This window comes from Lutra lutra, chromosome 9 (genome assembly GCF_902655055.1).
Source record: "Lutra lutra chromosome 9, mLutLut1.2, whole genome shotgun sequence".
Classification (NCBI taxonomy): domain Eukaryota; kingdom Metazoa; phylum Chordata; class Mammalia; order Carnivora; family Mustelidae; genus Lutra; species Lutra lutra.
This window is the reverse complement of record NC_062286.1, coordinates 141,834-283,797: the sequence shown is the minus strand read 5'-3', so window position 1 is coordinate 283,797 and position 141,964 is coordinate 141,834. Positions and strand designations below refer to the sequence as shown.

Below are 141,964 nucleotides of genomic sequence, written 5' to 3'. Positions count from 1 at the left end.
CACGACGCTGCAGAGACGGGCTCCCACGTGCCACGCGAGCAAGACAGGAAGCACCGCTGACACGGGACTGGGCCGGTGAGGGCTCTGTGGGGAAGGACTTGGAGGAACAGATGGAACAGTCCCGAGGAGGGCCGGAGGGGCATACAGCTGTGTCTGTTGAACGAGGGGCACGATCGTCCAAGGGAAGGAGAGGAAACGCAGGCTGAAAAGGTGGCTGGAACCCCGAGAATAACACTGGGGTCGGGTCACACTGATGTTCAAAAGGGAGCGGGAGTCAGTGACATTCTGAGGAGAGACAACGTGATTGCGACTGTCTTGTGTGTCTTCTCAGGTAAGCTCGAGAGAGCTGAGCCGTGGGAAGACATGAATGCCATTTGGGGGACAGTCCGGAGGGAGTGTTGGGGCAGCCCCCATCCCACAGAGCTAGACTTGACAGAACTCGGAGTGCCCCACACGGGGCTCCCGGGGGCAAGGGGCGCAGACTCACAGTGTGGCCGCGGCCAGACCAGCATCAGCATCAAGGACAGGAAAGGTCTGGAAGCCAGCTGAGCAGGCACGTAAGGACGCGAACTGTCCGGTGGTCTCTTGATGACATTTGGCTTCGGAGACACGGTTCTCCTGCAGGGGAGGCCACATGCTGACCAGGAAGAGTCCTGGAGCCACGTGTCCACGCTGGGCAAGGGTCCAGCCCCTCGTGCTCTTCTGAGACAGGCCTTGGAGACCCCGGTTCAGCCCTTTCAGGGCAACGAGAAAGGCATCGGCCGAGCCCAGGCTTTGGGACAAGAGAAGTGAAGGCAGGTGCACCTGTGTGCAGGCGGGTCAGTGCACGTGCTCAGAATGTGAGTGTGACCACGTGAGTCGTGAGTGGAACGTCAGGCTGACACGCCCTGGGGCACACACACGCAGCCTGCCAGGTGCTACATCCACTCCGACCGTGCGGGAGTGAGCGGGAGAGGGACCGTGTGTGCGGCGCAGGGTGATGCAGAGGGAGTGGAGATGGACACGTGCCACGGGGCCAGGCTGGAAACTCATTTCCTAAAGCATTTCTAGGAACTGCAGAAATTCGCTTTATGTGAACACACGCACGGTTGATGCCTGCAGCGGGGACGTTCCCGAGACCCCAGATGGCTCCCAACAGTCCCTGAGACTCAAAGTCTTGGTCAATGAATTTCCTTCAAATAGAGCCCCGGAAGGCTTGGGGTGTGTGATCTATGGACTTGCCTAGTCCACAGTGCTGACCGGAGTTCAGACCTATGTGCGAGCCCCAAACCCCGACCCCTAAGCCCTGGACCTCCACCCACCGCACCCGCAGAGTTAGGGCTGGGCTGCCTGGAGCGCCCACCACAGACCCCGCCACAGGGGCTCCTCCGCACATGCCTGGCGTCGCGGGACAGTGGGTGGGTGGAAGCCCACAGCAGCCTCAGACCCCTTCCCTCCGCTGTGTCGTGAGTCCGAGGTTGGAGCTGCCATCAGAGCTGCAGTGCACTGATCTCCTGGGTGGTCCGTGGCAGCCGGTGTTGGCCGCAGTCGTTTGGAGAAAGCACATGGGGCAGCGCGTGTGAGGGAGGGGAGCCCGGCCTTCACCAGAACCTTCCAAGCAGGGTTTGGGCAGAGCTGAGGCCCGCATTTCCGAGCTGTGGGGCTCAGTGGAGGGAGCCGTGCACGGTGGGTAAGAAGGAAAATTCTGGAAGGCATGTAGGAGCCTCGACAATGCTGACTTAGTCCCCCGTCCCCGCACATCAGCAGGACGCTCTGTCCCGAGGTTCACCCCACGACCCTGACCCACCGTCCGCGGAGAACGCGCCCAGGGTGGAAGGGACCTGTGGTCTGTCCTCTCCCTCATCTGTCCTCATGGGAATAATCCACTGACTTCCGTCACCTGCTCCTGAAGACACTGGTCCATGGAGGCCCCTCCCCCGCAGAGGATGAGCCACCGAAGACAGCTCAGCACCTGCCCCTGAGCCTGCACCCCACTCCCAGCTGCATGCTCCGACTCCTGCCGCGGCAGCGCATCCCTCGGAGAGGTGAACCCGTGCGACAGCGACGGGGCAGCAGAGACCATCCCGAGCGGGGTTACAGGAAGCAGCCCCCCCACCGGCCATCGTCAGTCATCGGGCAGAAGTCGCCCTGAGCCTTGGGGACAGGGAGCTGCTGTAGCAGAGACAAAGGCATGAGACGCACAGTGTATAAGGTCATGTGTGGGAGAAGGTAAATATGTAAGTGCGCAAGCAGGTGTGCAAACACACGTGCACACACACATGCATACGCACAGAGACATGCACATATTGGTTTTCAAATCCCTCCAGTTTTTCTTAACTTACCAAAACGTGCGACCTGGCAGAGCTTCTGCAATGTGAGGGGCTCAGGGTACAGCGAGGCAGCCGCACTGGCCAGGAGAGGCCTCGGGAAGCAGGAGCAAGGAGGCCACAGTACGGGGGTTCAAAGGTCCTCCTTCCTCCTCCTGAGTCTGCGGCCTGGGCTCCCTGGGATCCCGGTGGCCTGAGGGAGCCCAGCAGCGCCGTAGCCGCCCCTCAGGGAGGCCCGGGGACACAGACAGAGGCCCCTCGATGTCTGGAGGTCATAGGGGACGCATGCCACTGAGCAGAGGCCTAGGAGGTGGGAGAGCGAGGGAGGGAGGCCCTGGAGAGGGAGGCAGGGCGCGGGAAGGCCTTCACGGGTGCTAGGACAGACCAGCACGGTGCCCGGGGTGGGGTGCCCAAGTATTAGCTGTCTCCCCTCGAGAGCCTGGGTCGGCCGGTCGCTCAAGCTCCCCGAACCCGTCCGATGCTCCATGCGGGCGTCGGTCCCCGCCAGTGCAGGAGGGGCCGGCGCGTACAGGCAAAGCCAAAGACCTTTGTAGGGCAGATGAGGAGCGTCGGAACGACGCAGCTCTTCCTCTCACCCTCAGCGAAGGGGCCCCCTGACGACACGCAGGCGAGCTTCCCGCGGAGCCCCAGGTACAGCCGTGCGCGCCCGACGCCCGCCCTGCCGGTGGGACGCGAGGACACGCGGCGCAGAGAGCAGTCGGAGAATTCCCACCCGGGCACCCGTGGGGCACTGAGAATGGCTGCGCTGCTCAAGGCGGCTTCTGTCTCCTCCCTGACACACTGTGACGCGCTCGCAGTTCTGTTACAGGGAGAAGGTCCATTGGTAGGAATAAAATTGCTCTGAGCTCGCATTTTCTCCCGGAGACCGGTTTCGTGCACTCAAAGCTTGCTTCCATTCCAGAAGTTTCCTGCTGTTCAAACCAGCTATTGGCCATTTTCTCCCCTCACTCAGAGACCTTCCCAGAGTGAGAAATTCAGAAATCCCGTTAATCACTTCGGTATGCTTGAGTAAACCCTGTTTTACTATCATGAAACGGTGTGTTTTTATTCAATCGTTGGTGATGATTTACCTAGAATTATGTCCTTTTTTATATTTTTCACTTTCCCAAAACATCTGAGGAACACGTAAGCAGTTACTTCAAGGTCAAGTAGGCAATGTACAAAAACTAACGCCGAACTAAATCTTCCGGTTATAAATTCAAATATTAGATACTTACAGGGATCTCCCGGGAGGGCCAACTCCATCCCGCATCCCGCATTTTGTAAATAATGAACTGAAAATCAGCAAGCGATCATTATTGTTCTAGGTTGTTCCTATCCCTGCCTTAAACATCATGGTTTGGAGAATACACGGCGGGCTGCGTGTCTCGATGCAGGGCTGCCACGAGGCACAGACAGGAGCCAAGGCCAAGGGCCGTGGAAGGAGGCTGTCTGGGCAGAAAGGTCACGCAGGGACACCTGCACACCCAGGAGGCAGCATAACAGCCCCGGTGCCCAGCGTGCCCTGCTCTCCTGGGGGAGCCGGGTCAGTGCGGGGAGGGCATCTGCTCTGGGCTTCCACGGGTGGAGGGCACCTGCACGTGGCGTTGTGGCTCCCACAGGGGAGTAGCTCAGTGGCAGCTCCACGCAGATCTGTCCACGACAGGTGGTTTGTAGCCAAGACTCACGGTGGACAAAGTCAAGAGATTAAGAAATGGGGGGGCCCTTGGTCCACGTATTGGGATGGGAAGAAACGGGAGTGGCTTGGAGAACCAGAGGACATGGCAAGGTGTGTGGACACGCTGGTCACTCAGACCCGCCTGCTCAGCACTCCTCCTCCTAAAGAGCCATCAAAGAACTTAGTGCAGGAGGAAACGCCGAAACGCCGTCCCTCACAGGTGCCGGCTGCTGGACCCTGAGGGGCACTGGGTCCCTCCTGGAGTCAGGGAAGCTGCAGTTTTCTCTCCGGATGGAACACAGCTGACCCTCCAGGACACGGCTCTTCGACCCGGAGTGTGTACGTGGTTCTCCCGCTTCTCCTTTCTCTCCTGCTCTCAAGCCTTGTCTCCTGCAGCATGTTCTCATCATGTAAATGGTGTCTCAGGGGACGGGTCCTTCTCCGTGGAGAGCTAGATGGCTCCACTTGTGCACGTCTGTCAGCCCAGCAGAAGGGAGAGGTTGTGCAATGTGCGCGTCCTGGAGGTGCTCTTGGACCCTATAATTGCCCTTTCACTCAGGAAGAGCCCTGGGCTGCATCTGACGTCTGGTAACTGTGGTCCTAGGGGCAGTCGGTCCCCCTCTAGGGCCAGGACCCCCTCTGCTGTTCAGGATCTCCCCCTGTGGCCCCAGTCCCTCCTTCTGGCTGCAGAGGGTAAGACCGAGCCCCTGCAGAGCCCCCGCCCACGGCTGTGTGGCTTGTAAGTTCTGAGCACGACTGGCCACAGTCTCTCTAGGGACAGATTCTCACTCCCCCTCAGCACCAACACCTTCTTGGACATGTTCCCAGAGAGATGAAGACAACATGACAGAAAAGTCAGACTTCCGGTCTTTACAGACAAAGAAATAGTATTTTTATTTATTTATTACATAGTTAGAAATAGTAGTAATAATAATAAATAGTATTTGTTTATTACAATAATGAGCCACATGGGAGGGAAGACTGAACGGGAAGAAATCAGAGAGGGAGATGAGCCATGAGAGACTCTGGACTCTGAGAAACAAACTGAGGGTCACGGAGGGGAGAGGTGGGGGAGAGGGAAGCCAGGGGATGGGCGTTAAGGAGGGTGTTGGGGGGCAGAGAGAGGGGGAGAAGCAGACCCCCCGGGAAGGGAGCCTGACTTGGGGCTCGATCCCAGGACCCCAGGATCATGACCTGAGCCAGAGGCAGACGCCCGACACACTGAGCCCGTGCGCCCTGGAAGTGCTGTTCTTCCCCAACAAGCACCGTGTGCAGAGCGGCCGAAGAACCCGCCCTTGGTGGGGGTGGCTGGGGTCACGGCCCTAAAACGAACGCTTCGTCCCCAGTGTTCATGCTCACGTTTGTGTTGGGGCTCAGACCCCGACGTCGGATGGCCGTCTCAGAGGACCATGTCGCATGCGGACACTCACCACCTTTTCCGCCACCCATGCGTGTCACAGGAATCAGGCTTCATTGTGTGTCGGCCTGTGTTTTCTAGCCTATAAGTTAGTGACACTGACCCGTCATTCAAGGGAAAACAGGCAAACGGGGTTTCTCTCCGGCTTTACCTGATGTTTATCGCACTTAATTTAATTAACTTATTAAGATCAATCTTGAATCTCCTCAGCTTTAATGATCATGATCTTCCGCTCTCTGATTCCTTCCTTCCAAGGCCCCTCCGCCCTCCAACAGCCTGGAGCCAGAGGCACGTCTGTGGTCATTGCTCATAGGTACTTACTTCCACTTAAAAAAAGTCACAAATCCAAATATCCCGCTTTATTATCAACCGCTGTGAGGACAATTCTGCCCAAATTCTGCACCATCGAAGCCCCCTATTTCCTGGAAGGAAGTGGAAAGAGAGAAGACACAGAAGGTCAGCCCCACGGAGCCCGTGACTCTGAGCCCGCGTCCATTTCCCCGGGAGTCTGCACAGAGGAAGCGTCATCTGACCTCCCTGTCCTGGGACCCCAGGATCGTCTATGCGGCTGCCTTTGTCCCGCTGTCCTCCTTTCCCGGTCTGTCTCCACCTGCCAGGACACCGCAGTGGCCTCGGGCCCACCCCCCACCCCCGCTCCCGGGGTTGTGGCCCACGCACCTGTCAGGCCAAGTGTGGAGAAAGCCATCGTCAGATGTTCACATACAATGAAAACCTTGTTTCTCATAATTTTATAACCCCCTCCTCACTTTTCAAAGGACAGAAACCTCCGTATGAAGGAGGAATGTGCACGCATCTCTCGCCATGTGTGGTGCGAGGACATGTTTTCTGACTTTGCTTCTCCGTTCGGGCTGGGGCAAGGAAGGGCTCTAGGGGCCCCCACCGGAGGGACGCTTGCTCGCAGAGGAGTGTCGTTAAAACATGTTCACGGGAATCGAGTGTGTGCGTGTTGGAGTGTTTTCCGTGCAGCCCCGCACGTCAGTCTTGCAATCAGTGTTTGTCGGAGGCTGAGGACTGTCCTGAGCGACACTGAATGGCACAGAAGGACGTTGTCAGGAGAGAGGAAAATAAGGCTCAGGGTACAGAAGCAAAGCCAAGATAAAGGCCGTCCTCTCTCTCCGAGAGCAGTGCACCGAGGAAGATACTGCCCGTAACTGGTGACTGCTCTCAGCATGTTTCCGGGGCTGCGTGATACTGTCCGGTGCATGGGGACCGCCTGGGGGGGTAGAGGGCACATGGCCTCCCCCGGGCCCCGGAGATGTGATTCAGCCCGTCAGGTCGAGGCGCCTCGGTCAGCGCTTCCCGGCTCATGACTTGGCAGGGCAACAGGGTTCAGTCCTGTCCTCCGACTGCGCTCACGGCCGCACTAGCAGACATTTCCTCCTTCGTTTGGTGCACATCTGACTTCAGGCTTTCTTAACCGTTCTCTCAGATGTGTTTTCCTGTTGCAGGGTGACGGGTGGGGTCTGTCCCCCATCTCTGTTAGCTGCGGACGGGCCCTCCGGGAATCTGTCTGCCGCACCTCGTCTCCCCATCCCCAGCCTGGTGAGCACAGGGCCCTGAGACACTGCGTGGGCAGCACACAGGGTTTGGTGCTGAACAGTCGTTTGGGTCAGACCCTTATAACGTCACCTGGCTTTCTTCTCTGCAGCATGAGGGGACTATAGTGTCTGAGGCCCAGGTCCGGGCGTCCCCTGGCCCTGATCACTTACCTTCTGCTCTGCGGGAACAGTGAGGCCATCTCCTGGGCATGAGAGTCTCGGAGGAACAGGACAGGAAAGTGGGCGCGATGTCTTACCTACACCAGGAGGAGCTGCTTCTAGAAGCTTCCAGTGGCAAAACTGTCCTTGGAGTCTGTCTGTGCATGAATATGGCAGAGCTGAGGGCCACAGAGACACTGGAGACATAAAGTTCATTTTTGCTTTTGTTCCCTTGCCTTTATCCAAAGAAAACCAAATATCAAGAAGTAAATCCATATATACAACAGAAAAACACCATTTAGAAGAGTACACACGTCTGATAATGTCTCCAGAGTTTTAAGGGGAAAGATCATGTTTACGAACTGAGTGACAAGGGGTGGCGATGAGTAATGTTCACAACGACCGTCATCTCTCCAGAGGAATTGTGCACATTTGGTTTTTGTTTGGGTTTTTCTTTTCTTTTTTTCTTTTTAATTTTGTAAAATACACGTAGCGCAGAGCTTACCGTGTTACCATTTCCGAGCGTGCAGCATGTGGTTCCAGATCCAGGCAGGCGGGCTGCCGTCCGCCCCAGGAAGGCTGTTCAGCACGTGTACCCTAACCTCCGGCCCCACGAAACTCTGACCTCCTCCCCCATCCTGGCACCTCCATCCCACCTTCCGTCTGTGTGATTCTGACTGCTCTCCGTGCCTCCTTTACGTGGAATCACACAGGACTTATATATTCGGTTCTTAAGAGAGGGAAAAAGGAGCGTTCGTTACATAAGTTCTTCATTTTATCAGAGCCCAAACCAGACTTATTGTCATGATGACAATGAAATTTTTAAAATCTGATTTTGTACCACTATAAAACAGTACTAATAATTTTAAAAACCAAGTTTTCACTTTATTTGTAGTTGTCTAAACACAGCCTTAGCCCTCTGGCTGATTTTCATAAGCTTGAAAGGAAGCCAATCTCCTTAGAAAGAGATTTTTTTTTTTTTTCCTGGGGAGATCATGGCTCGGGGGACTGATAATAGGAGACGGAGACATTTTGTGCACCGCGCTGAAGCCCTGAACAGACCCTCACTTGGAACTTAGCAGAAACGTGTGGCGACCGGAACGCTGGGAGCTGGGGGCAGGCACGTGCTCTGGGCCCTGACGCTCAGCTCCAGGGCTGTCACTGATCAGCCCCAAGATAAGGTTTGTGGGAGGTCGGAGGAGCCTCCGACTACACAAATGCCAGCAATCTGAGTGTCGTTTGTCCTCCGAGAAAACGTTTTGCAGAGGTGCGGCATGCAGGTGGGAGGGCGGGACGCCGGACAGTGATGCCACGGCCACAGACGCCGCCACCGCCGTGGTCTCTTCCGGCGCCCTCATGGCGGTGGCATAGGATGGGGGCCGTGCGGGACTCTCCTGCTGTAACGCACACTAAAGCTCCGATCACATCCTGAATTTCCACTGTCCTCAGTCACATAGGAAACAAAAATATGCTTTCCTTTGAATCATACCACAGGGGGCGAGGGAATTTTAAGAAGGGAAAATAAAACAAAATTTCAGAGCCCCAAGATTTTAGGACATGTAATAAATTGGAGAGATTTCATAGATATACCTAAAAATAGTTTGGCCTAATAAAGTTTGCTTGGTCCGAGATGACTGTGAAAACCTTCTCACTTAACGAGCTCTCAGCCAAACAGCACGAACAAATCTAACCTCATCTTTCAAAACTGTATTTTTGGACAACAGAGCATCATAATACTGGCTAGAATCCACAGTAAACGGACTCTGCTTCGGGCTTTAGTGAGTGTGTGGTCCTTCACCATGTGGAAAACACAGCAGTTGGGTTTGTTAGGGTTTTATAACTAAATCAAACCTCCAAGCACAGCGAGCAGAATAGACATCTGTGCAAAGAAACGTTAGTGAACGCTCAGGGGGCATAGATGTCTGGGAGGCTGCTGATCTCAGAGATCTCAGCACCGGCCCATCCCAGGGCGTCCAGACAGAGATGGGGCCTTTCATCTTCCTGCAGTGACACTTTGCTTTGCAGAGTGACTGGTCTTGTAAGCTGCCCTGATGCCCGCGCTTGAGGAGACGCGGGGGGAGCCGGCCCTGAGGGGAGCCAGCTGAGCCTGGGGACTGCTGACCACCCAGATCAAGAACAGTACACTTTAGAAGGAAAACTTTTCTGTTCCCCTGGCTCCAGAACTTGTCACTGAAGCACGCAGCTCGCTCAGAGCCCACCTCCCGGAGGAGAAAATTCTCCAGCTCAAAAGGCAGTTACGCTACCGGAAGCAGTAATTCCCAGGGAGTGACTTGTGGGCAGTGACCCTTGAGAGAAAGGAATATTCGGGAACTCGGAATCCTGGGCAGCTCGGGCGTGAGGCTCAGAACAGCACGCAAGACGGGGTTGGGCATTTAAAGGACAGAATTTCCCAGAGGGAGGGGAGGATGGTTTCCGGTCACCAGTTGGAGGACAATATCCCCAAGCTGGAGAGCATGTGGACAGGGGAAGACTGATGGAGAATGGACAAGTCCTCAGAGGGCAGCTGGGGGGCGCTTGTGGATGGACAGGAAGCTGCTTGTGCGCTGGCTAAGTGACCTTAGACAGGACATATCGGGACGCCGTGCGTCAGGGTTTCACACCACATAGTCCTTCGTATTCTTCCAGGTGACTTGTCTCTGTCCTGCTTTTTCCTTGTTGAGGCCCCAAGGCCTGTCTCCAGCTTCTCACCTCACGTTCACGTACGGTCGCCCTCCAGAGATTCCGGAAAAGTGACAGGCCAGGAGTTGTAAGTGACATATCTTGTTTTGTTTAATCATTTGGCTTGTCATCTGTGCCCAGGGGCCATGCCGACCTTCTGTCCTTCCAGTTTTGGTGAGTACGTTGCTGAAGCAAGGACCTGTTTAATGATGTGGGGCTGGTCTGGCTCTGGACCGCGCTGTGTTTGCTGGCTCTGACGGCGGCAGCTCTGGGCACAGGTGAGGAAAGCGCCTCCCAGGACCTCCACACTTCCGCCACCCTCCGCCACCCCGCACGTGTTTCACCTGTCTGGGCGCACCCTTAGCAGGGGGCACTGCTCTCTAACAGCACAGTGCAGCCTGGGTGGCCAAAACATCCACTGTCATTCTGACACAAAGTTCACTGAGAATTTGGGGCAGTCGTTGACGTTCCTGGTCTGCTGTGTGGTTGTAAGTAAAGGGCCTACTTGTCACTTGTCAGAATTGCAAACATGAACGTAGTTGGCCATACTTACTGTCTAGCTTAAGAAAATAGTGCTCGTTGCTGTCATTCAATATAGGAACAATAAAAACCCACTAAGTAACTGTTGCTAGGATACTTACCTGGGCACAGGCTTCCTTGGGATCTCAGACAACATCGAGTGACTTTGCAGACAGCGTTTCCCGACTCGCACAGAAATTTTCCAAAGGAGGTAGAGCAAGACCCCCGAGACCCCAGCTTGGACACGTCCAGTCCACCCCGCCCCAACCGCTCACGTGGGAACTCAGGCCCTGTCCCTCATCTCAGGATCCCCACTCCCCTTTCTACTGATCTCTTCCCTCCCCCAGTACCTCCCCACTTTCCAGGTGGGTCCCACATCCTTCCGTCCGAATCCCATCACCGACCGGTTTTCCACGAGACATGTCTGACATCCTTCCCTTTCCCACACTTACACCTCCACACCACTGTCCTCTCATGCCTCTGTTTCCTCAGTAGCTTCCAGAAATAGATCCCTACGTCCATTCTGTCCTCCCTCCCAACCATGTCTCCATGCTTCAGCCAGACGATTTTCAAGCATAACCCTGAGAGGGTCAACCTCCAGGAGTGGCTTTCTCACTTTATTAATAAAGGCTCAGACCCTAAGCATGGATGGCTTTGATTCACGGGGGCGTCAGCCAGCTGCTTTCCTGTCACCCTACTTGGTGACACGTGCCTGTCACGGGCCGGCCCGGGCTCTGCTCACGCTGCCTTTGCTCGGAACGCAGAGGGGATGTTGCCGCTTTGACGGGCTGGGAGCGGGGAGATGGTGGGTCATGAGCTGACTCTTGGAGATTCTGTTTAGAAGCCAAGAGGACAAGCCTGACACCCACAGAGCAGGAAGTACAACGCCCCACAGGGAAAGGCCCGGGGTGGGGGGACGAGTTGGCGGCAGGATCGCACAATCTACCCCATTTTCTAAAGACCATGTTCCCAACCCGAGCTGCCCCAACCGGGAGCAGAAGTGGAGGCTCAGTGCAGGAAGTGACTGTTTGAGACCCCAACTGGCTCTGGAAGGGCGTCTTTGCTCAGCAACGAAATGGGGGCCCTCGGTGCTCACTACCAGGCACTTCCTGCCCGGTTCCCTGGTCAAGCGCCTGAGGCGACACTTACACCCAGAGCCCCTGGCCGTGGTCTGCGTGAGGACAGAGACCCCAAGGGCGACAGCAAGGGCACCCAGAAGACGCTGAATCTACCAGACGGGTCCCTGAAGCGCTGGGGGGGCATCTGGAGTGACACCTGGCGCACCCGTCGGCCTTGGTCTGTGCACGTGTGGATGACGGGGCGTCACTGACCCACCCTCAGCAGCCACAGCCAACGCTGCTGCTCGCGGAAACGAGCCGTCTGGGAAACACCTCAAATACGTTCTTAACAGTGTGCCGTCTGCTCGGTTCTGTGCTCGTGTGTAAGCGCGGCGCAGGCAGAGTCGGTGAATGCAGGGCTCCCGCAGAAAACCCACACCCTCCGACCCCCACTGCCAGTCCTGGTGATCCCCCTTCCAGAAGGACCCGCTTTCCACATTTTAGCTCTTTCTTGTCGTATTTCGCTCGATATTTTTAAGATATTTCAGGGTTGTTTCTCGCAGTCTTGCTGTGAAGAGGCCGGGTGTGGTGACCCGTCCCGTTCTTTACCTGAAAGCCCAGCAGATGCTTTCACTGCGGAAACCCCTGCCCTTCAAGTTGTCCTTTCACGCATCGTTTCTGTTGGCTATTTTTGAACGTCTATTCGTCGAATGCTGCCACTTCTGAAAGAGCCTGTGTTCCTCCCCTGGGGCCCTGGTAACTAATGACCGCCCACCAGGAGGCCTGCGCGACTGACATTCCCGCTGGCAGCTCCGGGGGCTCCAAGTCTGAGCTTGGGGGGCCCCGTGTGGGTCCACGAGAACCCTCTGCTTTGCAGACCGGTGTCTGGTGTCTTCGTGTGGAGGAGGCCCAAACGGAGCACCCACACCTACCCTCTCCCCAGGGCTGTCCTATCATGGGGACCCCGTGCGCTGGTCCCCAAAGTTACCTCCAAACACGGATGCGCCAGCATTCAGATTCCAGTGTGAATTTCGAGGGGATGCAAACACTTTGGTTAATGAGAGCATCTCAGTATCATGCTTGTTTTTACTAATTTTCTAAGTCCCTGTTCTTTTTTCCACTTTCTGGGAAAATTCTTCCATTTCCAATGCAATGCTTCTGTATTACTCTTATTTCTGCCGACTTCTTTGTTTCGAGGCTCAGAGGTGTCCTCTGAGGAACTCCCTTTTTATGGCATCGTTTTCCCTTCTGAAGACAATGATTTCTCATCTCTCTGATGTTATGCCCGAGTTTTCACGTCTGGAGTCCACCAAGGAGCCAAACACCGATGCAATCACACAAGGGTTTATTTGACAAGCTTAAGCTTGGGCCCAAGTATACCCAACACAGCAGAGTAGGGACTTGGACCCCGAGCCAGATTACAGTCAGACTTTTTAAAGGCTGAGTCGGGGTGCACTCGGCAGTGGGTGAGGACAAAGGGGGTCATGGATGATGTAAGTCTCCAAGGATTTTTGGAAGTGAGGTCTCTAAGACCTTGAGGGGCTAGCTGTTGTCTGAGGAAAAGGTTATTCATTACCAATAATAAAAATCTTCCCGTGAGACCCTTTAGATGTATCAGTGGGCCATATACTCATGAATGATTCTCGACACTATCTTGGAGGTTTAGAAATAAAGTTTCCTAAAGGAATTGTTAAAGTAGACTTACAGGATCCTGGTCGGACAGGTTGGGGTAGGGGGTCGGTCAGGCTAGGATTGTCCTTAGCAAAACCTCAAGGTGAGGGCAGTTAAGTCCACAGGGGACAGCCACTCTGTCTGTTTCAAGGGCTTGTCAGTAGGTAAGAAATTTTAATGATTTTCTTCTGCCTCTGTTTCCCACATCAGCTAAACTTGAAGTGGGATGGCCTTAATTTTCTCGGCCTCCACAATGACAGTAATTATAGTTTTATTTTGTTTGTTTTAAAGTTTCTTTTGACCTGAGGGTTCTGGGAAAAATGCCGGCAATACTGGCAGAGTCTTTGCGTCTCTCCAAATCCAACATGAGAGCAGACAGCTGACCTGACAGCAGCACGGATATCTGCGGACAGCGTTTCCAACAAAAGCAACGAGGTGTCACGCAAGCCTCGGACATAAGCCAGGGTCAGAGCCGCCAGCGCCCAGAGACGGAGTGGCCCATGGCCGGTGAGCACAGCTTGCCTTCTACCTTCCACAGCTCAGTCTTCTCCATGTTCATTATCTTTCTTTCTCTGTGTGTATTGTTCTTTTACTTCATCTTTCTCTTTTGGGTGTCCCATCTCCTTTGGAAACTGCTGTTATTTAAAAATCAAGCTTCTTTGGGCATCTGGGTGGCTCAGTGGGTTAAGCCTCTGCCTTCGGCTCAGATCATGATCTCAGGGTCCTGGGATCGAGCCCTGCATTGGGCTCTCTGCTCAGTAGGGAGCCTGCTTGCCCTCCCCCTTCTCTCTCTGCCTGCCTCTCTGCCTACTTGTGATCTCTCTCTGTGTCAAATAAATAAATAAAACCTTTAAAAAAAATCAAGCTTCTTGAAAAGTCTATGTGTAGCTTGTAAAATCATGATATAAAACAGAGAGTGACAAGGAGCCAGATCGTTCGGTAGACGACACCGACCATCTCAAGGTGCTTCCCTCTTTGAAGAGCGATGCTGGGACGTCCTGCCCAGATGGAAAAGCCTGACAAGTGTCGTCGGGAGACAGGAAGAGGGTCCGTAGATCTTGCTTCCTCCGTTTCCTCTGAGGCACCCCTGCCCTTGTGTGTCCTGGGGGCTCCAAGCCCATAAGACATTTGGCTGCCCCAGAGAGTGGCCTTGGGCTCCTTGGAGGAGGGTAGAAGGTCATTTTCAGCCCAGTGGGCTTGGGGCCCTGCGGGGCTCTGAAGATTATCTGCCAAAGACAGAGACACTCCACTCATCTGTCCTCCCAGCTTCATGGGGACCCAGTGCCTCGACCGCTGAGCCCCCAAGACCCCACTGCCTCAACAGCTGCCTTGCTTCCCAGCCTGTGGTCACCTGTCTCTAGCCCTTCTCAGACACCACTGTCCCCAGAAGCCAAAACTTCTGTTAACACTCCCTTAGCCGTTGTCGCCTCTGATGGTTTTTGTTTTAGGTTTATGCACTTCTTCCAAATCCAGTTTTCTTGGGTTCAGAAGCATCAAAGGCTCAGCCACATGCCTCATCTTTCATATGAAACATGTCTCTGCCTCTAGTCTATGTTTTAAGTGCACACGTTTGCTCCTCTTATGTAAGTATGGTGTTTATTTTCTTTGTCAACACCTTAAAAAGAGGTAATCACTAAACCCAGAGTAACTGAAACCTGACTCAGTGAGGTTCACGCTCCAAGAGGGTCAGGGCTCCTGTCCTCAGCCTGCTCCTGTCCGTACCCACATTTCTTGTCCTCCACTTCGGTGCTGGCTGTGGGCCTCTGGGGTTAATTCTGGAACTGCACCTGCTTCATTTAGCTGAGAGTGTCCCTAATGCACCAGGAACATAAGAATAATGAGCACGGGTAAGAGGAGGCCTGGGTGGGGAGCCTTGGGTTGTGGGGACATCCGCACAATTCAGTGTTAGTCACTGTGGGAAATGAGTAATAAAGCAAATCAGCTATTTGTAAAAAAAAAAAAAAAAAAAAAGTCAGACTTAATGCCGTGTACACACACATGCATGCCGTCTAACGGGCTTGATGTGCACGTTGTCCCTGCCCTGGTAACTGGTAGGCCAGATGCTCAACACTGACTCTGGAAAGTACTCTCCATGTTGCTCCAGATCTCGCTGGAGGAAGGCACTCTCCTGGTCACCCCCCTGCCCCAGTTCCCCAGACTTCTCCGGGAAGACACCAGCAAGAAGTCAAGCAACTCATCCAACGTAATGAAGCAAGGAAGGGGCAAGGCCCGGATTTGGACCCACGTCTAGGCAAGGCCCAAACCCACCTTCTTTCCACCGAGCTGTGACTGCACATTATTCTGTATTTAATGTGTACAACTTTTAAGAGAAGAGCCAAACCTGAACGCAGATAGTTGACCCAGCTGGTGACTCTTCAAAAGCGAATTGTGTCACCGCCAGCAGTGCAAAGGTCTGAGTTCATGGGGGATGACACCTCGCATGGGGCCCCTCCGACAGCAGTCGCCCGAGGACGCACCCCCAGCCTGTGCCAAGGGGAACAGTCTGGGTTTGTGTCCAACTATTCTGAACCAAGCGAAGCAGACAGGCTGCGAGTGCTGACGATGCCCCTTGACAGATGGAAAACCTGCGGCTCTTAGGAGGCGTGTTCTCACGTGTAGTTTCTGTGGTCCTCGTTGAATCTGCGGTCAGTGCGTGTGAACCATGTTCATCCATCAAGGGTTAACTGCATGTGTGAGAACAATCCTTTTCCCACATAGTTCATCCTGTGTGAAAAGCTCCATTTATTTCCTGGGGCCACTGGGTAAGGTACAAATCCGGCACTGCCCGCTCGGAGCACGCACCCCAGACGCTGCCCTGATGGGCCCCGTAGCTCACCCGCCGGAGCCTCTGGAGACGGGCACTGCACGGGACACTCGGGCGCCCAGCAAGCCTGCACATGGGGCTTCTGGAGGACCCGCACCTCAGGCAGCACAGACTCCTCTCCAGGCTGAGCCTGAAAGGAACGTCAGAGCTGGAAAAGCTCCTCAGCACAGAAACTTGGGTAGATGTAGTGACGGAGAGAAAATGCAGAGGAACTTCTTCTGGCAAAAAATAATAATAATAATATAACCTCCATGGCGGTGACTGCTACCCGCCCGTCCTAGAGCCGTCTGCCTTCTCCCCTGTTAAGAATCACCTGCGCTGCTAAGAACCACATCCCCAGCCTTCCTTGCATCCAAGATGGCGACCGTGTCAGTCTCCGGTCAGTGAGGCCTCAGACAGAAGGATTTGGGAAGGAACACCAGCAAGGCTTCTTGAAAGAAGACGGGAAGCTAAATAAAGCCATTCACCAGCACCCCCTTCTTCCTTCCTCCTGACTGGAGGCAGACGTAATGGCCAGGGTTAGCAGCCATCTTGTGACCCTGAGGATGGGTTCTGCAGGAAGAATGTGGAACAGAGAAGCTGAAAACAGCGTGGGTTCTGGCCGGCAGCCTGTGACTGCCCTCTTCTGGCTCTCCTCCGTGAGGGAGTGACCCTTGGTTACAAGTCACCATTGGTTTGCTCTTGCAGGAGTGCCTGGACCCAAGTGACACTTCCTAATGGGAAGAAGGTATTTTGGTGCGTCCAGGTCACGTGATGAGAGCCAACCAACATGAGGAACGGGTAAGTGTGAGTCTTGTGGACGCCACACTCAAGGTTCTCCAAGAGCCTCCACTGGCTGCGGAGCCTGGAGCTCTGGGTCCTGGTGAGGGGGATGGGGCACGGGGGCCGGCTCAGAGGCAGGTGGACGTGCAGAGGGAAGCGGGAGTGGGTGGAGGGAACAGGTGCCCAAAGAGATGCTTTTCCATCTGTCCAGGAGCAACGTCAGAGAAAAGGACACATACGGGGTTGAACCATATGAAACTGCTGACAACGGACCATCTTCAATGCCCAAATTACAAATTTCATAATATTCAATTCTGTGTTTTTGACATCACTTTAGCATTTTTATTGTTAAATAAAATTCCTGTGAGTCTGTTTCTGTTTTCACATTTGATGTTGTTTGTATTAATCACTAAATGTCTACTTTTCAAATTACTATCAATTCTTATTTTTATTTTTGAAATTTATGTTAACATATAGATCTTTAAAATAACTAGTTCCCTTGTGTATTTAATCATCGTGCAATGTTGCATTTCTGAACTGCTTTTTCTCTAACCCTGACGCCCCTTTGCCTTGTCGCGTCATCTTCTTTATCCTGTGTCTGACCTTGCAGACGTGGAACAGAGGAGTAGCCGTGCAGAGGGCTGGCGGTGGGGGCTGGGCTGCCCACACACCCACTCTTCCCACGTCCTCATAGTCATCAAGTCAATCCAGAAGAAAAAATCTCAACATGGGAAGTCCCATGCACACGCATGCTGGACGCATGCGTCCCCTCCACAGATGGGAGCTCTCTGGACAATGGGGTCTGCACCGGTCGGTGTCGGAGGGCACGCTCCGGTCCCAGCGGGAGAATCGAGCGTCCCAGCTGACACAGGGTGCTAGCAGCTGCAGAGGCACGACTGAGAGAGCACCAGCTCTCGGGGTGGCTCTCGGATGCCAGGGCCGCTGGAGGTCCAGCATGGCCAGAACTTCTCCTTCCAAAACAAGCTGGTGACGGAGCTTTTTATGTAAACGTTACTGTTAGCTGACTTTTTCATGCTGTGAGGGCCAAGCAAAATGAGTCTGTAAGCCAGAGTTACCCCAAGGGCACAGCCGGGCTCCGTGAGAAATCACAGCGTTTGCACTCTGGAGTGTCTCTTCTGCCTTGTGGAGGCCTTGGACAGTGGCTGCTCTGGGGAAAGGGGCCCCAAGCCCTGGGCAGTGAGGTCAGTAGAATGTTATGCACCGTTCGGCTCACCTTTCTTCCTGTCGGGACTCATGGGATTCACAAGGCTACAGCTCCCAGCTCCCATCCTGCAACAGCAGGCAGCGGCGACCAACACTGACCAAAGAGGGAGAACAGGGAAGGGAAGGGACGGGGTAACTAGAATTGACATCTGTGCCTCCCTTCAGAGTAGTGCACAGAAGGGGGACCGCCAAGCAGACGCACGCTTGTTCCCTTGCCGGGGACCAGACATCAGGCTGTTGATATACTCCCTCTTGTGAGCTGGACTAACCCCCAGTCAAGCCCTGACCCCGCCTAGTTTCGCTTGCATCGATTTCGTAGGAGTCGGTGTGTGTTGCCCGTTTCCCGGGCATGGAATGGATGGAATGCTGTGGGCAGAAGTCTCCCAACTCGGAGCCCTGAGACTGTGGAAGGCAGAGTGCACGAGAGACTCCAGGAAGGATGTGCGTGTCTGTCCGCCGCCAGCTCTGTCCTCCTTCCCCGTGCTCCTGGCAGGTCGGACAAATCCCATCTTTTAGAGTCTGCCTGGGTCTCGGTCCCTGTTCTGAGAAGCTGTTGCTCATGTCCGCGTTTGCAGCTGCAAGCCCACAGGCGACCGCCCGGGTGAGCAGCGCCTCAGCCCTGTGCTCCCGGCCGTGGGGAAGCTTCCAGAACCGGGTCCGGATCCCGGCAGCGTGGGAGCCGCAGACACGGATGTTCAACGGTGCGGTCGGGACAGAAGTTTCTCTGTTCCCTTAAGGGGAAAAACATGAAGTCATAAAATAACCAACTAAGGTAGATTAGGAATTCATTCGGCAGACGACACTCTCGACCAGGAACGTCAATGAATTTTGTCCAACAAAAGCCATGATTGTGAGACTGAAGCAGAGCGTCCCCACGGACGGCGGCTGTCGGAAGGAATCACCTGCCTCAGGGCCTCAGCTCCGACAGCTCCAACGGGACACTTTGTGCCGGATCCCCGGAGCCTGGCGGGCGAGCGGTGCGCTACATTTGCATGGTCGAGTCAGTGAAAAAGAAAGGGTCATGAATGAGCAGACTTTGACGCCTGAATATGAAGGTGATAAAAAGTTAATATCCACAAAGTTCAAACAGCAGCAAGTCCCCAGCCTGTGTGTCTCAGGCTCAGCAAATACACTCAGCTTTCGTGATCTTTGGTTCCCTCACATCTGGCAAAGCAGCACCTGCCACACGACCGTGAGAATTCAACCGCACAGCCTGAACCGGGCACCTGGTAGAGGTGAAAATGCTTTCCTCTGTCTCTACTCCCACTAGTGTATCCAATAGTTTGTGGTAAGAGAGTCTGAAGTTGATTCCTCCAAAATCGCAGATTTTCTAGAGCTTTGGATTATTTTATAGGAAAACGAATACAAGAGGCAACCATAAGGAAAAAGGTGCTGAAATGCCTGATGTCACAACGTCATATATTACAACCTGGAACATGCGAATCATATAAATTATGCAATGTTGAAGGATCTTCAGAATTACTGATCGTGTCTGCCACAAGGTCATCATTTTTACTGTCCTTGCGCCACCCAGAACTTTCTCATGTCCCCAAAGTGAAACTCTGTGCGTTAAACCGTGACCCCGTTCTTCTCCCTCCCGGCCCCTATGGCATTTACCTTCTGTCTCTATGCATTGGACTCCTGGGCACCTCCATTAAGTGGAATGGTGCAGTGTGTCCTCCTGGGACTGGGTTCTGTCCTCGAGGTCTGCCCGTGGGGAATCCAGTGTCAGCGCTAACCCACTGCACTTCCGTGTCACGCTGTGTCACCCATCCACGTGCTGGCGAACGTTTGCACCACTGCTGCATTACCGCTGCGGAGCGGCGCCGCCGTGAGCACAGTGTGCATGGGTCTGAGTCTCCGATTCCGTTCTTTCAGGTGTGTGCCCAGAGGTACAAGGACTGCGTCTCGGGGGTGTGCCCAGAGGTACAAGGACTGCGTCTCAGGGCGATTCTGCATCTAATTTTCTGAGGAGACCCCGTGCTGTTTTCCATTTTCCATCCCCAGCCATGGCACGAGGGCTCTGATTTCTCTGCACCCTTGTCAGAAAACGTTACTCTCTCTTTGTTCAGTGAGAGCCGTCCTAATGGGTGCGGGGGTACCTCACTGTGGCTTTGATTTAAATTTCCATAACAGTTATCATACTGAGAATATTTTCATATGTTTATTGGCTATCTACACGTGTCTTTGGAGAAACATCTACTCAAGTCTTTTGCCTGTTTTTTAATTGGTTGGTTTGGTTTTATGACTGTTTTTGAGTTGTAGGAATTCTCTCATCAGGTATAGGATTTTCAAATATTTCCTCCCGTCCTATGGGCCGCCTTCTCATCCTGTTGGTAGTGCACCGAAGTTTTTAATTTATCTATTTTCCTTTTCTGCCTCTGCTTTTGGTATAATATCCAAGAAATCATTGAAAATACAATATCATGAAGCTTCCCCTCTGTTTTATTCTGAGTTTTGTAGTTATTACACTGATGTCTCTTTAGTTAATTTTTGACTAAATTTATCTTTGACTAAATTTGATAGATTTCTCATCCACTTTGAGTTCATGTTTGTATATGGCGTGAGGTAAGGATCCAACTTAATTCTTCTGCATTTGGATATCCAGTATTCCCAACACAATTTGTTGAACAGGTTGTCCAGAAAGTGCTCACTTTAAAAAAAAAAGAAAAGATCTTAGAAGGAAGCATTTTAAACATTTTTTCCTATTTAAACACTAATTTTTATATTAAAATATGAAAATGTTTGCCATTTTTGTACACTTATTCTATGCCAGGTAGTATTTTAACGTCTTTGCATGCTTTCTCTCTAAGACTCTAAAGAGGCCTGTGAGATTCATGCTTTCAACAACTATCTGTTCTATGTCTGATATGTCACCTACTTTTCTAAGCACTGGCTTTAGCAGTGAATTTTTTAAAAAAATGAAAACTACTGGTTTCACAAAGATTAATTCTAGTAGAGGAGACATATGATAAATAAAGAAAATATGTAGAATTACAGGTAATTGGTATGCTAAGAAAAGTAAACTAAGGAAAAGGTATAGGATTTACTGGGGTACGGAAAGGCTGCAATTCAAAGTACAAGGGCCAAGCCTCAGGGTAAGACGGCTTTGAGGGAAGACTGAAATCGGGGAGGAGCTGAGCCCAGGAACACAAGGAGGACGGGCATTCCAACGTCTGGCATGGCTCATGCTAAGAGCCCAAGAGGCCAATCACACCCATGGTCCCTCTGGTAACAAATCACAGAGAGGCTTGGAGCCCAGGTCAGCTGACCCCAAATTAAACCTTTGCTTCTTACCGCTACACCACACTAATCAGCCCGCCCTGTGGGGGAGACTGGGAGTGTTTCAGGAAGTTGGTTAAGTCAGTGTGTTCACCGATGGCAGCGTGAAGGAATACCTTCTACTTCCTAGCAGCAAAACCAGCAGACCCTACTATTCCTCCTGCCTGGAGTGGCCCTTTGACCCACTCTCCCCAAATCCCCTGTACTCATCCTTCCAGGGCGGCTTCCTCAGAAAGGCCGTGCTTGACCCCTCAGCCAATTGGTCGGCCTGTGAGTGCCTCCGCTAGCTCCCGGGACGTTTTCTGCACTTTATCACGACCTGTCATTATATATTGACCTCTGCCTTCTTCTTCCTCAGTATCTTTGTCTACCATGAGTTGTCAATGCCTGAGGAGCACATGCCAAACTCCGACGTCTTCCAAGTGTATGTCCAGCACCTGCCACTGCCCAAGATACCCAGATAATCTAGAACAATTACAGAATTTAATAACATGTGCAGACATACACAATCGTGAGATAAATCAATGTAATGGAGCGCCGTTGAAATATTCAGCATAGGTGTCCATAAGATGATGATTTTTACTCCACGCATTGCAGAACACCAAACTGTGAGCCCCACCAGGTCAGGAAAATACCCTCCTCCCCCTCCTCCCCCTCCTCCCCTTTTTCCTCCTCCTCCTCCTCCCCGTCCTCCCCCTCCTCCTCCTGTTCTATGTCTGATATGTCTCCTCCTCCTCCTCAAGATTTTATTTATTTATTTCTCAGAGAGAAAGTAAAAGCACAAGCAAAGGGAGCAGTACGCAGAGGGAGAAGCAGGCTCCCCACAGAGCAGGGAGCCCGATGTGGGATTCAATCCCAGGACCCCAGGATCATGACCTGAGCCGAAAGCAGACCTTCAATCAAATCAGCCCCCCAGGTGCTACCTAGGAAAGTACTTGCTTCTTGTCTCACAGTTGCTTGCTCCCTCGAGCACAGAGCGTGCTGAGTGTGACACTGGCAAGGAGAGCTTCAGGTAAGCAACATCAGGGACAGGGTTTAGGGACCTTATGTAAACCATAACAATAGTGAGCCACGTTTCAAATTTTATTGCATCTGCTGGGAGATTATATCTTCTCAACAATCACTCTTTTATATTTATGCTGGAGATATTATGTAGAAAGATAACGTGTACCATTTTAGAAAGGGGTAGAAGCGTTTGTCCCACCAAACACTGAGCAGAGGAAATCACTCACTGGGCCCAGGACCCAGGGAGGTGGCTCTGCATCTGGGGGTTGTTAGGGCTCCCCTCATTGGGACTCAGCTGTCACATCTAAAGTGTTGGAGACAGTCTGGTTGAACATCTCAAATTTTGGATGGTCCCTAAAACTCATTCCAGCTCAAAATTTCTATGATTCTAATTATACTATTCTTTAAGATTCTCGGGAATATTGTCATTTGAAATATGATACTGGTAATGTCCCAAGCCAGCAAGTACTCATGAAAGAGCCTTCCCGTGTGGACCATATGGATTTAAAATCTCTTTCAAGTGCAGTATTTAGATTTTGGAACAAATACAGCATTCTTTTTTGGAACAACTAAAGCACTTTTATTATATGTGCTTTGAGCATTTGTAGGAAAAAAAAATATATATGTACTTTAAAAAATGAAATGGTCTTCAGGCTTACTGAAGCTTTGTAGCCATATGAAGGATGAATTCAAAGACATCAATTGTGCTGTGAAATGACCGACAACCGACATCGTCAAAGACAGGAAGAGCCACGGCGCGTGTCTCAGCTGCTGAGCCTGGCACAACTGACATTTAGGACAAGCTAGTTCTTTACTGGGAGGTGGTCGTGTGCACTGTGGGGTGTCGGTGGCAGCTGGCCTTCCACCTGCCAGATGCCAGCACCCTCCGCGAGGTGTGACAGCCAGAATGTCAGCGCAAAGATCACCCATGGGTGGGAACCCCCAGTGTACACGGGACGTCCACAGGACCCAGAGCATTGGAAGGAAGCCCCCTGACCCTCCTGTGAACCCACAGAAGTGAGCATGACATATCGCTGTTGGAACAGTAAAAAGGCCATTCACCATCCCAGACGGTCTGCGACCTGCTCCCAGACCTGACCGCCCTGGAACTGAACGACACCCACATGAATGAAGCAGCCTGTGTCTAAGATTTCAGTAAATGTCCAGAGATGTTGCTATATTTACCAACGGGCACACTGTTACAGTTATTTGCAAAATCTATGGAAATTCACATGATCTTTTTGGGTTATCAAATAAACCCAAATTATAGACTTCTAAAATCGGAACAACTAAAGCACTTTGTGTAGACTCCTAAAATTTTAGTGAAATGTAGCAAAAGTCTTTTTCATATCCTTTGGAAATTAAAAATGTCCCTGTTCTGACACACAAAAGTCTCTACGCACTAAAATATTTAAAGGGTTTAAGTTCAGTCACATACACTGAGATTTGGCAAGTAATCACAGACCAGCACACTGTGCTAAATAGAAACACAGTTTTGACAGAACGTCCTCCTCTCCCTCCTCCAAGTTGTCCTGCCCCTCAGCAAGTTAAGAGGGGTGTGCAGAGACTCGGCGAGCAGAGGCAGGACAGGAAATTTTGGGGCGAATCTGAAGGGAGCTCTCACATCACCCCCATCCTCACATCTCCCCCTTCTCCCCACCAGGCCTGAAGAGAAGTAGCTGAAAACTCACAGCCCCCGAGGCTGAGACAGACTTACCACATAACACTGACCTGTGCAGAATCTTTTCCTCCTGTGCAGCAGAGGAAGCCCGAGGGAAAAGTGTGCCCAGGCTTGGCTTTAAATGACTGAGGACTCCGTCCTCTAGAGAAGACCCTTGGAAGCTCTTAGAAAATCTGCCCCCAGATTAGGAATGCAGATGCAGTCCTCTCCAGAAACGGCTGCCCGTCCGTCATTCTAGAACATTCACAGGGCGGTCATGGTGGCCAGATGCTGCCTGCTGCCCTGTCCACACAGGTGTTCTTGGGCTATTCAGAAGCGGACATCTCAAGCAAAACTTGGCATTTTCAGGAAATTGGTTGTTAAAGCCATGAGGGTAGGACACAGTAGGTTACCCCAGGGAGGTTCAATTGTCACAGAAAAGCTCTGTAAAAGAGCAGAGAAGAGTCTTGGTAACAGTGCAGGGAACTGCTGGCAAGTGTTGAATAATCATTCATAAACATGCTGAGGTGTGAAGGCAAAACTGGGAGCTGCTCTAGAATATGAAGTAGAAAAAGTCATGAGTGAAGGGGATATTTGTGGAGAACAGAAAATAGAAGAACTTTATAAAGATCTCTAGTGATACAAAGAAAGCTTGCAGGAATGTAGAAGCATAATAGAAAAAAAAATTATATAAGACAACTTTCCTGAGCTGAAAACAAGAATAAGAATAAAAGAAGAACCTAACCTAAGTTTTATTAGCAATTATTGAGAGGGAATTTGCCTACTCAGCAACCAAAATCTAGTTTTCCTCTTAAACATTAAATGCCAAAACATAATGGAGTAAGGCCTATCAGCGTGTGAAAGAGAACACATGAGTACATGAGGTTTTAACCATCAAGGTGTGTCTGATCTACCAAACAGAAATAGCAGAGTTTGAAACAACCCTGCCGGCAAAGGCATTCTGGAAAATCTGGAGAGAAATTCCAATCCAGCACAACAGAAATCCAAACAAAGAACTCAAGAATGGGAAAATACCAGTAAGTAGTAAAACCAGTTAAACATAGACGTGTCTAAAGAAATCTCATTACAGAAACAGACTCAGATATTGAAGATACGTTTCAGTCACAGTCAAAATCCAGATTGTGAAGTACAGGGACGTATGTTACGGGTGAAACTGTGCTCCCTCCAAATCCACAGGTTCATGCCCTAACCCCAGTCATGACTGTAGTGGAAGAGGGCCTGGTGGGCATTCATGAAGGTCAGACGAGGTCACAGAGTATGGTCCTACTCCCAGAGGACTGGTGTCCTTACGAGAACAGGAAGATCCCAGGAAGCACTCTCAGGGGACAGATGCAGGAGGACACAGCGACAAGCAGCTGATGGGCCTGGGAAGACCACAGAGCTCACCAGAAACCGGCCCGGCCCACGACCTGATCTCAGCCCCCCAGCCTCAGGGACCAGAGAACACGCAAGTCTGTGTACGGGCCGTCAAACCCGTGGTATTTCGTTAGGGCCACAGGACAGACCAGTACAATGTGTCATAAAGTGACTCCTGCTTTTAAACATAGGTTTTAAGAGTAGGATGTTGTCAAATTGAATGTGGCAATTGGGGAACACAGGCTAAAATGATTATAATTCAAATAGCCTGTAATATAATTATACAGTCAATAAATAGCATCTAAAATACTGGTCAATAATGTTTTATTATTAGTTTTAAGAAGTGGAAATAAAGCAAGCATGCAATTAACCAATTTTGTGGAAAATAAGGATGGCAGTCTGAACAATAAAACAAAAACAAAGAATTAGAAGAAAAACAACAAATTATATAACTCAAATGTTAATTCTTTAAAAACAAGCAATAAAATAATTATTTTCCAAGTGTATTCAAGAAATAAAAGAAAATGTAAGGGACGCCTGGGTGGCTCAGTTGGTTAAGCAGCTGCCTTCGGCTCAGGTCATGATCCCAGCGTCCTGGGATCGAGTCCCACATCGGGCTCCTTGCTCGTCAGGGAACCTGCTTCTGCCTCTGCCTGCCATTCCGTCTGCCTGTGCTCGCTCTCTCTCCCTCTCTCTCTGACAAATAAATAAATAAAATCTTTAAAAGAAAATGTAAAATCACAGCATTAGAAATGCAGTTATGAAGAACTGTATTTTCCATCCTAGAAACATAAACCCTATATATTATGTACTGACTAATCTAAAACCAGGTATATTAATATAATTACACATTTTGACCAGGTAGCATTTATATAAAAAATGCAAGGATAGTTTAATATTAATATATGCATTATCAAAATTCATCACACCCCTTGGTCAAAGAAAAATATTATTTATAGGGATCATAAAACTACCTTAAAATAAAATCCAGCATGTATTTATGGGGAAAAAAATCTTCCATTTATACAAAAATTGGCTTTAAAACAAATCAGTTGCAAACCATCATCAAAAACCTAAATGTCAGACTAATGCAAGGAATTTACTCTTAAAAATGAATAAGGAAGGATGCTTTTTCTTAAAATCAAGAAGAAACAAGTATGCCCAATATTATCAGAATTATTTAGCATAAACGATAACTGTGAGAAAATGTACATTTTGGCCTCTGACCCAAGGTAATGACAAAAATTATATCCAACCCTTGCATTGACCCATGAAGGCGATCTTCCTTCCCCAGTTTATTGAACATGACACAGACACCTTCAAAGGGACAAGATGTCAGGAAAGTCCCTCAGACATGAACGGCAGACCTGGGACTGAAACTGGTCTGAGTCTGCTGCTTTCGACCACTCGTCACTGATTTCCTCGTCCTGGGTATTCTACCTGATTAAGTAAGAGGAAACAAAGCCTGCCAGAGAGTCTCCCTCCCACTCCCTTTCCCTTCACCAGTGCTCACTCTCTTTCTCTCAAATAAACACACAAACTTAAAAAAAAAAAAAAAAAAAAGACAAAAAGAAGAAGAAAGAAGCTGACATGAAAAACAGGAGACCAAACTAGTGCTTGTGGCTCACGAGACCGTCCAGCTGCGAGGCCCAAGGGAGCCTCCTGGAAATCAGTAATGAAGTGAGGGGATCGGACACAAGCAAAACTGAAAAATACCAGCTCTGGCATCCAAAATGTGATGGAAAAGATTATTTTTATAACTGCAACAAAACCACGAAGTGCCAGGGATGGAGGACTGTAGTGGTAAACCCGTCACTTGCGGGCAGGGAAAATGCTAAAGTAAGTCCTGGCTAAGTAAGGAGACAGTCTCAAGTTCAAACAAGAGTCGGCGGGATGTTCCTACTTCCCATATGATCTGACAGAACAAATCTAAACTCATTGACAGAAACAAATAGAGAAAAATCAATTTTAAAAACATATTTAAAGAAAAAGTTGGGGTCACCTGGGTGCTCAGTGCATTCAGCGTCTGCCTTTGGCTCAGGTCATGGTCCCAGGGTCCTGGGCTCGAGCCGCACATGGGACTCCCTGCTCCGGAGATCCTGCTTCTCCCTCTTCCTCTCTCTTTCTCTCTCTCTGTCTCTCATGAATAATTTTTTTTTAAAAAAGTGCAATAAGTCAACATTTGTATAAGTGACATTAAAATGCATTTTGAAGTTGTAATAATTGAGAAAGTGTCACGATGATACAGCCACCGATGAATGCATAAAAGAGATGGTGCTACAGCTAGACTCAGGACGGGCACAGGAGTTCCTCATAACTATCTGAGAGGCATGGGCATTGCAGAACGTCCCTGCGTAAGTGCGGGTGTCATCCAGACCACCCGGGACAGGTCTTTTCCTGGAAGAGAAGTTCTAAGATCTCCTCTCATAGCAGCTTCAAAATGTATAATACAGTTATCAAACCGGCCACTCGACTGTACACTTCAGCTCCAGGACTTACTGCTTTTATAACTGGAAGTTGCCACGTTTGGACCACTGAAGGGTAAGAATTAACACCCAGTGCTCCATGCAGTCCGTGCCCTCTCCAATATCCACCTCCTGGTTCCCCCAACCTCCCACCCGCCGCCCCTTCAAAACCCTCAGATTGTTTCTCAGAGTCCATAGTCTCTCATGGTTCACCTCCCCTTCCAATTTCCCTCAACTCCATTCTCCTCTCCATCTCCCCTTGTCCTCCATGCTATTTGTTATGCTCCACAAATAAGTGAAACCATATGATAATTGACTCTCTCTGCTTGACTTATTTCACTCAGCATCATCTCTTCCAGTCCCGTCCATGTTGCTACAAAAGTTGGGGATTCATCCTTTCTGATGGAGGCATCATACTCCATCGTGTATATGGACCACATCTTCCTTATCCATTCGTCCATTGAAGGGCATCTTGGTTCTTCCCACAGTTTGGCAACTGTGGCCATTGCTGCTATAAACATTGGGGTACAGATGGCCCTTCTTTTCACTCCATCTGTATCTTTGGGGTAAATACCCAGTAGTGCAATTGCAGGGTCATAGGGAAGCTCTATTTTTAATTTCTTGAGGAATCTCCACACTGTTCTCCAAAGTGGCTGCACCAACTTGCATTCCCACCAACAGTGTAAGAGGGTTCCCCTTTCTCCACATCCCCTCCAACACACGTTATTTACTGTCTTGCTAATTTTGGCCATCCTAACTGGTGCAAGGTGGTATCTCAATGTGGTTTTAATTTGAATCTCCCTGATGGCTAGTGATGATGAACATTTTTTCATGTGTCTGATAGCCATTTGTATGTCTTCATTGGAGAAGTGTCTGTTCATATCTTCTGCCCTTTTTTTTTTATATGATTGTTCTGTGTGTGTTGAGTTTGAGGAGTTCTTTATAGATCCTGGATATCAACCTTTTGTCTGTACTGTCATTTGCAAATATCTTCTCCCATTCCGTGGTTGCCTCTTAGAACTGTGCCATTCCACCAGAGCCTGAGACGGGCACGTGCCCCTCACCCTCCCCTGAGAGAAGTGCTCGCAAGCCCAGCACTCTCAGACCCAGAAAGACCAGGCACTCCCAGCCTGAGCCAGCGGGAAAATCTCAGTGTGCGATCACTGCTTGGAACTTCTCTGGCGGTTTGGAGCTGCCCAGACAGCCACCGCTGCCATGGTTTTGGGTACAAGCAGAAGATCCTGCATCCCCAGGGACCGCGACTCAAAACCTGCTCTGCCAGCGGCCAAGGGGGGATTTATATGGGCTCTGCAACACCCACAGAAGAACAGACTGAGGCTTCTCTCTGAGAGGGGGGTCAGGGTGCAGTTTGCTTTCCTCTAAACCTACAAAAACCATCAAAAGCGGTCAAGGCAGGAGAAAAAAAAAAGTGGACAAACATAAAAACCTCCAGAGAACAAAAGCCTGAAAAAATCGGTTTCCTCAGAGCCCACCCCCTTGAGGGGGGCGGGAGAACTTAACTCAGGGAACATCATTGACTGAAAACCCACGTGGCAGGCCCCTCCCCCAGAAAACCAACCAGGAAAGAAAAAAAAAAAAAAAGACTACAAGAGAACAACCACCACTACTTCATAGGACAACTTTTATTTTTAATTCGTTCCCACTATTCTGGCTCATTTTTTTTAATATAGATAATTTTTTAACCTATTTACCATCCCAGCGAGCTGTCCAGTACATCAATAATCCTTAATAACCTTCTAACCTGAACTTTTTGATACATACACCTGTGTTTTTCTTTTGCATTTCTATTTAAAAAAAAATTTTTTTAAATTTTAGTTTAGTTTAGTCTAGTTTATTCCTTTTTTATTTTTATTTTCTAATATTCATATAGAGTTAAACTTCAAGGTAATTCCCTTTCCCCAATCAATGTTACCCCTATAGGTAAACCAATTTTTAATCCCCCTTTATCTTAGGAAAGTTGAGTCCTTTAACAAAGACATCAAGATACATCCAGGAAGAATCAAAACAACCTTCCTCACCCACACTGAGAATTTATAACCACTCTCCCATCTTTTTCTTCCGCCAGTGTTTCTGTGTTTTTGTGTTTGTCCTGATAGTATATAAATCTTACACTTGGGGTTCTTTTTGATGAGGTTCTTCCTTTAAGTATATAAATCTTACACTTGGGGTTCTTTTTGACGAGGTTCTTCCTTTATTTGCATATATATTTTTTTTTCTTGTCATATACTTTTATCAGTCTTTTTGTTTGTCTGTTTTTGTTTGTATACTTCAAAAATCTTACCTTGGGGCCCATTTGGGTTGAACCTTGTCTTTTATCTTCCCTTTCTTTCTTGTGTGTCTCTCTCTCTCTTTTTTTCTTTTTCTTTTCTTTTTTCTCTTGTTTGGGTGGGGAATCCTGATTGCTCAGGAGCGTTCCAGGGTGCACCTTGACTGCACCACAGTTGATACATCCAGTTACATCCGTTCAGCCATCTCTCACCAAAATGACTAGGAGGAGGAATACCCAACAGAAGAAAAATACAGAGGATGGGCCTTCTGCAACAGAGCTAACTGCTATCAACATAGACAATATGTCGGAAAGAGAATTCAGGCTAACAATTATCCAGGCAATAGCTAAGTTGGAGAAAGCCATGGATGACCAAACAGAATTGATTAGGGCCGAACTGAAAGCGACCAGAGATGATGTTCACAATGTTAGGACAGAGCTGAAAACTACCAGGGATGAGGTTCACAATGCTCTCAATGATTCCAATCTAATCTAAATTCTCTCAAAGCTAGAGTAACTGAGACAGAAGATGGAATTAGTGATCTGGAGGACAAACAGATAGAGAGAAAGGATCAGGAGGAAGCCTGGCACAAACAGCTTAGAAGCCATGAAAACGGAATCAGGGAAATAAATGATGCCATGAAACGTTCCAACATCAGAATTATTGGAATCCCTGAAGGGGAGGAGAAAGAAAGAAGTCTAGAAGATATAGTGGAACAAGTTCTTCATGAAAATTTTCCCAATCTCGCGAATGGAACCAGTGTTCATGTACTAGAGGCAGAACGGTCTCCACCCAAGATTATAGATTCCAGAAAAACATCAAGGCACCTGATAGTCAAATTGAGGAATCATAATTGTAGATATAATCTCTTGAAAGTCGCTAGGACAAAGAGTCTCCTTACTTACAGAGGAAAGCCCATCAGAATAACTTCAGACCCGTCCACAGAGACCTGGCAAGCCAGAAAGGGCTAGCAAGATATATTCAGGGCACTAAATGAGAAGAACATGCAACCAAGAATACTTTATCCAGCAAGACTAACATTCAAAATGATGGAGAGACAAAGAGTTTACAAGACCGGCAAGGCTTAAAAGACTATGCAACCACCAAGCTGACACTGCAGGAAATAATAAGGGGGGTTCTATAAAAGAGGAAAAATCCTAAGAATAGCATTGAACAGAAATATAGAGAAAATCTACAGAAAGAAAGACTTCAAAGGTAACACGATGTCAATAAAAATGTATCTATCAATAATCACTCTCAATGTGAATGGCCTAAATGAGCCCATAAAATGACACAGGGTTGCAGATTGGATAAAACGACAGGACGCATCCATAACAAGAGACCCATTTTGAACCTAAATATACACCCAGACTGAAAGTGAAGGGATGGAGAAGCATCTTTCATGCCAACGGGCCTCAAAAGAAGGCCAGGGTAGCGATTCTCATATCAGATAAATTAGATTTTAAACTAAAGTTTGTAGTCAGAGATATAGAAGGACACTACATCATTCTTAAAGGGACTATCCACCAAGATGATCTAACAATTGTAAATATCTATGCCCCCAATATGGGAGCAGCCAATTACATAAGAAAATTGTTAATCAAGATAAAGAGTCATATTGATTTGAATACATTAATAGTAGGAGATCTTAACACGCCTCTCTCAGAAATAGACAGATCATCGAAGCAGAAAATCAATAAAGAAACAAGAGCATTGAATGACACATTGGACCAGATGGACCTCATAGATATATACAGAACATTCCACCCTAAACAACAGACTACTCATTCTTCTCAAGTGCACATGGAACCTTCTCAAGAATAGACCACATACTGGGTCACAAGTCAGGACTCAACGGATACCAAAAGACTGAGATTATTCCCTGCACATTCTCAGATCACAATACTTTGAAACAGGAGCTCAATCACAAGGAAAAGTTCAGAAGGAACTCAAACACCTGGAAGCTAAAGACCACCTTGCTTAAGAATGCTTGGATCAACCAGGAGATCAAAGAAGAACTGAAACAATTCATGGAAACCAATGAGAATGAATACACTTCGGTCCAAAACCTATGGGATACAGCAAAGGCGGTCCTAAGGGGGAAATACATAGCCATCCAAACCTCCCTCAAAAAAACTGAAAAATCCAGGACACACCAGCTGTCTCTACACCTTAAAGAACTGGAGAATCAACAACAAATGAAACCAACTCCACACCTAAGAAGGGAAATAATCAAGATTAGAGCAGAGATCAATGAGGTAGAAACCAGAGATACAGTAGAACGTATCAATGAAACTAGAAGCTGGTTTTTTGAAAGGATCAATAAGATCGATAAACCATTGGCCACACTAATCCAAAAGAAAAGAGAGAAAGCCCAAATTAATAAAATTATGAATGAAAAGGGAGAGATCACAACTAACACCAAGGAAGTAGAAACAATCATCAGAAATTATTATCAACAGTTATATGCCAATAAGCTAAGCAACCTAGATGAAATGGATGCATTCCTGGAAAACTTTTGTAATTCAAATGAAAAATAAAAACTAACACCAAAAAGAAAATTAACTCAACAGCTGGAAGCAATAGTATAGAGAAAGTGCAGGAGTTGGTGGATTGTCAATTAATTATTTCTTTGACATGCACCAAACAAAAACATAATAATCCTTAGGAAATATTTATCTAGAGAAAAATTTCTAAACTAAATTTGATTACAAGTCGCTCTTGGTAAAAAGAAAAAAGGAGATACTGATGTTGTATGAAATCAGATTTCATACATTCCTACCTTTTAACTGTGAAGTCAGATAACAATGATGAATGTTTTAATGAGCTTTAGACTCATTAAATTAAGCTCAAGCTAAGTGACTTAACAAAGTTGTGAACATTTTTTACCAAGTAGCATTACCTTTTAGCATGCTGAATCCAATAGCACATTAAAAGGATTATACATGATGCAAAGGTTATACGAGTTAGGATTTATCCCAGCAATGCATGGGCAGTTCAATATAAGAAAATCAACATGTAATACCACAATGATAAGATGAAAAAAACACACACCCACACAATCATCTCAATAGATACAGAAAAAGCATTTGATGAAATTCAACACTCTTTCTTCATTAAAAAATACTCCGCAAACTAGGTATGGAGAAGAACATTTTTAACATGATAAAGGGCGATTGAAAAACCCACAGCTAGCATCACCTTTGTCAGCGAAGGACCAAATCTTTCCCTCTAAAATCAGGAACACAGGATGCCCACTTTCATGCTGCTGTGCTGTGTGCTCAAGTGCTCACCAGCCCAGTCAGGCAAGAGGAAGAGGTAAAAGGTGCTCAGATTGGGAAGAAAGAGGTAAAACCATGTCTGTCTGCAGATGACATGATTTTATATGTAGAAAATCCTGTAGAATCCACATCAAAAACAAACTAATCATTAGAGCAAATAAAGAGATCCAGCAAAGTTGCAGGGTACAAGATCAACACAGAAAGTCAGTTGTGTTTTTATACACCAGCATTAAATAATCTGAAAGTAAATTAAGAAAGCAATTCCATTTATAATAGAGTCCAAAAGAATAAAATATTTGGAAAGAAATCGAACCAAGGAAATAAAATACTTGGACACTGAAACTACAAACATTGTTGAAAGAAATTGAAGGAGGCTTCAATGAATGGAAAGACATCCCAATTCATGGACTAGAAGACTCAATATTGTGAATACGGCAAATGATCTATGGATTTGAGCAATCCCTTTCCAAATCCTAATGACTTTTTTTGCAGAAATGGAAAAGGTGATTCTGAAATTCATATGACATTTTAAGGAACCCCAAAGTAGCCAAAACAATCTTGAAAAAGAAAAACAAGGTAGGATGACTCACACTTTCCAATTTTAAAACTTATTACAAAGCATTCGTGAATTCACCCACTCACCAGAATTTACTTGGACCCTGAAGTCCGGACATCAGCCCTTGTTACAGGGCTTCTTGAAGATACACCCAGAGAGGCACGTCTGAGCTGCTCGAGGCCCGTGTTCAACGCGGAGATCAAGGCTGCCTTCTGCCTTCTTGCTTCAGCTCCTGTCCTGGGACAGTGTACAGTTTCCAGCATGTGCAGTGCGAAATCTCTGCATTTTTTTGTGTTTTTCTTGGAGATTATGCTGTTTAAATGGCTCCTAAGGATAGTGCTGGAGTTCTGTCCAGCGTTCCTGAGAGTAAGAACAGAAAGCTCGTGGTTAAATAGCCCTCCTGTGCAGATTCTAGCCGCTCTACCATAAGCATCTACGCTTTGTCTTCATTAATTGCAAGTTTTACTCTTTATTTTTATCAAGGTTATTGAGGCACAGAGAAAATGTTTTTTTCCTTTCAGCTCCTGCCGCTGCGCAGTGATTCTACATCTCTGTGTCACAAGTCCGAACGTGCACTTCTGAAATTTCCAGATGAGGCATGTCCTGTTCCATTCCCACTACTGTGCCTTGGCACCGGCCCCATCTCCCTCTCCAGACTCCAACATGGACTCCCCGTCTCCCCCAAATACATATCTTGTACTTCAGGCCAAATCAGTGTTTAGTATTCACCCTCTTGTGACTGCAAATTCAATTGGCATAAGACATACAATAGACTATGAATCTGTTTTTAAAGAAGATTTTGTTATTTCTAGAGTTAATAATTGCCTTCTTTTTTATTTGGTTGTTACTCAAGTAATACAATACTAAATCTTCTCTCAAGGCTTTCAGACACACCAAGTTTTCTCCCACTTTTTCCTTCTTGGAGACAGAACTAGCTACACTGGATATCCTGTAAACTGGACACACAAATGCTCTTCTAGGATGGCCCATCCACCCCAGGGAATGCCTTTTCCTTTCTCCTGCATCCTTGTTCTCCCCGTTTGGTGAAAGGCATACTCTGGTGGCTCCCTTAGAAAGGGCATTTAGGAGGCAAATGCCTTTGTCTGAACAAGTTTGATAATATCTGAAGATACCTATGTTCTGCCCCAATTTTGGTAGTTTGGGTATGTAATTTCAGTTGGAAATCATTTCTCCTGCAAACCTGAGTTGTCTTATTTCTGATGCCAGTGCTGCTTGTGGAATGTAAATGGTTCTCGCCTTTTTGTGTTTTTTCCTTAGAGTTTTCTGCTTTGTCACTGTTCTGGAATTTCCCAGCGCTGTGCTTTGGTTTGGTTAGATTTTCATACTTTGTGCTGGGCCCTCAGTTTTTTTCTTTCAAACTGGGAAGTCATAACTTTTGGTTCTGGAAATTTGTTCTTTAACCAATTCAGTTATTTCCTTCCTTCTAACTCTTCTTCCTTCTCATTCTAGAATTTTAATTTATAATACAATGAGCCTCTAGGACCTGTGTGAATTTTGAGTTTCTCTGCCATCTTTTCCATCTTTGTCTTCTAACTCTAGCTTCCAAAGATGATTTCCACAACACTTTCCAGCTCTTTAACTGAGTTAACGTTTTGTGTTTTATACACACACACACACACACACACATAAAATGTTATATATAATTGTATGTGATGTTATATATATGTATACAAATAAGTTTACAAATACATACAAGTTATATATGTTTATATATATGTAATATCTAAGGGTTCATTGTCCTCTGAATGATTCTGTGTAATACCATCTTGTTCTTACTGGGGGGCTCTGATATCCTCTCTAACCTCCCTTAAGATGGTAGCGATTATTTTATTTTCTTCTGTTTGCAAAGTCTTCAAATTCATACATTTACTTGTTGTCTATCTGTTCTCTGTCTCTTCTGGTAGTACGCCTGGTACTCACTGTAGTTCTTTCATAGAACACCGCGTTCCAGTCACTCATCATCCCTGCAGTGGACCCAACTTAACCCCATTCAGAGGTTGAGCTTGGATTTTGTTCCATTGCTAAAGGGCTCTGAGTTCTAGGAATGTCGTTTCTCTCTGGGCATCTCTAGGGCTAGCTCAGGGAGCATACAGTGCTCACTTCCATCCTCCTCGGGTGTGAAGATGCCTGGGAGACAGGCAGCCTGTCATTAACCCTGATGCAATGACTTCCACCGAGGCCGCCTGTGCAGGCGAATCTGCACCAGAGTTCTTCCCAGTATTATGTGACGTAGTCTGCAGCATCTCTTGCTAAAGAAGGACAGTTTGGAAGTTTAACCTCTGTAAAGAGAACAGGTGAGTGGGAAAGGGGTAGGAACATGATGGCTTCGAATATCCCAGAGAAGGTTGGCAACTCCAGGAATGTGGGAGCTAGACTTGGTCTCCCCTCCCAGGTCCTGGACGCTCACACCAGCCCGTCCAGAGATCCCGGGCAGCACCTGCAGGGAGACACTGCCAACAGGAAGATTTAGACGCTTGGCCTGTGCAGAGGAAATAAAATAAGGCATGGCTTATTTACCGCCACCTCCCCGACTATGCACGAGGAACACAAAGACGTGCACGGCCCGAGGTGTAAGTGCGGATCAGTCAGGAAACCGTGTCATGCGGTGGCCTTTCGGCTCAGGACCGGTAGGAGCGTGCTTGCCCTTGGTTCAGTCCGAGTCAGCGGAGGGATGTCAGCTCAAGCACAGAGCGCTGGCACTGAGCAGAGGCAGCTGAGAGCCACAGATTGTGGATCCAAAGCAATTATATTTTTAAACATGTTCAAAGTTATTTTTAACCTTTTATAGTCCTTTCTGGTTTTCACTGTTCAGAGATTATTTTAAACCTTTTCTTATTAAATTTGGAAATGTAGACAAGGACGATTACTGCAAATTGTGAATGGAAGAGAAAGGGGCCACCCCCACAAGAAGAGAAGCCTGTGAGCTGAGAAGCAGGAGGGCACACCTGCCGGGCAGGTTCCGTGGACAGACCCTTCCCACCCGCGTGTCCCCAGACCGGGACCCTCTCCCTGTGGCTGGATGTCTCACCTTGGCTGTGACCCCTTGCCGTCCTGTCTCCACACTGACTCAGGCAACCCCCTTATTTTCACCCACAGTGACTGTCCCCGGGTGAAATGTGCCCAACAGAGCCTTGGGTGTTGGGTGCTCGTCTGTCTTTCTTGTCCCGCAAACTGCCTGCCCGTCAGCCGGTCCCCCGCACCTTCTTTCTCTGCATCTCGGCCCTCTGTCTGGGCCCCGCTGCATGGCTCTGTGCAGCCCTGCAACAGGGTTCCCAGCTGCCCTGGTTCCTTCCAGTCGACTCCCTGCACCTCCTCGCCCCGAGCCGTGTGGAGTTCGCGCCCTGGGCCATGACGGGAAGAGCCGTGTCCTCCTGGACATTCTGTGCAAGCGTTCGGTCCTGCCGCATCTCCTTCCCTCTGTACTCTTCAGTCCTGGCTCATAGCTCAGTCCTGGCCTGCGCCCCTCCCTCCGAGAGAAGCTGCGCTTCCTTGGGCGTGGGTCTCCCTTGACCTCGCTTTCTCTATTGTGCTGCTCAGCCACAGTCCAGAGAGAGGCGCGGGGGCCAGACCACCCTGGGGTGAAGGGGGGCAGTGAGCAGGTTCCGGCGAGAGGGGAGGAGGAGGTCAGCGGTGTCCCTCCGGTTCATGGGGGCAGAGGGTTGGCCACTTAATGGAAAGTGGGATCAAAACCAGTAGTTCAGGGGCGCCTGGGTGGCTCAGTGGGTTAATCCTCTGCCTTCAGCTCAGGTCATGATCTCAGGGTCCTGGGATCGAGCCCCACATCGGGCTCTCTGCTCAGCAGAGAGCCTGCCTCCACCTCTCTCTCTGCCTGCCTGTCTGCCTACTTGTGATCTCTCTGTCAAATAAATAAATAAAATCTTTAAAAAACAAAACAAAACCAAAAAACCAGTAGTTCAGAGGAGTCTGGGAAAGGGACTAAATTAGAGGGATGATGTAGAGATTTGACAGGTTCTGTTAGGACTTTTTACTTTAAAAAATAAGAATCACACAGAAAATACTCTTGAATCTCCTCCAGAAGGGCACCTCCAATGTGAACTCCCATCTCGTGTGTGTCTTTTTGTGTCTGAGCATGGAATAGATTTGTTTTCCTTTTTCTGATTGCTGTTTTTGAGGGTTTTTAAATTGAGGTGAAATTTTCACGCCGTCAAATCACAGATCTTAAGGATACATTTTTAAAAGACTTTATCTTTTAGAGCTGTTGGAGGTTCACAGCACAGCTGGGGGGGAGGCCTCGCGGGTCCTCACGCACCCCACGTGACCCTACGCACAGCCTCCCCCATACTCCACACCCCCGCCAGAAGCCACGTTCGTTACCAAGGATGAACCCCGCAGACACATCAACATCACCCAAGTGCAGAGTCTCCGTGACGGTGCAGACGGGGTGCTGTTCCTGCCGCGGTGTGTGTCCAACAGGATGGCTCCATACGGAGCACTTACTGCCCCAAGAGCGCTCAGGGCTCCGCCGTTCATCGGCCTCACTGCCCCCAGCCCCTGCAGCCACTGGCTGTGGTGTGGTTCTCACAGTTTCGCTGGGGACGCCTTTTGCTCTCTTGACGAACCCACCATCACAGACCACTGTGCCAGGTCACGACTTTCCGGATTCTGCTGCAACGACTCACCATGGACTTGGTGGCTAAACCAGCGCACATTTATTTCTCACCAACTGGCAGTCAGAAATCCAAAACGAGCTTCGCCAGGCCAGAGTCCAGGGGTTGGCAGGGCCTTTCTCCCTCCAGAGTCCCTGGGGCCGTCTGTTTCCCTGCCGTTTCCAGCTCCTGGAGGCTGTCGCCATCCCGAGCTCAAGGCCCTGCCTCCCACCACATCTCTCCCCTTCCTGCAGGACCTCGTCTGCTGCTCTTCTGTCTTCAGTCCTCCCTCTGCCCCCCTCTCACAGGACACACTGATGCAGAATGGTCTCCATATTTCAAGTTCACCAACTTGATCACATCTGCAAAGTCCCCCTTCAATATAAAATAACACACACAGGCCCAACGATTGGGGCTTGGATGTCTTGGGGCCACCATTTCGACCCACCACACCAGTCAAGATATAAAAGCATGTCTAGCGTGCAGAAAGTTGTGTCGTTCCTACCAGGGTGGACACTAACCCCCACAGGCAAGCACTGGCTTCTGTCAACACGGATTGTCCATTCTTACCCTCTCTCGGGAAGGGAGGAAGACGGCACACACTCTCTGGGCATGTGTCCTTCGGCCCCCGTGGTGCTCCAGGACTCTCCTGTGCCCCGCTGTGAATCACCGTCAGGCCTTCTGTTATCATGGAGTAGTAGCTGCGGTACGACTGTGCCACGTTTTTAAACACCTTTACCGATGGGTCTTTGGATTCTCACAGCCCTGGAGTCGTGAGAGAAGTTACCGCAGACATCCTTGAGAAGCTTCTGTGGACAGACCTTTTCCATACAGCCTGGGTAGACACCAGAGTGGCACCCCTAAGTCATACGGCAGGTGTATTTTGACCTTACGAGAACCTGCCAACTTTTCCAAAGCGGCCGAGCCATTGCTCACTCCCGTGGCAACGTGGCCCTTTTGGTCGCTCGCTCCCCAACCGCACCTCCACATTTGGTGTGTTTAAATCTTTGACTTTAGCGACTTGTAATGGGACATTCTGATATGAATTCGCCTTCCCTGACATCCAACATATTTTACCACCTTGGCGCGTTTCTACTGTGTATCTTCTTTACCAGAACATCAGGAGGAGCCACCGAACCATTTTTATTCGGTTTCTATTCTTATTGACTCCTTCGAGTTGTTTATTTATTGCTTATGAGTCTTCTATCGGAAATATGTCTTATGAATATCCCCTCCCGTTCTGTGACTTGACTTCGTATTTTCTAACAATACGCTTTAAAGACTTTAAAATTTCAATGTGGTCTGATTTTCCAATTTGTTCTTTATGGGTCAGTGCTTGCTTTTTCCTTTTTAAGAAATCTTTGCCTACATAAAGGTTGCAGAATACTCTCCCATGTTTTCTTCAAGGAGCTTTATAAGCTTTGTTTTTATTTGGTATATGAACCGTGATTTATTTCTATGTGTAGTGAGAGGTAGGGATAGAATGGTTTGGTTTTGTCCATTTGTTTATTCTGTTGTTCCAACATTATTTTTAAAAAAACACACTTTTTTTTTTTTTTTTTTTTTTTTTTAAAGATTTTATTTATTTGACAGAGAGAGATCACAAGCAGACGGAGAGGAAGGCAGAGAGAGAGAAGGAAGCAGGCTTCCTGCTGAGCAGAGAGCCCGATGTGGGACTCGATCCCAGGACCCTGAGATCATGACCTGAGCCGAAGGCAGCGGCTTAACCCACTGAGCCACCCAGGCGCCCCTAAAAAAACACACTTTTTAACCATTTATTTAAAAAGTGTCAAAAATCAATTTACCATCCACATGGCTGTGTATTTCTGAGCTCTCTACCTGCCCTGATGTGATTGTCTATACCACACTGTCCTTATTACTGTGGATTTTTAGTAAGTTTTGCAATTAGGTAGGATGACTCCTCTTCTTTCTTCTTCATAATCAAAAGTGTTTGGGCTATTCCAGTCATTTGCATTTCCATTAAAGTTCAGGATTAACTTGTAAATTTTTATTAAAAAAAAGCCTGTTAGTATTTTGTTTGGAGTGTGTTGAATCTAAGAATTTAGGGGTATTTTAATTCTTTTATTTTTTTTAAGATTTTATTTATTTGACAGAGAGAGAGAGAGAGATCACAAGTAGGCAGAGAGGCAGGCAAAGAGAGAGAGGGAAGAAGGCTCCCGGCTGAGCAGAGAGCCCGATGTGGGGCTCGATCCCAGGACCCTGAGACCATGACCTGAGCTGAAGGCAGAGGCTTTAACCCACTGAGCCACCCAGGTGCCCCTGGGGTATTTTAATTCTTAACAAAATGAATCTCTAAATTAATGACAGTAGTATTTCCCTCCATTTATTTAAATATTTGTTAATTTCTTGAATAATTCTTTCCCACTTTTATAAAATATGCTTCTGAATATTTTATAGTCCATCTTAATTCTATTGTAATTAAATTCTATTTCATTTTCCATTTGCTTGATTCTAGTATATAGAAATACAAATATAATTAATTTTTATATTTATTTTGTATTTTATGGCCTTGCTAAATTCACTTATATTTCTAGAAGTTATTTTGTATATCCCTCAGAATTATCTACATAAGTAATTGTGCCATGTGTAAATAAAGATAGTTTTCTTTCTTCTTTTCTGATTCATATGCTTTTTTATTTATTTTTCTTGTTTGATTGCACTGGCTAGGTACTCTGATGCAATGTTGAATTTAAGTGATCAGGAAGAACATCCTTGCCTTGTTCATGATTCTAGGGGAAAAGCCTTCAAAACTTTACCATTAAGTGAGCTGTAGGTTTTTCATAGATGCCCTTTGTCAGATTGAAGAAGTTCCTTTTTTTTTTTTTTTTGCATTTGCTGAAAATTTGTTATCACAAATAAATGTTTAATTTTGTCAAATGTTTTTCTGCATTTATTAAAATTATCATATAGTTATTTATTTATTTTGTTAATATATTGTTTTATATTGATGGATTTTTCAAATGTTAAGTTAATCTTTGGAATTCTGGAATATATCCTACTTGGCAACGTTATACTATCCTTTTATTTTATCATGTTTTCGTATCAGGGCTGTGTGGGCTGTGTGAATAAAATCAGTGAGAAAGTATTCCTTCATTGCCAATTTTGGTAATTTTTGTAATATTACTTCTTCCATCATTCTAAAATTCACCATTTGGGTTCAAATTTTCTTTGTGGTAAGGTTTTTTAATAATCTTCAATACAAAAGTTAAAATTTTAAATTAGACATAAGACTTTAAATTTTCTATTTATTTTTGTCAATGTTGGTAAACTATGTGTCAAAGACTGTCCATTTCATCTAAGTAATCAGATTTATTGCAGCAACTCTACTCATAATATTCCCTTTACTTGCTCAAAATTATATAAAAACTGCAGTGATATTCCCTCTTCCATTCTAATATTTTCTGTTCTTAGTCTTTTTCTTGACTAGTCTCACTACAGATTTATCTATTTTATTATTCTTTACAAAGAACCAACTTACAGTATTTTGTTTTTATTGTTTGCCTTTTCCACTTTATTTATTTCAGTTCTTTATTAGTTTCTTTAATCCTGTTTATTTGACTTTAATTTACTTCCCTTTTTCTAGTTTCTCATGTGGAAACAGGGTGAGTTTAAACTATTTTCTTTTTCTAATATTATCACTAGAAGCATCATTAAATTTCCCTCTAAATGCTGTTATTATTGTAGTTATTTTCATTAAGTTAAAATATTTTCCAACTTTCGTAGTTTTTTCCTCCATTACCCCTGAATTATTTAGAAATTTATTAATTTTTAAGCATTTGAAGACTTTTCTATTTTTTTTTGTAGTTGATTTTTTTCATGTGATTCTATTTTGATCAGAGAACAGAAACTGTAAGATTCCAGGCTTTCAAAGGGTATTGAGATTTATTTTATGATCTAGCATATGGTCTAACTTGGCAAATATTTCAGCCGAACTTGAAAAGCATGTCTACTCCCTAGTTGTTGTGTGGAATGTTCTATAAAAGTAAATTGAAAAGAAAAAAGTGAACGGAATCAAGTTAGTTGATAGCATTGTTCAAATTTTCCATATCCTCACTGGATTTTTTCCTAGTTGTTCTATCAGTTATGAAGAAAGGGGTGTTAAAATCAGCAACTGTGATTTTAGGGTTGTCTATTTCTCTCTCTCATTCTATCAGTTTTCTTTTCATGCATTTTGAGGCTCTTTTGAGGTGATACCTGCACATAACAATTATTATGTCTTCCTGAAAAAAATGACCATTTTGTTATTGTGAAATGTTCCTCTTTATCTCTGGTAACAATCCCTGTCTTTAAGTCTGCATTGTCTGGTACTAAGGTACCCACATCAAGTTTCCTATATTCATTGCATGGCACATCTTTTTCCATCCTTTTACTTTCTACCTATTTGTTATATCTAAAATCTCAGGTAGCCTACAGTAAGCCTTATTTTCTATTTAGTCTATTTAGACAATCACTGCATTTTAATTGGAATATTTGGCCCATTTACATTTAACTCAATTACTGACATGGTTAGATTCACATCTTGGAACCCTAAGTCTGTCATGCTAATGAGGCTAAGCTATGCTGATAAATGAAAAACTAGATAGAGAAGAGCTAAAGAACTTCAGTTAATCATTAGCTAGCCCTTGGCCACCAGTAGACTCGTCATCTCTCCACAGATGAAAGACGGCCCTTCAGAGATCTTTTGAACTACCTCAGGCCAGAAGAACCACCCAGTAACCTGCAGAATAATGAGCTAAATAAAAAGGCTATTATTTTAACTATTAAGTTTTGAGGCCATTTGTTACACAGCCAAAACTAACTGATATACTATCTCACTGAGTACTGTTTACTTAATTAGCTGCTTTACGTATACATCCTCTCATCATTCCATTTCTAAGTTAGTCCAATTGTCTCTTTGCTTGACACTTTTCTCATGTTGTTAAACCCACTTTAGGCAAAACAAAACAAAACAGAACAATGACAACAACAACAACAAAATCTTCTGCTAAATTTATTCACTGAATTATTTCATTTGAATATGTTTGACTTCTAAGGTCTCTTCTCACCTTCAAAAAGTGACATGTTTTCTCAGGTCATCCCAAATTGCCCACCTAAACTTTCATTTTAATCATGAGAAGCCCTACTTTTTAAATATATTTATCCATTCTTGACTTCCCCCCTTCTTTCAAAAATAAAGATCTCCAATAACCCATCAGTTATAGTTCCTTCTTCAAGCAGCCAAAAATATCTCCTATGTTTGTTTTTGAATGCTGTTATTGAGTCAGCATATAGGTAGAAGTTAGAATGTCCCTGTGAAAAAATTAATGGTGCTAAAAATAAAAATATATAGGACTATCTGTATATTTAAATATGATGTCCTGAGGTTGCTTTAGCAGAGAATAAAACTATATCAGGGAAAGAGTAAGACCTATCAAAAACACTATTGGTCATTAATCCAAAAACCTCTTAAACATAACAAGTTTTTTAATATATCTCATGGGTTCATCATCAATATGTATTACTGAGGAAATAAGTAAATAAATAAATAAACCTGAAACTCATTCCCATCATACAGCTGAGTCAGGATATGAATCCAGACTCTGCCACAGCCTGTGAGGGGGCACTATGTTGTGGTCATGTTTCTGATACCTGTGGGAGTTCCCATGCTCTTACTTATTACTGTAGGGATCAAGAAGATTTTACATATAAATATTTTAAGACTTCATGTATAAATAAAAAAGAAATGAAAAATTCAGTTGGTAACCTTTTGGAGCCCTAAATTATTTTCTGGTATAAAAATCAGGGTTCCTAAGAAACAACCCAGGAGACTAGAATATTAGGTACTGCTTTTGGCTAAACTCTGTTTTCATGCCCTCACATTCTCAAAGCACAATGTTTTATTTATGGGAACTCTATATAAAACTTGGAAAATTGAACAAAAACAAACAGATACGGTTTGTCTTTTGAGTCATGAGAATTCAAGACTTACCAGTTCAACAGTGTGTTCACAGGACCTTCTAGACAGCATCAGGGTAGACAGAGCCAAGAAGGGCAACTCACGCCATCGTCACTCCTCACCTACGCCACAGAGTTGTTGTCACAGGCCTGACAGGACTCAGGAACTCTGAGTCCAGTTTCAGCAGAAGGTGTCCCAAGGGTGTGGAAAATAAGATTTCTGGCTTGTGGGTCCTGGATCCGTACACCATGAAACTCGGAACATCTGGACACATGGAGTCGTGTGTTGCAGGACCGAGGTGGAGGAGATGACGGGGCTCTGCCAGCCACTGCGAGCCGGCTCAGCTCAGCAAGGACTCGCGCCCCGGCCATCTCCGGCCCGTAAGAGCTGCCGGCGTCACCGCGGAACTCCAGGACTCAGGCCGGCGTTAGCAACGAAGTGTTGTTTTTCACACTCACCCCCGTAGACGGTGCTCTGGAGGGTCTGTGGCCACGCACACGAGGGCTGCGGGCACCGCGAGTCCCTTGGACAAGCACAGTCGTCCACACCGTGTGTAGAGCTCGTGCTAGGAACAGAAGGCCAAGCCGCGGGACTCTCCAGGGTGTGAGAACTCGTGGTTAGGCAACAACTAATACCGCAAAGAAAACAAAACTTAATTTAAAGCAAAAGTGTTTCCCAGCGGCCACTGTCCTCCAAGCTGAGCTGCCGGGCTCCTGAGTGCGGCTTCCCACTACCTCGCGCTTGCGCTACTCGGAACTCCGAGCCCGCGGGACATCTGGGGAACAACAGGGGCCGTCACAGACAGACGTGGACTCCACAAAATGCAGAGGATGGAAACAAACACTCCGTCCCTCACACAAATCCCCACGAAGTTCTCAGGTCAGGGGCTGCCCCACTGCCAGGACCGCGCCACGACGCCAGGGCTCTGAAGGTCAGGCCGGTCTGCTCCTACCCCCACCAAAAACTCTGAATATCCCTGGGACTCCCAAAAAAACCTAGTTCAAGGTGAATAGACTAGGGGTTCTAAGGCTCCATTACCGCTCTAAGGGTTTCTCTTCTCAAACACTGTTGCTTCAACCCTGCCTTGGGGCAGGGGAGGAACCCGGGACGACCCAGAGCCTGGCACCCCGTGGTGACACGAGGTCTGACGGCCTTTTCACCCCAGCGATGCAGGCAGCTTCATGACTGGAAGAACCACGAGATGCCTTCCCTGTCCCAGCCCGGACTCAGCACCGACCATTTGTTGAAAAGGACTTGGCAGTTCTGGGGGAAGCTCATGGAATCAGCCCACAAAGCCCATGGTGCTGTGATCTGAAAAAGCAAAGGCCCACACTGACCAGCGACAAAGCACCAGGGGACCCGATGACGTGTCCAGCCGGGGGACTCTGAGTGCATCCCCTGCGCGTCAGTGGAAGTACCAGTGACGGGCAGGCTTGGCCCAGAAGAGAGAAGCCTTCTTCCAGAAACATCAAGTGGATTCTTGGTGGTCCCACAGCCAGAGACACATCTTCCCAGGGCGGACAATCCCCTTCCAAACTAGCCCCTAAAGCGATTCCCTCCACCTTGAGATTCTCAACCTTTTACCCCATATCCCAAAGAAGCAACACGTTACTCTGTCTTCTTTGCTTCTGGAGACCCAAAGATCAAACACGGGATGCTGAGCTCTTCCACTCTCCCGTGCTGTGACTCAGGACCCAGAGCATCCTGCAGCAGCCACAACTCGGTATGGACCGGTTCAGCCTCCTGAGACGGTGTTGACAGCAGCCGGTTCTCAAACGGGCTACGGCTTCCCCCTCATCTACCGGGTGGGCAGCCTGCTCCTGCGGGGAACAAAGGTGCGACAGAAGTGCTCCCACCTTTCGAGGGTACATTTTATACTGATCTTAGTATTTCAAATCCAAAGTCAATCTACTTTAATATCTAACAATTAATACTATTTTAGATGTGTAATAGATTTTTAAATTTTTTGAAGCAGTTTTATACCTTCCTGAGAAACACCACTCTGATTTATGTTGAAAAGGGGGTAAATTACCACTAGTTGTCCCCTTCCGCTGGTCACTGTGTAGACCCTGTTTCATGTATGTGCTGCCACATGCTCCCAAGCGCCCCATGTGTTCAGGGCGTCACTCCCGTTCTATGTGAGGAAACCGAGAACCTAAAACTCGCTTGCACAGGCAGACTCCTGCCTGGGCTCCCCTAGGACACGGACCCCACGCCTGCACCTCGCCGTCCCCATCCGTGCCCCCTCCTCTGTCTCCAGTGAGCATGTACTTCTCACCCTGGTGTTCATGGCCTCTTTGACCTGGAGTCATAAACCCCTCAGCAACAAGTAGGGACAGAAGTGACCCCACACCTCACAGCTGCCCTTTTCTCTGGACGTCCCCAGGGCTGGGACCCGTGCTCACATCTCCAGCTCACACACATAGAGACCAAGAACTGCAGAGGACGAGACACTTGCCCATGCTCGTTAGCAGCAAAGCTAGGACTTTCCACCACGCGTCTCTGTGATTACGGACAAACCAAGTCCCACTGCAACCCCATGAAAGAAGGTCCGACATCTTGTACTACCTGAGCGAAGCTTCTATAAAACACCTTTTACTTTATCTGTTTAAAAATCGTATGTGAAGAGAAGATGTTCTCCTGAAGGTTCGGATTATGTAACCCGTGCCATCTGTCACCTAAGGCTTCAGCCACGAAGATCCCGGGGTGCATGGGTCCTGTCGGCTCCCTGGGATGAATCCCTCAGCCTCTGCGGGGGTCCCCGGGCCCAGCACCGGGCACAAGGTTGCTGAGATGGGATCACATCCTCAGAGGCCGGGAGCTGCCGGGAGCACTGCAGGGTTCTCGCTGTGTCATCTCCTTGGAGTGAAGAAACACATTCTGAAACTCACCGTCAGAGAGACGTGGAGGGACGACAGCCAGCACATGGGAGAGGTTCAGAGCTCTGCTCTCCCAGACCTCCCGCTCTGCCTTCCGGAGCACTGTGTGGGGCTCCCGACCCAACTTCAACAGTAGGAGCCACAGTCTCTATGGCTGGGCATCACCTCAGCTGGAGCCTGAGAGTCTGACTCTGGTCACTGGTCAGGTCCTGTTGGAACCAATGGAAGGAAAAGAGAAAAGCCGGTGGATTCTGGCATTATAAACATGGCAGTTTCACACCAGATTGACTTTTGAGAAAGGTGGGTCCAAAAACAGTCCCACACGGTCAGCATTCACCGGTCGGAACCTGGGAACAGCTCCTGATATCCACTCACACCGCAGACAGGGCCGTGGGCAGGCTGAGGGTGGCTCTTGACGGCCAAAGCACGAACCCCAGGGCAAAACCCCATGTAGGAAAGCAGCCAGGGACGAGCAAAGGGAGCACAGTCGTTCGTGTCACTGGGTGAGGTCTGAAGATGTCCGCTCATCCTAGGAACAGATCTGCATCTGCCCCGAAACCACAGGACAAAGGACATCTGAGCGGAAACAGGAAATTGAAATAATCGTGTTCTACTTCTGTGTCTTTCTTTTATATATTCTATAAATGGCAAAAGAGAAAGTTGCCTGGGTTTATAGAAAAGGGGGTTCCTATTGCTCAAGAGTCTGTAGATCCCTTTTTCTTACTTTTATTTAAAAAAAAACCAACCTTTTAAAAAATGCCCACGGTGTGGCGTTCACGAGATGCCGCCTGGTGTCGTAAGAAGTCCCGACCTCCTCTCCACGGCGCCCGGCCCCGTGTCCCCAGAGCAGCCGAGGCCTGTCCCTCCCCTTCTGCTAGTCTGCTCGCAGCCCCCAAAGTCGGTAGTAGCCTCGCCCTCTGTGCTGTGCCCTGGCCCGAAGAATGGGAAGGAGGGTTTCCTACCCAGATTCTGCTTTTGAAAAACAGGAACGTTTTGTGACTCTCAGATCAGTGCACGGTGTTCCTGGAGAGCAGCCCAGGTCCGGCCTAAACCCAAACCCCGACTTCAGTCACCGTCTCCCAACGAGCGTGTGCGGTATTGCTTGCAAGTGGCCACGAGGAAGCGTGAGTGTGAAAAACCTCACACGCGGGTTCGGGTCAGGAGACGCCGTGTCGGGGCCTGGGCAGGGCTGGCTTTTCTCTGGCCTCGCTGAGAACGCGGTGCGGCTGTCTGCGGCCTGAAGCTTTTCCTGTCGCTTACGAAGCCGCCACGGGAAGATGAAAATCCAGGGAGCGGCATGCATAAGTGACTTGGCCGATGCCAAGCGAGTGGCCGGTGGCCTCCGTGCAGAGGGACGGTGGGGTTCTGTCTTTATTTGGGTCCCAGACGGGAAAAGAAAACAAACAAGCAAGACGGACGGAGGCTGCATGGACGTTTCTCGACGAAAGCTCCAGTTTCTGTTTGAACTTTGCACGTGGTGGCCGGGGACCTCATCCTCCCATTGTGGTGCCCGTGGAAGGAAGGCCCTTGAGAGGAACAGCGCCCACACCAGGGACACAAACACCAGCAACTGACGTCTTCCATTGTGGACAGAGGCTTGCACGACCCAAGACTCGGCTAGTCGGCCTCGGTCATCGTGGACGTGGAGGGGTGCCCAACACGGGGCAGCCTACCCTTGCTCTGGGCCACACGCCTTGGCCCATATTTCCCCCGGGGCCAGCACACCGGGTGAGGGTGCCTGACGGGACTGTGCAACCAGGGAAGGCTTGTGCTCCAGGGCACCTGCTCCCAGAAGCGGGTGCCCCTTCGAGGCCGACCGCAGACCCTGCAGGCATCTGCTTCTCTTCTCTAAAACAACGCGAAACTTGCATTTTCCTCTTCAGATGATCGCTCTGGCCACCACGACATGGACTCCAGCATGAGGGCTTATCTCTTCTAAAACAAAGCTGACAAGTTGCAAGGCAGTAGGAAACTTGAATCTTAGAAGATAAAAAGCCAAACAGAAGTTTTTTTCTTAAAGATAAGAAAACATTTTGGCAGGATGACAGAGACAAACTCTCTGCACTGACCCGGGTTCAGGTGCCGATCTACAGGGTTTGCTGTGGCCTCCAACTCAGTAAACCTTTCCAGGGGCAGCTCTCAGCCCGGAACAGGAGCCGCTGGGTCACTGCGTGTCATCCTGTCAGGTCCAGGGAGCAGAGGGTGGCGGGGCCCCAACCCTGGCTCAAGCCCTTCCAGCCTTCTCACGTGTATTCCCAGGCCCGTGTGGTCCTGCCAGACAGGCCAGAGTCCAAATCCGACCGTTGGAACGGTCCCCGGGGCCCCTAAAGACCCTCCCGCAGCAGGGCTGAGAGCGACAGACCCAATTCTGTTCTAGCACAGGAAAGGGGTTCAGTAAACCCAGCTTCGAACCTCACCCCCTCCACTGCGGGCTGACAGGTCTGACTCCAACAGAAAGTCACGCAGTTGAGAAGTGAAAAATGCCCTTTACCTGAGTGAGTGGTGACTCATCAGACGATACTGTCAACGGGGTCCTGAGAGATGTTCCAGTTTTACTTTCTGATTTCACAGTAGAGCACAGAGGCCAAAGAGGGCAAACTGCTGGTCAGGGCCAGAAGCTAATTAGTGACTCTGGGACCCACACCTGGGCCTGTGTGTGGCCACCCCTGCCCCACAGCCGCCCACACCCGAGACCAGCAGCTCAGAACACATGGACCTGGTCTCTCCCTTCTCGCCCAGGCTCCGTCCCACGACACTGAAGAGCCGTGTTCGGCTGAACGCGCTCAGAGTCCACTGCTCCTTCAACCCTCTCAGACCCAAGATGGGTGGTTTGGAGAATATCCAGGGCTTGGGGCGGCTGGCCGGCTCAGTCGGTTAAGTGTCCAGCTCTTGGTTCCGGCTCGGGTCATGATCTGAGGGTCCTGGGATCAAGCCCAGTCTCGGGCTCCACGCTGGGCGTGGTCGGCTTGAGATGCTGTCTCTCCACCTGCCTCTGCCCCTCCCACCCTGCTCTCGCTCTCTCTCTCTCTGTCTGTCTCTCAGACAAACAAACTACATCATCCAGGCTTTCTCCTGCCAATCTGGATTGAAGTTTCCTACGATACTCAGACTAGGGTGGGTGGTAAAGGGCCCTAACCCTTGAGCACTCGCTGTCCCCACTCTATACACATCTGTTCTGTGACGAGCCCAAAATGCATCTGAACACTATGAGGTACTATTGAAAGGACAAGCCCTAACCTCGACACTCAGCGTTCCTTCCGTGTCATGCAGGGCACCCGGTCTGGTCCCCCACGAGAAATATACAATCAGGGCCCACGGTACCTTTCGGGTCAGCTCCTGCTGGCGGTCCCAGTCCAGGAGAACCTCACTCTTCAGACACTGACTGTGGCTGTGATTGATCCGGCCCGTCTGCATAACCTTTCGCGAAAGCCCCCGTGACTCTACGTGAACAGCCTCTTCTTAGATGGGGACAGCACTGCCAGTACCCCCTGGGTAAGCACTTGGGGTTTGAAAAGAATTAAAAGTCTAAAAATGTCCACTCTTGGTGGTTGAACTGAGGGAAGATAGCGATCAACTCAGTCACTCAGGAACGTTTGCGGGGCGTCTCCTCCGTTCAAACGTTCAGCTGAACACAGAATGGCCCTCAGAGAACAGAGCTGCTCTTGCCCTGAACCCCTCACAGTCCGGAGAGACGCGCGGGTGGGCTCCCCCCGCCGTTTTCAGCCATGTCGGCTGCGGGCTCGCGTCTCGGGTGCACATAAGCACGGCGGGTCGGCAAACGCTATCCTTCGTGACCCCACACATCCCTGCAGGTGAGGGGTGATGGTCCAGAAACACGTACAGACAGGCGCTCTGAGGTTTCCTGCCTGTCCCCAGCACGCCCCAAGCGTGGCCCGCCCTGTGGGGATCACCTGCCTGGGGAAGCCGAGCGAGTACCTTCCCAGCCCCGCGGGAGCAGCTGCCTCACTTCCTGGCCTGCGTTGGCTGCACCCCCACAAGCTTCTCGGGCCGAAGTTCATAACAAGGGTCACCACTGAGGCATCAGATGACCTCAGGTTTACGTGAAAAGGTCATCCTTCTTTCTCCTCCCCTTCATTCAAAGACATCCTTTTCATAAAGCAAAAGGGGAGAAATCAGGCCGACGTTAAACAAACACACTTGGGAGCAAAAGCTGAAAAGTGAGACCCAAGTGACATCCTGGGGGCAGTGGCCGTGACATCAGAGATGCCCCTGGGAGGGCAGGATGTGGCCGGGCTTGCGGGTTGCAGATCCCAGCAGCAGAGACCTGTCACGAAGCGGGGCTTACCGGTGGCCCTCTCCAAGCCAGGCCTCTGGGCACTCCTCAGGGGAGTGGAGATGGGCAGCGAGAAGCAGGGTGCAGCCTGGCCATGGCAGAGAAAGCCCAGCTGGAAGCCTGGGCCCCGAGCCTGGCGACAGAGGGGGCGGGCGGGTGGGCGGGCACTCCGTGTCCTGCCCGCGTGAACAGAAGCACCGTGTCTTCCTCCTCCCGAGCCTGGGCCTCCGCAGCCCTTGCCATCTTTCTGTTTGCTCTGGACTCATTTAAGTAGAGGACGCTAGCGATTTCGGAACAGCCCGAGAGGCCCCTTTCAGGAAGAGCTCCCTCAGGACTGGTACAGGATCCAACAGCCAACTGCCTGGCCGACCCCGCCCTGAAGATGGCCTACATGTAGGGTTTTTCCCATCTGAATTCAATTCCAGATGTTTTACAAGCACAGAAATTCTGTGTTGTCCTCGGGTCAGAGGAGCGACCCAGCAGATGGTGTGGGTGCCCGGCCCAGGCACCCCCGAGTGGACCGAACGCAGACCGTCCTCACGCACACAGCCTTCCAGAGGCGGGGGCAACGTGGCAGGACCACGTGTCACAGCCTCTCTGTGACAAGTCACTGTCATGTGTCACTCAGCCTTCTCAGGCCCTAACGCTCCCGCTAGACTCCCGGGGCCGGGTTTCAGTTCGGCTGCTGGTGGCTTAATGCAGCAGGGGGGCGTGAGGGCGGCCCCAGGACTGGGTTCCCACATCTCCATGTGGGGAGAGTCAGAACACTGACCACACGGAAGCCGGGGGAGAGCCCGTGACCCCAGCCAGGGCACACAGCCCTCCGTGTCTGGGCTCCCAGGATTTCATCCCCCCACGTGTCGTTTTCTCTTCTGTCCGTCACCGTTCTCCTCTCTCGCGCAGGCAAACCCCACCGAGTCACTGCCGTGTTTCCAGCCCCCGGAGCAGGGCGCTCCACAAAGGTCTGTCCGATGAAGACGCCACCGTTTGCAGCTCAGAGCGGCTGCGGGCACGCGGGCCACCCCCGTGAGAGTCCGGGGCCACGGAACGATGGTGGAGTTCAGCCCCTACCTGGGCCAGGGGACCAGAGGCTCTCGCGCCGGTTACCCCAGGCCTCCGTGACCCGCGTCCGGCTGCCGCGGCCTCTGCACCTCGGTTTGCCTCCACTGCAGCCGCGGAGCCAACTTAGCGGAAGCCCAGGCTCCCCAGCCGCGGAAGACTGTCCTCTGCTCACAGCCGTCAGATGAAACCGTAGTCGACCTTCAACCTTGTCCTTGCTAGGAGAGCCCCCAGGCCGTTCTGCACGGGACCCCGCACATGCTGCACTCTGGGGGGAGGCCAGAGAGGGTGAAGGGGACCGTGTCTGCTGAGGCTGTCAGTCAGTCCCCTGCCTGGCCAATGTCTCTGACACGAATGGTCTTCAGAGCACATTCTAGTAAGTTCCAACGTTTTGCACCAAAGGTTTTCTATAAATACTTGTTAACTGTTTCACACTAAAAAATACCGTTCTGGGGCGCCTGGGTGGCTCAGTGGGTTAAAGCCTCTGCTTTCGGCTCAGGTCATGATCCCAGGGTCCTGGGATCGAGCCCCACATTGGGCTCTCTGCTCAGCAGGGAGCCTGCTTCCTCCTCTCTCTCTCTGCCTGCCTCTGCCTACTTGTGATCTCTGTCTGTCAAATGAAATGAATAAAATCTTTAGAAAAAAAAAATACCGTTCTCTGTTTCTATTTACAAATGATAGAATAGACTGTAATTAGTTGAAGCAGAAAAGTAAGTCATCGGAAGGTATCAGACCGTGGAAGTGTCTGCAGGACAGCCGGCCAGCCTCTCAGCTGCGCGCCTGGCGAGCCGCTTCGAAAGCGAACGCTGCCCCCAGTCGCCCGGCCTCCAAGGGACTGGGCCTGACAGCAGGCAGTGTCTCAGCGGCCCTCAGGGTGGGTCATCAGGGTCTCACTGAGACGCAGGACGCAGAGGGAGGCGCTCCAAGACGCCCACAACAATGAGCAGTACAGATGTGCCGCGGGAATCTAGAATCGGTGCCAGTTAAATTGCCCACTTCGCAGAGATCATGACCCACTCCCTACTATCTACACGCTTTCAACGCCTCAGTCACTGCTTTCTTACAAGAAACCTGGTTCTCTAGTAGAATTTCATCCTATTCACAGCCAGAAATGCGTCTTCAAACAGCGAGCCACCAGCCACAATGTTACACGTGTGCTAAGGAAAGGTAAGAAAAAAGTCATCCCAATAAATTATAGTAACTATTCATTACTAAGTTACAGCAAAAAGATATCTGTCTCCCAATAAGACTGGCCTTTCCATCAGCAGGAATGAAGGGAGTGAAGCTGAACGCTTCAGGGTGGTTAGAACTTTGATGAAAACGTAAATAATTTTAAAAAATCACTTTTTGGGGCACCTGGGTGGCTCAGTCGTTAAGCGTCTGCCTTCGGCTCAGGCCAGGGTCCTGGGATCGAGCCCCACATCAGGCTTCCAGCTCCACGGGAAGCCTGCTTCTCCCTCTCCCAGTCCCCCTGCTTGTGTTCCCTCTCTCGCTGTGTCTCTGTCATTCATAAATCAATCTATCTATAAATCTTTAAAAAAAAAATCACTTTTTGGAGGCATATTCCTTTCATGTTTGTAATAACATTAGGTCATTAATAACTATGGCATTGAATTACACAGCACAGAGGCTGAGCAACAATGTGGTCACGCAGTGCTAAGAACTCAACAAGGCGGTCCCTCGAAGACACAGCATCTACCCGTGCAGCCCGTCAGCAGTCATCGTCTCACTGTCCGGGAGGAGATGTTCCAGCACAGGTGCAAGATCTCCGTCCTTGAGCTGACCTTGATACTGCTGATGTGTACCTAGCAGATCACCTCTTAAGACTAACTCTGGCCAATCCTGATCCACTAAGAAAAACATCCCATCCTGTCCTTTTGGGGAAGGAGGCTAACTTTTTGCTGAGAACAAATTGCTCTCTGTAACTACTGACTGTCTTGAACGAAACTGGGAGGCAGAGCAGGCCTCATGCCTACAGCAGTACCATCGCGCTCCCGAGGGAACCACTTCACATCCTCAAACCCATGGAATTTCGTCAAGGCAACTGTTAGCATGGGGTGATTAATGCACTTATCATTTTATTATTTTGATATTTTTACGGAATAATTTAAGGGACATTATAGCCTCTAGTAGAGGAAAATGTTGTACATCAAAGACATATTCTTCAATTAAATGGTCAACCTTGTCAACGTGGATTTCCAGTCAGACTCTGAGTGGCGGCCGCCTGAGGAAAACTGCTGCTCTCTGGATAAGCAAGAAGCTTTCAGTAGAAACATTTAGGCAAAATAAAGGAGCTGTGTTTTATTTAAAAATGTACAAAAGGTTGAAGAGTTTATACTAGAGGGAGCGACAGAAAGAGCCAGGGCCAGAGAGCAAGAGAGCTGCCTCTCAGTTCACATGAAACGCATCAAGACAAGGAGGCAGGGGCGCCTGGGTGGCTCAGTGGGTTAAGCCGCTGCCTTCGGCTCAGGTCATGATCCCAGGTCCTGGGTTCGAGCCCCACATCGGGCTTTCTGCTCAGCAGGGAGCCTGCTTCCTCCTCTCTCTCTGCCTGCCTCTCTGCTTACTTGTGATTTCTCTCTGTCAAATAAATAAATAAAATCTTTAAAAAAAAAAAAAAGACAAGGAGGCAAGCAGAGCAGGAAGGAGAACCTGGTTTATTCTGTATAAACACAAAGTGTGTTTTTCTTTAACAGTGAAAAGCAAAAAGAAATACTATATCATACTGTACTTCTAGAGATATTATTAGTGAAAGTTAGCCATTCACATAGCACAATAACTGTTTAGCTGTTAAAAAAAAAAAAAAAAAAAAGGTTCAGGACGGAAAATGCTGAGCAGAGGAATGGTTGGCTATGAACCCCGGACTCAAGCCTCCTGGCCAGCAGAAAGACGAAATTGAATGCTAATTAAAGCTCCATTTAACAGGGAGGATAAATTAACTGAGTGGTTACCATGGTAACGGAGGAAGTCTAAGGGATCAGAGTAACCTGCCTCAAAAACAGGTAGCATCATGGTTGATGTTCTTCTTGAATAAATTTATCTTGACAATTCCCTGCACAGAGTCTCCCCTGACCACGTGCTCTGTCTGGGTAGGACTGGGCCACACAGACCAAGGCATTTTTCATAAATTACACTAAGAAATAAACCAACATAAAATACTAAGTATGTGTAAGACGGTAATTTTTCTCGGCCACCAGTGGGCACTGAGATTTCTCAGAAAACCTCAGCTTGAAAATTCATTCATGTCACTGAATGTCAGTGACAAGGGACCTCCAGCACGCACCAGCTCCTTGGGCGAGTGGGCTGGAGGGGCTGGGTCTCCGGACTCCTGGTCAGGACAGCCCATCTGGCACGGCTTGGGCTCTCACGTTTGCCTCACGCTGCTTTGGTGGGGACACCGCCCTTCGTCCTTCTTTTATGCAGCTGGTCCCCTAGGAACACTGTTAACCACTCAGACACCCAGTTCCTGTTCTTCTTATAAAATAAGCCTATTTGCATGAGTACCTTTAAAAATTAGCATAAGAAACTACGGAGCCTAGTGGAAGAGGCACATCCAAAGCCTTGAATCTTGGCCTTGATTCTGCTCCTTTAGAAGCTGTGTGATTGGGGCGCCTGGGTGGCTCCGGTGTTGAGCATCTGCCCTCCACTCGGGTCATGATCCCAGGGTCCTGGGAATGAGCCCCACATCGGGAAGCCTGCCTCTCCCTCTCCCACTCCTCCTGCTTGTGTTCCCTCTCTCACTGTGTCTCTCTGTCAGATAAACAAATAAAATTTAAAAAAAAATTAAAAAAAAAAGAAGCTGTGTGATCTTAAGAAACTTAACCTCTCTGGGGCTGCCTTGGTGGCTCAGTGGGTTAAGCCTCTGCCTTCAGCTCGGGTCATGATCTCAGGGTCCTGGGATCAAGCCCCGCATCGGGCTCTCTGCTGGGCAGTGAGCCTGCTTCCTCTTCTCTGTCTCTCTCTCTCTCTCCTCTCTACTTGTGATCTCTCTCTGTCAAATAAATAAAAAATCTTTACAAGAAAAAAAAAAAAAGAAACTTAACCTCTCTGAATGAAGCTCCAAAGGGAGAACATGAGAATAGATCTGTAACTTTCAACTTTTATGAAGCAGGGAAACTTCCAAAATTTTTTGTTAAGTGTAAAATTAAACAGAAACCCAATTTAAAAATGAAACCAGAGTTGTTCTAAATTAAACGAGGGTTGGGGACCTAACACCAGAAGGTTCAGACTTCCCCGTAAATCATGCAGCTCCTTGGAGCACTGGAAACATGAGCGCTAGTTCCAAGGCAGTATTCTATGACCGATCAAAATCAGGAGTAACAAACAGAGATTTCCATACAAAGACATGTCAACCATGCGGGTGCGTGTGCGCGCGCGCACACACACACACACACACACACACACACAGGCACATCTGTAAAATGGAGATGCCTCAGTTCCTGATGAGAGGCATAAAAGGCAAGAGTCAACTGTAATCTAGGTTCCTATTCACAGTACCAGCTCCAAGTCACCACCATTCATGCCTGGCAGGCAGGTTGGCTTACTGACCCATGAAAGTAATCTCTGACAGGGCTAGTTTGGTTGCATGGATGGGGGAGGCCAGCAGCTAAGTGGAGAAGTATTTCTGCGTAAACTAGATCAGCCATGGTTTCGCACCCACCCCTCAAAGGGCAAGCCCCCAGCACCACCACGGTCCCACTGCTTTTCTGCTTCACACATCTTGGATTTCACTTTTGTTTTAATGGCTTCAACTTGGATTTTTCTTGGAGCATAAGAAATAACGTGTGTAACTGCTCACAGATGGGTGTCAGTTAGCAAGAACCACAGGAGACTGTCTGACCTTCTGACAGGCTCTGCAAACTTTTCTCCCTGTGTCTGCTCCACTGGACTAAATATAACCCACCTCATGACCCCTTCCTTCCAGCTTCCAGCGAGGTCCAGCCAGTGGGAAGCCCAACAGAAGATCGGAGGGAGGGAGGAAAGTTCAGGGTGCTTACCATCCCTGTGAAGTCCTCTCAAGGTGATTTTTCCTCCCACCAAAGGTCATACTCACTGTTCTCACCTTCAGGCTTTTGGGTCTGGAGGTGGGAGAAGCTCCTGGTAGTACACTAGGCCTGTAACTTCCCTGTAACTTGTCCATAACTTGGTAAATAATCACAGTATCAAACTCTTCCCTCCATATTCTAATGACAAGTAAGAGAGTCAGTAAATTGCTCCCCCAGCATGGGGTCCCTCCTGACCACCAGGCACCCGTACACATCCCTCCTCAGGACCTTCACAAAATTCTCACCTGTGTGTTGCTTTCAGTCCAAAGTCCTCCTGAGGACTGTAAGCCTCCCCCACTCCAGAAACCCATTCGCTTAACAGACAAGATGAGTTGCCCTCCACATTCCCAGCATGCGTCAGTGCAGGAGGAAGAGGACCAGCACTAGAGCACACAGTGACCCCCGGTCATACAGAAGACCCTCTACCTGATCCTGGGAGAAAATCCCTCGGTCTAAGGTAGCTAACTTGTGACCCTGACGAAACGTCCACTGGACAGTGGTGCTGGACCTCACATCCCCGAGGCACTGGTGAGCCCCAGAAGCTACTGGCTACCTTCTTGGGTGTGTGTGGCTGGGCATGGAGATGTACACATATTGGGACCTTATGTGTGTGTGTAGTTCGCATATACACTTTCAAGCTACTTTTGAGTTTTCTGTAACTTATTATGAAAATCATCACTGAATCATTCCTTCTCAACTAGGTCAGCTAGAGCCCGAACACGATATTCTCATCGGTGGTACGACTTGTCAACCGTGAAAACAAACAGCAGAGGCCCAGAGCTGGAAGTGGGAGGAGAGTGAAGGGAACACAGCATGTACAGGGTGAGAGGTCAGGTGATACGATCCGTACTGAACCTAGGAGCGAGCTGTGTGTGCTCTGGAATTTCCAGTGGAGAAGTGAAAACAAAGAAATACCACATTCGCATGGACAGAGGGGAGGGGAGCTGGTGAGAATCTTCACCATACCTAAAAATCAATAGACATTATGTAACATGATCTAATGAATTTAAAATCAGGAAAATCAGTGCTTCAAACCTTTCAGGGGAGCAAGGTCTTAGTAAAAAGCAGACTGGGAAACTCTAGGTGAGTGGGGCCGGGGGTCTGCACTCTGCATTTCCAACAGTTCCCAGAAGACATGGAGCTGGCCCATGACTTTGGGGAGTGAGGTCCCAGATGGCATCGGTGGCAGCTGGCAGCCCCCACCGCACAGTAGGAGCAGCTCCAAGAAGGGAGCAGCCCCTAGGTCCGCTGTGGGGTGTAAACAGCATCAAGGTGTGTGTGTGCGGGCTCAGATTCCCTTTGACCCGACTGATGCAAGTCAGCCCTTCTTGGGGAGAATGGTGTATGAGTGGAGAATGTGCACATAATGTAGGAGTAGTCTCTCCTTTCCAGAAGATTTCACAGAGCGTGATGATGGTGACAGTGATGGGAAAGATGCACCTGCTTGAGTAACGCTAGGAGTTATGGTAGACTTTTACATATTTTTCCAAAACCCCTTGCCCTTATTCCCCAAAGCCCTAGACCAAGTCTAGCTACAGTCGGCTTGGTAGTGACGGGACTTGGAAAGGCAGGGTTCTACAGCAGTAAATAACACATCGCTATTTATCTGCAAGCACAGATACAAAAGATACAATATACATACATTGTTCATACAGATATAAAGAAACAACGTTCTTATGCAGCTTATTATAACTTTAATATTAGTTTTAGGATAACTATTATAAAATGAAAAGAAATAATCAAAATGATTCTAAAATAGCCACAAGGGTTTTAAAAATCCATCTCTACAGTGACATAAATTTAAATTCACCAAAAAAAGAAGGAAAAAAATGAATTTTCTTTATGAAGTGCTTATTTTCTTTAAAAATAAATTAACCACAGATTCTTTAAATAACAAACATCCTTAGTGTATTTAAGATTCAATCCGACTTAAATTTCACCCATATTCTCAGGGATATACATTAGTAATTACAAGCATATTCTCAGGGTCAGCTCTGCAAAAATACTTCATAAAAAATTGAGCCAGTCATTCGGGCAGAGTTTCTACAGATGCCAAACATTTGGAAGCATCTGAATGATTGATTCCATTTTTCATTTTTCATCTAAATGTTTTTGCGTTTTGTGGAGTAGCTATTGCTAGAGTATACCTCAGTTTCTCAAAGTTAAATGTATTTTAAAGAGGGGAACTTCTAATTACCAAAGCCTACATATGGCACTCTTCTTTCCCAAACCTGCTAACTGTAAGGGTTCAAATAAAAGTCAGAAATGTAAAGAGCTCTTTTACTTCTTGTACATGCAAGTTATACTAGAAAACAGCTGGGCCCAGTGAAAGCTTTGGATTGATTTAAATTTCCATCCACTATATTCCATCAGTCCGTGATTTCTGCATGCTAACAATAAAAATGGAATTTCTTCCTATTGTGATGTGTGCCTCAAACCCCTTGTCAGAAGTGCTCATCAGGACTTGAGTAGCAGCACGGTCACAGGAAGCAAGAACCAACCACGTCAGCATCAGCAGCAGCTCTGTGAATTTCAGCAAAACCGATCCCCTGAAACCCTGTATTGCTAACACTTCAACTAGAAATGCTTTTAAAATGACACCAGTCAATTCCAGAAATGACTATTTCAATCCAGACCTTCATTAGATTGGTTATATTTTCATTAGCATTGTGGCTATTGATAACGTTTGGTGACATTTAGTAAGGGCCCCGCCCGAAGAATGTCAGATGTCAAGGGTTCTGAATAACGAAAGCCGTACTTACTTCCTGCTTATAGGTACATTCGGATTTTATTTTATAATATAAATACAACATAATATCAATTATTGAAATGTGCAAGGCAGGGGGCACCTGGGTGGCCCAGCTAACTGGGGGTCTGACTCTTGATTTCAGCTCAGATCCTGATCTCAGGGCTGTGGGATCGAACCCCACATTGGGCTTTGTGCCTGGCTTGGAGTCTGCTTAAGATTCTCTCTCCCTCTCTACCTCCTTTCTCTCTCCTTCTCTAATAAAATAAAATAAAATAAAATAAAGAAAGAAAGAAAGAAAAGAAAGGGAGGAAGAAAAAATAAAACGTTCAAGGCAGTTAAAATATATTTTGATCTTAGTAAAGTCATAGCAATTTAATGACACACAAATAAAGTGCCCTTTTTAAAGATGGGCTCTCTTCTCAAACTCAAATGTTCCTACTCTGTGGGGAGAAAATAATCACCCCTTGCCATCCGCCAAAATCCTGCTGTACAAGATATTGTTTAATTTTTTCCTGAAACATTGTTACAATAGGTCCTTCTTATCCCTACTCGGATATCTCTTAATGGGTGCTTTTGTAAACATGAACTAATGGTTCCATGGGAGGTAGCAACAGTGTAACACATCATATTAGATACATAATCACGCAGCAGCTTCCCGGCAGCTCAAGTAAGCGGAGGTCAGGAACGCCAGTGGAGGCCCGCCAAGCCCGACTAGGAGCCGGGAGTCCACGGGGATGAAGGTGCAAAATATTGGTCTTAAGACGACTTCAGGTCTGTAAACCATCTGAAAAGGATCCGTTACAGGCATTGGAATTGCTGCCCGACTGGTCATTTGTTAACAGAGGGGAAGGTAGGCATCAAGGGCTCCTTCCCAACACCTGAATGCCAGCACAGCAGGCGCAGAGACTCCCAGACCACTCAGTGGCATAAGCGCTAGGAACTCAGGACACCTCCTTCGCTCTTCAGGTCCTCTTGACCCCCAGATGTTCCAAATGTGCCACGCTTGCGCATGGATTCCCTCCCCTCCTCACCCCCTTCTCCACCCCTGAAGGCCTGCAGCTCCAGCTCCGCACACAGACAGCCCTGATCCCCTCGCCCCTGCGCTCACCGAGGGGCAGCAGCACGGAGTCTCAGGGCAGAACGCCTCCCCTGCCAGCCTGCACGCCACGGATGAAAAACAGGAGCAGCGAATGTTGCTGTGAGCGCAGGGCTCTCCGCAGGAGCTCTCCCCTCCTCGGGGGAGGATGGAAGGTTTCCGTTTGATGCCCTTTGGAACTCCCAGTTCTATCAGAGCCCTGGGTCCGCCTGCTTCGGTCCATGCTGAGCATCCCGAGTCCTCTCTGTCTATCGGGCTGCACGATGACAGCGGCAGAGGGATCAGGAGAAGCATTATTGCCATAGTCAGGTGTTTCCATGATTTTAAGCAAGGGTGAGGTGAGCCAACTACCGATCACGCAGATGAACTCGTATCCCTGGGCAACCACACATACCTTCACCTTCACCCAGAAGCAGGCGGTGTGTTGTCTCACGTTCCAGCTAGCCGCAGCCCGCCCTCACTGGGGTGAGCCCTCATGCTGGTATGAACCCCCATTCACGGGTGTGGGTCCTCACTCACTGTCATGAACCTTCCCTCACTGGCGTGAACTCTCACACACTCCTCCGAGACCTCACACTTGTGTGAACCCTCAGTCACTGGTGTGAGTCTTTGTTCACCAGCATGAGCCCTCCCTCACCGCCATGAGCCCTCACATACTGGTCTAAACTGTCACTTATGGGTGTAAGTTCTTACTCACTGGGGTGAGCCCTCATTCAGTGCCCTGAGATCTCACGACTCTGATTACTGGGGATGTGGATACTTAATAATTTAGAATATCTTAGTCCCCTTCCTAACTACAGATTTTCTGTGTAGCTTTGAATGAGTTAAAAATCATGCTGCCCCAGAAACTACAGAATACAGGTAATGCTCTTTTTTATGAAATACTATAAGAAATTATGAAATACAGAAAAAGACTTAATGAGACTATACACTATGAACAATTTAGTAATAGTTAGAAATGTTCAATCAGTTTTTTTAAGGCACTGAACTAAAAGGTGGACATTCTTTATTGTACTTATTATTCACAAAGCCCCTGATGTAATACTACTAAGTCATTTCCCTTCTAGGCATAAAGAAACTGGTCTCAGAGACACTGTCTTGCCCAAGTTCACAGGCTGGTGCGTGGGAATAAGGACTCCACCCAATGCCGGTGACCCTCAGCCATGTTCATGCTCACTCTGTGTGCTGCTTTCCTGAAAGAAAGTGGACACCAGTAACACTGTCTCTTCAAAGTGTGTCCGTCCCCTCTCATTTCAGTCTGCTCTTCTGCACAGGGAACAAAGTCAAGCCCGTGCTCCCTTTAAGCCTCCCCATTAACAAACCTCTTCTTCTTGGCCATGGGGTAAGAAAACTGAGTGAGAGTAAACCAGTCATGTCACAGAGCATTCCAAGCCTTCTTTTGTGACCTTTGGCTCCTGTCCCTGCTGAACTGGCACTGCAGTGTGGCTTCGCGGGTGTAAACCATGCATCGAGAAAGAAAAAGGAGGTGGAGGACCCCCAAGCCCTCCCCGAAGTGTGCTTCGTCTGCACAGGAGAGAGAGGACCGGGTAGAAGGCGGTATTTCGTCCATCCGGAGTGCGCCGCTGGACAGCACACGCACGATATTACTATCAGAGACTATGCTGACGACACTGACACCAGGATCCTTAGAAATTGTGTCTTCCTAAGTGCTTCACACGCTTTCTAGTGCATTCCCAGTGTGCTAACAATGTATTGATAACAATAACAGAGCTGATGAAAGGTAAGTATTTAGTAACATCTCTTTTAAGCAACATAAAGTTGTTCTTAATGAAAGGTAATATTTTCCTCTCCAATACCATCTTAGTTAGATTGTTAAATGATCAGCATAATGGTTGGACAAATATAATAACTTATTGAAAAACATGTAGCTAATATATATATATATTGGCAGTGTTTGAAGGTAGTCATTTCAAATGAAATTTATACCTTTACAGGAAGAGTGAAAAGTCATTGTAATTGAAGCACTGGAACTTTATACTATTAATACATTGGAAAAAAATAAGTTGCCCATCTTACAACATCTTACAATAAAAGTGGGTTAAACACAACTTTCCCCTCTCTTGTTAGTTTTCTTTCTACGATCTAACACAGTTTTCTCAAAAAGGAAACAAAACTAAATCAAATCTAGCAGAAGCTACTTTTGTCAATAGAGCTTAGGGCCGTGTCGCTGTCTTGTCTCTTTTGAACTCTTCACAATAGAAGGCTGTTCTGACTAAAGAAGGAAATTAAATTATCTAAGATGAATGTACCACCTCTTCTTGCGTGAAACCAGATGGCGAAACTCATAGTGACTACTTTGGTGAATAGCGTCAGGTCTTTGCAGGAATAGTGAATAGTGCAGGTCTTTAGTGAATAGCTTCAGTCTTTGCTTTTTTGTTTTCTGACTTTGCCGTAACAGAGCTTAACCCTAACTCAGCTTTAGATTGCAGACACCGTCCAGCCCCACCTCCGCATGTTACAGAAAGAAGAGCAGAGCCCAAGCCGCTTGTCAAGCATAACTCGTATTTTCACGTAAACCCGTTTACGCGTATTCTGCTTTGCCGGAACCAGCACAGACCATTAATTTAGCCAGTCAGAGTGTTTCCGGTGACTGGAGAACTCCAAGTGGCTCTTCCTGACAACACTGTAAACCGAAGAGTAGGCTAAGATGACAATTCAGCGCACGTTTTTATTTCGTTGAGAAAGTCTGTAAAAATGGTTTATACAAACTGAGTGGCTCCTGGAATCATTTCAGCACAGAGCTTTGCAAAAATGAATGAATTAAAACATGACGGTATGATCCCTAATTTCCAGATCCCACGGATCTCGTGAAACTAAACACCAAACAAGCACCATTTTTGTCCTTGTTGTTTACTCACCTAAGTATCTGACGAGTTGGGCTACAGGACTGGCATATATGATTGGGTGATAGAATGGAGTCATTAAAAAAATCCATTTGTCTGTCCCATTAAAAACCACCAAAGATGGGACGCCTGGGTGGCTCAGTTGGTTAAGCATCTGCCTTCAGCTCAGGTCATGATCCTGGAGTCCCGGGATCCAGTCCCACATCCGCTCCCTGCTCGCCGGGGGGTCTGCTTCTCCTGCTGACCTCTCTCCGATCATGCTCGCTCTCTCAAATAAATTATAAAAATTTTTTTAAAAACCACAAAACAAAAAAGGACAATATTAATTACTATTCTTCCTTGGTTGGTAGAATTTAGCTGGGGGAGTAGTTCTAATTGGTATTTTTTAGAAAAACCTAAATTTAAAAAAATTAATTGTTAAAATTAATTTGTTATTTCTAATTGAAGCATAGTTGACATATAGTACTAGTTTCAGGTGTACAACATAGTAATTTCACACGCTCGCCGTAAGTGTAGCAACCATCTGTCCACACACGATTACAGTATGACCGGCTGTACCCCCGTCCCCGAGGCTGATTTATTTTAGAACAGGAACTTTGTGCCTCTTAATCCTCTTCATTGATTTCACCTGATTTTGTAAAATAGTATTTAAAAGGAAAGACTCTATGTAAACTTTAATACGTGATTAGGCTAAACTCTTTTCTTTTTTTACTATAGCAATACACACACACACACACACACGCACACACACATATGTGTGTGTGTATGTATGTGTGTGTATATATATATATATATATATATATATATATATATATATTTCCCAAAGACATTTTACACCAGAATGTTCTACAACAGAAGCTTCATGTGCCCCTTCTGCTGGGTGGGAAGGAGGCTCCCTGCACCGGCCACCGCAGGTCCCCACAGACGGGAGCTTTGTCACTAGGCGGCGCTTGGGCAACAGACGGGCACCCCTCTGTCAGGGGAAAGGGAAAAAGGAAAAAAAAATCCTACTTTATCTGCGCAAGAACTGTTTGATAAGAATCCCCCTCCCCTTGTTTTTGAGTATATCTTAGCAGAAACATTCACATTTTAGTCATATTGCCGGCCCAAAGAAGGGCTCACTGAGAAATAAAACCACTTCCTTTTAAGGAGAGCAGAGTATACACATCCCCCCAAAGGTGTGGGGGGATTTGGATGATCACATTTTAGTATTTTCTGTCTCTACTCTGTTTACCCCAGCTTCACTTTGACAAACACCTACAGAACTAGTGAGGGGAGACAGAGACAGACAGAGACACAGAGATAGAGCAGAGACAGAGAGACAGCAGAGACAGACAGGGACACAAAGAGATACAGACTGAGAGAGTTCCTTCGCTGGGGGTCCACGCTCCTGGGATCCCCAGCACCGGCTCAGGGGTCCGCAGCTCGGGCCGCCGCATCTCTGCACCAGGCCCTGGGTGCTGGTCGAGTTAAGGGTGAGGCTTTTAGTTCCTGCACGCGCCCTCCCTTCTGGCGTCCTTCTGAGAACACCTTTCCCACTCAGATCTCTGACTTGGAGGATGTCCAGCTCTTGCCCAGAAAGCGCCAATAAAATGGGAAAGCGCACAGCTGATTGATAATACATTTTACAAGAAAAAAAATTAAAGCAGATAAGCTGTGGAAGCCTCACAAATGTGCCTGCCTGTATCCAAAGAACCAAAACTTTCGGAAAGACGGGGCCAGAGGGAGGTGCCCCAAGGTCTGCAGTGGGCGTTTCTGAGGAAGGGGAGCGAGCGACTGGTCCCCAGAGCCTGGCCTGCGGGCCGCTGTCCCCTGCGGGAGGGGCTTCAGCTCGTCTTTACGTGTGGGTTGGGGGGGTCTGGGGGGGGGGTGCCACGTGTCCTGCCAGGTACCTGTGTGCATCCCCAGGTCACTAGGGCCCTGCTCGCGTCGTGCCCTGAACCCAGCCCCCTACCCTGGGGGCTGCCGGGCCTTGGGGACCTGGCCTCTGGCTCCAGACCCTGGGGCGGGGCACACCACTTGGGGTCTTGACAGTGGCCCCCAGCCACCCCGGAAGATTCCTCCAAAAGGATAGATGCTAATTGACTTATTAAATGTCGAGGCAATCAGGCAGCTCCTTTTTTAATAGCCCAAGATCTACATTTAGACAAAAACAGATCTGAGTTCCTGGTAAAGGCGTTTCTTCTCATCCTGTCACAAGTGACAGGAACGGAGGGAAACAGACTGAGGGAGAGAAGGGGGAGGGGCAGACCAAGGGGAGGGAGGCGCTGGGCGGGGGAGGGGAAGAGGGTAGAGCTGGGGTAGGGAGGGAGGAGAGGGAGAGGAGGAGATGACGGAGGAGGAGATGGGGGAGGGGAGAGGATGGGGCAGAGGGAGAGAGCACGGGGTAGAGAGAGAGGAGGGAGGGGAGAGGGAGGAGGACAGTCGGGGGTAGGGAGAGATGGGAGGAGATGGGGGGGTGTCTGACGAAGATCCGCACAGGGGTACGAACACTTGAGCGGCTTCTAATTAAAGCCCCGCGCGGAGCCCTCGGGGACCGGCCTGACGTCGGCGGGCGCGGGCATAAGAAGCCGCCGCGGTCAGAGCGCAGCCCAGGCAGCCGCGCGTCCAGCGCTCCGAGCGGCCGAGCCACCGCGTCTCCATCCCCGCGCGTCCTGTGCGCTCCGCACGCTGGGTCGCCGCGGGCCATGGAGTAGCGGGGCGCGCGGCGGCTCCGGGACGCGGGGACAGACGCCGGGACAGACGCCGAAGGACGCCCGCGGCTCCGGAACACGGGGACAGGTAACCTGGCCGCGCTCCGTCGTGCAGGTGGCCCCGCGGGCGGCGCCGGGCAGGTGTGGGCCGGGGTCTGTCCCCTCCCCTGGCACTGCGCGCGGCTGGCGCGAGGGTCCCAGGGCGCGGGGGGGGGGGGGCTTTGGGGGACACCCGGCCGGGAGGAGGCGGCGACCACCACACAAAGGCAAACTTGAGCGCGGCCGCTCGGGCGGGGCGCGCGGCCCCCACTCCCCGGAGAGCGCAACGCCGGGGGTCGAGAGGAGAGAGGGGCCCGGGCAGGACCCTCCCCGCGTCCTCCGGCCGCCCCGGACGGGAGGGTGCGCGCCCGGCCCGCCGCGGAGTGGACGCGGCCGCGCCGCCGGGCTGGCGAGGTTGAGAAAGTTGTGGCGGTGGCGTGCGCCGCGGAGTGCGGGCGGGCGCGCGGCCCTCGGAAAGTTGGGAGGCCGGCGCGGAGGCGGGCCGGGCCGGGGGAGGGCGCGGAGCGGGGCGGTGGCGCCCGAGGCCCGGCTCTCGGCTGCGCCGTGGCGGGGCCTGCGCGGGCCCCGGGGACACCGCGCCCCAGCCTCCGCCGCCGGCCCCTGGTCTGCGCGCGGGGGCGAGGGGCCGCGGGCTCAGCCGGAGGGGCCTCCCGCGCGCCCCGCCACCGTCCGCCGATTTTCTCCCCGGTCTCCCCCGCACGCAGCCCCTCCAGCGAGCCGAGCTCCCTCCAGCCGAGCGAGCGCAGGATGCGCGGGCCCGGGCGCCCCCTCCTCCTGGGGCTGCTGCTGGTGCTGGGGGCGGCGGGGCCCGGGGTCGCCGAGCCCCGGGAGGCGGCCGACGGACAGACCGTGCTGCGGCTCATCGTGGAGATCCTCCAGGAGCTCAAGAAGTACCACTCGGGCGAGTCCAAGAGGCTGCAACTCCCGGGCCCGCACGACTACGCTCTGGGCCGCAGGGAGGTCCCGGACTACCCGGTTTATCCCGAGGAGCAGCGAGTGGGTGAGTGTCCTGGCGTCGGGCTCGCGGACGGAGGGACCTGCGGGCGAGGGCGAGGCTTCTCCGGGCGTGTGCGCTGGAGAGGGGACCCCCAGCGCGTCTGCGTACCTGTCAGGTCTCAGCAGACCCTGAACTCGCATTTGCTTGGCAACAGAAGCGACCTCGAGAAAGCAGATGTATTTTAACAAGATAAAACCGTTTCGAGTGCTTGGAAAAAGCTAGGCTTTTTTTTTTTTTTCTAGAAAAAAATAGGAGTTGGGTACAGGCTGATGCCTGGCGTGTAACTATCCCTACCCCACTTGCAAGACACGTGAGTTGTTACCTAGGTCGGGAGCTTTGGCACAGAACTGTCATCTGGTATTTAGGAAATGGAAATATTTTCAGCAAAGCACTTTCAGCCCAGACAGAAATGTTTTGGAGCCACCCCCTCCCCTCACCCTCTCTGCGGATGGCAGAGCCTTCCCAGAGTGGGTGCCCCGTGGGGAATTTCCAGAGAAAGCATGCAAGCTTTTAATGCTTTCCTGACACAATTAGGTCAAATGTGATAAGGTCAATTTCATACAGACTGACATTCGGGAGCCGTTGTAGGAAACGTTCCCTCCTCAGATGAGCAGTGTTCACAGTAGAACAAAGTGCCACCACACGCAATCACGGCTAAAGTTACCACCCAGAAGGAGTGCGTGAGAAATGCTTACAGATGACTGTGAAGACGAAAAACCACGCCCAGAAGCAGAAAGAACGAGAGCCTTGATAGTTCCCAAGCAAAAACGGAGCGCGGTCTTTCTCTGGGAGGTCTACGTTAATCTTACAAGCCAGTTAAATGTCTCTTTCCATGCATTCACACCAGCTTTGTAACAGGTGGTTATGAAGGCATTTAATCCTTTTTCTAAGTATATACCTAGAAAAAAAGTCTAACGACAATTTTGTTTGTTTGAAAGATTGGGAACTTTGAGAGCTTGTGGTATTTGATTACCAAGCTGTCCAAAATGAAAACGCCTAAAAGCGATTTATAAATCAGAAGCTAACTATCAACCACACACACACACACGCACACCTCTTCACCCTGATACAACTTTATGGATACTGTCCTCATACTAGTGGCAGAGACAAGACAATATTGAAGCTTTGTGAATAGCTAATACTTTATCTGAAGAAATTGGGATCTGATTACAAGTCTTCACATTAGGTCACGTTCAGCGATCGGGGGCTCCGATCTGTTTTACACAGTGCAGTGTGACTGGTTCATGAAGTTTCTGAGAACCGTTTTCAGCACTGAGAGCACATGAAAAAATGCTTGTTTCAAGCAATGCAGTAACTAGCCTCTTTCCCTCAAACAGAAATTGTTCCTCGAGATCTGAGGATGAAGGACAAGTTCCTCAAACATCTTACAGGTAAGCGTCATTCCTTTGCCTGTGCCCAGGTCCGGGCATCCTCAAGGCCTCACACTCTGCTTCTTCTTCCACGTTCCAGGTCCTCTTTACTTCAGTCCAAAGTGCAGCAAACACTTTCACAGACTTTACCACAACACCAGAGACTGCACCATCCCTGCATGTAAGTGACAGCTTCCTGACTGCTTGGGAAGACCAGCGTGGGTCCATGTGTCTCTCTCATCCCCCGCGCCTCCTTCTGCTCTTTGCCAATATATGTTCCCTCCTAACTATGGGGTTAGGGTTAGGGGGACCAGCCTGTAGAGGAAGGTGGCTGAGTTCTGCTAGTGCCAAAGGGGAAATTATTCACATTCACTGGAATTGATCAACTCTTGGAATGGGCTCAACTCTTCCATTCACAATCTCGTTTGGCTTATGAACCGGCATGATGTCTGCGTTTGTGCCTATGACAAGCAGACGTTAAGAATGAGCCGCTACCCCAGCTCCCGCGCAGGGGAAGGCTCTGCAGTAGCTGGAGCCACCCCGCCCGGATGACAGGCTGCTCTTCACCAGCCCCGGGATGCAGGGCTCCGCTCTCCGTCCAGCACCCAGCTGTAGCTTTCTGGCTGTTGATCTGTAACAAAGTGTATTTTATTCCCCCAAAGAGGGTTGCTAGTGCTCCTCACAAAACAGTAATGATGACAAGTGACTTAGTGGCCACAGTGACACCAGTTAGAGACCCGAGCCCGTTTCTCCTGGAGGCTCCCAGGAGGAAGGTGGGGCAGATGCCCCAGATGTCTCACCAGTTGCTTTCAGAGACTACCCTGAGTGTCCAGACCAGACTTTCCTACCCTGCCTTCAAAAAATGAGAAGTAGAAAAATAAGGCACTTTCTACGAAGTCGAAGTTTTCTGCTCAGGCGGGAAGGTTGCCCCAAACCATCGGTGTTGCCGTGTGGCGCTCCTTGTCTGGGCGCACTGCCCAGGGTGGCCGGAAACTGGGAGTACTGCCTTCCGCAGGGAGCTGGGGTTCTCGGCCCTCAAGCCCTCAGTGCTGCACAGGGCTCAGCCACGGCCAACAGCACGTGTGTCCCACGGAGCTCAGACTACTTCTCCAGCACGGCCTCAGTCCACCTCCCGCCTGTGCCCTGCGCACCCGGCATGGCCTTCCCCCACTTCCTTCTTCTGACATGGAATCATCTTCTGCTTGAGACTTATTCATTATTCCAGGGGCCAGAGAACCTTCTCATTTTTATTGTTTAAATGTGTCTAACACTTTTAAATGCCATCTTACAATATAGGATCAGAGATTCTAAATCTGAAAGTGATCTCTCGGGGTCATTACTTCTAATCTTTTCATATATGAATGAGGAAACGGACATGCTTCAGTTCCTTGTGCCCTGACACACAGACCCACACTCGACTCTGCAAACCCTTCCCCAGGACACCGTGTGCACCCACACTCACTGCCTCCTTTTGCTGAGTGACTCAGCCACACGTCACCCAGATCTCTGCTCACCCGTTGCGGGAGGTGGCCACCAGGGTCCATCACAGCTCCCTTCAGGCCCCTCAGAGGCATGGAAGCCCACAGGTGTGTGCACTGGGGGAGGGGATACTTACACTTTCCCATGGGGAGGTAGAGAGCCAAAGCTGGACCCCTTCTGTGTTGCTTTAGGCTGTATGGGAGAAAACTGGAATCCTGGGAGGTCAGGACTGGAAGGAACCAGAGCCTTCTTACTCAAAGCATCGTCCCAAAGCAGCTCTTGGGAAGAGCAGAACTTTGGAGTCTCCCCGGGCTGCACCTGGACAAGATCCCGATTATGTTAGAGCTGGAGATATGCTGGGTCGGGGTCGGGGGATGGTGGTCCCCTTCATGGTCTCTGGATGTGCTTTACCTTGAACTCACACGACACTGCCTCTGCTCGTACTCTATCTGGGAAAGCCGCACTCGGAAACATGTGGTACAGCCAGGGAAGAGGGAAAAAAATCCCAGGAATCCAGATGACCCAGTCTCCAGCTGTTAGGCCTTTTTTTTTCCCCTTTGAACACAAACCATTATGTTGTCTAAATATTTAGGAGCTGCATTTTTGGGAGTAGCTGCTTGTCCGACATACTGTTCAAATTCATTGTTATCAGTTTACTCATTCATTCAGAATTTCAGTTAAGAGCATGAATTCTTCCATTTTTAAGTAGGATTTTGAGACTCTTGAGAAGTAAACGTCAGTAATTTATCAACTGCTGTAGGTTTCCACAGAACTTCAAACTGAGGAAATTCCTTTGTGGCCGTGATGACCAAACGTCCCTTGTTTTCTCTGAGGTAGCACCTATGGAGTGATTTAACAGGAATTTAGGTGAGATATCAAGGAAAACCCATGTGTACTCAGAAATTAGCATATTGTTTGCTTTCACCATCCAACCTGGGTCTTTCGGCTCTGTTACTCGTTGACCCACTTTCTTTACATTTTTATGCAGAGGGTTTTGTGTACGATCAACCCAAGCGGGGACCCAGCCTGCAGGAGCCCTGAAAGTTAAGTCCCACGGGGCGCAGGAGACGGTCTAGGGAGCAAAACCAGAGTCATCTGGAAGAGCGCGAGGGGCCACCGGGCCAGGAAAACGGGCACAAGGAGACCCTGCTCCCGCCCCTCCCCGCCCAGCGTCCAGTCCCATCACTGATCTCCTGCCAGGGGACACGAAATGCCCTCAAGTAGCGTCAACGATTCAGTCAACAACTTAGAGCCCATGATTTCAGATGACAGTCCGCGGCTCACTCCCAGGGAATTCAGAATATTTAAAGAAATCAATGGCTTTAGCAGTTGATATTAAAAATACTTCAGGAGTTGTTGATGTCACTGACAAGGGTCCACGATTTATGTTCCCTACAGACTATAAAAGATGTGCCCGGCTTCTTACCCGGCTGGCTGTCAGTCCAATGTGCATGGAGGGCTAAGGTAAGCTGACCGCAGCCTCACGGGTGCACACACCACGGACCCAAATCCCGTTTGGGACATGAAAAATTCATGGCAGTTCAGAAATACTCCTTCTTTGGCTTAAGTAGGCTTCCTTGGAGTAAGGTCAACCTGACACTCAGATGTGGGCCATCAGTAAAAGGCGCCCCGCCAGCCTACGCACAGTGCCCCAGGGCGAGGCTGCGAGCGACCCCTGGGAGCGCTGGGCGGGCAGAGCGCGCTCGCTGGAAACGCACCCCCTCCGTGGACTAATTTCAGCACATGACTTCATGCATAAACGAGGACACAGAGCTGAAATCATGCCTGTTCACTTTTAGGCTTTCACTCATTCACTCACACTCATAAATGAGTATATGACTAACCACACCCGTGCAACCTTACAGACAGAGCTGGCAAATGTGTGAGTTGGAATCTATCGTTACGCCAGAAGCTCATAAGGAACAGCCAAGAATAGCTCTTCTCGCTGTTTCTCTCAGTTGCTTTCCCACGGCCTCCAGCGGTAAAACTGAAAAGCAGACTGAGTTTAGGAACTAAATGTTCAGCCTCGGCCTCTTGAGCGCCGACGCACACCAACAATCAGCCACGCTGCCAGCCGGTGTCTCTTCCTGACACAAATGCGTGGACTTCAGGCACGAAACGGTCACTTCACAGTCTCTCACTGACGACGTGTCTCGTGTGCGCGGGGCACTGCGAGAGGCCACGTTTACCCCCATAGACAAGACCCGCTTCTGGTCCTCGGTGGCCGTTCCCGGGAAACCTACGGGCTGTCCGGAAACGTGAGCAGAGGGGACGTGATACCGTGCACAGGCCGTGGCTACCCCGTCTGCCTCGTGTGCGTGGGCGCGGGAGTCGTGTTCTTTCCGCACAGATGCTCACTGCGGGAAAACCTGTGCCCGTAAAGGTCTGGACAGTGCCCAGGGGGCCGAGCCAAACCACGGCCACCGTCTGGGCACGCAGGCACAGCCAGTGCCGTTGCCAGCACCGTCTTCTCCCCGTCAAAGTCCCACCGATAAGGACAGAAGCGTGTGGTTAGTGCAGGACCGTGAGACTGGACCCCTGCAGGTGCACAGAAGCTTGCACGGCCTTGTCACGTGGAAGAGGTAAAAGCATGGCTTTTCACGCCAGAGCTGAGAAGTGCTGTGCACTACCTTGACCTCCACCTTCACCTCCCATCGGAGTCCTGTCTGGTTTCTCTCACTGCCTACAAGGCATACAGAAGACCTCTTTCTAGAGCAAGGGCTGGATTCTCTTAAGTGTCTGAAGGTGACATGCTAGGGGAGATGGGAATGTCCTTTTTCCTAAGCCTGCCTTCATAGAGAGAGCACCGTTTTCAGAGACAAACCAGGCATATCCTCAGAAAGGAACGTCCATTTGCTTACAGGAGGGAAGACCAATGCCCTGTGGTCCTTTCCGAAACAATTCCTGTCTTAACTGTCTCCAGCCAAAGAGACACTAGATTCCCAGCTTCTCCCCCAGTCAGACACACTCGGGACCTCTCACACGCACCACTTCATTGCCTAGACCTGCAGCTCAGTTAAGTTCAAATGCTCAGGTAAGTTAGAAATGGAGTTCTGAGTAACAAGTAGCCAGTTCAGTCCACAAAATGCAGCTTAAGTCCAGTGACCCTGGAGCTTACCATGGTTTCTAATATTAACGAACAGTGTACCAGTGGTTCGGGCGTACTGCATGGAGCGCTAGAAGAAAGGATTCATTCTTGGTGTTTAGTTTTGCAAATGCTCATGCAGACAGAGGCATAAGGGCCACTGAGTGGTTTCTCAGGACTGCCAGACAGTCCATTGTTGTGGCCCGAATCAGAGGACCTGCCAACACACGTCAGGACTGCGGACTGCTCCTCAGACTAGAGGAGGAACCGAGTAGTGAGCGTGCGGTTGCCCCAGTGACGGTTTTCATTCCTTCAGCACAGCAGGCGTGTCCCAATGGTAGAACTTGGTCATTTCCACAGTAAGACAGACGACACTTTGGAACAGAGAGAAATACACATGCAGACTGTGATTGCTTGTGTTTTCAGACACATTATGTTATGTCATTTGACGCACAGGTCTTCTAGAATTGATAAGAAAGTGTGGAGTTCTACGAAACAAATGTGATCTTCAGCAGTGAGCAGAGCTGCGGAGGACCGAGAGCCCACGGACCATGAGAAGTGCCTTGGAGACCAACAGGGAGCCGAACCTGCTGCCTTCACGAACATGTCCCCTGTGAACAAGAGATTTATTTTTGCAGACAGACTCTTCCATAGTCCCTTTAACTTGAGTTTTATACATTGTCGACACTGTTGGCAGATGCGTACTCAGTAGATCAGCGTCCCTGACGGTAACTCCTGCCGTCCGTGCTGCTGGGGAGAAGCGAGGGCTCCACATCCAATGCGTAGTGCCATAACCGACAGACAAAGCTATTTCATCCTCCTCGGTAGGTGAATCTCAGAGTATTTCTTTAGAAACATAAACAGAATCTGAAACTCTATTTTCATATAGCATTTGGTATGATTTAATATTTTTGTTACTTTTACAATTAAATTCCCAGAGTATTATTTGGAACTGCATGAAAAAAAAAACCCACAAAAAAACTTGTCGTGTTTTGGAGACTGTGGAGTTTAAGTCTGTGAACATATCCAGGCTAATTTCATTTGTCCTTTGTATCATAAATGTAAGATAGTATCCAGATGCTGTGCAATATGTAAATACTGTAAATAAAACAAGTAATAAACAAAGTGTTTGTGATAACCAAGTCTTCCAAGTGACTCTACTTCTAACAAGCTTACCAGTGGGAATTCATGACTTAACGGCCTGTAAAGAGATCCTAACACTGGCAGAACGTCATAGAATATAAAAGGCATCAATCCCCTTCCCAATGAAAGGGGGAGGCTATGAGTTCTCGGAAGGGACAATTAAATTGGCGTTTTTTAAAAGGAGAGCTACTGTGTCACGGCGGCCTGTCTTCAGACAGAGGCCAATACGGTGGTGAATATTTAAATGAGGCTGCCTCTGTATCTTCCTGTGTGACTCTGTGACCATGAATAAGCTAAGAGGTAAGACTTCTAAGCAGCTGATTTTTATAGGTGATACATTTTGGACAAATATGACTGCATTCCATTTACGACAGGGGAATTCAACACTGAGTTTCTCTGTCCACAGGACCTCTCGTCTGGACGCAGCTGCATGGCTAAAGCAGACACAACTCCCAGGAGAGGTCTGAGGTCGGTATTTGAGATACAGACGCGAACCGTAAGGAAAACGGACTATGGGGATTTGTTCATGATCCTGAAGGGACGAAGTATGGGATTACCTTGAGATTACTAAGCAACTACTGAAGGACTGGGGCAGAGCTAACCCTGCCGTGCTCTTTCTTAGTCCTATTTTCTAATTACTTTATCTTTTCCACTCCATTCTTCACTTTTTAGAACACCATCACCAATTGCTCAATCCGTGTGACCTCTCCGGTTTCCTGCTCGTCTGCAGAGGTTTTCAGGTAGGACTGTCTTTGGGAAATCCCACAGGGAGCCAGACACACGTCCTGGAGGGGTGCTGACAAAGTCACCACGATCATCCTCCAGGACTTAATGCCCCCATCCCACCCCCCACACGGGACCCCCAGGTTCTGAGGACAGGCAGCCCCACAACACCCAGAAGCAGCCACCCGGATGGGGCAGCTGTTCCTCCAAAGTCCTCCTACTTCTGAGCAAGGATCCATTCAGGCTCTGGAGGACGACGGCCCACACCTGGGGTCCTCCCTGGACTCTGGGCCACCGGATGGGACTGAGGGGGCAGACGGGGAGCACGGCAAGCTCTCATTCATCTAGCCGGGCCTCCCAGGAAGGCCCAGCCTGGACGGCCAGCTCCAAGGAGGAGACTGCCACACTCCCCAGATGGTGGGGTCAGCCAAGGACATGTGTATGGCTGCAGGGGCCTCAAACTTCTTTCACGAAGAAGCAGAAGCAATGGACCTTTGTCCTTTGATTCCCTAACACTGAAGACAAACATACACACAGAACCTCACAAGTCATCTGAAAGGGACAAGAGAGCCACTGTTTTCCAATTCTTCACTTATCAATAAGAAAGCAGGCAGACACCATACTTCTTAGTTGTATTTTTATAATTTCCCCAGTTTATTTTGAAAACAATCTTTTCTGCCATATAGCCATAGGAATTCTAGATCAGTTATCTCAAAGTGCATAGAGATTACCTATTTGTCTGTAAGCACTGATGAGAGAACACTTAATGTCTCGATATTTAAGCATCCCAACATAAAAAGAACTTTTCCCAGCTTTTTAACTATTTTTTCCCACCTAAGCTAATCTATATTTGACATTTGGGTTCCATAGGCATGAAAAGCAGACACGTTCTTCAAACTGACAGTAAGACAGACCAGCATACAGTTTCCTTCTTTCTGGCTGTAAACTTCCAGGGGGCAAAACGTTCGAATGCATTCAAGCTGGCGTCCGATGAGACAGACTGGCAGGCAGGGAAGCCTCCGCAGATGGACACTGCAACTGCTCCACTGTGAGCAACGGCGAGTCTTGGCGGGGAGCTGCGCACAGGCTCCTGGGGCTGGCCTGGGCAGACAGCAGAGGCCACGGTCCCCATCGGTTGTGCACGAACCCAAGGAAGAGGTGGGGCTCGTGTGCCAGAAGGGACGCGGGGTGCCCTCATGCTGTGGTGCCTGTTCTGTTTTGTTAGTTCCACTATTTTTGAAACTGGGACAAAGTGGGAGGTTCAACGGGTCTAAGAACACTTCACGTACCCCATAAACTGTCTTCATGAAACATTTTTATTTATTTGTCTGTCAAATACAGTAACTGATTTCCATCTACAATGGCTTAAGGTAAGAAACCAAGGGTCGAGTGAAGGAGACACGCGGCCTTATAGGAGAGCCTGCGGGGCCCAGCGGGACACGAGGGGAGCACGGGCAGGGCCTTAGCGGGCCTTCTCCAGGAAGGCCTTGCAGCACCTCACACACTGCTGGTAGACAGTCTCGAAGTCGGACTCGTTCCCCTGAAAGCACAGGGGAGAAGAAAGAATAACCCGCATCACCCAATGCCCTCGGGAGAACCGGAGTCTGTCGCTGCAGGAGGCAGGACACACAGCAGGTCCCCACACTGCTGCTCGCATCACGCCAGACCAGAGGTGAGCGGTGTACTTACATAATAGGGGTCTTCAATAATGAGTTGGTTTTGTGGATCATAGCTCCCAAGAAGCTCAATTTTAGCTTTGCAGTTTTTAATTTGATTACTTTTTCTATTCAAGTCTCTGTAAAATTGAAACATGAACTTAGTTTTCTGATCGACGGTTTCAAGGTCAACAGGGACATCTGCTAGGGTTTTATGAAACAGCCGTATCAGAATCCAGCAAGAGTGACCTGATTTACAAAGGAAACCAAACCCCGGCGGACTGGGTGACTCCTGCACCACAGGTTTCTGAGACCAGCAAGAGGGTCTGTAATGGTGCATGTTCTCATGCTTCTACCCAAAATACGCATCCCTCAGTCAGACCAGTCTACCTTCCTGCGAAATGTACACTGAGACGATGACATCAGAAAGCTCCTATTTCAGACATTAGACAAAGGTGGCAGAACGGGACTCAAAGAGCCACGTGCGGTAAGTCCCAAAGGGCTGCCAGTCCCATCCCAAGGCACCCTGACACTGCATTTGGCGCAAGCCTCCCGGTGCCACCGCGTACCCCTCCGGCCTCTGCCCGACCGAGCTGAGGGCGCAGCTCCAGCCCTTCACCCTGTCCCCCGCACTCGCTCGGCCGTGAGGAGAGCACCAAGCTCCTCTGCTGCCAAACCTCCGCGGAGCACCTAGGACCCATCAGACGCTGCTGGTGTGGGGGAAGGCTGGCCAGGCCTCCGAGCTCCAGCACGCGTCCCCCCAGCCACCGAGGCAGACGTGTGGACTCCAGCCGCTCTGCACGGAGACCCTGCTTGGGACGCCCTCCCACCCTGGAGACCCTGCTAACAGAGGCCCCTGCTGACAATCCCTGCATGTGAGAAAAGTGAGGACGAGACAAACCAACAACTGAAAAACAAGAATAGAAATATAATAAATAAATATAAATATAGAAAATGCATGTATTTTGGTGACGTTCCTGATTCATAAAAGCAGAAGTGGAGCTGTACACTCCTACAAAGGCAGTTAAAAGCAGAAACAGTTTCTATTCATAAAAGGCGTGGAGTCTGTGAATTAGCACGGATTTGGTGAAATCCCTGCAGTCACACCAGGGCACGTCCCGGGCCTCCTCTATGCCGGCAGAGCGCGACCAGCCAGCAGGCAGGCAGCCGTCTTGCTTCCCAGCACAGCAGACCATACACGGCCGTGTGACAAAGGGACGCGGGGCCGCGGCCTTCCAACCGGAACCACTTCATACGTTCTCTCAGGTCTCACCCACAACAGCCCTAACCTGCCGCACACACCGCGTCTGCTGGCTCCTGGCACGATCACATGGTGCCACACCGTCAGGGGCAGTTCTGGGCTAACGCAAGGAGCCCACGCCAGAATGCACACGTCAAGGGTAGGCAGCATCAGCAAGTCCTCATCCATGGGTCCCCATGTCTGGCGCTGTGCCAGGCACACAAAGCTCACTCAAGAAATGCCACCAAGCTCCTTGTCGCCCAAATGCACGTCCCCACGCGAGGTGACATTGAGATGCACAGCAGGCTCTGCCTCACAGAGCCGAGGCTAAAACTCTCCCACACCAATCTGCTCCACGTGTAACGTGACCTCTCGTGCCTCTCTGATAAGATGCGGAACAAGGGTTAAGTGCTCTGGTGTGCAGAGCACCTGATACAGGCCACGGCGCAGTCAGCCCGTTACCTAAGAGCCTGGCCTGCTTGGGTTTGTTTTTATATCCATGAACGCAAGCAATAATTCAGAGTGTCAAAAGCTTCCCTTTTCGCCCATCCTCCTTTTTGGGGCTGGGGGAGGCAGCAACAGGGGATCCCACGAGAGACAACAGAACACCACAGGCCCAGGAATCACTGCGTCACTCTCCTGTACAACCAACCCCAGCTTCCAGGAAGCTGCTCACAGCCCGGCCGGTCGCCGGGCTGTACCGGCTCACCGGGCTCCCCCTCCCCTGAAAGCGTGTCTGCTGCTGGGAGACAGTTCTCAGCCCCTCGCTGGTTTCTTACTACTCTAAACACGTAAGTCTGTGTGTTGTGACCATCACTACTTTTAAAACTCCAAGATAATAAAAAAGTCATTTGACAACAAACAACCGGCCCTTTACTGAACTGGGAGTCGCTCAGAAGTACCCTTCAAACATGTGATTACCTCAGATTGCTTTCATCCATACACAGTATGTAATCGAATGTGGCAAAGTCTTCCTTGGTAACCTAAAATTAAACAGAAGTCAAAAACACAGTGTTTATATTTATTAACAACCAAACCTAGAGGATCCAAAGCAGTAAACACAAAAAATCTGCTATATTTGAACCTGTTAACTGACTTAAGTTAAATAATTTAGGGTATTTTAAAGTTAAAATAGCGTTAACCTATTTTGTGACACTGTATTGCAAAAAGCTTTAATTATTAAGCTCCTTGGAATAACCCTAACAGCATAATATGCAAACACAAAGTTTATACTCCCCCGCAATTTCTTAGTAACAAAGTTTAATTCACTTAACATACTAAACTGTCACAAGTTTAACCCCCTTCACTGTTTTACCCCGTTTTTCACTCTGCTTTCATTCTGCAAGAAGGTACATTGACAAACACCCAATCAACCAGCCGGGGGGCCGTCCCTGGAGGCCTCCCCCCAGCGCAGGGCAGGCGATACCGGGCACGGCCACGTGAAGAGCTCTGGGGGAGACGGGAAACGAAAATGTGAAGCAGGGTGTTCACAGAAGAGTCCCCGAGAAGGAACAGGTAAGGGCCTGGACGCGTTCTTCCCTCCCCTGAGCACGCACAGTCTGAACACGACACGGGAGAAAAGGCCACTCGGTATTTTTACTGATTCGGTCAGTTTGTTGACATCACAATTCATCAACATAAGCCCACTAAAATGTTAAGTAGGGAAATTACTTGATGATTTCTGCCTTCATAAATACGGGCAGAATTAGAAAGAAAGGACCACAGACACGCCACATAATGAAGGTGGAAATCATTTCTAACAATGTAATTTTCAGTAATAACCATCCCCACTAAAAAATCATCTAAAATATAGGAGTGCCAGGAAACTACAAAGGAGATATTGAAACCTTTTTTTTTTTTTTAAGATTTTATTTATTTGTCTGACAGAGAGACGCAGCTAGAGAAGAAACACAAGCAGGGTGCCTGGGTGGCTCAGTGGGTTAAAGCTGCCTTCAGCTCAGGTCATGATCCCAGGGTCCTCAGATCGAGCCCCGCATCGGGCTGCCGTCTCGGCGGGGAGCCTGCTTCCCATCCTCTCGCTCTGCCTGCCTCTCTGCCTACTTGTGATCTTTCTCTGTCAAATAAATAAAATCTTTAAAAAAAATGTATTAAAAAAAAAGGTTACTTGCAATACAGAGTAGGAAAAGAAAAATAGCCATAAACTTTTATTACTCTGTTCCAGTCCACTGGTCAGCCTGACATTTTGAATGGATCCTTTACTCACGAACAATTTTGACCTCCTGGATACTTGGAGAATTTGAGGGCAGTGATTCTCAAAGAGGGGGGCAGTTGGCAATGCCTGGAGACATCTCTGGTTGCTATGATGGGGAGCAAAGGGGTGCTCCGCATCCAGGGGGCAGAGACAGGGGATGCTGCCAAACATCGCACAGGGCCCAGGACGGCCCCACAACAGAGAACCACCAGATGCAGGGTCAGCGGTGCCAAGGCCAAGCGCCTGCTCCAGACGCTAAGAAGCCTGGGCACGGGGCCACTGCTGGAAAAGAGAAGCTCCAGGGACCAGGCAGCAACTCCAAAGGCCAGAGAGGAAAGCAGGACAGAGAGCCTGACACTCCCAAGCTTTCTCCTCAAACCATCTGCCAAGTTCTCGAACTGCTCAGGGCAAAAACGAAGAGGCCACGGGAAGGCTGCAGCAAGGCAAAGAGGAAGCAGCCCCCGAGGAGGAGGAGCCCTGCTGACGGCACATGGGGCTGGGCGGGGGGGGGGGGGGGGGGGGATTCCCATGCAGGGGTCCTGGAAGACCCCGCCCAGGAGGGGGAACACTCCAGCACCATGGACGCCCCACAGAGCCAGAGCCAGCAGGTGGAAAGGAGGGAAAATGGAGAAGATAGCATCAGAAATTTATGTCCAAGCTACAGAGAAGCCGAATCTCGGAAGAGAGAATGAGGAGGAAAATACAAAAAGAAAACAACACAGACTTTTCCAAAACTGATGGAAACTATCAGGGTGCAAATTGAGGATGCATACTTGGGCTTCCCACAGTAAAACTGCTGGGAAAAGACAAGAAAAAGAATCCAAAAGAAAAATGTAAAGACAGCAGAGAAAATAAGGGCAATTTCAAGGAACAGCAACACCTGATTCAATGACCCTGCACAGCCATTACAGCAGAAATACTGTCCGTAATCGACAAACTTTTTTTTTTTTTAAAGATTTTATTTATTTATTTGAGAGAGAGTGAGAGAGAGCATGAGCGAGGAGAAGGTCAGAGAGAGGAGCAGACTTCCCGTGGAGCTGGGAGCCCGATGTGGGACTCGATCCCGGGATCCCAGGATCATGACCTGAGCCGAAGGCAGTCGTCCAACCAACTGAGCCACCCAGGCTTCCCCGTAATCGACAAACTTCTTAAGAGAACAGAGAAAGAGGGAAATTTGTGACTGGTTTTATGAGGCCAAACACCCGACAGCTGTGACACAGGTGTGGACCAACAGAGCTGCACACAGGTGCACCTGCCAAGGCTCTCGCCCAAGCAAGCAGCAGCCCAGTGTCCACCGGGCGTGGCACGGGTGCGCCCGCGGCGGCCGGCCCGGAGCAAGGTACTGAGAGCAGCTTCAGGGCAGGGGCTCCAAGACGGGCCACGGAGACTCTCGGAGAAAAGCCAACAGAAAGAGTCACACACAAGGATTCCAAGGCCACAAACTAAAAAGGCAGAAAGAATGTGAGTAGTGACCTCTGGAGAGGAGGGAGCGCGACCGGTCCAAGTACCCACTGAGGACATGCGCAGGTGTCAAAGGTTTGTGGAAAAGAAGGGCGGTGTAACAAAGTGAACGTCTCCACAGAACTAACTGGCTGCAATCAGACACCCAAAACCCCCGAAGCACCCTAAACCTATTTTGTTTATTAAACCCAGGCTGGAAGTATTAGGAAAATCAAAATTTTAAGAAATGTAACAGAATAGTTCCCTTACAAATTCTGACAACCGCTAAAGAGAAAGCCTGCATGGGCCCCTGAGGGCGCTCGGTTAGTTAAGTGTCTGCCTTCGGCTCAGGTCATGATCTCAGGGTCCTGGGATCGAGTCCCGCATCGGGCTCTCTGCTCAGCGGGGAGCCTGCTTCCTCCTCTCTCTCTGCCTACCTGTGTGTGATCTCTGTCAAATAAATAAAATCATTTAAGAAAATATGACAATAATTTACAAAACATACCTTACCAGTTTTTTTTTTTTTAAGATTTTATTTATTTATTTGACAGAGAGATCACAAGCAGGCAGAGAGGCAGGCAGAGAGACAGAGAGGAGAGCAGGCTTCTGGCGAGCAGAGAGCCCGATGCAGGGCTCGATCCCAGGACCCTGAGATCATGACCTGAGCCGAAGGCAGGGGCTTAACCCACTGAGCCACCCGGGCGCCCCACCTTACCAGTGTTTTGGAGGAAAAAAAAAAAAAACACTGAGAAATTTTTCTTAAAAGGAACAGGGAAAAAGAAAAAGGGAAAGAAACAGATTGTGTGGGACTATTCTAAAACCAACAACTACAAATGATCTCTAAAAATGAGAAGTTTCTAGCTTAAGACTGTGTATTTAAAATATTTCATTTTTACCCAAATTATGTACTTCTGTACAAAAAACAATGTGATCCTAAAAAAGAAGACATGAAAGTGTAACTACGGGAACATGCACTGCTGAGCATGAGTTCGCAGTCTCTAACACACAGGAAGTGGAAATGGACAAGGTGAGCAGATCCTGGAGATGAGGACACGTGACCTACAAAATGTGCACTAGTCCGTCCAACGAAGATTCGATGCTGAAACGGGTCTGGCCTCAAGGCAGTTAACTTAGTTGTTAACATACAGTCATCTGACAGGCAGAAATGAGAAGCTCACAGATTCCAGAGTAAATTTATCTAAGCCAAAATAGCCTGTGTGTCACTAGCTTCTGAGACATTGTTAACGCACCCGAAGTGTTTCGGTGGCACTTTTGTGAACTTCCTGGCCCACATCTATATATGTGTTTGTTAAAACAAACAAAGAAGCCTATGATCAAATCCCAGTTTTATGCCTCTGAAGCTGGGTGACGTTTGATAATTTATACATTTTCCCTCCAGAACTGTTCCTCCATGTGCGTAACAGAGCCACCAACTACTCCCTTCCCTAACAAGGTCATGGAGGACAGAGACTGAGACGCTCAGAAGCACAACGCAAAGCAGTGTGATGGACTCTTGGAGAAGACACGGTCAGAGGTAACGACGGCCCGTCTTTGTCCCTCCTCCACAAAGTTCTCGTGCGAACACTAAAACTGCACTGGAGCTCGCACGCCGCAGCCGTACCGCTGACCAGGTACGTATCTGACCACGGACTTCCAAGGCAGCCAGCAGAGTCTCAGTGTAAAGGCCTCTCATCCCCGGACACAGCCTGTTGCTTCTGATACTGACCGGCAGCCTTGCTTGGTCCTCACACCTGCCTATTTTGGGAGGCTGGACACAGAAGAAGTCAAAAGACTCTAACTTCTAACTCTAACTCTTTTAAAAATTTTTTTTGAAGATTTATTTTAGAGAGTGAGCGGACGAGAGAAGAGGTAGAGGAAGAGAAAGAGGGAGAGGAGCGGACTCCTGCTGAGTGGGGAGTCTGACGTGGGGCTCGATCTCATGGCCTCAAGATCACGACTTGAGCTGAAATCAAGAGCTGGACGCTCTGGGCTACTAGGCGCCCCGGCCGGGATTTGTAAACATCTGGCTGAGTGTCCACAAAGTCGTGAGATTGATAAACGTAACCTTCCTCGCATGACAGCCCATGAAGCACCCTGTGTCAGAAACGAAGCACATCCCTTTAGCAGCCGGCCCCTGCGGTGATGGGAGAGGCCAGAGCACACACCTGGCTCTGGCGGCGCGCTCCAAGCAATGGGGCTCTGCGGGCCGGCCCTGAGCTCTGGTGTCCCACGGAGGCTGCGGGGGCACAACCCTCACGCTCCCCGCGACCGCTGCGTGTGACTCTTGGAACCACGCAGCCTACTGGGTGCTTACCAGGTCCAGGCAGCTACTTGAGTAAGTTAACATGTGAACTTCAGTCCCTCGGCCACACGGGCCGCACCGCCAACACAGCAGAGCCACTAGCGGCTTCCACACTGAACGGAGCAGACCCAGCACACCTGCCTCATCCCACAATGTTCCACTGCACAGCCCGTCAGAATCTGAGCCCAGAAGTCCTACTGCTGGCCTGCAGGACATGCATCCCTAATGAGATCAGGACTACCCTGTGCTCCTAAGTCACTGGACAGTTGAAAATACACTTACTCTAGCAACAAACTTGTACCATAAGCAGACTAGTTACCAGGGCTTAAATGTTTCAATCACACAGACAGAAACGAAAAAAGAAGATTGTAACTCAGATCTCTAGGTCCTCGGCAGGGCTCTCACCAGGATCACTTATGTGATTCTAAACGCATTTTAGCCTTTCTCTTTCCGCCATCTTGGGGCCTAGGGGGGCCGCCTAGGGGGGGCCTGCTGGGGACAGCGCTCCCGAAACGCCGAGTATGTCCGGAAGGCTGTGGTCCAAGGCCACTTTTGCTGGCTGTAAGTGGGGTCTCCAGAACTAGCGGGAGCACACAACTCTTCTGAAAATGGAAGGCGTTTATGCTCAAGATGAAAGTGAATTCTAGACGGCAAGAGATGTGCTTCCGTGTACAGCGCAATCAAAACCACAGTAATCGGGGAAGAGTGACTGGAGCTCAAAGGAACAGTGGCTCCGGTCAAAGTGGCCCAGAATCCATGGGATGCTGAACCCCCAAGGATTTAAGCTTAATGAAAAGAAAATAAATAAAGGTGTACATTTGTTCTCTTGTGTTGTTGTTTAAACAATACATAGATGAAATAAAAATAAATGCATTTTTGGGGCGCCTGGTTGGCTCAGTGGGTTAAAGCCTCTGCCTTCAGCTCAGGTCATGATCCCGGGGTCCTGGGATCGAGCCCCGCATCGGGCTCTCTGCTCAGCAGGGAGCCTGCTTCCTCCTCTCTCTCTGCCTGCCTCTCTGCCTACTTGTGATCTCCGTCTGTCAAATAAATAAATAAAATCTTAAATAAATAAATAAATAAATAAATAAATGCATTTTAATAAGTAAATTCCAAGATCATGCCCACCTCTCAGAACTGTGAAACCAGCAATGAGACAAAACGGGGAACCCGGGGCTACGTCAAACGGACCCAGAATAAACACTCATCAGCACGTCAGTGTGGCTAAGCTCACGAGTTCTCAAATTAGGGGACTCCAGGATTAGGAAGTAAACGAGATCTCTTCTACCTGTCTTGCCTTATGGGCCGTGTTAATGCCATGATTTCTGAGGCAGCTCAGAGTTCTTGGATCTGGTGACCGGCCCACGTTCCAGTCAGAAACAGCGCCGCTGTCAACGACCCACTGCAACACAGAACACACACGGCAGCTTCAAGCCCCCGCACGGTACCTGCCGGGCAGTGTGACTCATGGGGATGCCATGCTTCTTCATGCAACTCTGCCCTCGGTAATCAGGAGGGTTTCCTATTTCATACGTGGATGTCGCTGCACTGTCTATCCTCCACTGCAGGAGAAAAGAAGAATTTTTTTCGCAATTTCCTGCCACAAAGGCAGTCGGGTTGGCCTCTTTAACATGGAGAGGGGTACTTACATGATCTGAAAGCTTTCGGTCAGTTACGAGTTTTCTGAACACTGCTTCCGCAATGGGTGACCGACAGATGTTCCCTTGAAAAGAGGGGAAGGCAGAGAGTGGGCATCAGGTCTGACGCTAGGGCAAATCCCAGCAACCACTTCACCCACGTGACACATAGCAACAGCACCTCCCTACGGGGAGCTGGTCAGCTTCCCACCAGCGCGTGCACAGCAGGACCCCTGGGAAACCGCTGACCAAACCCCAGGCCCAGGACTTGACACCCGCTGCCCATGTATTCAAAGTACGAAACCAGGAGGTAAAAAACCAATCACAACTGCAGTCACTGTTCTTTAGGTGGCTCTCAGTGACCCAGAAGTAACTCACGAAATCAATGAAGTGGGTTGCAATGAGCCTATTTTAAAATGAAATACAATAGGGTTAAAATATGTATTTTCAAGTAAAGTACCGTAAGGATTAATACTGTTTCATAAAATACACAAACACACACATTTCAGGATGCAGCCTGTTGGGAGCCGGCCGGCTGTATTAAGGGTGCTGCCCTCCAGGTCAGCAAGTCTGCCCAGAACTTCCGACATCGGCTACAAGTTCAGGGAATCCCTAGGACCACCCTCACTTCAGAGCAGCTGGCTACGGATCCGTGCGCCCCCACACATTCAGTAATTCTCTAGAAGAACATATAAAACTCAGGAAAATGCTAGACTTAGGATTACAGTTTTATCATAACAAAGAGATTCAAAGCAGATAGGGCAGATTCTGGAAGAGTTTTGAACCTGAAGCTCTTTGGTCCTCAGACACAAGTCACCCTCGTCATCCAACAGGGACAGTACTCAGGGTATTGTCCATCCAGGAGGCTCCCCAGAGCCCCAGTGCCAAGGGTTCACTGAGCTTCCTTAGGCAGGCGTGAGTGAGGGAATGATGGGTCTGCAGCCGAACTAACTCTCCAGCTCCCCTGTCCCCAGCGTGTGGCTCATAGACCCCACCCTGCCTCACCCTCCACGCATGAGCTATGTACGACCTCCTGGAGTAACAAAACACCTCCCATTACCCTAAGGAATCATGCTAAAAGCAGAAACAAGGTAATGAGAAAATTCCTCATCAGAAAAAAAGGGAAGATTGGACTTGATCTCTTAGGGAGAGGATTTTGCTGGACATTTAAGTTAGGGGGTTGTAGGAATAAGCGATGACTGTGTGCTGGTGGGTCTGGGTTAGAGGAACTGTTACTGGGCCCAGAACGTGCACTCAGAGGGCCCAGGGGGAAGGGAATGTCCAGCACTGGGCAGGACGGCGCAGAAGCCCAGCACAGGGCAAGGTCTGAAGAGACCACAAGGTAGGGTCACTGCAGGGCTGGAGAGCCTGGAATCACAGGGGGAGACAGCCTACAGAGGCCGACACAGATAACACCAGGAAGAGACGCGAGCTGAGTTAAGACACGGGTCACTCTTGACTCACGCTAGAATCTCGGGCCTTCTGATATGCATGTGGAACTGGGTCTCCTGCCGGGCTGAGACCCAAGTGACGCGCTGTTACATGAACCCGACACTGACTCTACTGCTCTCCTCTTCCGCTTCCACGTTAGTCTTGGGCCTTATAAATTATCTATAAAGGACTTTTCTTCCTCTCAGAGACTGTGGTTTCCACAGCAGTGAGTCTATCAACCACTCAACCACGAAACGGACGGGAATTAATCCCCAACGTCCTCTATAAGCTCGTTTGTATTGTCAAGTTTCTTCCTACCACATTCTGAATTTCTGTTTAGTTTTTAAAATAAGTATTATCATCCCCACTACGTTAATTACTGAAAGGCTCCAACAGATGTGTAACTCTTTTATCTGTCGCCATACACCCTGGGAATACTTTTATCTGTAACCACTCTGTTCAGTTTAAGACAGCGGTTATTATTTTACTTTTTTTTTTTTTAAGATTTTATTTATCTGACAGAGAGAGCGAGATCACAAGGAGGCAGAGAGGCAGGCAGAGAGAGAGGAGGAAGCAGGCTCCCTGCGGAGCAGAGAGCCTGACTCGGGGCTCAATCCCAGGACCCTGAGATCATGACCTGAGCCGAAGGCAGAGGCTTTAACCCACCGAGCCCCCCAGATGCCCTGCGGTTATTATTTTAAAACTCCAGAATAAACACTTACAATCTCACACCTAAAGTTATAATAAAACTAGTCTCATCCCTTTAAAAATAATTATTAACTGCAAAATAACAGCTTTCCCCACAAAACAAAAACTAGGTTTATTTACACCTTAAAGTCAAGGCATATTCATTCAGATAAATATTTTTTCCCAGATAGTTATACCTACAGCAAGATGTATGTTTAAGTAGAGATGGAAAAAAAAATTACTACTATAAAAATTAGAAGTGATACTACTTATAAAATAAGCAGAATCCTCCTTCCTTGTAACTTGATCTCTTGTTTTCAAAAGTTGGTATCACCAAATTAATGCACTATTTAAAAACAGAACTCACAGTAAAACACAGTAATTCAGTTTCCACCTTTGGAAAAGTTCTAAAACCTTAAAATATCATCTTCAGATTTCTTTAGAAAAAAGCTCAATCTGTTAAGTCTGTTTGTTTCTTCCGTATCAGGCGGCCTGAAACGTACTCAGTACCTGAGCCTCACAGAGGGAAAACACCAAATTCTCCGAGGGCAGGGGCTGTGTCTCTTACCCCACAATGTGCAGCACATTTGCAGCATCGGTAAGTACCGGGTGACCTGGCAGCACTCACGGTTACCACGTCCAACCGCACTGGCTGTGCCACAGACACCAGAGCCTTCAACAGGTCAGTGCGCCTCTACGGCACAACCACGGCACGCTTCCAGCAATCTTGCCAAAATAAGGAGTGCAGCTCTTTCCTGCCGATAGCCCTCCCGAAGGAAAACATCTGAAACGCCTCTCTACTCTTCAGTGTGAAAAGAGCCCAAATAAATGCTTTGAAGGAATAACTTTTTTTTCATTTCAAAAATACACCCTTCTTACTGCTCTCTGTGTCTACAGGGTATCGTGAGAAACGGCATTCATGGACCCCTCACACCTGCCCAACATGGGACCACTCAGCACTTCCACCAGAGATGCCCTCTCGGACCCAGCACACACTCCTCTGCTCCCGGGCCTCACCCCTGGGTCCTCACCCCTGCCCTCTCTAATCTCAACATAGCAGCTGAACAAGTCTTTCTGAGTGCCCCCCCCCCCGCTCAGTGGCTTCATCCCCCGGTGGTTTATCTCCTTCAAGTACGCCCAAGCCTTCGTGGGGACTCACCAGACATGTCCTCCACGGGCCCTAGAACAGCATCTGGAAACCATGATGCACGCTCACCACCTCTGGGTACGGCCCACAGAAGCAAAAATGATTCTTACCTTCCGAACAGCTGAAAAAACGTACATGTAGAAGAACATCTTGTGACATGAGAAAATCCCACGGAATTCAAACTGCAGCGCCCACACGTGAAGTCTACCCGGACAGTCACGAGGGACTGTTTAGGTTTAGTCTAGGTCTGCTTTCGCAAAGCACCAAACACTTCCCGGTTCTTTGCACAAGGAGTGCACAGATTCCTGCCCCAGAGTGTTCGTTTTTACGTAAGGAAGGAGCTTCCCTATGCACCCAGAACAGTTCTAGTTACGTATTTACGGTGGCATCGACAAAACGGTCACTCAAACTATCTTCGGGTTCGGGGAAGAAGAAAGGTCCGGCTGAAAAAGGCTACCGGGTCTCTAGGCCAGGCCACAGCGGTTTCCCTGCCAATATGAAGCAGATCAGCACTCTCATTCAAAACCGTTCACCCGCGTTCTCTGAGTCCTGGACACTTTTCCAAAGACCTGAGGCTTGCTTTCTCAACTCTCAAGTCTTTGCCCAAATGTCGCCTGGTAGGTAAGGCCATCCCTGACCGCTCTACTTAAAAGTGCGTTCCACTCCCACTCCCTTCCCTGCTCTACTGTTCGAGACACACCACCAGCTTAGTGAGTAACCAAGGGCTCGGCTGTGGGAGACAGATCGTGAGCTGTGGGAGGCAGGAACTTCTGTTGGGCTCACTACCCACCCCCAGCACTCAGAAGTGTACCTGGTAATACAGCAGTTGCTTAAAAAGAAAAAAATGGTGCGGAAGATAAATACACATTATACACAGTACACATCCCCATTAACAACCACGAGCATTACGTCCGCATAAACGACAACGCTAAGTAAAACGAACAAGGCAATGGACTCCTGTTAGACGCCCACCATGAGCTGAACAACCACTTAACCGATCTGTTGATCCCAGGAGTCAGTCTTCAGTGGAGAACTTAAAAATCCATTGATGCCCACCACCAAAGTGAAGCGAGGTGGCCCTTTTTCTTTTTCCCCTGACAAAAATTCAATTCTGCAAATACCTACTTGCCGTCACAAATTGTCTTCAAGCTGGAAATGCAGAAAAATAAGCCACAGTTACTGCCCTCAAGAGGGCTAAACCCAGGTGTGATCCCACGAGGCTATCAAGTAATGTAACAAAAGTCACGCAATGAAAGGGGTCTAGAAAGGGTTATAAGTGAACTACTTCCACTCAGAGGATCTGGGAAAAGCAAAGAAGGGAGTACTTGGCTCTAACCCTACGGAAAGTCTTCCCGAGGAAAACGCAATACGGGTGCCTAGAAACAACTACACAGAGGTGCGTTAAGCCCCCGAACTGCTGCGACACAGAAATCACAAGGCACGGGCAGGGAAGGGTAGTGGAGAGGAAGCGTCAACAGATGGGCACACTTGCGTCCTCTTCTCCAAGGGGCCAGCACAGAAAGGAAGGGACACTTGGGCGCACGGGAAATGCAGCCTCATCAGAAGACATTAAGGAACTGGACTACTGATGACCCAGGCCTTCCTCTCCGGAGGTCAAGGGGACAGGGCGCAAACACTGAGAAGTACAACCCCGCGGCGCCACTGCAAGAGAATCCCGAACCCGAAGGGAAAGTGAGTTCTAATGTGGACGGCGGCGCGCGTCCCGTGACACAGACACCTGGAGAATCGGGTCTCCCTCCAGACTCCTCGCCGTCCCGGCTGCCGGAGCTCACGCCGTCTGCAGGCAGGGATCAAGTGAACGAGCCAGCGAGCCCGGGCTGCCATGGGTCTGGGGTCACGCGCCGGCCCCGCGGCCTCGGTCCGCTCGAGGAAGGAGAAACAGGGTGCTCGGCGGGTGCAGTGCGAAGGACCCCGGCTTGCGGGATCGGAGCCGCGGCTGAGGGCGGCGAGGTGAGCAGGCTGCGGTGACGGCGACCCCCCCGCGGGCTGCGGTGACGGCGACCCCCCCGCGGGCTGCGGTGACGGGGACCCGCCTGCACAGGACTGCGCCGCTGAGGGGCACCGGCTCGGACGGGGCCGAGCGGGTGAGAGGACCCCCGCCCGCAAACGGGCAGGGGAGGGAGAAGATCGCCCGGCTCGGCCCGGCTCGGAGGGCCGCCGGCAGGTGCGCGGGGCGGGGAGAGCCGGGGCGCTCCATCCCACCCTCCGGTTTCCCCGTCCCAGGCTTCCTCCCGATCACCGTCCCTGGCCCAGCAGCGCAGCCCAAGACCCACGAGACACGGCCCGAGCGTCTGGGGAAGCCGGAGCGGGGCTGGGCCAGCGCGGTCTCACCCAGACACACGAACAGCACCGACTTGGGCACCAGCTCAGCCATCTTCCCGCGCGCACACCCAGGCGCCCACGGAGCGCGTCGGCACGTTTCCTGCGCGACGCAAGCGCACCTCGAGCGACCCGCCCCCGCGCCTGCGCAGTACGGCCTCCGCGCTTCCTCGCGGCGCGCGTCCGGGCCTTGCGCCTGCGCAGTACTGAGGCTGGGGGGACCGCGGTCCCCAGGAGGACCCAAGGGGCGCCCAGGGGGAGGGGCGGTGTAGGGGCGGGGCAAAGGGTCGGGGGTGGGAGGAGGGGCCTTGGAGAGATGGAGGGTCTTCGAGGAGAGGGTCGGATTGGGGGCGGGGCCGTGAGTCACCTGTAAGGGGGCGGGCCCAGTGGGGGTTGGACTCGGGTCGCCTGAGGGCGGGGAAGGGTGCCCGGAGCCCGCGGTGGGGGTGCGCAGGGCTGCAGACGCGTCCCCGAGGGCAGGCCCCCGGGCGGGTGGCCGAGGGTCAGGACTGTCCCCCGTCGCCCCACATCGCTAGCCGGGGGTGGGCGGAGCCCGCCCGCGCCCCGAGAGCCCCGCCGGCCCCCCCGCCCGCAGCTGTCCGCTCGGGGCGGCGTCGGCCCGCCTGGGCCCAGTTCCGGGACGCGCGCTCAGGGCCGGACTGCGTCGCCTCACCCGCCCCCTCACCTGCCCAGGTGCGCCCCGCCCGCGCCGCCCTACCCCGGGGGGCGGGCCCAGCGCGCAGCCCTTCCTGTCGGTGGCGGTTGTGCGCGGTCGGGGCGCCGAGGGCACCGGTTCGGGGTCGCCAGTGAGTACGGGTGTGGGCGAGGCCGGCGGCTCCCTGGACTGGGGTCGCCCCTTCCCGGTGGAGCCGGGCCGCGGGGTCCCCCCTGGACTGGGGTCGCCCCTTCCCCCTGGAGCCGGGCCCCGGGGTCCCCCCTGGACTGGGGTCGCCCCTTCCCCCTGCAGCCGGGCCCGGGGGCCGGCGGTCGGCGCGAGAGGGCGGGGGCCGAGATGCGTCTGGGACGCGCGTCCGCTCGCAGGTCGCTCCGGACGGGAGTGACCGGCCCCCGCCCCGGACGCGACCGCTGCGGCTCACGGACTTGACTCTCGCTCGTGACCGTCGATGTCCGAGACCGTCTGTCCCCGTCGGTTTCGGGGAGGGACGCGGCGAGGCGGGCGCGCCGGACCGCGGGCGGGGACCGACCAGGCCGTGGGGGACCCCTGGGAGTGGACAGCCTCCGGGGGCACAAGGGGCGGGCGGGGTGGCCGCTCGGGCGCCCGGGACGGCGGGGCTGTCGGTGCTGCGGCGCCTTCTCTGGGCTGGAACGCGCGACGGGCGCGCGGGGACGGGGGTGGCCGCCGGGACATGAGGCGCACCTGCCGCCGCGGACGTTTCTCTTCGTTTCCACACGCGTTTCCACACGCGTTTCCACGTCGTCCAGCCGCCGCCGGGCTGCGTGGGATCGAAGGACCCGGCCCCGGCCCCTGCCCCCGGGAGCCCGGGTCTGATGGGCCCGGGACGTTCTGTAGGGAGGGGACGGGGTTCCCAGGTTTTCTCCTGCCTCCGGGACACGCGTGTCCTGCCGTCTCGTCCTCGGGACTGTCATCGTGGAGGCCTGGGGCCCCCGACGAGCGGTGAGTTAGGAGGTCGGTTAGGTCTGCGCCCTCCAGACAAAGCCGGTGTCCCGGAGCCTCCCTCCCTGTGGGGCCGCGCGTGATGACCGGCGCGGTGCCCTCCGGGGGGTGTTCGCCGATGGCTGCGCTGGACGTGAGGGCAGCCGGAGTGACCGCGACTCCCGTCCAGCCGCCTTGTTTACCCTCGGAGAACCGGCTGTTGGGTTCGCGAGTGTTCAGTCTGAACAAACTCTGTCAAGAAAAAATACTAACCCTAACCCTCATCTTGTGTGAGACCAAAAACCACGGGTCAGTCTGTGCTGGTCCGGACCGTCTGGTGCCCGAGGTCCGCGGAAGTAGAACGTGCGCTCCGGAGCGCTGGCGCGGGTGGGCGGCCGTGCCGCTGGGCTCGGGTCGCAGACGTCCTTCGACCCGCTGCCTTGTTTGCGGAGGTGTCAGGGTAAGACACGATCCTCTGCAATTTAGAACCGAAGCCCAGCACAAGTTCTGTTGTCTTGGAGAAGAGTCCATTGTCCATACCTGGTGATCCGACGGGAGTGGCGCGTGCATGGGGTCCGGCTGTGAGCCAGGGTCGCGCTTGGGTTTGAGGAAAGATGAAGTGGGTGTAAATCGAGCGTCTCCTTACGCTGAAAGCTACAGCCTCTCTGTCCGGCATCTGCAGCCGGGGGTCAGGGGGAGGACAGGATCGCACGGTACACTAATGTTTGGGGTTCACACGGCCAAAAGTATGGACATACAAAAGTATGGACACTTTAAAGTATGGACTAGGAAGGCTGCTGATGTGACCAGAGAGACTGGATTTGATTTCTGGAACTGACAAGTTCTGCCCCCTTGAGTCAAAGGAAGTAGTTTAACCAAGGCCACAGAAAGCTCAGAATCCGCTTGAGAAACAATGTCCCTAGTTGTCGGGCAGTGGCAGGGGCATTCAGGACGGTAATGTAATAAGGCTTCTGAGCTAAGGGCGATATGCCAAAGCCTTCTTAAAAATTACGTAGATGTATGAAGTTTCCTTTGAAAAAATTTAATCTAATTATTCTGTATATTTTCTTAGCAGCATTCTAGTTCCTTTGATTTTGGTTAGGGTTTTATCAATTCAGTGAATTAACCTTTATTTCATGTAAGTTATAAGGCTTAATATTTTGGTCAATATCTAATTAATGGGCATTTGGAAAACCTTTTCTAAACTTCGAACCTTTTTCTGTAGGTGCCTCTCTCATAGCATTGTTGGTACTTGTTGATATGAAGGAAAATCTGGGGAACCCTGACCTTGAGAAGTGGGTGTGGGGTGCTTAACCATGGTCAGTTTCTCTCCCAGGTGGCAATTTGGCCCCAGCCAAATTTGGCCCCAGCGACCCAGCCCCTAGTTTATTGCCGATGATTAATATGTAAATCATTTCCACAGCTTAAGCTCCTTTCAAGCTTTTGAGGTTTCCAAAGTAAAAATTTTCTTCCCAGTATTTTAGAAACTTAATTTAAAATAAAATTGTCTTATGAAGGACATTTTCAGATGTTTTAATCACTTTTTTTTAAAAGATTTTATTTGTTTATTTGACAGAGATCACAAGCAGGCAGAGCAGCAGGCAGAGAGAGAGGGAGGAAGCAGGCTCCCCACTGAGCAGAGAGCCCAACACGGGGCTGGATCCCAGGACCCTGAGATCATGACCTGAGCCCAAGGCAGAGGCTTTAACCCACTGAGCAACCCAGGCACCCTGTTTTAATCACTTTTTAAAGAAAATTTTAAGCTAAGTTTCTTAGCTCAAGGTTTGGCAGCCATTCTCTTTCAGGAGGAAACTTGAGTATTCTTAGAGAATTGGCTTCGCCTTGGGATTCAATAGACTCAAAACTTTTATGAATGTTCAGATGCTAACTATGATTTAAGAGTTAAAAGGCCTATTTAGTAATGAGGGCCAAATCAGGAGGGCCATGATTTGATGCTGAGGACAGGAACGGAGGGTTATGTCTAAATTGTTATTGTTATTTGTTGACTCTGACAGAGAAATTCACTGTACGTAACTATGACCAGGCAATATGACTTCATCAGAAATTTAATAAAGTCTGTGCTAAAACAAAATATCTGGAGTCTCGTGTAGTTCAGCTGAACCCGAAGGCATCCGGGCCGTGACCAGGCTGCTGAACCCCCAGTGTACAGGGCTTAGAGACCCACTCTGTGGTGTGCAGGCCCTGCAGGCGAGATCTGAATTCCCAAGTCCCATAGCCCCCTTTCTGTGTTTACAAAAAAGGCTGCGACCTTTCCCCACAGCAGGATGTTTGCAATAGCAGCTCTCAACTGTGGAATTTGCTTACTTGACTGGCTCAGTTCTGCTTGCTTGATAGGGTTCACAGCAGAAAGTCTTCTGGGGATAAGATTTATGTACTATTTACCAAGTTTTAGTTGCATGTGTCAGAAAATCTGATCCAAATTGGCTTTAGCAGAAAGGGAAAACGAGATGGGCCAAGTGACTGGGCAGTCCCAAGCTGCTGTGACTTTAGCTGTTCCCTAGTCCTGGGCTCCAACCAGGCCAGCAGAGCCCCCATTCTCTCTGCAGCTCTGGGGCAGTGTCCTTCTGCATGGCTGTGCTCTCAGGCTCTCCCCTTGTGGTGACAAAATCTTGGAGCAAGTCCAAAGGGAAGTGCCTGGAAGAGGAATTCCAGCAGCTCCACACAAGCCCTTGGTGAGATGCTGACGGGTCAGCTTTGGTTTGAAGCTCTGCTGTGGCCCAAGATTTGTTCTAATTTGCACACTTGGGTCACCTGCTCCATTCCAGGGATGGCGTCTGTGAAAGAGGTGAACTGTGCTGGTTCTGAAATGAGACAGAGGCATTCAGGAGGAGCAGGAACACATTTCTGCCCCAGTTTGCTAACCCAATTCAGGAAGTTGTCATGAGCGCCCAGACATATGCACGAGGCACTGAAGGGCACCGATCAGTCAACCTCCTGCTTCTGGCCCGTGAGGCTTGTAGTTTAGTGGTGCAAAAAGAAGAAGTTGGGAGCACAAAGGAAGTAGGAAGAGAAGACAGCTGGGTGGGTGTGAGATTCAGATCACAAACTCAAGTGCTAAAAATATGAAAACGTGTCTTGAGCCCTGGTTTTCTGTCCGATTTGTGTCTCTGCCTTCTCCCTGGAGGTAGTCGTGTTTCAGGCCAATGCCAGGTCTGGGCTAGCACTGCCCACTCAGATTTGCTTTGGATCTTCAGGTGCCACTGCCCCTGGAGATGCTGCTGAGCTGCCCCTTGCTGTATGCGCAAGGCTCTGACAGTCCCGGCCAAGAGGACAGTGCAGTGTCCTCCTGTGGGCAGGACTGCCGGCCCTCCCGTGCCTCCTGGGCTGGCAGGAGCTTCATGGGGTGAGCCCTGTTGGCCCTGGGCATGCAGGGGGCTGCAGCCCTGGTCTCATGGCCATCAGACCCCCTTGGGTTTCCTTCCCTGTTCTCGTCCTCCCTTTCTTTAGAGGATGTGGGAAGGGTTACTTGAAGGCACTGCACCATGAACTTGTCCCTTGCTTCCCTCTGGCCCTCATCTCTCGCAAGGTCTGGGAAATATTATAACATCTAAGAGGCAGAGAAATGTTCTATTACTCAGCACATTTTTTTTTTCTAAATCCATTGGATTCTGTATGTATATCAACTCCGTCTAGTCCTCACAGGGATTTGACCTCTAATTCCCAAAGGCTGTACAAATACTTTATACAGTTAATACATGTCGGGTGTCGGTGTCCAGCCTCGGCAGGTCCAGGTGTCCCAAAGGAGGGGCAGTGTCGGCGAGAGGAATGAGAGGCCAGACAGAGAGTTCTGGTCAGTAGTCAGGCATCTCCGGTTTATTGCCGCTCAGTGAGTGCCTTATGTAGGCAGCTTACTTGCGGCAGGGGTTACATTCGTGCAAAGGACATCACAGGACTCAAGCACTCATCAGACAATTTCTCTTTGTTCAGCACGTGTTATTCTAGTTCAGCTATAATGGGTACAGGCTGGCGCCAGGGATGGGGACAGGGTCTTGCTTCTTGAGTAATCATGTCCCTCAGAAAGCCACGGGAGGCAGCACAAATATGTGCTTTTTGGTAACTTATTCTGGGGTCTGCAGGAAAACAGGGTATAGGTTAATGGAAAACGAGAAGCTATCTGGAGAAGCTAAGTATATAGGAGAGAAGTAGGGACAAAAAGGCGTTTCCTTTGCAGCAGGCAGGGTGTGTATCAGTGTCTCGGCTGTGAGGCCTTGGGCAGACATCAGCCCAGGGAGGAAACCGTCTATCGCGGTGCGCATCTAAAGTTCTCCAGTGTCCAAGGTGCAGAATAATTCACCTCCTTGAGGCTGCTCCGGCCCGCGAGCCCGAGAGATGTTTGTGGTCGATTAGCAAGGGGCTCTTTGTTTGAGAGAGACACGGGGATGAGAGGAAAAGGCAAGAGACTATCAGGCCGTGCTTATCTGCTGGCGATCCGGCCCTCGGCAGGATTAGGCCTGCATCAGTTCAAACCCTAACCTAGTGGGGCAGTGCCCGTGACCAGGCCTTCTGGCTCCCAAGAGTCGGCCGCTTTACCGTGTGTCATTATGGCGTGTGCTGGAGATGCCACAGGTAGGAAGATAGTCAGAATATTTACCCCATGCGCTTGCCTTGTTGCAGAGGAGACGTACAAGAAAGACTACGATAGGCAGACGGATGACAGGGCGGACAGATAGATATGTAGATACAGACAGACAGGAGCCTCTGATTGACAGATACGGGTGCAGACCTACAGCATAAGGATGTGTGTGGTTGACCTACAGCGTAAGGATTTAGGCTGTGGTGCAGACTAAAGATGATGGGAAAACTCAGAGGTAAGCGATGGGGTGCCGTTCTCTGAGCTATTACTTAAGTGGAACATTTCTGTGGAGAAGTGACCATAGGGGTTCAGGACGAGGAACCAAGACACCAGGCAGGAGGCTTGGGGTAGCTGCCACGAGAACTGGTCATGTTTTGGGCCAGGCCGGTGGTGAAGAGGAGGAAAAGGGTGGGGGCCGGGGGACAAGGGGACCCTGGCGAGAGACTGAGGAGGAGGCCTGGCCCCTGGCTCTTCACTCTTTCCTGCGGGTAGATCAAGGCCATGCCAGCAGCCGTGGTGGCTGCCGGGTCCTTGTGAGAACCCAGAAACCAGACCCGGGGGCAGGTTTGTCCCTGGGCTCTGCAGGTCACTGCCTGGTTGGCGGGAGCCCCGGTGGAGAAGCTCCGCAGCCCCAGGAAGGTCAGCCCCGGAGGCAGCAGGAGACGGAAGGCTGCCTCGTCGACCCACCTCCGCGTTCCTGCTCGACGGCCTGTCCATGCGCTCAGCCCCAGCAGCAGCTCTGTGATCCAAGGGGTGTGCGGAATGGTTTCACTTAGAAGCAGCATTTTAAGTTGGTCTTGAAGAATGAGTTACATCTCAAGAGGCCACAGGTTGGCCAGGGTTTTCCTTAAAGGGCCGGATAGTACATATATTAGGGTAAACAGGCCAAGAAACAAAATTTGAGGTTATTTGCAGACACTTCCACAACAAGACAGAAAACTATGACCCGTTTTTTTAGTTGATAAAAAGTGAAGTATAGTGATTGAGAAATTTTCTTTGTAATGCAAGTCTTGTGAGGAGTCAGATGTGATCCTGTGGGAGAACATGTTGCTACTTGAGGTTCAAAGTTAATGTTCCTTCTCATCAAAGGAAATCACGCATGTTCAGCCAGAACTGATCTTACCGGTTATATCCGTGAGAATGTGTTTTCACACAAAATATTATTATCCTTTGATTTGATTTGTTTAGCTGTTAAAAATGTAAAAAATCTTCTTACCTCCCAGCCCATAGGTGAATAGATGGTGGCTGGACTTGGCCCAGGGCCACCATTGGCCGACCCCGGGGCGGGGGGTCCCTTTCCCACTTCCTGCCCCTCAGCTCCCAGGGTGCCCTTCGGTGTGGGCTCCAGGATCAGCAGCAGCAGCCCTTAGAGGATGACTCCTTTCAGGCAGGCACAGGGACAACCTTCCCCAGTAGTGACCGTGGGAGGGACATCGCCAGAGACCGAAAGGGGTCAGCTGTGTGGCAAGAGGATGCCGGTAGAGCCCACCCAGCCACAGGCCCAGGAGAGGCCCCTGTACTCAGAAACCAGAGCTCCACAGCTCCTGCCGGCACCCAGACGCCAACCACAGGCCCGCGCCACTGGCTGCGGACAGCCTGCCCCCCAGCGCGTGGCCCACCAGCCCCTGAGCTGGTCCAGCCTGGGAGAATGTGGCCGTCCTCTCCAAGGAGTGTGCACCACCTCTTCCAAACCAGTCCTTGCTGAGCACTGCCTCAGCCCTGGGCGCCATCCAGGGCGAGTCACTCTCGCCGATGACCGCCCTCACAACCTGCTGTTCCGGCTCGCCCCAGGCGGAGCTCCACCTCTGGAGGATGGGGGGGGGGGTTTGCCCAGAGCTCAGGCGCCCAAGGACAGCACGGAGTAGGGCCCTAGAGCTCCCCTTTGCTTTCGGGACACACTGAGAGCGTTGGTGTAGAGAAGGTGGATCTTTTTAAATGTTTTACGTTTAATAGTAATACAATATTAACAATACAATATTAACAATACAATATTAACAATAGTTAATACAAGCTGCTGCTTGGCTCCTCTTAGAAGGACTTGCACTGGTGTGTGAGGAAACCCCGTAACCGAGAGCGTTAGCAGAGGCGGGATCGCACTCGGTGTCGGTGCCCACGTTCCCACCTCTCCAGACCAGTGAACGGACAGCACGGATGCAGGACAAGCCAAATCGTAAGTCCGAGAATGAAAGTCGCAGGTACTTCCCCACCATCTTTCTTCTTCAGAGAGCAGAAGTGATGTTGGAAACGTGGTGGTTAGGGTGATATTAGCTGCGGTAAACAGCCTCCAGATCGCAGTCACTTAGTCCAGCAAGAGCCACTCCTTCAGGGACCACAGTCCAGTGTGCATGTTGGGTCTGGGCCGCATTCCCTGGGCGCGGACCCGGGGACGTTCTGTCCATCCCTCTCGGGGCTGCGATAGCGACAGGAGAGGGCGGATGGAGAGAAGGGCCACTGGGACAGGAGTACCCGCGTGGGGGGCGGCCGGCCATCCCAGCCACACAGCCTGCGACACGGAACCTCTGGGCGCCGCTGGTCCATCCCGCGAAAGGTGCGCCGAGCTGCCCCGTCTCCCGCAGCACAGGAGTGAGGAACTCAGACACCCCATCCGGTTAAAATGCGAGTGACGGTGGGGCGTGTACCTTAGGGGCAGGCCACTCTGTGGTAGTTCTCCGGTTACGTCTCCCGACTCACACCCCCTCTCCTCTTCAGCCACCAAGAGGGAGAGGAAGCCACTGCCGTCACAGTGCGTGCCTACCTCGTGGCTTTTAACTCCTATCCGCTGGCCCCGTCCTGTACTGGAGATGTGGAAAACTGGAGGCTGGAAACGCCCTTCCCATATATGTATTTTATAGGTCACGGGGAATAAAAAAACCAATTGTATGTCATTAGTGTGTCAGCTGGAGTCATGGCTAAAAACTACCTCCATAAAATGGACTTTAAAGGCCCAAATGTCTTTATAACTATGGAAATTGGAATTTTTCTAGTTTGTATTTTTTCTGAGACTCTCTAAATCCAAACTGTACAATCAAAGCATTAATAATAGGACATATTTAAAGGTCGCTAGTAAGTTGACATAATTTTGAATGGCTGTCTTAAGATTGCTTCCCTGTACAAAAATTACATGCTTCTGAAGATTTTTCTGTGTTCATCTCTGTTCTTAGAAGGAACCATTGCCAATAAAAGGAGCAGTCCCAAAAGACTATCAGCTTTCAGTATCTCAGTACCGTCGTGAAGATGGGATAGTTTCGTTTCTAAATAAGTACATGACTGAGAAGATGAGGAGTAACTCTCTCTTAGCTCCTAAAAATTCAGATTCCAGAACTATCTGTGTCATCCAAATGCAAACCATAACAGAAAAGTGTTTAGTGTGCAGCCTCCCACCCAGTCCTCTCCTTGGAATTCTGTTCATGCCTGTTTGCCTATGTGTGCGGGGCCAGGGGTGGGGGGTGGGGTCTCTGTGTATGCACAAGAGTGTGTAAACGGTAAGCGTACAGTTTCTGCTTTTCCGTGCCTCTTTATGCAATGAATGTTGCTGGCCCTGCGAGGTCAGATTCGAAATGATAGACAACTTATGGGGTCATTATCCGTAATATAAATGTTTACAGCAGGGGTCATAAGGTGCCACTAATATAGCAAATACTTAATTACATAATATTCAGCTTCTGCCGACCAGTCTTCATTATACAATATTTCAGACCCACAAGGGACTATTGAGGATAACATAATTAACACGCACGGCCCACTACACAGTGAAGGGAGAAAAGTACAAGCCTCAAGCAAGCCCCCTCCAGAAGCCTTCCTAGGACCACCCCAACCCCGAATCCAATAGCATTATACTTCGATTATACATATGTATATTTTATACATAAATTTTACACACAAATATATGTATTTTGTTATAAATTCTATATTTTATATAAAACATATTCTTATTTTTGTTCATGCCTCAAAACGTTGCTGTGAATGTTACGATACTCCGTATGTCTTCGTGCAGCTGTTTTTCCCTCTGTTGTTCCCACTTTCCCGCGCTGGCGCGTGTCTGCCAGTCGGTGGGTATCTGTGGAGAACGGGCTTGAGGGCCACACCGGACCGTATTGATTCAGCCTCTTCTTGAGGGAAATCATGTCTTTCCTTGAATGTGTGTGTTTCTATGTGTTCTTCTTCGTTTCCTCGGTGGGGGGGGGGGGCACTGCCTCAGCGACCCCTCTGCACCCGTGGTGCTGGTTCCAGGCGCTGCACACTGGTGGGAACTGATCCGCTGTGTGCAGGGCCAACCCCCTCCTACGCCTGCAGGGCCCCTTCTCCTGGGCTCTCGGGCTTGCGGGGCCCGTAGGTGCTCCACGGCCGCTGGCTCCGCTGTCCTCCCTCCTCTGTGTCCCACAAGGAAACTCATCTCTGGATTCGGGTCCACCCACCCAGGTACCCCAGGATGAGCTCCCCATGGGACCTTCGTTACATCTGCAAAGACCGTTTTTCCGCACAAGGTCCCATTCTCGGGGTTCAGGTGGACACGAATTTGGGGACCAGCATTCAACTCACCATGGCCTCAGTGAGCACACCTGGGGACCTTTATGGGCGACTTCAGCGGGGAGTGAAGTAGGTGGGTTGTAGGGACAGCCCTGCCTGCCGTCCTCCCTGGGGCCCTCCTCCTCCTGTCAGGACCCGCACATGCACTGGCAGACCGTCCGGTGCCTGCCAACCCAGGAAATGAGCACAGGTGACTCGCGGTGGCTTTACGGGGCATGTCCAGCTTTTCAGGTGGTTGCCGGCCCCAGAGATTTCCTCTTCTGTGAATCAGCTGATTAAACACTGTGCCCAGTTTTCCGTTGTGCTATGTGTGTTTTTACTGATTTTTAAAAGATCTCTCTGCATTCTGAACCATAGATAGCCGCCCTTTATTCGTATGACAGATCTCTTCCGGCCTCTCCCTTGTATTGTATTTTCAAATGTATGTTGACACACTTTTTCTTGACTTTACTGTAGCTGAATGTATCTATAGTTTCCTATTACTGTTGTGCATTGTTTAGGGCAACCCTCCATTGCCCAGATAATAAGGATATTTTCTGTTACTTTTATTCTAAAAGTATTAAATTTTGCCTTTAGTATTAAGGCAATCAGGTATTGAATTTTTTTGTGTATGATGCGATATTATAATTAAATTTAATTTGGTTTTATTTGAATGACCAGTTGTTCCAGAATAATTTATTAAACTACCACGTCATCTCTGTCATATATTTTTAAGTATGTGAGTACATGTATGAATATATTTTCCTTGCTTTTGTCATGAAGGTGACATTTTTAAGTGCTGTGGATTATTCAGTAAGTTGTGTTGTGTATGTAAAAAATGTGAGGTTCTTCCTATCCTGTGCCAATGTAAGTTTGAGATGGACCAAATATTTAATGTAAAATAGAAGCTCGGGTAGAGAACGTGGAATATTGGCTGTATCAGTTTTGTTTTTGTTTTTAATCAAGGCCTTTAGTCACAGTAGTAGAAAGAAAAAAACAGTAGAAAACCCAGAGAAATATTGCCATATAAATAAAAACAAATGCTGAAAACTCTAAATAATTTTTTTAAAAAAGCAAGTTGAGACATAGACTTACAACATGATTAAAATTATGGGCAAAAGGAGTATGGAACCAGAAAAAGTCAAAGTATATGAACAGAAAATATGTGAAACAGGAAATATAATAAAACAAAAGAAAAACTCGCTAGTATTCAGATAAATTCAAATAAAATTTGTCATCCTGTTTTTCTGATGCACGGACTTTGCCTTTCCCAGTGTCAGCCATAGCAGTGGAGTTCTTTATGGCAATACTCAGTGGTTCTAAATATGGGTGGTGTTTTGGGGTGCCAGTCAGTTGAACTTGGGTAGTATTTTGGGGAGACAGTTTGGCAGTGTAATAAACAGCTAACAGATTTGAGTCTCTTTGGTTCATCAGTTCCAACTCTTAGGGCCCTGTCTGAAGACAGTTGCCAGCTAACGGCTAGATCTACAGACGCTGAAATGGAAATAGAGCACACGTTTAGCAGCAGGGATCAGTGAGCGTCGGGCAGACAGCAGTGCCGGTGGGTGCCCAGAGCAGCAGTGGCCGTTCCCCTCAGTATTTGCATGTGTGTACGTTTCCCTTTTTGCTCGCAGTATGCTTATGCCATAATTTCTGATCATTAAAAATATAGACTTCTTTTGACATACTTGGGCCTTTTGCACTATGAATTTGAAAGGTAATTCTCATGTAATTTCCAGTTCTTTCATGGCTTGATTTTGGACATTTCAAGTCATTGATGAATTTGGAGTTTACAGCCGTCTGTTATATGAAGCGGTGGATGAATTTCCCCCAGAGATCACCAGCTATTGTGTAATACAGCTTTTCTACTATGATTTAAGGTGCTGTCTTTATTATGTAGTCAATCATTTTATATGTTCGAGTCAGTTTCTGAATTTTCTGTTTTGTAACACTGGGTTTTCCACCTGTTTTTGCCTCTGCGGTACAATGCGCAGGCGTCACCGTACACTCCCGCTTCCGGCAGAGCGCGTCCCCTCATTCTTCTCTTACATACTTTTTCTCAATATTCTCTTGCTTGTTCGTTTTTCCATATGAACTTGGGAATCATTTCGTTTAGTCAGAGATACTAGTAAAACTTAGACGAGAAGGTGACCTTGATTTCATGAAGACAGAAGTAGAAACACCATCATAAGGGGCACCTGGGTGGCTCAGTCCATTAAGCGTCTGGTTTGACTCGGGTCGTGACCCCAGGGTCCTGGCCTCGAGCCCCACAGCGGGCTCCCTGCTCTGCGGCGAGTCTGCTTCTCCCTCTCTGCTCCCCTGCTTGTGCTCCCTCTGTCAAGTGAATGGATCTTTAAAAAAATCTTAAAAATCTAGGGGCGCCTGGGTGGCTCAGTGGGTTAAGCCGCTGCCTTCGGCTCAGGTCATGATCCCAGGTCCTGGGTTCGAGCCCCGCATCGGGCTTTCTGCTCAGCAGGGAGCCTGCCTCCTCCTCTCTCTCTGTCAAATAAATAAATAAAATCTTTAAAAAAAAAAAATCTTAAAAATCTTAAAAAAAAAAAAAAGAAAACCACCATAAGAAAATTCAAAAGACAAATGACAAACAGCAAATCAGTATTTGTGACTTATCTCCTAGAAAAAGATTAATGTCTTTACTTTACAAATAAATACGAAACAGAGAACAGCGTTAAGAGGCTTGACAGGAACGGAAAGATACTTTACCGTCACTTGGTGAGTAAAAGCACGCGGGGAGGTTCGTGACAGAGAAACGTGCCACCACTTTCTGTAAACCCTAGAAACTGGGCAAAAGAGAGCGGGTGTCTGCTTGCACAAGTGGGGCACCCGGTGAGCGTGTCTGGGACCTCGGAGGAGGCCGGAGCCAGGAGGCCTCCTCTTTTCCTGCCTGAAGGCACCTTCCCCGGGCGGCTGGGGCCGGGATGTCTGCCGGGGCGGGCTGCGTGCGCTGTATGAGACCGACGCAGGCCCCGGGGGCCGGGGCAAGGGCGAGCTCAAGCACTCTGTGAGGGGACCCCACAAATCCCCGTGTGTGCGGTGGAGCCAAGAGCCACCACCAGGGAGCCAGGAGGTGACCCGTTTTCAGTTCAGAGACGGAGGGGCTGCAGCTCCCGCATTCCGGGGGGCGAGCGCATGAAGCCCCGAGGACGCGGGGAGAGCCCGGGGAGCTGCGCCTGGCTGCAGGGCTCCTGTCCCCAGCACGCGACAAGCGCCCAACCTCTCGCAAAAGCAGGCCTTGGGAAGACTGAGCTGACGCGGGACTCCCGGCACTGCCTGCTCCCACGGCACCGGCCCCAGAGACGACCACAGAGTCTGGACACTCCACGCGGCCATATCCACCGGGTCCGGCAACCGTCCGGTTTTGCTAGAAGTGGGTAGAAACAGGAAAATCTAACCCATATCTAGGAGAAAGATCTGTCAAAAGCAAATCCTGAAAGGCCAGAGGTGATGCAATTATCAGACAAGGATAAAAAAACCCCTTTTAAAATATGCTCAAGCATTTGAAGAGCAACCAACGTCATTGAGAACAGACAGAAAGAACCGAAGCAAGTGAACTTCAGAGCTGAAAACGTCGTCTTTGCCATAAAAAAGGCATTTGATGGCCCGAGCCACAGACTCGACATCGGCGCCTCGTGGTCTCCTTGGCTCTTCAGATCGCTTTTCTTGTGAGAAGGGCGATCCGTCCCCACAGACTTCGGCTCTGGGAGGGTTGTCTGTGCATTTGGGGGACAAACCCGTGCTTGCGTGACTCGAGGACGCCCGGGCAAGCCTGAAAGCTGGGGCTGTGCGGACACAGGAGTGGTCGCTCACTTCCCGAGTCTCAGAATTTTACTCACAAGGAGAATCTATGCAGATAGTTCAGTATTTTGACAAAAGCATCCAGATGAATTTTGTATTTTTTATTATACACAGTTGTAAGTTACATCTTTTGTTAATTCTTCAAATTTTAATGTCTTTTAACTAGTATTGCGGTGAGCTAAGAATTACAGAGAGCAGACACGTAATTAGGAGATTGGGCCAGACTTTGTTTAAGATCTTTTAGAATCCCAGGATTTTATAATTTCTGGGGTTTTGAGAATTTAGGGTTTCTCAATCTCAGAGTGAATTGACGTTATCAGGAAAACAGAGATGAGACAATAATTTGAGGGTCTCCGGGTCACTTCTTTTGTGTAGAAGGATGGAATTGGTCAATGCTCGGTTGTGCGTGAGAAAAACTGAAATCATAAATACATTTCTAACTCCTGTTTACTAGATTTTTTTCATTAAAATCTCCTTTTTTAATCTTTCAGTGAATAATCCTATACCTTCCAATTTGAAATCGGAAGCAAAAAAGGCTGCTAAAATTCTAAGAGAATTCACGGAAATAACTTCCAGAAACGGACCTGATAAGATCATTCCTGGTAAATAAAATATGTGCCTCTCGTTTCTCTGTGTTGCGTTGTGTTAGTTGCTCGGTGCACTCAGACGGAGGCCCCAGGGGCAGCAGGCCCGCAGAGCACTGCTTTCCTCCTGGCTGGTCTGCTGGCTGGGCTCCTGAGGCGCCCACCCTCCCCCCGCCCTCCGCCCCTGTGGAGGCCCCCTTCCGGCCTCCTCCTTGTGCCTACTTGGGCTTCCCCAAACTCCCGTCATCGTCCTTGGTTTCTGAGACCTTTGCGAGCTTATCTTGCAGAGTCACTAGCCAATCTCAGAAACCAATTTTAACTTTGGGTTTTCTTTTTTTGAGGTCAGGTATTTTTACGTTTTGTAGGGGTTGGAGAAGACATGAATCAATCATTCCTAACCCAGCTGTGCGTGAGATTCTTTGGATCATTAAAATAATAGCACCTCTACACACCGCCCCCCCAAACCTGCGGAATACACCCTGGGAGCAGAGTGGCCTGGGCGGGATTGTGGCGGAAGCAGGAGGCCAGAGGCTAGAGATGGGCTTTTGGGAACCAGCTGCTCCCAGTTATTCCTATGGGTGGTTCCAGGAGCAAAGATTCCTATGCAAACCGGCTTGGGGACTGCTTCAGGCTGCCTTCCCTCTTAGTTAATCAGGGGCCTGGGAGATGGATCCTGCATCACAAAACGGATTTAACTTCTTTTTTTAAAACTAGTTTAATTTCTTATACCAGATTTTTTTAAAGTTGTTTAGCAGAACTTTAAATGTTAAAAAAGTTTAATTTGTTGTTGTAATAATATTATTATATTTAATATATAATACTATGTAAATATTATTATTATTATTAATTATCATTTGGGTCCGGACACTACTACTCCCATCATGAAGACGGTGCTCCGAGGAGCCTTGCTACCCCACGTGCAGACTGGGCCAGTGCTGGGCATCGCCTGGGTTCTTGTTAAAAACGCAGGACCTCAAGGCACCACTGAGGCCCAAGGAGTCAGAATCTGCATTTTTCACAAGACCTCCAGTGATCTGTCCGCGCATACCAGTTTGATAAGTGCTGTGTTAGGGCCTGAAGAAAATTCAGCCAGAGAAACGGAGTCTTCGGTGGCGATATTCTGGACAGGAGACAGCAGATTTCTGATCTGTGTCAGCAGCGGTGTCAGCTGTATTGGCATCAGCAAACACAGCCTGCTAGCCCAGTTTATGGGTAAATTGTATTTCCCAACATAGAAACATTGGAGTATGGATTATTTCTCAAGGAATTTGTGCAGTAAAATTCATCAGGGAATCTGTAATCAGTGCATCTATATTATAAATGAAAAGCTAATTCACAAATTATTTAGGCATTATTGGTATTTTAGTGTCCCCAAATTTGGATGGAAAATTCTATAAAAACAAACCTGACATTGAAAATATGTCCATCTACTTTTGTTCTGTCTAAATAGAGGCCGTCCTGACCGTATGGGCGTTGAGAGAGGAGAGTGAGTTGTAGGAGATGTTCGGCCAACATGTGGCTGTAGAAATAACCTTCCGTGGCGGACAGTAGGGTACCAGCCTCATACGGTGCACCTCGAACCTCACAGAATCCCGGAGGAAGGCAGGCCCAGCCTCGTTTCCTGTGCATTGCTGGGCTCCGAGGCTCCACACGTCTGCGTGCAGGCTTCATGCTCATGAGCGCATTACTCGGAGACTCTGCCATTGATGTTGTGAAGTGGTGTGCACAGTGACACGAAAAACGTCGTGTTTTCTAGGGCCTCCTCAAGAGCATTTCCTTGTATTTGAGTACAGGGTCCGATTTGGCTTTCTTGGTGGAATATTGGACCAAGGACAGGACATCAAGCCATCTCCCCTTGTTATTGGGAGATGCGGTGTTGTGTGGGGGAATCCGGGGGGGCAGTGTTTGGGGGGGGCGCATGTGCTGATAACTCATTCTGTGTGAGGTAACTAAGTGTGTAAACTCTGTCCTCAGTGCGCTGGGACGCACGTGGTCCTTGAATACTTGAACGAAAGGTAAAACTCTTCTAAAGTGGCAAATAACTTGGTTTTTCTGTGCTCACATGTAATTTTCGTGTTGGTAAAAGGTGAACCAGCTGTGCGGCTCTAAGACCCAGGCTCTGCCGTGTGCGGACGCCCTTGCTGGCTTGCTCCTTTGTACTTGGTTCTGGATGATCGCATTTTCTTTAAAACAGGAACCTGTTTTTTATGAGTTATATTTTCAATTCATTGAAATTTCCAAATTATTTGTCCTGCTAGTACATGTCCACTAAAAGAATCTCATCACGTATCCCATCTGTTGCCAGTTGTGCCCGTGTCTGGGCGTCGGTTCTATGGCCATTGGGAACAGCACAGGGAAGGGCGGGGCAGTAGGGCCATCGGGCCCCTGTGTCCCGGTGAGCGTTCTTTGGCTCACCGGTGCCGCAGAGATGGTCCCGAGAAGCCTGGGGTCCTGCCCCTCAGAGCTTCCATGCATCCATCTGCTTACCGCCCGTCGGTTCAGGCAAGTCCACTCCAGATGCTCACCTGCCTGATGTCTCTAATTTGCAGCCCACGTCATCGCCAAAGCCAAGGGCCTTGCGATTTTGTCAGTGATAAAAGCTGGATTTCTAGTAACTGCTAGAGGAGGCAGTGGGGTCGTGCTGGCTCGTCTTCCAGACGGAAGTAAGTTGACTCTCTTCATTTTGGACACCCCTGGCGGGGAGCCTCCTAACGCTGTCACCCTGGAGTGCGCACTTGGCACGTCCCGTCCACAAGGCGGGGGCTTCCAGTTCTCTCCTCCTCTTAAAATGCTAGACGAGACTTGCAGGCGTAGGTCTGGCTTTGTCTTACATGCATTTTGTACTTCTTCCATGAAGCAAATACTGAATGTGACAATATCTACATTTCTGCTGTTGGATATGAATCTTATTTTCAGCTTTGTGGTACAACTTTTCTTTTGTTCTCTGGAAGCTGATAATATCAGAGCCATCTGGAACCTTTCTGCTATTCCCGTAGGAAATGATAAAACCTGAAAGTTTTGTTTAAAGCCTGTACTTTAAAGGTGGAAGCACATCAGGACGATACAATTTGGTTTTACTTTCTGGGGTGAAATCTAACATTTGGTTTGTCAGAGATGAAATCAAAACATACTTTCCTTAATTCCCAAAGATTTAGCCGGTATTTATAGTAACATCTAAAATGTATGCACATGCATCATAACCAACTAAAATGCTTTTTATACTGATTTAACATTCTCATTTTGCTCATATAATTGAACATATTTCTCTCTTAATAGATGTTTTTAGTGTAGGTAAGTTAATTTTAATCTGGAAGAGAGCGTAGGACAATGACCGTAGATACATCTGGGAGTTTGTGGGGCGTGTGGCCACTGAACCTCGGTGGCTAGGTCCACTGTGTCCTGTGATGTGTCCCCACAGTAAGTTGGAGTCTCTTCCCAAAGCTGTGGCCCAGCGTTTCGTGGTTCAGTCCTTGCCTAGGACATGGAAACAACCAAGTTCCCTTCTTCTCGAGCACGGCACACGTTCTCCTGAGAGACCTCCAGGTCACACCAGACAAAGTGGAGGCCCACTCAGAGGGTCTTCAGTGTCTGTGAGCTGTTCCCCCCAGGGGTGGACAGGGGGGCCATCTGCAGAGGGGGAAGCCTGACAACCTCCGGGGTCTCTCAGAACCTCAGGTGGCCTTTTTTAAAAATAATTTATTTATTTATTTATTTATTTATTTATTTATTTGACAGAGAGACACAGGGAGAGAGGGAACACAAGCAGGGGGAGTGGGAGAGGGAGAAGCAGGCTTCCCGCTGGGCAGGGAGCCAGATGCGGGGCTGGATCCCGGGACCCTGGGATCATGACCTGAGCCGAAGGCAGATACTTAACGACTGAGCCACCCAGGCGTCCCACAGGTGGCCCTTTCTACCTCCACTTCCCTCCCCGCCGTCCTGAAGGCCAGCTACTCCATCTGTAATTGCCCAGATGAAACAGCAGATTCCCAGATCCTGGCCAGATGGGCCATCTTCAGACAGGGACGGTTCTTAACATAGGAAATGGAAAACAACTTTGGGATTATATGACATTAATTTCTGTAATCGAAACTCCCCTAAGCCTGGTAGATTAGTTCTGAATATATCCAAGCAATATCCTGTTATCTAGAATACAAAATTAGGTTTAGGAAGCTAAGAAGCCTTTCAGAAAGTACTTTATCTATATGATCCCACACTCCCCCCAACAAATTAATTTTTTTCCCTAATTCAAGTGGAATTATTGTACTTAGTTTTCAAGTGTAAGGAAATTTATCTTGTTAAAATCTTAATAATCTTGAATTTATAGGCTATTTCTTGTTCTACTAGGTACAAAAAGACAAGTTTTTGTCCTCAGAGATTTACAATAGAAACAGTTTATTATTGTGTTAACCTTAAAAGTGATTATAATAAACTTCTCTTGACTCCTTTTGCTCTCTTATATCTATGATAAAGTTCTAACTAAAAAATAGAATTATATACCTCAATTATTTTGTAAAACGTAAATATTGAGAGTTGCAGTGATCAAATGCTATACGTGTTTAGTACGTGAGGGTTCCATAATTGGATGTATTACGCACATTTATAAAGATTAAGGGACATGGATTTGTGAGTCTGTGAGCCTCAATATCTAATACCTTTCAAACATTTTTTAAAATATTTTTTAATGATTTATTTGACAGACAGAGATCACAAGCAGGCAGAGACACAGGCAGAGAGAGAGGGAGAAGCAGACTCCCCACTGAGCAGAGAGCCCGATGTGATGCAGGGCTCGATCCCAGAAGCCCAGGATCATGACCTGAGCTGACAGCAGAGACTTAACAGCTAAGCCACCCAGGTGCCCCAGCAATGTCACATTTCTTAAAGTTGTTTTGTCAACATTCTGCACATTGAATTTTGATGAAATAGATAATATCTTGTTCACAAATTTGTCTATGGTAATTGTCATAAAAATATACCTCTAGTTTCCTAATTTATGTAGCAGTTGGTGAAGGAACTTTAAAAAGCTGCTTCGTACTGTAGGAAATGATGGCCCTTTGAACTTCACCCATGGTTTGTTACTAGGTGCCGGGGGTCTGGAGGAGGGTGCTGTCTGTGTGCAACCTCTGAACAGAAACCCACCCGCAGAAATACGCTATTCTAATTCCGACCTTAGCACCTTTCAGTCAAAGCAAACTCAACTTGAATAAAAATTTTCAGTAGTTTGACTACAGAAAGGTGAATGTAGTAGACAAAAGCTCTTAGAAAGCTTTAAACCTTGGGTTGGATCAGTGGGTGAAGCCTCTGCCTTTGGCTCAGGTCATGATCCTGGGGTCCTGGGATCGAGTCCCACATCGGGCTCTCTGCTCAGTGGGGAGTCTGCTTCTCCCTCTCTCTCTCTGCCTGCGTCTCTGCCTACTTGTGATCTCTGTCTCTAATAAATAAATAAAGTCTTTAAAAAAAAAAGAAAGCTTTAAACCAAACTGTGGTCTTGTACCCTGATTTAATGGTGTCATTGGCTCTTCCTTGCCTGGGGATCCATTCCTTCATTTATAGTCTTGCTCTGTGAAATGTTGCTGTGAATTGATATTGTAATCAGTAAAATACTTTTAACCAGATATATATATGCTTATTAAATAATATTAAAATCTCAGGGAGAAATACGAGAGTCTCATTATTTTTAAAAGAAACACTGTTCTTTCTCATTGTGGCATTTTTCCTTCCCATATTTGTGTGCCAAGGGGCTTTAATGTTAGAGTAACGTCTGTGTCTCTGTTTTTGTTAGGATGGTCTGCACCTTCAGCCATTGGGATAGCTGGGCTCGGCGGAGGGTTCGAAGTAGGAATTGAGGTAAGTGTGGAAACACACAATTGCGGTTTTCTCTAAAAGCAGCTGAAACTTACAGCACAGAACTTGTGAGACTACCTCCTGTTCTCCTTTCACCACCGACGGAATTCGTATTTCATTTTCCGGAGAGATGCCCTCTTAGGACTGCCCGGTGTCTCCCCTGTTCTTCATGGAGAGTAGAGCTCGGCCCGTCCACCCTTTGCTCCGCGCCCACCTTCCGCGCGTCTCTGGAACAGATACGCCTCACAGGGACCGCACTGTCTTTGGCCGCCTGTGGCTTGGGCTCGTAGGGCTGCTGATGTCCGTGGGGGCTGTAGAGCTCGGGTCCCGGGTGCACCAGGCTTCACACAGTGTGCCTTCAGGTGCAGTAGCCCTGCGGTTGTGCCCCGTCCGGCCTGCAGATTACTTCAAATGCCGACTTTGCATGGTTTCGTTTTGTGACTTGGCTCCTGGTGATGACGGCCTCTCGGGTGGGCTCCCGGCCACAGCACCCTGTTCCCAGGGGTCATCTGGGGTTAGCATGCCTCCGCCAGCTTCTCCTGCAGGGAGATCAGGCTTGCTTCATTCTTTAATGAAAGGATTGAATTTAATGACAGAACTGGCATCCTACTCAGTGACATCTCATTGCAGACCACCTAAGAAAGCTGATCCCATTTCCGGGTGTCTGTCTTACAGTGTTTACTTGCTTTCTTGCCAGTTTTCTTCAGGGAATCTGTTTGCTTTTCCTCTAAGCTGTGGAAACGAACCTAGAGCTTGGCCCCTCTCCCACCTCTGTGGAGCTTTGACCTGGTTCTCTCATTAGTGACATCACCAAGGAACACAGGGTCATTTTACTTTTCTTCAGAGAGAGCTGAATTGAGGTGACCCAGAAAATTAAAGGGTCATTTTTTTTTTCTTTAACTGGCTTTTAGAGTTTTCCCTTAACTATACTGTGATGCCACAGGTGGAGGGGACAGTACCAGTCAGGTATTCACACGGTCGGGGCCAGATCTGTGCGCTCTCGGCCTCTGTACACACCAAGCACTGTGCAAATCAATTTTATATGTATTACCTGAAAATGCACGTAAGAGATAGCTCACACAATCATGGGCAAAATTACTTAATTTTGCTTAAAAATGCTAGGTAATTCTGTATTATCCGACACTGCAGTCTTTAGAAACTGTCCACATGTGAGGTGGAAATAACAGGTGATAGGACTCACGGTGAAGTATTTCCTAGAGTTCAGTTAGCTGGTGTATTTAGTTTGTGCTGTGGAACTCAACTGTATTTTTTTCATAAAATGATTCAAATCAAGCATTTTTAAAAGAATCTACTTGTATTGGGATCTCTATTAGGTCTTTTCAATCACGGTCTCTTTTGGTGGTATCTTCTGTAGGTCCCATGAAAAATTGATTTGAAAACATTAGAAAACGTTAAAGAACTATATGAATTAAGCAATCTTTGAAACACCAGTTTGTTTGGCCTTTGCATGTTTTACTGAGTTGTGGTGAACACACCAGGCTTTACAAAGGATTTCGGCTAAACCTTTAAACAACCATACGCGTGTGTCTCCGCACGTGCCTGCTTGTATGCAGAGTCTACGTACGGATGTGGCTCCTGTTATCATACCCACCTTAAAACAGAGAAACGAGCTAAGGTTTCAAGATGCTCAATTGTTTGCCTAAGATCCCATGATGTGCAAGAGGCAGAAGTAGAATTCACACCCAAAGAGCTAGATTTTTAGCCCAAATTCTTAGCCTCAGTAGGTATGCCTTTCCTTTTCTAGGGTATGCATGACACACACCCTCGATCTTCAGAGGGGTAAGTGAGTGTGCGCAGGAAAAGGTGAGAGATGCAGAGTGGTCAGAACGCCGCTGGTCACCCATCTCTCGAGGAGGGGGCCTGACCGGGCTCGGGCCTCCAGCCCCAAGGGCTCTCCACGCTTCTGGGCTTTCACTGGGCTTGTGTGCTACGGCAGGGAACACCTCCTCCATGCTGGCCTGTCTGGGGCATTATTCCCACATTCTGATTTTTGCTTTTACTTAGAGAATTAAGTCAGTAGGTGCATGAACTAATAGTTAAGTAGCTTCCTTCTGTTATTCTGAATTTCTGCCCCTAAAAGAAAGTGGACGACACGCTCTTTATCAGTGTAGACACGTGACCTTGCCAGGGACTTCAGTGTGGAAATGTCACTGAGGGCCCTGGATCTTACGCCCTGAGTCCCAGCTGGATGGGCTTTGGTTCAAAGCCCTTCTTGGCATGTGTAGTCGAAGGGAGTACTTGTAATCTCCCTGATGACCTCTGTCGGATCTCTTCCGGCTCTCACCATGACAGTCCAGTCACCTCACTAGACCTCTGTCACTGCCTACATCACAAACCTGCCAAGAGGACCGGGAGTGTGCACGGAGCCCTCCAGTATGTGTCTGGTGCGTAGTGAATGCTCAGCAGTGTTTGCTGTGCCAAGCCGTAGAAAGAGCCGTGGCTTACGTCCTCTGCTCAAAATAAAAATAATTCTTCTCTTTTTCTTTCACTGTCTACATTGAAATTCTTGCTACATCATATGGTATGTATTTTGAGTTTTAATCAGCATGTATTTTAAATGACATTTGTACATAATTATTTTTAAAGAAATGGTTCTCTTCATTTTCAGGTATCAGATTTGGTAATAATTTTGAATTATGACAGAGCAGTAGAAGCTTTTGCAAAAGGTGGTAACCTGACCCTTGGAGGGAATTTTACTGTGGCAGTTGGGCCCCTGGGAAGGTGAGTACCATAAAGTACTTTCTGGACAGCTGTTGGATAGTAATGGTTTAAAGATTATACATGGTTTTGCCCTAAGAGGAAGCTTCAATTGAAACGAAACTGGTTTATGGTTTATATATGTCCCAGAGGGTTTGAGGTTGTTTGGAAATAAGAAATTTGTAAAGCACAGCCAGTGTGATAAAATAAGAAAATCTGAAACTGGAACAAACACAAGAAACTGAATACTTCAGAAACGTAGGCCATTATATCTACTGGGATGGAACATGAAATTTACCTGTAAGCTCTGAAGGAGCCAAGTCCAATTTAATTAGCTGATAAAAGGCAGCATTGATCAAGAAAGAAAAAAGACTTTCTTCAGACTGAATTATGGAAAATTTGAAATAGAAGCTTTTCACTAGAGTGATGTGTATAGTACATAGAGTGCATTTTACCCCTCTGTTAATGGACAACTATTTTGGGGTCATTCAAGCAATGTAGAAATACTGAAAACTCAGACCATACAGTCTTCTAGAAAGGTTTCTAAATTCCATGAAAATACTCAGTGTAAGAAGAACCCACAGTCCTTAGTACTCTTAAAAGGTACATTCCTGTTTCAAGAAAGGGAGACAAAGTCGGAAAGTATCCGCTTTCCGTGTGTTCGGTACAGTGCAGTCCTCCGTATCAGCACACCCTTTTATAACGGTTTTACATAATGTGTCCTTCCCCATGCCCTGTCCTTGCTCTAGCCCACGCTAAGCACGACTAGCCCAGGCAAACAGGAAGGAAAACACAAAGGCCCGTGAAGGAAGGACAGGACGAGATCTCTCTTCTGAGCGAAGGGACATGCGGTGCAGTGCTGCTCACGTCATCTTAGGGCCCGGCCCGCCGGGATTCCATGACGCAAAACCTTCTCTTTTGCAGGAATTTAGAAGGAAACGTTGCCCTGAGAAGCCCTGCCGCTGTCTTTACATACTGCAAATCAAGAGGGCTCTTTGCTGGTGTATCTTTAGAAGGCAGTTGTTTGATTGAAAGGAAAGACACTAATCGGAAGTAAGTGCAGCCCAAGTAATTCTCACAATTTCAGCAAAGTGTGATGAGAAAAGTGACACCTCAGAGGTCCGTGTAGTGGTTCAGAGTTTACAGAGTAACCTTGTGTATTCTTTTCTAACCCATCATTCGACTCGAACTGTGTATTTATTTATTTAAAGATTCAATATGAAGTAACATGTACTTAAGAAAATGTAGAAAATACAAAAAATTATTTTAAAAAAAGCTATTCTACTCCTTTAAGAGTAACGTGATTCACTTTTTGCTTTATTGCCTTACAGTGTTTTCCTGAGCATGAATTCCCCTTGTTTGGCCACATAGGGTTCTAATCATAACAGAGTCAATTACGAGTCCTTTTTTTTCCACTTAGCAGTAGAAGAATCTTTTTTTTTTTTTTTTAGATTTTATTTATTTATTTGACAGACAGAGATCACAAGTAGGCAGAGAGTCAGGCAGAGAGAGAGGAGAGAGGAGGAAGCAGGCTCCCGGCTGAGCAGAGAGCCCAACGCGGGGCTCGATCCCAGGACCCTGGGATCATGACCCGAGCCGAAGGCAGAGGCTCTAACCCACTGAGCCACCCAGGCGCCCCCGCAGCAGAAGAATCTTAAATATAAGTTAATAGCTCCATAATATTCGTTAGTTGGCTCTATCATTAAGTATGTTTTATACACCTTGTAGGTCAATCAAAATATTCCTAATATGAGAGGTTGCCTGTTATTACACTTTGCCTTTGTCTTTCTTCCATAAAGCAGAGACAAATTTTGATTTTTAAAAAGGGATTTAGAGCCTGGTGGTGGGTATTAGGGAGGATGTACTGCGTGGAGCACTGGGTGTGCTGCATAAACAATGAATCTTGGAACACTGAAAAGAAATTTAAAAAAATAGGGGGATTTAGAAATACTTTAACAGGTGAAAAAGAACTTCTACTTTAAACTGGCATCTGGCTAGTTTTTCCCCAAACTGTTCTTCTAAATTTCCACTAAAATATTAGTCTGGCTGCTCAGAGAAAGAGAAGAGGCTGACAGACCGAGTAACGTCTTCCAGAACCTGTCAGCGTCCGGTGGGCTGTGAGCCCGTGGCGGGGCCGTGCCGGTGCCCACGGCAAAGCCCCGGAAGGAAGCCCGCGCGGAGGAGACCGGGCCGTCCCTCAGGAGCTCCCCAGCACCCGGGACGGTCCGTCCGGCCGTGCGAGCCACGGCCGCTGGGAAGTAGGAACAGGAAAACCGAAGGTTTGCAGAGCCGAGAGAGATGCTTTTACTTCTGGTTTTATTAATCTGAGAAATTAGAATGAGGAATTGTTTTAGAAACTTGATTCTAGGCCTCTGGGAGAATTTCTCAGTGAAGTTCCCATAAAGCCTGAATAAACTAAAGCAAATATACTTGTTACTCAGCCGCAGGGCTTCTACGTGTGTCAGGCAAATCCTTGTATAATTTTGACACAAGTAAACATTTTAAAGAAATTACAAAGCCATGTTTGCCGGTCCATATTACAAAGCACCATTTTCGTAAGAAAGTTTAAAAATAAAAATCTTTTCAAAGTATGCGCTTCTAGGTGCGTCGGCTCCCGTGGGGGGACATTTGCACACGCGTTTGCACGCGCACGTGATGCGCTATGCGCGTCCGGCGATTTCCGTGACTGGCTCTGGGGGGAGCGGGGGCTTCGCGCGGGTGTGGAACGAGTTCACGGGAAGCGCGCGTGGCGGAGACAGGCCTGCGCGCAGGCGCGGCCCGACTTGGAACTCGAGCGAAGACCAGGGTCCCTAAGCGCCTCCTCTGACGCTTCTCACCAGATTTTACTGTCGAGACATCCGAGCCTACGACATTTTATTCGGAGACACGCCGCGGCCGGCGCAAGCGGACGACCTCTATGAGATTCTGGATTCCTTCGCCGCGAAGTACGAGCGCGACGGGCAACGAGCCAACGCCAGGAGAGCCGCGCGGGAGCGGAGGAGGCCCGTGGTGCGTGTCCCCGCGGTGCGTGTCCCTGCGGTCCCGTGTCCCCGCGGTGGTGTCCCCGCGGTGCGTGTCCCCGCGGTCCCGTGTCTCCGCGGTGCGTGTCCCCGCGGTCCCGTGTCCCCGCGGCCCCGGGACGGTCGCTCCGTGGCGCGGGCTGCCCTGGATCTCAGCCCCCCGGACCCCCGACTTCCCTCACACTTCCAGTCACATGACGTTGTCGTGGAAAAGTCGAACTCGGACACGTCTTCTCTGCCAGCTTCAAGGGGAAGCGTGGTTCGTTTCCCACAGCTGCCCCCCGCCGGCGTGTGGCTGTGAGTGGGACATGGCGACGCCCACGGTGGCCGCCAACACTGAGGCCGCAAAGGTCAGGGGCCGTGGGCTCCGAGCCCCACAGCTGACCCCGTGGTGCAGCGCGACAGCGGACGCGCGAAGCCTCGGTTGCCCCCGCCCCGGACCGCGTGGCTGAGGCGCCTGGATGAGGCGAGCTTCCCGTGACAGGAGCGTCACCCCGCAGCCTCTTCGCGTGGCCCCGGTCCAGCTAATGTGGCCCTGAGGAGTGCGCGAGCCCATTAGGGCGCTCTTCTCCGCAGGTCTATGGGGTTATTGTGCCTTTAGATGCGTAAACAAGTATTTTAAATTCTGTGCATTTTTTGGCCCCTCCCAGGCTAAAGACTTACCTCCCAAGCCGCTGCCGAGCCCCCGGCCGTCACCCGCACGAGCCCCGCTGGACGCTGGCTCCCAAAGTAAATGTTTGTGCTGCGGTTCAGATGCGTTGTTATGTTATTGCTGAGAAATCAAGCTCTATTGTTAGACTTCAGCGTCAGAGAGAAGGACTGAGGTGTCACTGGCGAGAAGAGTAAGGCTCGGCCTCTTCCAAGTCCCGAAGACAAATTCTCATTGCTGGAAGCTGCTGCTCTCATTCAGAATCTGCTTCCTCCGGTTCGCAGAGCTTCGTCTTAAACGAGTTTTCGTTTCGGTTTCTTGTCGCTTCTCCCAAGGGCCGCCCTCCCGCTGGTCTGAAACGCCCGGGGACGGAATAACCTGGTTTTGTGGTGTATTCACCTTCGCACTCTGAATGTTAAGTTCGCCATGTGTTCTCGGGGCTCAGGGTGTCGCACGGGGACTTCAGAATGGACCAGAGTTGCACACCACCAGGTTCTGGCCTCTGCCCCTCTTTCCCTCGCACGTTTGTAGGACGGTCACTCCCGGGGTCCTGCCTTCCAGCGCGGAGGGTAGCAGCGCCCGCAGCAGCAGCTAAAGGGGGTGATGCTTCCCGAGACCCTGCGCTCCCACTCCGGGCCTGCGCTGGGGCTTTGGAGCGCGTAGAGACGAGCCGACTCCGTCCCGTCTCGGGATCTCGGGACGACTTTCAGTCCGGCGGGGGAGAGACCCGTGTGGAGACGTGGCTGCCCTCCCCGGGGGGAGACGCGTGGAAGTCCCGGGAGGAGGAGCAGAAATGCCGAAGCCCTTCCGAGGGCGGGAGGCGGTGCCTCCTTCGCGCGCCGGGTCCGGCCTCCTTCCCCGCGGCCTGAAGGCGCTACACCGGGTCCTGGCGAGGCCTCTCACTTGCCTGAATGGGGCCCCCGGGAAGGTGCCCGGACGCGGACCTGTTCTTCCCCCCCCGCCCCCCGCGGCCTGCTCCGCACCTCCTCTCCGGGGCGGCCGCGCGCTCCTTCCAAAAGGGAGGGCCTGTTTCTGACTCACGTCGGGTGACTCTTTGCATTGACTCCTGTCGCCGGTGAGGAACGAGACATGGGCACGGAGCCTACTTTTGTTTTAACTCCAAGCGACTGCGTGAGATCCGACCCGTGCGTGTTTTAAAGCACATGATGTTCCCGGAGTGCCCTCACGAGGAAACAGATACCCGCGCCGCGGCGAGGCCTTACCGAGCAGCGCTTCCTCGTCAGCGCGGCCTTAAAACTGCTCCGCTCGCTTCGAGGAAAAATCAGGGGCCGTTTCTCCTGCACATTCCTCTGCTGACTATCTACGCTGTGGCGCTTAGTTCTGTTGTCCCAGGAGGAGAAGCGATCGCTCAGTGTGAATAACTGAGGCTGGATACCGCAGAGTGTGCCTTTCACGAGTCTTAGGGTTCCGCTGAACAACTTTAGGTGTTAATTAAAAATATGCAAGTGAACACGTGCTGTTTAAAAATGAGTTTAAGAGTTAAGCAAACGAGGATGTTTGAAAATCACTGCCTCGGGGGCTACACACTTTTTAAAAACGCAGGTAGTTTGTGATTGCTTCTGGGAAAAAGATGTATGTGTGTTATCTGCGACCCCGCAGCGCCAAGGTCAAGAGTTGTAGTTTTGGCGTTTCTAACCCTACACATATCAGAGGCTTTCCCTCTGCCTTATGGCGGGGGTACTTTCTGGGTTTATTCAGGCATTCCTCTGGATTTAAAGTGTGATAAAATAATGATATTTCTAGCAATCTTAGGGATTTAAAATACCTGCTTTTATGTACGATATGCTAATAAGTCTTCTAAATGCCGCCCCCGTCTTTTTTTTTCCTGTTTTGCAGGTAACGGAAACAAGTCTAAGCTCTACCCTGAACTTTCCAGCTTTCAGGAGAGAGTTGGTAAGTACCATATCTATATGTTAAAAATGACTCATACGCATCTTACAGTCAAACTTTCCAACTAAATGGCAGTTCATAAAACTCGGGGATGGTACTCAGCACTCCTCTGGTTTACGTGCTCTGTTCCTGGTTGGGAGAAGTCCTTCGTTTGGAAAATGCTGTGCTTTTGCTCTCCTGGTTGCACTCGTCTGCGATAAGGAGGGCGAAGGGGACCGTAGTGGCACATGCGCAGTTCCTGCGGGGGGAGGGGTGGGGGGCTGGCACCCCAGCTTGGGACCGAGCCCCTCGGACTCGCAGAGGCCCGTCTGAGGATAAACCGCAGGATCTTTTACGATCTTGTCACCACAGAATGACAAGGTTTGTTCATTGTGAATTACAACTTCATCATCATCACATCTTTTCTGGGTTTTAGCCCCGTGGATATTTTTGTGTATTTTAAGGATTTTTTTTTAAATTTTTCATGTTCAGATATTTTGCTGTTATTGGGAACTACTTCATAAAACTTATTAGGATTTGCTGTCTTACTTCAATTTCTTTACAAAATGTTCCTGGAGGAATTAAGTGATTATTTAGAAATGTGAATGGGACACAAAATGAGGGCAAAGGTGAACCAGTTGTCAAATAGCCCGTTTATTTTCTCCCGTCACCTTTTGTCACTGGAGTCACAGAACCCCATACTCCTGGGAAAGTAAACTACGGGGCATCACTGCTTTCATGTAAACGGACGTCAAGGTAGCTAAGTACACATTTTGCTTTTAATTTGTAAAGATATTTCAAAAATGTCTCGTAAGCACAGTTCCTTCCTCGGAAGTTGATGCTTTCCTGATGGAGTCGGGCTTCCCACTTCCCACTTGCTTTCAGCCTAGCTGCCCCAGTGTGGAGCCCGCTTCCCGCCTGGCGTTGTCCCAGAAAGCTGCCCCAAGGGGCTGCCTCCCGGTTGCCTGCTGGGCTGTGGTCTCCTGCACAGTGGGAAAACACTAAGAGGCTTTTAAAATGTAGTTTGCTCTTTTGAATGTGATTTGCAGCCAGCTCCGAGACTACTGACATTGCCAGTAATTTGACCGGCGGATACACATCCTTCAGAAGCAAAAGGGGCGAACATGTAAATGTTTATACCCAAGTAGCATACACGTCTGGAATTTTATGTAGCGGTCTTTCAGGAGACTCTGCTAGAATTAGACCTACACTTAGATATCTTGCAGTTAAAGCGGTTCTTAAATTTGAGGTCAACAGACAAGCTGAGTTGCTGAGGGAGAGGGGGCCAGCAGGGACACTGAAGGACAAGGGACAGCGGAAGTAGAGGTGACCCCCCTTTCCACAGGGTTCTCTAAGGGCCTGTGTCCGCAGGCTGGGTGCCTCAAAGGCACTGAGGGTGGTGTGAAGTTAGAAGAAGCAAACCCTGAGTGGGCTCTGGAAATGGGCTCGGACTTTGAGCACTGGCCATGCGACCACGGACAGTTCTTGGCCGGTCAGGTTTTGTTTATATATTTGAGAGTAGGGTTGAGAGTAGGGTGAATTAATTTGTACAAACAGTGGGTACTAGGATAACTTTCTCCAAATATAAGGGATGTTGAAGGAAAAAAAAAATGGAAAGGAAGATTTAAAGTCTATTTTTAAAATAAAACTTAGTTTACATGATTGTGGGTTTTTTTTTGTTTTGGGGGGGTTTTTGTTTGTTTGTTTGTTTGTTTTTAAAGCAGCTGTCAAACCAGTTCAGTTCTTCGCAAGGACTTTCTCACATCCTGGCCAAGCACTGCTGCAGAGAAAAAGCACAGGGCACAGGCCTGAGCCTCCAGTTAAACCCAACCTACCAAGATGTCCAGGCCGCCGTGGGCTTGCTCTCTGCCTGTCCCATACACACTGACCAGCTGCACTTTTGCATGGCTGTTGGGGAAAGCAGTGATTCTCCTAAGTGCATGTACTTTTGTTCTGCACCCTTTGGACACTCCAGCTATCTGGTGCTTGGGTGTCTCAGCGAGACAGCCTTGCAAGTGCACAGCCTGGTCTACTGTACCTTGTCCCCGTGTCCTCCTGTGTCAGTCTTCACCATCCACCCCCCATTTACCCTGTAGTTTTTAGTGACAGTCTGGACACATCCACCACGGGGGCCATCCTGTGCTGCAGGGTGCCCTGGGCTGAGTCCGTCTGTGCCGATAGGACTCCCGCCCCAGTTGCGACAAGCACAAATGCCCCAGATGTTACCATCTGAGAGTGGCTGGTTCTGGTGGACTCACCTTGTGGCCTTATCTGCCTCAGTCCCCAGGGACTGTCATCCTCTTCCAGAGGACGTGGTCCCCACAGTGACAGACCCCACCCCCGACCTGGGGACTCAGGTCAGTCACGCAGCTCACCGCTACATTAAATGTACCCAAAACCGAGGACATGTCTGTGCTCTTACTTCCGCTTGCCTTGAGACGCCCTCCCGTAGGCTGGGATTCCTTTCCTGAACCATGTCGGGGCCAGAGACGCCGCTTACGTATGGCTACATTACGCAGACCACAGAGAAAGCAACTGGGAGGGACACAATGAGACCCAGTAGGCGTGGCGTCTCTAATTAGAAGCCTCAGGGCAGCTGCTGGTTAATGGGGCCTGTGATCTGTTTCTTGTTGTGGGCCTGACCTGGGAGAGAAGAGTAACCTGTGTTTGAATTCAAGTTGGATATGATGATGAAAATGGCTAATCGCTTCAGAGAGCCTCCGTATTTCTTGAACACAAGAATAGGAAACTAGAAGGCATGTGTCACTCAGAAGGGAAGGCATCTGTGAATGCCAGATATTTTCATCAGCAGTAGGGCCGGTTTCCGTGGTCCCTGGGGGGCTCTCCCTTTCTGGAAGGTCATACCCCCCTCCCGGAAGAAAAAGGCCCACTTTTTTTTTTTTTTTTTTAAATAAGCTATTTTGTGGGCATTAAACTTTTCCTTATGGGAAGTATCCCTAATATTTATAGTAAAGGAGAACTTTAAGTCATTTTGCTGGAAGAAACAGCAGTAGGGCCTGGCCTGCGGGGCCTTCATTTGGTCTGGGCTCCCTGCCTCGTGTTCTTGTGTGTGGATTTTCCCCGAAACGGCTTCAGCTTCTGAGTCTTCTTGGGCTCACCCCCGGCTGCCTGTCTTGCCCATATTCTCCCCTCGCTCTACCAGCCACGATCTGCCTCATCTCTGCTCAGAGTTTGGGTGGGGGAAGCCCCTCAGTGCCACCATCTTCTCTCAAAACCACCTGCTCTGCCCTCGCACTGCATTCCCATCAGTACTTTGTCCTTCGTCCATCTGGAAAGTACAGCTCAGAGACAACTGGACAGCCAGTCGGGGACCCCGTCTGCTTCCCTTGGTTCCTGAAGCTCTTCTTCCTGTAATTATTCATCACAGGGTATGCTCCTCCCACTGGTGGGAACCAGCTCAGTGGTCAGTGGTCACCCAGGACCTTCATTCGACATTCTTACGACCTGTAGAGTCTGGATGACTCGGTGATGCGCAGAAGTACACTAATTCCCCTGGGAAACTGGCCATGCTCGGCCGGACCGACGTTCCCTGTGCTGCCCATAATCTAACACCCATGTGGCTGCAGAGGCCCTCGGGGCAGGAGGTCCGTGGTGACCATGAGTCCCCAGGGATGGACTTCGGAGACTCGGATCTCCGCTCCCTGGACAGATGGCCTCCCACTTCCACTTGAGCGTGATGCTCTGTGAAGTGGGGGTGACAGCAGCAGCCACTCGCTGGAGATGCGGGACGGGCGAGAGCAGGTCAGGCTGCACCTGTCACCGTTGCCCTCGTCCCTTCAGATGTCTTACATTGTGCATAGTGCGACACATGTGGTGATGACTTCCAGAACATTCCCTGATGCTCACTGGGGCTCGTCCAGGTTGTGCTTTGTGTCATCTGAGACGTCTGGGAGACAGGAGAGGAGGAGTTTCTTGAGGGTGTCGTTGACTGGGGTTGAAGAGGTTGAGGTTCGTATGTGGGTGGTGAGTAAACTGATGAGATGATGCTATTCAGAACGACGTTCCCTCTCACACCAGCTTGCATTCCTCTGGTGTAATGACAGAGAGGCCTGTTGTGAGGACTGTCTGGGTGTCCCACTGCGCTTGTCACACACAGAGGAACGAGGGCTCGTTAGTGTGTGTTGGCTGTCACTCCGCTGGTTTCGATGATACCCAGATCGCATCAGAATTCTTCTTTTCGGTGGCGCACGTTTGCCCTTCTTCCTTAAAATGGACAGACTGCAAGTACACATAGTATAAATTATAAAAGCGGGCAGAGCATGTCTGTGGTAGAAAAAATAACGACCCCCGGAGTCTCTGTGCTGTGACCCTGGGTTGCTGCTGGGGTTGTTTCCGCAGGACTCGGACAACCCCGGGGCACCGCTTTCACGGGAAGGACTGTCGCACACCGTGTGTGGGTGACGCACGGCGAGTCTCGCTCAGTGCGGTGTAATTCAAGTCTTGACTTTTTATTTCTTACCAACAAGCCAAATTTGGTTTATCTTTTATTATTATAGTATTATCGGGTTAAATAAGTAACTGAGTTTCAGAATTTGGTTATTTATGTTTTCAGTGTGTCTGTACTAAGATGCATTTAACAACCACCTAGTTGCCTAATATGCACACAAGCATGAATGAACAGAAAGTATCTGTTTCTCTATATTTCTTATGCTGGTGCACAGTTCGTAAAGTCACTGTTTTTAACTCCTCAGTTCTCCAAGTATTTTCTTCCTAACACAATACAAACAATTCTACACATTGTGTTGAAACTCTTATTAAGGGGCGCCTGGGTGGCTCAGTGGGTTGAGCCTCTGCCTTCGGCTCAGGTCATGATCTCAGGGTCCTGGGATCGAGCCCCGCATCGGGCTCTCTGCTCGGCGGGGAGCCTGTTTCCCTCTCTCTCTCTGCCTCTCTGCCTCCTTGTGCTCTCCGTCTGTCAAATAGATAAAACCCTGAAAAAGAGAGAGAGAGAAACTCTGGTTAAGCATTTGCAGACCTTCCCCTTGTACCAGTTTGAGTTTTGTCTCTGTTCCGACAGTGTGGAGCGAGCAGCCGTGAAGCCTGTGGGGAAAGCGCTCATGAACCGGCAGAATGCCTCGGAGCCGCGGTTCCTGTTCTGTTCTCTTTAACATTTTGTTTTATTTTTAGCACGATACGTGTTCTCCTCAATCCCCGTCCCACCCACTGCCCCTCTGGAAACCGCAGTTCTCTAGAGTTAAGAATCTGGGTCTGTTTCTCAGTTTCTGTGCGTTTCTCTCTTTTTTCTTCCTTTGCACATTTGTTTTGTTTCTTAAATTCCACATACGAGTGAGCTCATATGATATTTGTCTTTCTCTGACTGATTTCCCTTAGCGTAACACCGCCTAGTTCCATCCTGGAGCATGGTTTTTCAATTAAATCCTGTATGATACAATCGTGACCATAAATGTGTTTTTCTCTAACAGCTACAATTCATGGGAGCCATAATGACCATTCGATTAAAAGGGGGGAAATGTGAATACAGTTGACCTTCGAACAATGTGGGGCGTGGCTTTGGGGGCACCCAACCCCAAGCAGCTGAAAATCCACATCTCACTTTTGATTCTGTGTCCTGGCTCCTGGGATCGAGTCCCGCTCCGGGCTTCCTGCGCTGCGGAAAGTCTGCTTCTCTCTCTGCCTCTGCCAGTGCTCTCTTGTGCTCTCTGTCAAGTAAATAAATTAATTTTTAAAAAAAAGGAAAGGAGGAGAAAATACTGTCAATCACAAAAAACATCCATGTGTAAGTGCACACCTGTGTTGGTCAAGGGTTGGCTTGTGGTGTTGTCTTAGAGATCGTTCAGAAGTCCAACAATTACAACCACAAATATTTGCTAAATGCATAGTCAAGTATATAATAATGTGCAGTTTGACTTGTGTGGATTTAGGAAGTATTATTACCAAACACTTGCTCTTTTTGAAGAAGAAAAACATGAGTTTAATAATAGGACGAAAATCTCACAGACCCCATGCGCGAAGGCATCAGGGTCTCAAGCACGGAAGGTGATTGACATCTCCGCCCCAGCCCCTTCCCAGGCTTTCCCCTCAGGCACGCGTAGTCCAAGTACCTCTGCTTGTTTGTTCCAGGCCTGCCCAAGCCCATGGAGGTGACAGCGCTGTATTCCTTCGAGGGACAACAGCCCGGGGACTTGAATTTTCAAGCCGGAGACAGAATCACAGTCATATCAAAAACAGACTCGCAGTTCGATTGGTGGGAGGGACAGCTTCGAGGTCAAACTGGCATTTTTCCAGCCAACTATGTTGCCGTGAATTAAAGTTGATATTATTTTCTTCTTTGAGAATTATACAACATTTATTTCTCCACGGACAGGATTTACTCTGCAGTTAGGCAGTGTTTAATGTAAGTTTTTAAAATACTGCTCTTTTTCTTAAACTTTTATCAAATATGTAAAAGATTTTTCTCTCTATAAATGTTTAACTTACATACGTTTAAATACTTCATACTAATTTCATCGCACATCCTATTTAATAGTTACCGTGCTCCAATTCACATGGTCACAGTCCTTCTGTGTTCCTTTTGCATCACTAAGCCCTCAAGTGGCTCCGTATATGGTAATTGCTTATTCTAATTGAGGATCTTAAGGGCAGGGTGTGAATACCGACTCATGTATTTCTATTTGTAAAGTGCCTAGAGAAGGAATCTGCTTAAGGAAGGTATTTAGCAATCCTAGCTGTAGCTGCAAGCTGGAGTACGACTCCTTCATGATGATCTTTATTGCCTAAAAAGCCACCTCTGTGTGTGGGTAGCAGAGACATGCTGTTGCGAATTTCAGCTGCTCTGCCTTGAACAAAGGTGACATTGACTTTTCTTCTGTGCGAGGTTATGTTTATTCATTTCTAGTAGGAGGATCAACTTATGTTAACATGGTCTAGTTGTGCCCAAATAAATGTTCTTTAAATGATAAGTTAATGTCTTGTTTTTCGTACTTTCTCTGTGTAAAGTAAGAGGCCCTGTGGTTGGCCTGAAGGTTAAAACCCAGCACGGTGATTGGCTGCCTGACTTGTTTTCTTTTTGGGTTTACTACTACATGCTTGACAAATACACTGGTATTTATTTAATATTATTAGTAGTGGTGGTGGTAGTTAAAGACCACAGTGTGATGGTTTGATGTACAGACACACTGTGGAAGGTCCCACCGAGTTAATTAACCCATCATCATTTCAATTATCTGATGCATTTATTTATTTATTTTTGGTGAGAATAGTGATGTCTCCTCTCTTGGCGGATCTCGGTTATCTAATACATTACCGAACTTAGTCACCATGCTGGACGCTCGACCTGAACTTGTTCCTCTTATGCCTGGAAATTTGTAGCTTCGACCAGTATGTTCAGTTCCCCCGCCTCCCAGCCTGCGGTGACCCCCACCCCACTAGTCTCTGCTTCTGTGAGCTTGGGCTTTTGTAGAATCCCGTGTAATTGAGATCATATAGTGTTTGTCTTGTACTGACTTGTCTCACTTAGGGTAATGCCCTCAGGGTCCATCCATATTTCCTCAAACTCCAGGATTTCCATGTGTGTATATATATATATATATATATATATATATATATATATATATATATATAAAACCTCACATTTTCTTTATCCATTCATCTGTTAACGGACACTGGGGCTTTCTATACACAATAGCTTGTCATCTGCAAGTGGAGGTAACTGTGCTTGTCCCTTCCCCATGTGGCCATTAGTCATTCCCCAGCCGGAAGTCTGTGTCTCTCACTCCGCCTCGCCCCCTGCTTTGTTTCCTTGCCTGACTGTCCTCACAGGACTCCCAGCACCGAGTTGAACAGAAGGGGCAAGGGTGAGCACCCTCGTTCGTACCGATCCTGGGGACACGCTTCCACGTTCTCCCTGTGGAGTGATGACGGCGGCGGACGGGTCCCGTGTGCTCCTCGTTTAATCTCCACATACGGACAGATCTTCCAGTTTTTTCTTGTAATGGAGTTCTACTGTTGTACCTGTGTTCAGAAAGGATGTCTGATGGGGTTTCGGCCTTATCAAATGTATCAGGACGTGGTTCGTGGGCTGATCTGTCCTGGAGAATGTTGCCCGCGTGTCCTGCCGCCGCAGCACGGAATGTTTGTGGGTCCGGCTGCTCTGACAAGTAGCCCAAGTCCAAGTCCTCATGATTTTCTGTCCGGATGATGCATTCTGTCGCACGCGGGGGTTGCCAGCCCCCACCCCTCCGCTCCCCTCCCCGGGCCTGCACTGCGGTCTCTCTCTCCCTTCAGGTCTGCCAACCTCGGCCGTGTGCAGTCAGGGTGCTCTGGTGTTTGTGCGTCGTCGCAGCTGTTCCCTCAGCTCGGTCAGTCGACCCCGTTATCATTACGTAGTGACCTTCGTCTCGTTGCAGTTTTTGGCCTAAAGTCTATGCTGTGTGACATAAGTATAGGGACCCCTGGCTTTTTAGGGCTCCAATCCCGCACTCTCGGTCTGAGTGTGTCCTCACCTCTGAAGTGAAACTCACTTGAGTCTTTTAAAGTCCCCTCAGTCCCGCTAAGTCTTCTGATGGTGACTTCAGTCCCTTTACCTTTGAAGTAGTTTTGGAATGTCGCGGACTTACTATTAACACTTTGTTCATTGTTTTCTGGCTGTTGTGTAGTTCTTCTGTTTCGCTTCTTTTGCCTTCCCCTTTATGATGGTTTTCCGTCATGGTCAGTATGCTTTCATGCCGTTCTCTTTGTTTTTGTGCACTTTCTGTGGGTTTTTGCTTGTGGTTACCATGAGACTTACACAAAACATCTTAGAGCTACAGCTGTGCACTTTACATTGATAACAGCTGTGATGCACATAAAAGCTTTTTTAAACCCTCATTTTCTCCTTGATGTCACAATTTATATTTTTTTACAATTCATATCCATTAAAACTATTGTATAGTTACTAATACTTTTTAAAATTTTTTTAAATTATTTATTTAACAGAGAGAGACACAGAGAGAGAGAGAGAGCACAAGCAGGGAGAGTGGCAGAGAGAGAAGAAGGCTTCCGGCCGGGCAGGGAGCAGACATGGGGCTCGATCCCAGAACCCTGGGATCATGACCTGAGTGAAGGCAGACACTTATCAACTGAGTCCCCCAGGGGCCCCAATACTTTTCTTTTACTATTTATACTAGAGTTTTGTGATTTTCCCATCATCATTACAGTATCAGAATATTCTGAATTTAACTACATCGTGACCTTCACCAGCGAGTTGTGTTCTTTCTTACTAGCGAGAGCCCTTTCCTTTCAGCGGGAGAATCCCTCTAGCATTTCCTGTTAGGCTGTTTTTGTGGTGAGGAATTCCTTCAGCTTGGTTTGTCTGGAAAGCTCGTTCTCTCCTCTTCAGTTCCGAAGGACGACTAGGAAAGAGGATTCCTGGTTGGCAGGTGTTTCCTGCTTTTCGGGTTTTGTTTTTTGTTTCCGTGTCAGCACCTTGAATGCATCCCCTTGAGAAGGACCTTCCAGCCTAACAGGTTTCTTCTGGAAGATCCGATGATAGTCTTATGGGGCTTCCCTTCTACATAACAAGTTGCTTTTCTCTTACTGCTTTTGAGATTCTGTCCCTGTCTTTGATCTCCAGCAGTTCAAAGGGAGAAGTCTCCCAGTGCCTTCACTGCTTCTGCTTGGGAGCTCTCCTGAGGTCTGCTGCTTTCCTCAGGTGAGGGATGTTTTCAGCCATTACTTGTTTGAATAAGCCTCCTGCCCCTTTCCCTCTCTCTCCTTCTGGGACCCTCGATGCATCCGTCCGCTCACAGAGGTCCCTCGTCTGTCTTCACGCCTTTTCGTTCTTTTTCTCTCCACTCGTCTGACTGGATGGATCCCACTGCCCTGCCCTCGAATTTGCTGGTTCTCCCTTCTGCCCCTTGTACTGGGCTATTAAACCCCTCATTGAATTTCTCAGTTCAAGTATTGTGTCCTTGGATGAGGAGAACAAAGGTAAAAGAATGGTAGAGAAAAATAACTTACGACCCCTGGCGCATCCACAAATACTTGAGAGAAGCAGAGCATGATAACCCTCAAAGATTTCACCACAGTACTGCTTTGCCAGAGGCAAAAGGCAACCTTAGCTGGGTAAGAGCCTTAACTCTAGGATCCCGGAAGTCCTCTTTAACATATGAAAATCCTTCTGAAAACTTCCTTCGTCTCTACTCCACCAACGTAAAACTGTGTAATCAACCGCTCTTTGCAATCCTGGGGTAGCTCTTCCTGCCCCGGGACCTATCCTTGTGCTTTAATAAAAACACCTTTTTGTACCGAAAATGTCTCCGGAATTCTTTCTTAACCATTCACTCCTGGACCCCACATTGCATCATTCTTCAGTTCTGTGATTTCTGTCTTGTACGTTCCTGCTTTCTGTCTCTTTATCTAACTTCCCACTTCGTCCATGGTCTCCCGCCGCCGTCCGTGAGCATCTCCGTGACTGTTACGTTGCCCTTCCTGGCGGGTACATCACAGATCGCCACTTCACCAAGTTCCGTTTCTGAGATTCGTCGTGTTCTTTTCTCTGTACGATGCCCCCCGCACGCTTCTTCCTCTTCCGTGCACCTGCTGTTTCCTGCACGTCCCGTCCCCGTGGTCTCCTGTAGCAGCTCAACCGTGCTACTGAGCTCCAGGCTGCCTCTCAAAACCCTGTGGTTGTCCAAACGACCTCCTTTGTTCTCAGTGGCTTCTGGGGACTGAAGATATGCCAATGACCACCATGTCCAGAAGGGCAGGTCCTGGTCAGCACCCAGACGCAGGCTGACGGGAAGCTGGGCCCTCAGGCAGCCCTGAGAAAGCAAGTAGTTCGGCTCTTTCTGGGGAGAACCTGGGAGATAAACATTCCCACCCGCTCCCTGGGCGCTGAGCTTGGGTTGGCGTGGGGTGCTGGGGGAGCCGTTCGCTGTAGTGCTTGGGCCTCGTCAACGTGAGCCCTGCTGCCCGAGGTCAGTGGTCTGGGGTCCACGCTTCGAATGGCAGCTTTAAAACATGGGGGTCTGATGCGGGGCCAGTCTTCCAAAGAGCTGCGTGGTTTCACTGCTGGAATAAGCCAGAGGGAGGAAGCAGGTAAGTGTCTGCCAGCTCCTCAGGGCCCCAGGGGGGTCACAGCCAGCGCCCCGATGGTGCTCACTGGGGGCTGGACCGTCAGGCAGCAGCTTGTGAAGGATGCAGTCCCTTCTGCTCCAGGAAAGGGGCACATGGGACAGAGAACATGGGAAGTGGGTGTTTCTCCTGCCCCTCGGAGCCGAGCCCAGGGGGTGGGGGGAGGTGCCGTGAGTGTTCTCGCTCTTACTGAGAACCATGTCTTGGTTTGCCACAGCCAGGGGCCTTGTGAACAGAACCACGGTGGCTTTCAGAGCTCAGTGATTTGGGAGCTCGCCCCTTGGATGGCAGCCTTAACGTCGGGGCGCCAGGTGTCTGACCCCAAACCTTTGCTCTTCAGGGAGAAGCTGGGGGCTGGGGGCATGGTGTTGTGCCGGGGAGAAGGGTTTAGGTGACAGTGTGTCTCACCCCGTCCTACCTGTTTGGATGTGGTTATTTCCTAGTTACCCAACGTGGAGGACTAACTAGTTTCTGGGTTTCTGTCCGAGGGATTCCTCTCCAAGTAGTTACGTGTTCAGCGAACCCATGGGAGAGGGCAAATTCAGGCGCTCACCTGGGCCATCCTGGTCCCTCTGGCTTCTTCCTTGAACTCCCAGCTCGCCTCCAGCCACACACTCGACAACTTTGTTCGGGCGGGAACAGCATCGCAAACCTAACTTGCCCAAAACTGCACTTTGGCTTTCCCGTTGCTAGGCTTGGTCCTTCTCAGCCAGTGGGAATTCCGTCCGCCCATTTCCTCGGCCGCGGGACTGCTTAGGAGTCATTCTTGACTCTCCTTTTCGTCTTGCACTCTGACCCCAACCCGCCGTGTCACCACCGTAAATTAGGCCACTGTCAGCTCAGCCCTAGCGTTTTCTAACAGCCTCCGGTCAGGAACCCTCGCTCGGACCCAGCAGCCGAAGCAGCCTCGCGAGAGCGCAGTCCTCCCTCTCCGGCTTCTCCTCCCACGGTGCTTTCCCGACAGCCGTACGTCACACACGCGTGTCCACGTCTGTTCAGAGGCAACTCTGAAGACAGGAGGAAAAGCACAAAGACCCGCGTTATTGTCACCCAGCAGGAAACAAAACAAAGTGTCCCCCTCCACCCTTCCTGACCTCTCCTTCCTCAAAGGTCAGCGCCCCCGAGCTTGCGTGTTCCCAGTCCCACACGTGGCTTTATGGCTTTCTGTGTGTGCGTGTGCCCCCCGGCTCTGTGTGCTATGGTCTCACATACTTGTAAGCTTACAAAATTTAAACTTTTATTTTTTTTTTAAGATTTTATTTATTTATTTGACGGAGAGAAATCACAAGTAGGCAGAGAGGCAGTCAGAGAGAGAGGAGGAAGCAGGCTCCCTGCTGAGCAGAGAGCCCGATGCGGGGCTCGATCCCAAGACCCTGAGATCATGACCTGAGCCGAAGGCAGCGGCTTAACCCACTGAGCCACCCAGGCGCCCCCAAAATTTAAACTTTTAAACTTACAAAGATGATAGAGTATTCATTTTCCATTGAATTATCATAAACAAATGATGATGTATACATTCAGGGAGGACTGAAAAGGTGGTGAAGTTATGGTTTGTACAATGGAATATTACTCGGTCATAAAAAAGAACGAAATCTTGGCCCTTGCAATGACGTGGATGGGACTAGATGGTATTATTTAAACGGAGTAAGTCCGTCAGAGAAAGACAGATACTATAGGGTCTCACTCATATGTAGAATTTAAGAAACAACCCAGATGAACAAAGAGGGAAAAAGAGAGGAAAACCACAAGACAGACTTTACTACAGAGAACAAACCGCGGGTTGCCAGAGGGAGGACTGGGGTGGGGGCGCTGGGTGGTGGGGATGAAGGAGGCACTTGTGATGGGCCCCCGGGTGCATAACAGAATCAGCAGATTCTTCCTGAAACTCACACTGTGTGCCGACTGCCTGGGATTTAAAGAAAAACTTGAAACCACACACATGCACACGCACACACGGTAAAGTGTAGAATTTAACAGAAAGTTGATATAATAGGAGAAAACTAAATGGAAAACTTGGAATTGAAAAGAAAATAACCCAAGAAGATAAAGAATGGATTGAACAGTAACTTAGGGGCGGCTGGGGGGCTCAGTGGGTTAAGCCGCTGCCTTCGGCTCAGGTCATGATCTCAGGGTCCTGGGATCGAGCCCCGCATCGGGCTCTCTGCTCAGTGGGGAGCTGCTTCCCCCTCTCTCTCTCCACCTGCCTCTCTGCCTGCTTGTGATCTCTGTCCATCAAATAAATACATAAAATCTTTAAAAAAATTATCAAAACAGTAACTTAGACACAACAAAAGGAAAATTGATGTACTAAAGGTCAGAAACATATGCTCGTCTAAACTGCAGGAAAGGGACGCCTGGGGGGCTCAGTGGGTTCTGCTCAGGTCTCTGTGCCAGGGTCCTGGGTTCAAGTCCTGCAGGGAGCCTGCTCAGCAGGGGGTCTGCTTCTGTCCCTCCCCCTGCTTGGGCTCTCTCTCTGTCAATAAATGGATGAAATCTTAAATAAAGAGCAGGAAAGACCCGACTGCAGGTTCATTTCCCACAACACGCTAACTAGGTGACAAGAGGGGATGTCATGTTGTAACTGTGACTAGCAACTCTTCTCACTGCTTTCTTTGCAGGTTTCCCTGGCTCTTCCTTTTGTTTATTTCCGCATGTGAACTTTACAATCAACTTGACTATCTCCAGAAAGCAGACTTAGTATATTTTTTTAGTGGAATTTTGTTAAATTCGTGTATTGACATAAGGAACATTGGTACCCTTATGATTGTCAGTTGCCCAAGCGAGGATAAAGGACATCTCTCCATTGGCTCAGGTCTAATTTTGTTGTTTTTAGGGATGTTTTAAAGTGCCCTCATGTGTAACTTGCATATTTCTTGTTAAGTTTATGTTTTGGCACTTTCTCATTACTGTGGATATTTTGATTTGCCATCTACCTACTTTAATTACAGCCCCCACACCCCATACTGCCAAGTGCTTTGGTGGGGAGAGCAGGTGCTGTGTCCCTATCTGTTTGCAGTGCCCGGCCCAGTGGTCTGTCTCCGAAGGGGCATCTAGTTCCCAGCGAGCAGAGGAAAGAGCGAAGGCCCGGGAGATTTAGAGCGCACCCAAGTTTCTTCGCTTTTACCCAGACCTGGGCCCTAGAACGCTCTTCTGAGTCTGTGGTCTGTACTGAAAAGAATTCAACCAAATCGTCCAACCATGAAGATGTTTTACATTTTAGACTTCACTAAAAGGCAACTCTGGTAAAAAGATAAACATTTTCTCATCCAAAATGCTCATGAGCATTTCTTCAATGTTATGTACAATTTGGAAACTTTAACAAAGGTTTCAATTAGAATTAACAACATTCAAAAAAGAAGAAAGAAAGAAACCCTAACCCAGCAGCAATAACCACTTTGAGCTGGCCCTTGCCATCTGTGGTATAAAACACACATTTCCCATATGCTCTCTCGTAAATGTCAGCGTTCTCCGCTTCCTGTTTATGTGATTACCCAAGTAATCCTGGTTCCCACTCGGCTGGGGATTTGAGACAGCATCGCGAGCTGTCCGTCGGAGCTGCAGACATTTACAAAGATCGTAATGAACGTTAGCAACTCCTTCCTAAGTGTTCCCGATGTCACCAAGCCAATCCTTTTTGCAGAACCATCTTAATTTTGCTTAAATGTGGTTTACCTTACTGCTTCTAGGAGAGTTCAAATGAGGCCACAGGGTTTCCTGAGAACATCTCCAACAACATAAAGCACTCCAACAAGTCCGTCAGGTGAGAGAGACATCGGCTGGGCCCCTCCTGTTCCCTGCAGTGAGGACGTCGGACCCAGGAGCTTTGGACATGACAGATTTTCCACCCAAAGTCAGCTCACTCTGCCTAAAACTGAGGCAACAGTGAAGTCTGACTGTCCTGTGAATTTATGAGATGGCTACCTCTTCCAAACTTTGAAATGTGAATGTTGGCCTTGGGCCAGAATCCACGTCCTTTGACATGGTTTTGCAGGCAGACAGTGGACTTTGGGCTTCCGCCCACCACACATCGTGGCCGGCAAACGACTCCCCGAGACAGGTTAGAATTCACTCGGCCTCTCCAGCACACACCTGCCCTGCAGGGCTGGGAGCCGGGGTGCACGTGCAGAGGCCCTGGGCCGGGCCTTTGTGTACTCGGTAAGCAGCCCCGGAAGCTTAGCTCCGACAACCGCAGTTACTAGTGTTTCTCTGCTGCCGGAAGAATCCCAGATGCGCTGGCTTAACCCGTGCTTTCAACTCTCCTCTGGCACTGAGAGTTCGGATAAGATACATCGGAAAGGGAAGAAGCAATTTTATTCTGCTCCCAGCTGTGATGCTGTATGTATACAGAAGACGGCCCGGCTCATGCAGAAGCCTGCGGGGCTCTTCTCTCTCAGTCTGCACACAAGTCCTCCTTGGAATACCAGTCTGCAAGCCTGAGTTCTTCTCAGGGTCCCTTCCTACAGGTTCCTCGCTCTCCTCGATGGTCATCCCTGTAGGAATGAGGCTTCCAGCCCAAACCGACTCACGCCAGCCAGGCCCGCCTGCACGGGAAGGACTCGGCTGCCTGAGAACAGCGGCCCGTGGGGGAGACTTTCGGGGTCCCCGGGTGGGTGGTTTTTCTTTGTTCTTTGGCAACTCCCTCATCTCCAAGGTGGACTCAGGTGGTTTGTGGAAACACTTTTCTGAGGGCCTCTTCTGCTTGGTATTATCGGCGTGCTGGGGATACGGGCGAATGGAGCTAGTCTGAAGGAGGGAGGCACAGTTCCTAGGACATAAAACAAGAACCACCACAATAATTCTAGAAAGTGAGAAATGCTAGAAAGAAGACAAAACTGGAGTTCCTGGATGGGGTAAGAGAGCTCCTCAGGGGGTGCAGAGGTCTATCAGAGGTGAAGATTCTCCAGTGGGAAACAGAGGAGGAGGGGGCGGTGCTGGGGGGTTTGCAGGAAATGTCTCCCGAGCAGAAGCCCCTGGAGTCACTGAATTCCCTGAGAAGGGCGAGGTGGGGAAACAGATGCCCTCTGTCACCAGGGAGGGGCTCACACAGGGTGGGGGAGAGTTTCAGAAAGGCTGCGGGTGGCGGGGTCGTCCCTCCCTCTTGCTGTCTCTTCACGGCAGGAAGACTGCCAGGGTTTCAAGCGAGGCATAAAGGTGTGTGGCTGGGAAGAGGGTGGGCGTGAGCTGGTTTCAGTGGAACTCGGGCTGTGGGCAGGAGGGAGGGTGGGTGCAGGATGTCCCCTGGGTTTAGCCTTGGCACCTGCCTGGAGCCTTCCAGATGGGAAGGCCTGGTGAGGGACAGAGGCCGAGCCAGTGCCCCGCTGGTCTCTTGAAATCTGGGGTGTCCGGAGAGGGGCCTATGAAGAAGTGGGAAGAACTGGGGATTTAGTGATAATTGCTGTGCGGGGTGCGGTCAGGGACACGACAGTGGACAGCACGGCACCCTCGAGGGGAGCATATAGGACGGGAAGCCGAGACAAAGAGGGGGAGATGGAAGGAGAAGACAAGTTTCCTGGGATGGTGCCGGGTCGGGGGGTGCATGACACACAGGCTCCAAAGCCGTTAACTGGCTGGAGAACAGGCAGGTTTGAGGATGGGGGTGGGAAGCGGGACCCCGGCTGCAGGGGGGATGCAGGGCGCCCGTGGGCCAACGCTGTGAGAATCAGGCCCGGAGCTCTGGGTCTCGGCTTCCGTTTTACTTCCCGAGGGACCATGTTGTACTCTGCCCTTCCTGTATCACGCCCAGTGGACTCCCCAAGTCAGTTTTTTCCTCATTTTAATTTTGGGTTTTTTTTGAGTCTTTATATATTTTGGATAAAACCAGATATCCGATGTGCAAGGGTTTCCTCGTGGCACGCGGCCCGCGTTCCCACTCTCTTCACCACGCACTTGAGAGCGCAAGCGTTTTGTAAAGTCTCTTCGTCGATTTTTCTTCCGTGAAGCTGAGCAGTCTCTGCCAGACCCCTGCCTCGAGGAGTCTCTCGGGGTCTCCTTGCGGCATTACCGCTTGGGGTGTGTATCTCGATCTATGATCCATTCGCAGCCGCTTTTGTCTATCGTGAGAGAGGACGGAGCAAAACCCTCTGATCTTCAGTTGGTTTGTTTCCAGTGTTGACCCTTTTCCTTAGGATAAGAGCTCACTGGGCTCGCGGGACCACGCGCTGCCTTTTCCACCATCCGGGAACGTTCTGAGCAAACGTCCTTCAAGTTGGTCATGTTCGCTCGTTCCCTCCTCTTCCCCGGAGCTCGCAGGAAGTGCCAGCCTCCTCGCCGTGGCCACGCTTTGGGCGCGTCTTCCCGTCTCCTGGTCTCATCCGACTGTGCTTCGGAGAATGTTTTCAGACACGACCTTTTGTTCCCTAAACTCACCTTCAGTTGTGGCCGCGGCTCAACGCGCCACCGAGTTTTACGTTTCAGTTCCCCCCGCTTTGTACTTACCGGACTTTCTCCAGCCGAATTTTTCGATGTGCCGCTTCTCCCCGTCGTCTCTCGAGCTGGCGTCTCTCTGCTGGCCTCCACTGTGCTGTGTGACCGCTGGGGCTCTGCCTCTCGTGTGAGAGCTTCGATGCTGGGAGTCCTTCGTGAGTCCTTTGCCCAGTTCTTGGCTGTTTCTTACCTGCCAAGGCCTTGTCCCCGTGCGGTTCGGCGATTTCTTGGTAGGAAACAGATCCATTTCCGGGCAGCCGTGTTTGTGTCTCGCTTCCGGTTGCAGACCTGCAGGGAGAGTGTGTTTTTGCCGCGGGCCTCCCGGCTCTCACGGTCCAGAAGTGCTTCCTGCTGAAAGGCCCCATCGAGGGGCCCCACGGGCGGCGTGAGCCTGGACGCCAGCCGGGCCGTGTGACCCAGGCGTCCTTCCCCTTCCGTGGGCAGCGCTCATTCCTCACTAACCCTTTTGGCCACGCGTGACCGTTTGGGGCTTCTGGTTATCTGTGGTCTCCTGCCAGCCTCTGGGCCGCAGACGTGGCTGCTTGTCCTGTGTTCCCCGTGCAGCTCCAGCTCCCACGGGAGTCCAGTACGGGTCTGGCTGCTCGGGGGCCCATCCCACGGGATCCCTCCGTCTGTTTGCCCGCCGAACCCCTTCTTTGGGCCAGGCCAGCACTGCTTCCCCGGCCCTCCTGTTTCTCCTCTTTCTGACCCCATCACCACAAAGACTTTGAGGCCTGACTCACTGTTGAAAGTCTTTCCAACCTTTCTTCACTTGTTTCCAGCTTTCAATTTTCTGCTTTCTATTGAGTTTCCTGAGGCAACTCCTCACCCAGATGCTGCTTCTGGGTTTGCTACCATGTGGGACGGGACCTTACTTTTCTGACTTCTACTCGTTCGGGCTTCATCTTCTCCGCTCTCTCGCCGTCTCTTCCTGAAGATTTTGCTTTTCTGCTTCTTGGTCTTCTTTTACCATAGCACTGATTTTTGGGGTCGATGAAATGTTTAGTTGCGGTACCAACCCACTGGAAACAACGTGGTGTGCTGCTTAGTTTCGCAGTTTCCTTCCTTCCCTCCTCCCCCACCCCCTCCCCTACTTTCCTCTTTCCTTCTTCCCTTTCCTTCCTTTCTTCTATCCTTCCTTCCTTCCTTTGTTAATATCGTCCCTTTTCTTCTATGTCCCTAATCATTGAATGAGTGGGTGTTTCATGACCAGTATTTTCTAGAGTTTCCTGTGAGGTGAGAGGAGCTGTACTCTTCCCCACATGGTTTGCACGATGCAGAAACTCACGTTTCCTTCTGCCACAGAAGGCTGCTGCTCTCTGCATACGTGGTTTGTCTCGATTCCTCGTGCACACCTATCTTTCGCACTGTGTGGAAAGGGCTGGTGCGGGGTTGGGTTGGGTGCTCGGCAAGCCTCCCCAGGGGCCTCCTGTCTGGCTTTTGCTTCTCAGCACCCAGAAGTGTGTCTGCTGGCTTTTCCACAGCCGCCTGCTGTCAGGTTCTCTCTGCGCACCGCCCGAAGTCCGTTCTCTTCGACATTCCTTAGAATTCACATGGAATCTGCAGATTACACCTGCTGGTGTGTTTTGTTAAAAATGGAGTTTTCGGGCGGCTGGGTGGCTCAGTGGGTTAAGCCGCTGCCTTCGGCTCAGGTCATGATCTCGGAGTCCTGGGATCGAGTCCCACATCGGGCTTTCTGCTCAGCAGGGAGCCTGCTTCCTCCTCTCTCTCTGCCTGCCTCTCTGCCTGCTTGTGATCTCTCTCTGTCAAATAAATAAATAAATAAATCTTTAAAAAAAAATGGAGTTTTCATCATTTTTTAAAAATGCATTGCCCTTGTGGCTTTTTAGTGATTTCCCAGAGGACAAAGGCGGAACGTTCACTTATTCAGTTACCTTCAAACTGAGAGTCTGGACTGACGTGTGCAAATGTTAAGGTGTCAGTATTTTTGTGTGAATTAGAAAAAAAATGCAGATATCACAGCAAACACATTGTTTCATAAACTTAATTAGTTAGGGTAAGACAAAAGGTGGTATTTTAATAACAAATCTACATTGTGTAAATTATACGAAGTATAGGCATGAGCACTTACAAATGTGGATAAATACTTAAGGACTTCAGTAACTAAATCATCTGCTACTCATGTTCTGATTTCTGGGTAGTATGAATAAAACCAAAGAAAAACTGTATTTTCTAAGCTTCATTTCCACTCGCACCCTGAGATGTGTACCATGAAGCCGGCTGAAGATTTGAAATGACAGTGAACGTTGTCAGTTATGCTCAGAGCAGAGTACTACATCCTCACGCCACAGAAAGTCACTGAAAATATCTCAGATTGAAATAGTTCCCACATTGTCATTACGTCATAAATATTTCCTCAAACCAGGTGGCAGTAGTGAATGAAAAATGGCCTTTTCGCTTTCTTTGTAGACATTGCGGAATGGCCTAGAGACAGAAGAACAACGCATTACTCCTGGTAACAGAGCTTTTGGAAACAGAAGGATCTTTTAAAATGTGTTCTTGATTTTGATTATAAATTAATGAGAATTTAATAATGAGAAGAGGTTAAATAATTGTGATTTTTCAAACACATAAGTCGGTTTTTGGAGAACGACTTAACATCAGAACTAAAAAATTGAATTCTCTTCTGAAATGATCGATGTTTGAGAACTAGTACTTAGGAGATCTCGACACCCACTTTCACCCAAACCGGGCGCCTCTCTGTGGTTCGCCGGAGTCTTAAAGCAAGCGCTGCAAAAGGATGCGGCCGGTGCGGCGGGCGTCCGGGAGATCCCACAGAAATGCGTGCGGCTCAGTCTGAGTTGGCCTCTTGGCGGGCCCCACCTTCTCTAAGCCGCGAGACAGACCTGCCGCGTGCGAGCTGCGAACACTCTGCTGGCTTCGTTGCGCTCAGCTGCACATGGGGCTTGAACAGGACCCTGATCTGAGAAGTGCAGGGCTCGGCTCCAGCACAAATGCTACAGAAAACGTGAAGGATAATCGGCCTTCCCAGGCCTATTCCTATTCAAAGTTTTCATTAGCATGTTGGGTTTCACTGTAAAAGTCTTGATTACCACATTCCTGGATTAAGCAAGTGTGTCAGGGAGCACAAATACGTAAAATGATATTTCACTCTCCAAATATCTTTACAGACTCGAGCCAAGGCCAAACCTTGGGTGAAACCAGGGTGAAAATAAGTCAGCCTCATCCCCTCCCCACAGCCCACTCCTTGGATTGAA

At 49.4% G+C, this 141,964-nt stretch overlaps 3 protein-coding genes across 8 annotated transcripts; 2 read left to right on the top strand and 1 right to left on the bottom strand.

Annotated features, from left to right (window-relative positions):
• Positions 1-66,816: 66,816 nt before the first annotated feature.
• ALKAL2 (ALK and LTK ligand 2) lies at positions 66,817-75,149 on the top strand. Of its 3 annotated transcripts, none has more exons than XM_047743955.1 (6): positions 66,817-67,121; positions 67,798-68,093; positions 69,428-69,481; positions 69,561-69,641; positions 72,338-72,403; positions 74,540-75,149. In XM_047743955.1, exons 2-5 carry the CDS (start codon positions 67,841-67,843, stop codon positions 72,400-72,402), a joined length of 453 nt encoding a protein of 150 aa, XP_047599911.1. In that variant the 5' UTR covers positions 66,817-67,121; positions 67,798-67,840; the 3' UTR covers position 72,403; positions 74,540-75,149. The 3 variants fall into 3 exon arrangements, with proteins under 3 accessions (XP_047599911.1, XP_047599910.1, XP_047599908.1); XM_047743954.1 differs by having other exon boundaries at positions 74,537-75,149; XM_047743952.1 differs by having other exon boundaries at positions 74,481-75,149.
• Positions 75,150-77,194: 2,045 nt separating this feature from the next.
• Positions 77,195-92,130, bottom strand: ACP1 (acid phosphatase 1). 4 transcript variants are annotated; one of them, XM_047743949.1, is made up of 7 exons: positions 91,991-92,042; positions 86,876-87,050; positions 86,386-86,459; positions 86,025-86,138; positions 79,707-79,768; positions 77,580-77,685; positions 77,195-77,430 (listed from the first exon to the last, which is right to left on the bottom strand). In XM_047743949.1, the coding sequence occupies exons 2-7, from the start codon at positions 86,961-86,963 to the stop codon at positions 77,353-77,355; spliced, it is 522 nt and encodes a 173-aa protein (XP_047599905.1). In that variant the 5' UTR covers positions 86,964-87,050; positions 91,991-92,042; the 3' UTR covers positions 77,195-77,352. The 4 variants fall into 4 exon arrangements, with proteins under 4 accessions (XP_047599905.1, XP_047599907.1, XP_047599906.1 ...); XM_047743951.1 differs by lacking the exon at positions 86,876-87,050 and having other exon boundaries at positions 91,991-92,130; XM_047743950.1 differs by lacking the exons at positions 86,025-86,138; positions 86,876-87,050 and adding an exon at positions 86,185-86,298 and having other exon boundaries at positions 91,991-92,128.
• Positions 92,131-92,672: 542 nt separating this feature from the next.
• On the top strand, positions 92,673-128,143 carry SH3YL1 (SH3 and SYLF domain containing 1). Its single transcript, XM_047743947.1, has 10 exons — positions 92,673-92,784; positions 106,998-107,108; positions 109,640-109,753; positions 112,870-112,934; positions 115,561-115,673; positions 116,574-116,702; positions 118,490-118,658; positions 119,320-119,398; positions 121,176-121,232; positions 127,311-128,143. Coding segments are annotated over exons 1-10 (1,026 nt in total). The 5' UTR covers positions 92,673-92,783; the 3' UTR covers positions 127,499-128,143.
• The last annotated feature ends 13,821 nt before the right edge of the window (positions 128,144-141,964 follow it).

Bases quoted from the DNA above. Each gene is read 5' to 3' on its own strand.
- ACP1 (XM_047743949.1), bottom strand. From the start codon at position 86,963: ATGTCGGAAGTTCTGGGCAGACTTGCTGACCTGGAGGGCAGCACCCTT. The intron at 86,460-86,875 runs GTGTGTGTTTGT...CCTCTTTTCAAG, and splicing joins AACAGGCTGCATCCTGAAAT to GGAACATCTGTCGGTCACCC. The intron at 86,139-86,385 runs GTAAGTACCCCT...TCTGTGTTGCAG, and splicing joins ACCGAAAGCTTTCAGATCAT to TGGGTCGTTGACAGCGGCGC.
- ALKAL2 (XM_047743955.1), top strand. From the start codon at position 67,841: ATGCGCGGGCCCGGGCGCCCCCTCCTCCTGGGGCTGCTGCTGGTGCTG. The intron at 68,094-69,427 runs GTGAGTGTCCTG...TCCCTCAAACAG, and splicing joins TCCCGAGGAGCAGCGAGTGG to AAATTGTTCCTCGAGATCTG. The intron at 69,642-72,337 runs GTAAGTGACAGC...TGTTCCCTACAG, and splicing joins AGACTGCACCATCCCTGCAT to ACTATAAAAGATGTGCCCGG.
- SH3YL1 (XM_047743947.1), top strand. The intron at 116,703-118,489 runs GTAAGTGCAGCC...GCTTCTCACCAG, and splicing joins AGGAAAGACACTAATCGGAA to ATTTTACTGTCGAGACATCC. The intron at 121,233-127,310 runs GTAAGTACCATA...TGTTTGTTCCAG, and splicing joins CAGCTTTCAGGAGAGAGTTG to GCCTGCCCAAGCCCATGGAG.